This window comes from Rhea pennata, chromosome 1 (assembly GCF_028389875.1).
Source record: "Rhea pennata isolate bPtePen1 chromosome 1, bPtePen1.pri, whole genome shotgun sequence".
Classification (NCBI taxonomy): domain Eukaryota; kingdom Metazoa; phylum Chordata; class Aves; order Rheiformes; family Rheidae; genus Rhea; species Rhea pennata.
In genome coordinates, this window is record NC_084663.1 from 17,144,958 (window position 1) to 17,289,136 (window position 144,179).

The 144,179-nt window shown below is 41.1% G+C and overlaps 2 protein-coding genes across 9 annotated transcripts; one reads left to right on the plus strand and one right to left on the minus strand.

The window, feature by feature from the left end:
* Positions 1–5,757: 5,757 nt before the first annotated feature.
* On the minus strand, positions 5,758–24,472 carry LOC134144044 (histone H2B 5-like). The gene is made up of 2 exons (XM_062582656.1): positions 24,372–24,472; positions 5,758–10,662 (listed from the first exon to the last, which is right to left on the minus strand). The coding sequence occupies exon 2, from the start codon at positions 10,632–10,634 to the stop codon at positions 10,254–10,256; it is 381 nt and encodes a 126-aa protein (XP_062438640.1). The 5' UTR covers positions 10,635–10,662; positions 24,372–24,472; the 3' UTR covers positions 5,758–10,253.
* Positions 24,473–24,757: 285 nt separating this feature from the next.
* On the plus strand, positions 24,758–105,902 carry GRAMD4 (GRAM domain containing 4). Of its 8 annotated transcripts, none has more exons than XM_062582720.1 (22): positions 24,804–24,832; positions 49,487–49,508; positions 49,600–49,697; positions 58,499–58,619; positions 76,377–76,497; positions 85,242–85,303; positions 87,680–87,812; positions 88,198–88,223; positions 90,299–90,390; positions 91,986–92,077; positions 93,090–93,138; positions 94,092–94,163; positions 95,756–95,799; positions 95,891–96,000; positions 97,197–97,351; positions 99,838–99,873; positions 100,688–100,705; positions 101,255–101,402; positions 101,860–101,953; positions 102,764–102,848; positions 104,537–104,605; positions 105,648–105,902. In XM_062582720.1, exons 4-22 carry the CDS (start codon positions 58,520–58,522, stop codon positions 105,747–105,749), a joined length of 1,608 nt encoding a protein of 535 aa, XP_062438704.1. In that variant the 5' UTR covers positions 24,804–24,832; positions 49,487–49,508; positions 49,600–49,697; positions 58,499–58,519; the 3' UTR covers positions 105,750–105,902. The 8 variants fall into 8 exon arrangements, with proteins under 8 accessions (XP_062438672.1, XP_062438704.1, XP_062438686.1 ...); XM_062582702.1 differs by lacking the exon at positions 24,804–24,832 and adding exons at positions 25,092–25,393; positions 26,219–26,428 and having other exon boundaries at positions 49,487–49,697; XM_062582688.1 differs by having other exon boundaries at positions 24,758–24,832; positions 49,487–49,697.
* Positions 105,903–144,179: the final 38,277 nt, after the last annotated feature.

Consider the following 144,179-nt stretch of genomic DNA (forward strand, 5'->3'; position numbering starts at 1 on the left):
TTATCCAAATACATAAAGAGGGAGTGAAAGTGCTCCTGATGCTGAGCCTGGAGGCGAAGGCAGTCACCGAGGAATGGACTCCTGCTCCAAGCAACTTACTCCTTTTTCATTAAGCACTCAACAGATGACAATAAGCATTTTTAAGGTACTCCTCAGTTATTCCTTACTCCAGAAAGGTTTACCTCTTCCTTTGTTTATTTTCCTCTGGTTGATTTTCCAAATAGTAGCAAGATGGGTAAAAACGCATGCCCCAGATTAGTTGGCAGGAATAATTTCGGAGCTAGAGGTTGTCAGCGGGTAGATAGACAGCAGCTCTCATTCTTCTCCTAATAGCTAGTGGTATTATTTCAAGCCCCTATTTCCTAGTACTCTAAACAGAGAAAGAAGAGAAATCAGTCCTCTGTACAGGTTTAAGATAGCAGTGACTTGGCCCTCCTGCTTTTGCTAAGACACCTTGCAAGAGAGCTAAGTCACTCAGCCTTGTGCAGACACACAATCTTTGGCATCTTTTGCCCAGAAGCAAAACTTTAGGCACTTAGGCTGACTTCATATTTTCCTAGGTTGACTCCAGTGATGTTGCCCACACAGGATTTTGCAGCTGTGCAGCTCAGTGTAAGTTTGTCAAAGTTATCTACAGCAGACTAAGCCCTGTGATTCTGAAGTAAACATGAAATTGTGAGCTAAATGGTAAATCACCACCACCAAAAAAAAAAAAAAAAAAAAAAATTTGAAAAATATTTTCTGGATAGTCTGAACTTACCATCCATGTGAATAGAACACTTTAGGCAAAAACTCTGTTTTGGCTCTACCTATGGCAAGACCCTTGTCAGTGCACAGCCTATTTCAGAGGGTACTGCAAGCCCCACTGCAGCTAGTAGGGTAGGATGGCACTTGCAGTTCCTAGCAAATGAGTATTTAGTGTTTTGTTATTAAAAAGTTCTTCTTGCTCTCTATGTACGTCTAATCTCTTAAAAACATTGCTGAGCTCTTGGTTACTGTGATATCCTTTGGCATGGAGGAGCTTGTGTTCAGACTTCATGGTGGACAGCTGCTTGCATTGAACTTGCCTTGGCCACTGTTCAATGCTGTTTGTTATCCTATAAATGCAAAATGCAAGGGAACACGCTGGCTCTTACAGCCAGAAACAGATAGTGCATGTGGTGTCCCATGATTCTTAAGAGAGCTATCTTTTCCATTTAAAGATTCTTAAATGCCAAAAACAGCACTATAGACATATGTGTAAGGAATTGACAGAATCAGGGTGGTGGTGGTGGTGGGAGTCTCTTACATTTAAAACTTAAGAAGAGGTGTGATGAGAAGAAGGGCGAGATGCCTGCTGCTGAGCTGTAAAGGCTTATTTGTGCTGAATCATGCAGGCTAAAAACCAGCTCTGGCTCTCCCCTGCTAAGTGGCCAAGGGCTGCTGATGGCCTCTGGGGTTACAGCTTTTGTTATCCTCAAGCGAGCTGTGGCCTCAGCTGTCTGGGTCCCCTGCATATATAATGTCAATTGTAAAGGGCGTGGGGGGTCCAGATCTGAATTTTCTTCCTTTTTCCTCCCACTTCTGGGTTTCCCACCTAAAGATGCACTCAGTTCACTCTGGTTTGGGGCCAGAGTGCAAGTCAGTATGTGAGTGGCATGGCCTTAATGTGAGTCCAGGCTGACACAGTTGCAGACATGAGCAGTGGGCATTGCAGCCTGTGGCACTGCAGAGTGTCTGGGAGAGGAGCAAGGGGATGTTGGCATCAGTGTGACTTTTTATTACTTGAAATGCAGGGGGAAGCAGCTATAGAATAAATGTTCATCCCAACAAAGTAACCTCCCAACAAAAGGAACACCATCTACCTCTCGAATCACTAAATTAGCTCCTGCTGTAGCAGGCTTCCCACTTCATTAGAACTGAGTGAGGCACAACAAACCTCAGCAAGCCTTCTGCAAGGGGCAAGCTTTACTGAGATGGAGATGGTATGTTTCCATACAACCAGGCTGCCTACAGACCATTGAATACTGCAGGGCTCCAGAAAACAGAAAGCCTAAAAGTACGAAGCTTCCTATTTCCCTCATTTTAGTGAAACTGAATGTGATGTACTTACGTTTCTTTCTTTTGTTGGTCTTCCCAGGCAGTCTCAGGTGAACAGAGGAGACTGAGCACTCAGATTGACAGTACTCATTGCTCTCCTGTCTGTAGTTAATGTTCTTCAGACACAAGCTGAGATTCACCAGAGCATATCCTAGACCATGGGGTCGGTGAGATCAGAAGGGTCTCTTGCTTTATTTAGATTGTTATGCTTGGACACTTCTTGCAATGTTGGCAAATTTGAACATACTTTGCATAGACAATACACTCCCACATCTGCATGGGAGGAGGTTTAAATCACAGTAACTTGGAGAGATGCACACAGAATGAGTGTGCTCTTGCTGCTCCAAGGCTAGATTTGAAGTGAATAATTGATCAGAAGCTGCATAAGCAGCTATGAACAGCCAGATGGGTATGGTCCAAAATGCTGAGGCTGGCAATAATTGGGGGTCAGCCTGGGCAGCAGCACCCCCAAAGAACAGGCAATGATGTTGCAACCTTGTGTAACAGGGTAGCAAACTCAAAGCAACAACTTATAGAAAGAGGAGGCAATCTTATTTTAAAACAGAGCTGATTTTTCTTACTTATGCTCATATTCTCACACCTACATACTCACAAGCACCAAGATGGGGTATGCACACTATCTGTCTGGCATCTGTCCATCTTTGCAATGATTTTCAGGGCAAGAGATGGTGCCTATCAAGTTATTGTCATGTCTCCTGGGTTTCCCTTTGATCAGCGTTGCCGTGCTAGTTTTGGATGTACCTTTTGTACCGCTCAGGAGATGATAGTGACTACCCTCTCCACCCTGTTCCATCTCTGTGAGTCATCCGGATTTACTCCCCATCCCTTTTCTCCTGACCTAAGTGTCCTTAGAAGCTGCAAATGGTGTGTGCTGGGATATTGATGACCTGCTCATCTAGGGCCAATCAACACCTGCCTCTCTTACACCTTTCTTTTATAGTCTCCTGTGTTTTGTTCCTTCTGGTGCTTCACATCCAGACATTGCCATTCCTCCTCCACTCTTACCAATCTTAAAATTTATGTTGCAGCTCTCTTAACAGATAGAGTTAAATCTGTAAGAAAATTTTGCTGAATAAATTTCATGAGAGGTTCTGCAGGAGATTTTCGGGGGGATTAGGCTTATGGATATTAAAAAGCAGGAAAAAACCCAGCTGCTTCAAGGAAGAAAATGAGAAATGTTTTTGAGAACAGCTTTCTTTTATATGAGAAAGCAAAAGCCCCATTTCTCTCTCTTTCTCACACCATCTGTGTTTGTTAACTCTAACTGTTTTAGAAACAAAACATTTCTTTTCACGTAAGCCAAAACCATCTATGTATGAACAGGAGCTACGTAGAAAAAAAAAAGAAAGAAAGAAAGAAAAAAAGAAAGAAAGAAAGATAGAAAGCTTTCCTTTAAGTTTTCTTCTAAGGTTCAGAGGCCTAACCAAACTTGCCTGAAACTCTCCGCAGTTCATGAGCAGTACATGGCAGATATTACATGAATATATGTAGACATTTTGGACTAGACCTTTGGCCCATCCAGCCCAATATCTTGTTTCCAGCTGTGGCCATGTGAGAAGGCCTGTAAGAGTAGCAGGGATTCCTCTTATACTCTCCCGGTCTCTAATCATTCTCAATATGGTTTGTACATGCTGAGTAATTCTCAACAGATTTGTTCCCCGTTCATTTGTCCTTAAATCAATTTCTAACATCTCCGGTATCCGTTGGCAAAGAGCTCCATAGGTAAACTGCCTGTTGCAGTTCTTTATTTTAAAACTGCTTTTTTACTAGCTTCTTTTGATAGTCCTAAGTTCTGACTTAGTCCTTAGTTCTGACTCTGCCAATAGACTCGGCCATGTGGTAACCAAGTGCCAATGGTCTTTCAAGTGATATTAGCCAGATAGCATGGGCAAGGAAATGGCAGAAAAGGGGTTGGTTTGCCCTGAAAAGCAGTGTTCTTGTAAACAGCTGTCAGCTAAATTGTAGTGGGCTCTCCTGCGAGAATGCTGATGGTGAAAGATGGTGTGCGAGGTGGGAGCCCAAGGCAGCTCGGGCCATGTCAAAGGCAGGGTGCTTTGAGAGCACACTCAGACACTGGCTCAGTGTGGCTGTGCACAGGTCTGGATTCAGTCTGCGCAGCCCCCTTGTGCACCAAGCATGGCCATGCTCCTGACCCCGAATAACTACTGCTTCCCTTTTCCCAGTGTCCTGAAGGAGGGAGGATGAGCGCTGGTAGAGCTGTGCTTTACCTCGTGCGTGCCGGACTGGGTCTTCCCAAGGCCCAGGTGTCAGCACTGTTAGGGAAGTGCTTTGTGGGCACTGCTCTGCACAGCGGTATCAAGTGGAAATCCACATTAACAGCAGCATTTCTTTGGAAAGAAAATACTCCACTTTTGCACATCAGTTAGTTACAAGTACTGCTTTTCCCAAACTATGTTAAGTTTATGAATCTCTCTTTAGAGAGTCTTTAGCTTTGATTTCTATTACAAGGCATACCTGAAGTCTGATCTTGTTTCTCCATCACGTAGCATTTGGCAAGGCAGATGTGTTTCGCACTCCCGTGGATGCATTATTAGGTGGCTGCTCAGCAGATAAGCTATTCAATTGAATGTATGTGTTAATCACTCTTTAAAAGGAAGGTCTTCTTCTTCTTGGGGTTTTCAGATGTTACATCTTACTCCATGTTTGTTACCCATATACCTCTCACGGTCCAAGCCAAGATGTTTCTAGCAGCAATGATTGCTAATTCAGAAAAACAGAAATGTTAAATGTGTATAAAACATGTTTCCAACCCACAGTGCTTCAGTCTGTGCAAGATAAACCTGTTGGCACTTTGGAGTTAAATAATAGCTGCCAGGTAGACTGCACCACAGATGGGAATTTGGGTAAGGACAAGTTGCCAGCTACTTACAGAGGAGTTACACAGCAGTATGGCATCCTCCCTGCAGTCTTCCACGTGCAGTGAGGAGAGCCACACTTAACCTAACTTCTGTCACGGACAGAGATGCCATTGCATCTTGGGTGCCTAACACTGAAACTAGCAGCACTTACATCCACTTTATCATCCACTTTTGTTTCTCTTATACAGCAGGCAAAGTGGATTATACATATGCATAACTGACTGTGTGTGATATCTCATTTTGGCGCCAGGAGTAGGTGTAGGAGGTAAAGCCACTTGGTTGCCCTCCTCCTCCTCCTCCTCGCCCCCAGATGAAGGGTGAGTCAGAAGCCAAGCACAGGCAGGCTCCAGCCAGCCAGGCACAGGCTCCACCATGGGGAAACTCAGTGGAAGAGCTTGAAAAGGCACCCGTCGGTCTTGTGACGAACTCTGCGGCGGGTGACATCTCTCACGATGACTCACAGCAGCAGGCCGAGGCTGTGGGCAGAGCTGCACCCACTTCAAATGCAGAGATGGGAGGAAAAATGCAAAAGGATGTGACCGATGCTGTTGCCCAGGGCAGCAGCAGGTGGGTACTGAGGGGAAGAAATCTTCTCAGCTCACTGCTGTGGGACCTGCTCTGGTCTGGGACTAGCTCTCTGCAAGGACCAGCAAGGCCATTATCCCTGCTGGATGGGTGGTTGCTGTGATCCAGAGTCCTGGAGGAAGTAATTTGGAGAAAGGGAAATGTAGGGTTTGGAGGGTTCACTGACATGATGGAAACAAAGACATCTGGAGAGTTTGGTATCACCTGACTTTGAACAGGTCTGCATTTACATTTTATTTATACATTCAACAGAAAACAGGTAATTTAGCTGAAGATATGCCATAAAACAACAGTAATATAACATAGATCATACATTATGTAACACTTACTGTCAGAAAAACTCTGTGTACATAAGCCTGTGAAATACCATGCATGGATAGTAAGTGTGAAAGATTGCTCCCCAGCTGCTGGTCCTAGGGAACTCCTGAAATTTCAGCAACAAGTGATTTTTATGCATTTTTCACGTTTTTCTGTTTCCTGTAAACAATTTGCTCTCAATGTAAACCATCAGGAAATGCTATGACAAATGCTCAAGGCTGTGCATAGTCCATGCCAAGCTTGACTTCAGCGCTGTGGTGGAGCTGCTGGGACTTGGGGCTACCTCTGTGCTGCTGCCTGGGGCAAGGGCAGAAGGGCACGCAGTGACACAGGCTGCTCTGGGCAGGGCTCTGTCTTGGATGTCATGTACCACTTCCTCAGTGGTGCTTGTCCAGGACAGGCACAGCGTTGTGCTCATTCAGTACTTGCTGCTACTCTTTTTTTCTAGTGCTTGACTACAGATCTATCTGTTCTGAGCATGAACAAACCTCCAGACTGTGCCAGTGCAGCAACCCTTACGTGCGGAATATAAGGCCTGTATTATTCTTTTGCAGTCTCCTTTCCTAACTTTGAATTTGCATTTGGCTTTTTACAGGCAAAGCACAGGAATATCTCAGAGATGCTTCTGGGATGGCTGTAGGAGTCAGGAAGGGGGAAGGAGGGCTTTATACGTTATCTTCATTTTTAAAGTATTTTATCAACTCCAAGAACTGGAGATGATACATCTTGTTAAAAGCAGGTTCTGCAGGAAATCCCACTGCAAGGGACTTGTGGAATATGCGACAACTCAGTTTACTAAGTGGACAATTAATATTTTGATCCTTGAACTTTTAGACCATTTTCTATTGTCTCTACTTCTAAGCCTCAGTCCAAAGCCTATCACAGTCAAAATAATTCCAATTAAAGTGATGTGACTACGAGCAAGCAGGCAATTGCAGGGAAGGGTAGCCTGTCTTGCATGCTGGTCAGCTGCTGAGCAAGAAGCCTCTAATCACTTCACTTCGGTGGCTGAAGAGGAGCAGAATCCCACTGACAATCTGCTCTCTTTCCCTTGTGCAACACTTTTCAGTTCAGATCACACATCCAGTGTGATCTGAAAAAAATCAGATGTGTCTGATTTCCAGTGTCAGGATTACTACAGAAACTGTTCCTGGGATACTGCAAGGGTAACATCCATAGTGGTATATTTAAAAGTAATGTCTTTTCTGCTAATGGGGCTATTGCAAGAGACACAGATTTCCCTTTTTCATTTGTCTTTTCACACAAGGGCATAATTTCACAAACACCGTTAACTATTTTCTGAGATAGTTCCAGGTTATGCCAGTTGCTGGGGCCAGTGACTGTCATTTATGTTTACATGATGGTGACAGAGGAGATCAGGGACCAGAACTAGCTTAAAATGAAGCTTGCAAGGAGAAAATATGGTTGATTTTAATGTTCAGTTTAATGGATCAATTTCCCAGTCCTGTTCTCCATGTTGTTAGGGACAAGTCAAAGAATCACACAAGGGGAGAGTGAAGAGCAAAATATGAGTCAAACTACAGCCTAAATTATAAAGGCATGGAGATGTTTACTCTCAGTGACTTTTCCTTAAACAATATAAAAATCTTCTCTAAGCCTTCAAGTATTTTTATGCTCTCCTTAAATTGTCACTTCTCCTTTCTCCAAAACAATCTCTGAAAGTGGAGCTGATAACAGTGCCACCTCACAGAGAACAAAAACTAGCCCAACACTGTGACTGTGTGTAACGGGCCAACGTCTGAGAGTCTAGCCTTTCCCCTCCTGCTATGTTAGCTAGTCAGGAGACTCTGGAGGGAGAATGTTTGATTTCATTTTTTAGACTTCTTGCTGCAGGCAGTTGTACCACCTGTAGAGACTGGAGTGGAGTTCTGGGCTGTTGGAAAGGAACGAGGACTTTGAAGCTGTGCTGAGTAAACCTGGGGCAGGCCCAGCAGAAGCCTGGCTTGCTCATATCTATGAACTGAAATTGTTCTATTTACCTCTCTATTCCTATATTACAGAGAAATCCTGGATGGCATGTATTCCGATTTGCGGCTCACATGGATTGAAGGAAGAAGTTTCAGCACTGCCCACTAGCCCTTAATTTTATGTTCATTCCCCTTCTGCATCATCTGCTTTTTAGTGGAAGGAGGGCTAGCGACAGTGGCTTTAGGCCCACTCCAGGTATATTTTCATGTCTGATATCTGGCTTCCGCCATGTGATTGGAAAACAAAAGGAACTGCTAAGCTGGCACTTCCAAGGTGTCATGGCCAAACGACCCAGGTGAGTGATGGATTGCTGCTGCCAAACACAGACACCAGCAGTGGAAACTCATTGCTCTGGTGCTGACAGCAGCAGACCCGGCTTTCGCTCCAAAACTTGGTGTCCTGGGGACAGAACTTTGAATCTCATTTCAAAAGATATAACAAGAGAATCCTGCTGGGGTCACTGGATTAAATGTAGCTGAAAGACTAGCGGTGTATGACCACTGAGCAAAGTATGGGAAAGAAGGCCTATTTTCTGGTGTGGAACCCCAAGTTGCAGTAGGGGAGTGGAATTACATCTCTGAAGCAATTTCCATTTGTTCTTAGCCCTTGCAGGTGGGTGGGTGTGAAGCCAGATGGTACAGGGATATACTAGACGACCTGTCAGTACAGAGGTGTGGATTTGTACTTCATCCCCAGTGCATCACCATGTAAGAGCCCATGCTGCTCTGGGTTTTTGGAGATGTTTTTGGATGTGCAGGTCTGTGCAGTCCCTGCTTCAGGACCAATTGCAAAGTAATTACAACACTAAAAAAAACCCCAAGAAACAACTGAATGTTTCAGAACAGCGGAATTCTGCAGTTCCAAAAGCAATATTAATTTGTCAGGGGTCTCCATCACTCTCAGAGTAAAATGTAGAGGAAAGTAAGAGATGTAGTGCAAGGTTGTTATTTTGGGGTATGAATTTACATTTCCTTAAAAAGAAAGTCTGGGAGTTTAGGGTGAACCTGAGCTAATGGATTTTCTGGTTTTGCTGCAGAATTTACATTTTTTTTAATTTACAGAATAAATTGCAGCAATCAGTTCTTATTTTAAAGATATGAACATTTTTGATTGGAAGTACTACAGCCTACCAGAGATTTTGATTTTTTTTTTCATGTTGGCTAGTGTTGCATTTTGAGTAGGAAGTTTCAGCTTCATACCAGCTCTTCTTAGCTCATTGCGCTACCCAGCACTTCTGCCAAGTCAAACTTAATGGAGAGGTTCCTCCACTAATCTCTATGGCTTTTATCAAGATTTTATTATTGCTCACCTTACTGTGAACTCTGAAAAGGCAGGGGGAATATCTGAAGTCATTTAAACTCATTTGCAGTGTCACTGGGATGCAGGTAAGTGTTGCTGCCTCCACACCCTTGGTTTTGTTTCCTGGCAGATGGGCAACAGAAGGGTGATGGTGATGAGGTGAGCTGCCCATTCCCCCCCTGGTCCGCATGTGCCTACACCGACGCCGGGGGGAGGCAGCATGGACAGCATCGCGGCAGAGAAAGTCCCCAGACAGTGGCACAAACAGCAGCATCTTGCACGCTGAAATAGGTCTTTGCAGCAGGCAAAGCAGCAGCCAGGGACGGGAAGCGACCCAACACCCGCCTCTTTCCATCCGTACATCTCGCCACAGGCAGCACGAATGTCCGTGCCGGCCTTGGGCGTGCAGGGCCCAGGTGCCCTCACCCACGGCCGGATCGGTCGCTCCCTGGTTCAGAGGGACACAGAGGAAGAGCCAGCGCTGAAATTTCCCCAGGCACCAGCCCGCTTGTTGGACTTGCTCTTTGAAGGAGGCCTCACACGCTACCATCAAGCACGGCCCTCCTTTTACTCGCTGGAGTATCCAGCGTGGCTTGCGCCCCGCGCACAAGCAGAGGTGTTGGCGCCTGCCCACTGCAGGGCATGGGGCAGGTCAGGCCTGCGAGAGCGCAGCGACACATGCTGGCTCCTGGGCCCATCTCTGGTGACTGGAAGGAAGCAGCCAAACAGGAAGACTTCAGAGACCAGGGCTCTGTGCCGCTGCTGCCCCTCTCCCCTGCCAGTGCCAAACATGCGTGTCTTCGGAGCACGGAGGGGAATGCGCTGTCCTTTGAATGAGATGTGAAAGCAGAGGCCTTCTCTGCCAGCATTGCCAGAGACGCGATGTACAAAACCCGTAGCATGTCCTGAGCAGGAAAATAAGCCGACATCCTGATCACCGTCTCCTCTTTCAATAGAGAGCTTCTAATGCCTAGCCCAAGACTGCAAACTGCCGTCTGTAGCGGTAGTGATGTTAATCCGTGTAGCAGCTGCCCCTCTGGTGCCCATCTCTGCCTACGAGTCCCGATGGAGACCAGCAGCCAGCTACTTGGAGCTGGTGTACTTGGTGACAGCCTTGGTGCCCTCGGACACCGCGTGCTTGGCCAGCTCTCCAGGGAGCAGCAGGCGTACCGCCGTCTGGATCTCCCGTGAGGTGATGGTGGAGCGCTTGTTGTAGTGCGCCAGGCGGGACGCTTCGCCAGCGATGCGCTCAAAGATGTCGTTGACAAAGGAGTTCATGATGCCCATGGCCTTAGAGGAGATGCCGGTGTCTGGGTGGACCTGCTTCAGCACCTTGTACACATAGATGGAGTAGCTCTCCTTCCTGCTTTTGTGGCGCTTCTTATCCCCCTTCTTCTGGGTCTTTGTCACGGCTTTCTTGGAGCCCTTCTTGGGGGCAGAAGTGGACTTTGCTGGCTCCGGCATCTTGAAAGCTCTTTCTCTAGGTTTGAGTCTGCTTGGAAAGAACACCAAAAGATCAGACTCTTTTTTATTCTTCTACAAAATAATTTTACTGAAAGATGGGAGACTGATTCAGGGCAGGAAGGAAGAACTAAATGCAGAGGTAAGAGATGCAATGACATCTCTGACATCTGAGATAAAACCCCCATGACCAACTGCAAGCATTTTTGAATTGCCAGTGAGAACTGCTCTGGTTTGTGTATGTTCTTGTGTTGTTTTCTGTTTAAATACCCATCAAACTGGCCTTGTAAACACTGCTGAACCCAGGCCTACTTGGCCTGGAATGAGCTGGGAATGAACATGTTTCTGAGAACATTACAGGAATTGGTCTTCGCCAAAGAAAACAATGTTTGTAACATGGATTAGGCCAAATCGTTCTGGAATGGTCTGGAGACAGTTACAAGAGATCACTGAAACCACCTTTATATTAAATTGTTTAAAATTATTTTACATAGTTATTACAAACTCCAGTAAACCCTGTTTTCTGTGTGTGGGCAGAAGCTTATTTTGTATGTGTCCGTGGATATTGTTTTACGTCATGTATTACAGTGGAACATAAAAATAATTAAACTCTAAGCTGGCTAGCTGAAGTACTGGAAACTCCCAATGCTCCAGTCAGCTAGCAAAAATAGAGTAGAAAAGCTGAAAGGAGGTGGCAAGAAGCACCTGGCACAGAATCAGGAAAGTAGACAGCAAAAAAAGCAAGGTGCTTTTTGGCTTCAAGTTGATTGAGGGAAGCTACAGGGACTGAAATGGTCTCTGCCATTTTGCACTTTCTGCTCTCAGGAAAGCAGGTCTCTTTTCACCTGTTTACATCAAAAATGCCTGATTCTGTTCCTGATTTTTTTCCTTCGCTAGGCCGCAATTTGCAGAGCCCTGACCTTTCGCTGACTGCCGTAATCCAGAAGCACAGTAATAAAAAGACGGTATGTAGATGGGTCATAAAACCAGATGCCAGCATGGGTCCATGGAATAACTATGCTGTAAACTGGGCTTTTGATATGAATGGTTTGGTGTTCAGCATGGAAAAGCTAATCTCCAGCCTTTTGCCCCCAACCAGCTTCCAGCCTTGTCCCAGGGCCTCTCCTTCGAAGAGGGCCTACGAATTACACTCTGTCGGCTAGGAGACACAGGAAGGGAAAAAAAGGAGCCTGATGGCACACGTGAAAATGGACAGAGGGTTAACAGGGGAGAGAAATCTGGGACTTAATGCATGGGCAGTACACAGAGACCCAAACGCCCTCGGGCCGGGGCGCGGAGCTGGGACGCTGGGCTGGGCTTAGCTGAGGTCCCTCGAGCACAGAAGCGCACGTCCTTCCCTGGAGCTCGGCCACCAGGCAGCCGCGGGGGACGGACCGGTGCAACAACCCCGGGGATACGGCAACACGCCTAGAGCCCCTCCGTGTCGTGTGTAAAAACTGTCCTGTCTGCTCTCCACTCTTGTGGAGATCCCCCAAACCGCCTGCTTGCCTGAAAGCTAAAACGTGGCACCAGTGCCCTCAACACTCAGTTTATGCTAAGACAAAGCACTTTCTTCCTTAATGCTAATGGTAGTTTCGCCTTTGTGAGGCCTAGGAGACACGTTCAGGTTTCCTTTGCTTCTTGCAGAAAATGAGTGTTTTGTCAATCTAAAACGGGGTACTTCGTGCTAGGCTGAAAGGGACAGAGTACAGGAAAACTTCACGTAATAGTGAATAGTGAATAATTACAAGAACACAACAAACTCCCTCACTGCACCAGAATCTCAAAATGCTCACGTCAAAAGCACGCAAATACTAACAAAAAAACCCTACAAAAATACATATAAATCATCCTCAAGCCAGTAGAACTGTCAGTATCCTAACCTAATATAGGAGGACAGGAAAGAAAATAGACTGAAAGCTGTTGATGCTTTCTTCTAATTGGTTTTGTTTTATGAACATTAGTATTTTTTCTGAGTTTCAGGAAGTCTGTATTTTTATCTGTATCTTTTTTATCTGTATGTGCTTATACAAGCTGGTGACCACAAATGAACATATTTTACTGACTCTCTTTCAAATTAAAAGGAAAACAATTTCATAGAAAGAGAAAGGAGATGGGCACACTGGTAGAGCAGCTTTCCTTCAGGTGAATGCACAACGTGGCAAAGACCTATGACTAAGCCTGAACCAGATGGAAAAAATTGGACAAAGACCATGCCCAGTGCACCACAGCTGAATTTTAGAGAAAAATGAATTCAGAAGCTTGGCACAGCAAAACATTAATTTGGAAAATATGAATAAACAATGTTAAAAAAATCATAGAAACTTGCTCAAGGAAGGAACCTCAAGAGCTCCACACTCCGCTTTTTGAGGATGCGGTACCCTTAGACAAGCCCTGGCAGGTTGATTTCTTCCCTCTTCTTGAAAATCTCCAAAGGTAAGATTTTCAGAAGCCCCTAAAATCTGGAACTGAACTGAACTAGTTCTTCACCTCATTCACCATCACATTCCCTTTCTTAATTTTTTTCTGGCATTCTTTGCAGTGAGGGGATTTGGCATGTGAAATCCTGAACCGAGCTGAAAGTGCTGAATGCACTTCGAAATGCTGAGACCTGTCTACTTAAATAGTTCATTTTCTTCCTTTGCTAGGCCTCTATCTGGGAAACAACACAGGGGGAAAAAAAATCCCCTACTGGTTTTATTTGCAAACTTGAAGATATTCTTTTCAATGGAAAGGCATTTTTCCAAGACAAGAAATAACTGTGCATTTCTTTTCCTCTCGAGCTAGTTTCCTGACAGAAAAATACTGCAACTGCAAAATGTAAACGACCATTTCTTACGCTTTTAAAAAGTATATGCATTTAAAATATGCAGCAGTTGTTAATTCCACTTGTATTGCAGCTTTTCAAATGAAAACAACACATAAAAGGCACCAGAGTGATTTCATTTGTCTCCAGAAAACATCACTCCTCCAGGACAATTCTGCCCATTTAACTTCCTAAAACCCTTGGACAGTGCAGCTAGGACCTCACTCTTTTTCCATTTATGGCTGTGATGAGGGAATTGGTGATACTGAAGTCCAGAGGTTACTATGAAAGCTTTAGTGTCACTGCTTCCCTCATTTTCTCCTCCACCTATTTCTTTGCAGCCCACTGTTTAACGGCTAAATAACACCTTCTCTGGGAATGGGCTTGCTTCCTTCCCGACTGTTTGGACAGTGCCTAGCACAAGGGGCCCTGACTGAGGTTGCTAGGTGCTAAATAAATAATGTCAGTACTGGCCTACAGTGGCACCACCAGTCCTGTTAACAGCGTAAGGCACTCATAGCAGGCACTGCTATGACACAAAGACGAAATTAGCAGGATTATTCCCAAACATCAGGAGAGTTTATTGAAGGAAAACTAGGTCACCTTAAAAAAAAAGTTTTTGATGAAAACAATTGCATTTCTTTCTTTTTCTTTTTTTTTCCAGAAAATGAAAACCCTGAAGAGTTTAACAATTACTAGCCTTTTTGTTAGAAAACATTGCCATGATGACTGACTTTTTTAGTGTGAGGGTAAATCCTGGTTTATCATGGTTACCCACAGAGGTTGTGGAGGCTTCATACTTGGAAATATTCAAAACTCCACTGGACACAGCCCTCAGCAACCTGCTCCAGCTGATCCTGCTTGAGTGGAAGGTTGGACCAGGCGATCTCCAGACATCCTTGCCAACCTCAACTCTTCTCTGATCCTGCGACTCCTGGAAGCTGAAGCAGGATATCTTGGACCTTGAACATGCTTTTTGAGTTATTTTTCTCCAGACAGAGCTTTTCCATGGCATACTGCAGCTGGGAACTCTCCCAAAGACGCCTACTGAGGGAAACTGCACTGTACTATGAAAGATGTGGATCAGACAAACATACATGTCCCTGCGAGGCAGGGATAGCCCATGCAAAAAGAGGCATTTGAAGTATCAAGGGGATATTTGGAAAGTTCCAGGATTTTAATGAAAATGTTTGACCATATTTTTGCTTTACAGCTACTTTTTATGCTGTGAGTCAATCAATCATCTGTGCTGGCATTTCTTTTCTTTCTCAGAAGCAGCCTCAGAAAAAAAAAACAAAAGCAACAACAGCATTTTTCTAGCCAGTTCTAAGCACTAAACAGCAGCCTGTCTGCTGCTATCTTCCCATCTAAGAGAACCAGAGCAGTAAGGAGTGACAGATGTATCTTGCTTTGTGTTGATTCCCCTTTCTTCAGCATCGTTAAAAGGAAAATGAACTACAAACATATTTATAGATATAAATCCTTGCAGACTCTCGGATCTGAAATGGGAGAGTAGTCCTGCTGAGAAATTCCACGTGAAGCCTGCTCCTACCTCTGCTTTCCCTGGGCCTAATATATCGACAGATAGATAGAGAAGCTTGTTCAGCAATTTTTTCCATTACTGGCCTCACTGCTAAGTCTGTAAGATCAATGCCAAGTGAGTGCCAATGGTGTGTATGGAGGACAACGGGAGGACTATCATCTGTCCTTCTGGACTACTTTTCAGGCAGGGATGCAAATGACATTGAGCTTTTTCTTTTATCTTTTCTTTCTTTCTTTCTTTTTTCTTCTTCGTTACTAAAAGCTGCCCTTGCAGTGCTAAGCTCTGTGGCATCTCCTCCGGCTGCTCTCTTGTAATTTACTGATCAACCACAAAGCTTACATTTCATTAACCAGCACTTTGTTTTTATGAAACATCCATAGGAAAAATTCAAGCTCTCACCTTCCAGACAACATTCCATTTCTTCTGATATTTGCTAAACTTCTGATGATCTATTTTAATCCTTGTAAGAGTAAATGAGCACCAATAGGATCTCATTAGTTGTTCTACTCCCTAAATATGAATGTTCTATTACTTCCATCCAATTACAGTCCCTTTCTGTAATCTAGATTTAATCCTGCATGTCAAGAAACTTAAATTTGTTGCTACACTTTGTTTTACTATTTCTCATACACGAAGGATGGCAACAAATGACAGGATGTTTCCATGGAGAAGAAAAGGCTTTCTAATGGGTTCTTTCATTTGCTCAAAATTGTTTCTAAAACCACAGACAGAAGATCTGTTAAATACAGTTTACAGATAGCCAGATTGGCATCTGATGAGGCTTGCTGGAAGAGCATATTTCCCAAACTGCAAATCCTCTCCCTTTCATAGTGTGTGACAATCTACCTTAAAGTTATTAAACAAGAATTCTCTCAGCCAACATGTACCATTAAATAGTGCTGAGAAAACAAGCAGAGATTTTATGGTTGTTTGGCAACAAGCTTAGCCTAGGTAGTAAAACGACCAATATGTGATGATTCACAGTGTGACATTGGTGATGCTTCCTCACGGGAAAAACCTGACAGTCCTATTTTGGACTGAAAGGAATTTTTCTCTGTGTTCACTGTCTAGCATGTGCTGATGAGGTAATATTTGTTTTCTTCTTAGAGTAATAAGGAGCATCTACCAGACTAAGGTAAAATCCAATATGAAATGTCTGTTATTCTTCCAATTACGGAGGGACACACAGCTCTATTTCAGAATTCCAGGTTTCTTGCCACATAACCAAACAGTAATAATAACCTCTCCAGCCACAATCTCATATGCTCTGCTATATGTTACATGATTGATCTTGTAAAGTTATTATTTAAATTCTTACTTTGGGTATATAAGTGCAGTTCTTCTGTTGAAGAGATTTATGGCTATGGACTGGAGCACAAGAATACTTAGAACTGAACGTGCCTCCTCTCCCTTAAATTATACAGAAATGCTACAAATTCAGTCCCTGCCGCATGCACATTACATTCAATTCGCTCTATGCTTTCAGAAGTACAGGCAGAGCACAGCACTGCCATGGACTGGCATCCTAACTCCTTGCCTGCTCCTTAGTATCATTGCCTGTGTTAACCTGGGAGTCATGTACTTAATCTTTTATTTGCTTCTCTTTTTGGGTATTTCCATGTATGATTTTAGAAAATACATTCTTCAAACATCAGCCACAGCTGCAGTTTCTTGTGCTACCTCTCCTAAAGCTGCAAATACTTCTCCGGATTGTGCAGCTATCAGAGATGCTTATGCATGAAGCAAGAAGCAGGGCTGTAGATTAGTGCTGTCTGCAGGGAGTATACACTGAATTTTTAAAGAAAAAAAAATCTTATTCATGACCCAAGGCAAAGCAGCAGAGTGACACAGTGCTGCAAGAAGAATGATGGCCAAGAGACTAAATACTGCTGTCCTTACTCTGATTAGTCAATGAGGGGATTTAACCTGGGTCTACAACCGCAAGTATGATGTTCAGAGATCGATACCTTTTAAATATTTTAAAGAATACATCCAGTACTGCAATCTGCTAAAATTACACTCCAGTCAGCTTTCCTACAAAGACTGCCAAGGTTTAAGAGAAATATATGTTATCATAACTATACTCTGAAAACCCTCAGTACTAAATCAGTCCTTATGCATGCAAAATAAATGAATTTATATTCATGAGAATACAGATAGGCTAAATCTGTAATTCAGTCTCAACAGAATATACAAATGGTCTCTTCCAGGGGTTTAACCAGTAAGCCACAACCTCAAAACAATACAAACTTCAGCATGAGCTTCCTCTCCATGTTTCAAGTTATCAGGATTTGCTGCTTCTGCCACAAATCCTTTTCTTAAACAACAGGCTTGTTCCCTTTATATCCCACTTGGAGTTATCTGGAGCCACTGGTCAATCTGCCAGTTGTAATTCTGTACTTTAGCCCAGGGTTTCGCTCCTGTTCTTGCGGTAATTCAGCAAAGTTGCTCTGAACACACAGCAAGGTCAGAGCCTGCCAACCACTTAGAGGGAGATGATCTCAAACAGAACTAGAGCAATCCTGCTTTGCAAGAAAAGCTGCACAGTTTCTAAATTAAGTTATAATAATAAGCTTGAAGAACTGCTATGACACGTAAACAGGCTATTCTTAAGGATTTTATGGAGTAAAGGAGAATTACCCAAACCTTAGAGACTATTTTCATTGATGTTGAAAAGGATATCCATTAAAAAGGTTCTTTTTCAGCCCTGGCCAAAAATATGAAGAGTTACAGACCAATACTTGCAGGCCAGAAGGGGAGAGTGAGTGTGAGAGAGATAAGAAACCCCATGAGATTAGAGTTGCTCCTGAGTAAAAAAAGGAGATACATGAGAACCAACACAGACGTGAGGTGCACCTCATTCTCCTACAAGCTGCCGGTATTTCTGTAACCTTCTACATTGCTAAAGGTCATTTGTGTACCAATGATCATACCTCGAAATGTGGCTGTGAATACTATGTAATAGATGTAAAAATATGCTGAAGTGGAGATTACGCTGCCAAATTAGACTGAAGATCATACAAAGGTCATTAAGGCTCTTCAGAGTTGCTGTAAGGGGCACATCACAAGTATTGCCACATGTTGAAAAGCAAGACTTTCCAACAACCTTCTTGCTGTATATACAGGTCTAATACAGGCATACTCAACAGAACAGGGCTGCAAGTATCACAAACTCACACCCTATGTGCAGGATTTAAGAAAGAAGAGCCAAGTGAGGGTGCAACGTGTGCGACTAATCCACCATGACAGACATTCCCCCAAATGAGAGTCTCTAAGTTCAATTATAGTCTTCCAATAACATTACCCATGTCTTCTCACCATTTCAGAAAGTACTAAAAATGATTAAAAACAGAAACACTGGAAAGCATGTAATTAATGAAAAAGTCAGGAATACATGAAACCTGCTTTATTACTAATGTACGTGTGCCTGGGAATGTAGAATGTGAATACCGGCTTCATGGGTTGATTCTGTAAACCAAACAGGTACATTCAAAAGTATTGCATGCTATGCCGCAAGCTAAAAGGAAGCGACTGGCACAGTGTCCGATTTCATTGTTATAGGATACAGAAAATATTGTTTTGTGTATATTAATAATAGATTTGGCATATTCATAGCAATTTTACTGTAAGCATCTTGAAGTAATGAAGATGTCTGACTATTATTGCAGCCTATGGGGAAACAAAGACTAATGTCCTCCCTCATATCTCACACCACCCGAAAACAGAACTGGGAATACAATTCAGCACTGCTGATCCCTTTCTCCGCTGCAACCACTAGATCACATTACCATAGCTGGAGAGTCATCCGAGTGTTAGAGGTCAGCTCAGAAGTAGAGAAGTAGGGAAAGAGATGAGGAAAATATGGCTTGCACAGCTGACAAAACAGCTAAAAGGGGAGCTAGCTACTCTCTACACATAGCTCAGTGGTGAACATTGAGGAGACGAGTTGTTTAAGGTAAAAGTAAATTCTAGCACAAGAACTGACAATAATTTAAAATGCTTAAAATGTTTATGGTAAACATACACTGGAAATAAGAAGTAGGAACCTCAGTTACATCCTTTATTTTGTAGTGGAGGGGAATGAAGGAGAAAGACGAAGAAATCTGAATCTTCCATATCGTAAAAAATGACATCTGATAGAAGTCTTTTCAAAAAACTAGGATATGACTCCAACTGTAGCAGGTAACTGGTCTCCATGCACCAGACAATCCCTTTTTGTTGCATATTGCTAGGCTACTAAAGCAGCAGTGCCAAAATGCACAAAGGTCTTTTACTTTGCATTTCTCTTTATTTTTTTTTAATTGTTCATTCCTTCTTCTCATACCCATTGTAAGTGCCAGGCGGTTCAAGGCCCCAGGAGGTTTACTGCCACTTGGTCCCATTGAACATGTGATACTTGTACAGACAAATGGCTGATTGAACAGCCACTTGAACAGCCACAGGGTTGAAAAGCACGTAGTTCCCACAATCTCTCTAAAAAAAAGGAGGGGGGGGTTCAGTCCAGTTTAGCCCATGCCCAAATTCCAAACCATACAAACTGTCTGTGAATACTGTTTTATTTTAGCTCTAATTATCATTTGTATTGTGATAGCCCAGCAGTTAGTGCCATTATTAAGAGCAGCTAGCGTGCAAGCTGCTATACCGATATGGGCTAAAAAAAGGCAACCTCCTTCCAAAAGAAATCAAAGGGTAATTAGGGACATATCAATATTTACATTAGGCAGTTGCAACCACTAGACTAGACTAGAAGTGAAGAAAATAGGGGCTGGTGGACAAAGCAATAGCCCCTACTCTAGCAGTCCTTGCCAGGAAGTAGCAATTAGACAACTAAATATAAGGCTCAGTTTTCAAAACACAAAAGGTTTTCAGAGGCATCAGGTTTAAAATGTCAGTTGAGTGCCATATTATTGGTATCATATTCTTATTTCGACCATCCGTGGCTCCATCCTCCTACACTCATTTTCCTCCTGGAGCTGCAACACCTTTAGTTTCCCCACTGTTATGGTTCTCCCACCTGTTCCTTCTTCACACGTTTCCTTACGTTTCTCTCTTTTTTTCCTCTCTGTTAGTGCCTCCAATTCAAGAGATCAATTTTCAGATCTTTACTGGTGTCTTTCTTCTTCAGTTTTTCTGTCCCAATTATCAGCCAAGCACAGGGGATAACAAGTGATCAGACCTGGGCTGAGGACCCACCATGCATGAGAAGAGAGACTATGGGAATTAATTCTGGCATGGCGTGACAGAAAGAGAGGTGTGACAGGAAGCGGGAGATAGCTGCAGCATTTGTTTCTGAATCTTCAATACATTTTAAGGCTTATATACATGAAGAATGGAAATAACCAACAAGGGTATGTTCAGCTGGCTCATTCCTGACTGGGTGCTTTAGTGGTCCCAGTGCCATGGAGCTTGCTGCCCTGTGTCTTGCAGGGCTCCACTCAATGCTCCATCATTTTGCAAGCTCCCCAGGGGAGAATGTGACACTTCTTCCTCTCTGCCAACACTGCAGCAACTTTCTTACCCTTCCTTTATCCACACTTGTGAGCTGTTAATTTCAGTTCTTTTGCTTTTTCTCTTTCCTTCCCATTCCCTGAGTCTGCCTGACCTTGTAACAGAGAAGTAAGCACTCTTAAATGCATTCGTTGTCTCTCCTTCACATTAAGGACCTTGCTTTAAGCACTGAGTTCCAGAGTGGTCTCAGCTCTTCCTTTCTCTCTGCCCTCCATATATATACCTCATCTTGACATTCTCCTTTGCAAAAATGTCACCCTCTTTTCTTTCCAAGCTTTCTCTCCTTTTTGGTAGTAATTTACATCCTTCATTTTGAGACTCTAAATAACTTCCTGAAGATGCATTTTCTTCCTACTCTTTCTTCCATTGCCTCCTGCACAGACTGTATTTGTTATGTTGCTGTCTTTGTATTTTGCTCTCATTCCCATCTTCACAGCTTTCTTCCTGCAGTATTTGTTGCTTGACAAATGTCAGGCTACCACATAAAATCTCCTTCCTCACAAGACGTAGGGTTTATAAGGAGAGGTTTAAAATGCCCAATGCTTGTCTATTTATTTCCAGTTCTATCTGCTGGTCTAATATTTATATTACCTCTCCTAATCCTTGACTGTCATGGCTACAGACCCTCAGTTCCCTCCTCAGTGCACACCTCTTGCACTGATTTCCTTGGAGAAGGTCCTCTCCCTTCAACTGACACATCTTATCTGTCCAAGCAGCATGTCTCAAGTCAGTGAGTCCTCTACAATGAAAACTCTCTCTTCTCTGATCTAGGAGTAAGCCCAAGTAAACTGTCAGTTTTTAAACAAGAAATACGTAAATTTTGTATGCAATGGATCACCTGTGCATTTTCACTGAATTCAGAACCCCTCCCCATCCTTATTCTGTAAGGATTTTTAAGAATGTTCTGAAAGATAAAAAAATCACCCTGACAGGTCATATCTTCAAGAGGGTCTGTGAAATAATATGACAAGCATGGTGATTAACTCTCACCACAAAGGAAAATGTTGAGTTGATGTAGGTGGCATATAAAATCCCCCACTCTCTTTATGAGTCAGGTAAGATGCCAGAAAGTGGAGGCAGCATCTGTGGGATGGAATGGTTTTAATTCCAGACAGCTAGCAGTATGACTTCTACATGAAAAAAATAGTTTAATTATTAAATCTTTTGGTTTTTTTATATCAAGTCTTATTTAAATAGCAAAATCTAGCATTTGCCCTTGATCCGCAATGATACTGTTTGCAATAAGTGATAGTCAAGGAGAAATGTTACTAAACAACTCCACTCTGCCACCCCCAAGGTTAAACAGCATTTTTGGGTAATACATCTATTCTTCTGTCTCCCACCCAATGCATATGATCCCACAGTCACATCTCTCTTTCTGTCTCCAGAAAAAGGGGAAGCTGACTAGCCAAGATCCCAATCTTGCCTCCTTTTCAGACTCCTTTTCAGAGGCAGTTTAGTCGTCTGAGAAGGAGAAAGGCATTTCTTTCATATAGCTGCACAAAAGTGGCTTAACAAATGTATAAAACAAGACCACTGAGAAAAAGAAAAGCATTTTTCTGCTTTTTCTTTGGATCAGTCCAGCATCCAAAAGACCATTTCTAAAAATAGTGGTGTTTCTTATCTAAAATTACAGACTTCCACTGCCAAAAATCAGAAGTGTAGAAATGTGAAGAAAATACGTTATCTCCACAAATTCATAGGTTTAGGGGGCTTGCAATCATTCCCTGGTACTTTCAATGGGAACATAATAACCACTCTGTTTACACTGTGGCCTGAACAAGCTGCTTTCTTGAGTCTACTTCTGAATTTAGGGACATTTTCCATATACATAATTCTTCAGTCAACCAGCTACGTGTATTTGAGGAAGGGCAAAGGGCAGCATATTTCACCTGCTGAGAAAGAGATGAAATGGGATCAGACTATCAGCATGAGTCACTTCATTGTTACAGCTGGAGAATGGAAGATCTGGAATAGAATATATATGTATTTCTAAGTACACATGCATATATATGTAAAGGTAAGCCAGGAAAAAGGACAGAGTAGCACAAAGAACAAGCGTAAGGGAACATTGTGGGGAAAAAAAGCCAAGAAGAAGGTAGAGTAAGGCAGGGACTGAACTGAGATTTCAGGAAGAAGCAAGCAAGACAGGATATTTAAAAAAGGACAGAAGAGGGAAAAAAAAGAAAACAGAGAAGACATATGAAGGAGGACAAAAACGAGAGAAAAGGCATGAGTAGACAGAAAGCAGAGAGAAGAGGGAAGGTAAAGCAAATCAGCACAATGTCTCACAAGGCAGAGATACCGAATTGTAAATAAGATACAGAAAAGAGAGACATGGAGGGCCACAAGAAAACCAACCCTGTAGAGCAAGAAAGATGTGAAAAAAGGCATGGGAGAAAAAGTCATCTGCCACAACTGCACTTTGAGAGTGACAGGTAAGAGATGCTGCTGCCGCAATGAGGGCTGGAGCCAGGCTGTGGCAAGCAAAAGGCTACAACCAAGGAGAGTAATTGCCTGAAGGGGTGAATAAAGCATAAGATCATGGAGAAGATAAACAATACCATTTGGCTTTGAAATGTTTTCATGTTGCCTCCTTTCATCTAAAATAGAAATCAAGATGGTAACTGAAATCAAGATGGTAATTGAAATCATCATGTAGATCTTGTATTTGAGACTTTAAGAAATTGATTTCTTCCAACACAAGTCTTCCTCCTCCTTCTTCTTTCCCAATGCTGGATTAAATTATTTACCATACACTACAGTTATACCTCCCTGTCGGGGAGCAAAATCCCAGACATCCCTACGCCACGGCAGACCTTGCTCTCTGGCTCTCTTTGCACACAGAGGCTATTACATAGAAATATTTCAGCAGACAAACCTAGCTTTCCTGCAGCTCCAAAATTACCACAATTGTGTTTGGTATCGTTAGTAGCGTGAGGAAAGAAACAGGAAGCAATCGGGGGTGCATGCTTAAGGAAAAGGCTTTTCTTCTGTTTTCATAATTATCAAATCTTACCAGCATGGAAGAAAGAAAATAAAGAAAAAGCTGCTGGATAAATAAACTGTCATTCCTTTGCACGTCAAACAGTAGGAACAAAGGAGCGTGGGATGTGCGTTCATATTATCAAATTCTTACTGTGATTAGCGTGTGTTCAACGTAATGAAAAAATAATCAGGAAAGAACATGCCATAACAAAAATAATATGGAGGCTATACAGCAAAACCCCAGGAAGATTAAACAGTGTTCCCAGGGAAGCACCAGCCTAAGAAACCAGAGCTTCATTAGTAGTAACAGAAGCAACATATGGAGATGAATGAAAGCATATTTGTAGATGCGATATGGAGCTGCACACGCTTGCCTGGCTTTCGTTTTTCACGATCTGACTCAGCCTCCACATGGATCCACTCCCCCATCTTTTGATTCATAAATTCTTGGTCCCACAAAAATAGGGAGCCGCAGTCCACGATAGGACGCAGGCGAAGGGCACGAGGTGACGCGACACGCGGGCCTGCTGGCGGCGCGGGGCACGCGGCGGGCACCACCGCGGCGACGAAGCCCCCTCCCCGCGGCGGAAAGGCGCAGGAGCCGCGACGGGGCCCGCACCGGGCCGCGGCCCGGCTGCCTTCCGCGAGAGGCCCCCGCGCCCCCCGCGAGCTGCGCGGCCCCGCGGCGGCGGCCCCGCCCGCGCCCCGGCGCCCCCCGGGCCCGCCAGCCGCGCAGGCCGCCAGCGCGTCCTGCCGCCGCCGCGGAGATCGCGGCTCGCAGCAGGCAGCGCGCGAGCCGCCAGTCACGCCGCGGCGGGGGCGTTCGGCGGCGCCCGGCCCCGCGCCGGCCCGCCGCGCTCTGCCCTGCCCCGCGCAGCCCCGCGCAGCGTCTTGCCTGCGAGGCGTCCGGCTCCGTGGGGGCGGCTGGGGGGCTCCGCGCCCGGCGGCGCGGCACCCTGGGCGCGCAGCCTGCGGACGCCGGGCCGCTCGCTCTGCGGCGCCGCGCTCCCGCCCCGCGGCCGGTCCCGCCCCCGCCTCTGCGGGCTCCCCGCCGCGGGGCCGCGGGCGGCCGGGCCGGGCGGCGCGGCGCGGCGCGGCGCGGGGCGGGGCCGGGCCGCGGCGGGGGCGCTGCGGCGGCGGCGGCGGCTGCGCAGGGCGCTCGGCACGGCGCGGCGGCGGACGGGCACCTGCTGCCGCCCTCGCCGGGAGCCGCGCGGCTTTGTCGGGGCGGAGCGGGGCGCGCCCGGCCCCGGCGGCGCCCAGGGCGGCGCGGCGGCGGCGGCGGCTCCTCGCGGCGGCGGCGGCCTGGGCGCGGCGGGGAGCGTGGATGAGAGTGCGCCCCGATTTCCGCGCGGGGTGAGTGCCGGCCCGGGCCGGGCCTCGCCGCCTTTTGTCCGCCGCGGGGAGCGCGGGCGGCCCGCGGGTGCCGGCGGGGCGGGCGGCGTGGCGCCCCGCGCGGGCGGCCCCTTCCGCCGCGGCCGCTGCGCCGCGCTGCTCGCGGGATGGCGCTGCCTGCGGGCGGGGAGGGCGCCGCGCCGCGCCGCTCTCTCGGCGCCGGCTTCCCTGGCGGCAGGACCCGCCTCGCCTCGGAGGCGCTCTGCCGCGCTCCCGCGCCTTCGGATGAGCCTAACTAGGCTGGGGGCTGCCGCACGTCCGTTAAAAATAGCAGTGCGCAGCGTGGTGGGGGCGGCGGCCCGACGGTCCCGGCGGCGCGCAGTGCCTGGCGCACCGCGGAGCGGAGCAGCGCGGAGCGGGAATGTCGGAGGAGTAAAAGTGGGGGGATGCCAGTTTCTAGAGCACTTTTCCTCAAGGAGACCGAGGAGAGGGCGGTGGAGTTGTGTTGTGTCGCTAGATAGATGGCTGTTCTACGCTCCAGGCTGTCAGCCGAGGAAGGCTCCCTTGGAAAAGGCCTCCGCGGTAGGTACGCACATGTGCTGTGGCTTCCCGCGCCTCTCTGGTAGTCACCGCTGGGGTCAGATGCAGGCGCAGTAGGTGAAAGTAGTCGCTTTTTTGCCATGCTTTCACGTCACGGTCTGTTACTGCGACTGCGAAGTTCTAGGCTGAGCAGATGCGATGCTGCTGAGCTTGTGTGGACATGGGCTAGGTGACGGGGTAGTTCTGGGGCTTCACATTTCCAGTCGTGGCTTCGATGCAGACAGAGAAGGGAAATATTTAAGGAAGTAGGGATCCTGGCGAGCTGCGCTTTGTGCTACCTGACAGTATTCTCCCATAGTTTTTAACGTGCGCTGAGCAGTTGCTTCGTTGCTCAGAATTAGGGGGTGCGCAGTCTGAAACCCTTCGTATGCCGTAGCTACATTTGATCTCATCATTCAAAGTGGGAGAGCTTTTTCTAATCCTATTCTGTATTCTTCTAATGCTGACATTGCCTTTTTACGTTTCACTAGCTTTACAATTAGTAGTTTAAAATTATTTGGTGATGTAGTTATGATATCAAATTGTGCAAAAATCCCTAACAGTCTGATTTTTATTTCCCCTTTTTTTCATATGGTGGGTTCAAATATGTTAGCTTATCTCTATATGTTAATAAAAATGACTTTGGGCTGAGATGCCAGACTGAACTGAAGAGCAACTATCCCCTGTTCTTAGCTCCACAAGTAGCCTCTAGCAGATAGTTGTGCTCAGTGGCAGGTAGAACTAATCTGACCTAAACTGTAAGACTGTTACGTTGTTTTCTGTTTTTTTTGTGCTTTTTTGTGGGTTTTGTTTGTTTTTTAACTACAGAACTGCTGGGAACTTTTCTCTGCTGCACGTACTGGAATAGGGAGCGATTACTGAAAGGCACGGGAGAGGCTGCTGGCATTTGAAAGTCCCTTTACCGCTCCTTGGTGCAATACAAATTCCGTTCTGGGTGAAGGCAGAGTGTAGGCTTTAACCTATATCCTTACCCACGTCAGCTGGCCTGGGTGGAAAGCATCGCTGTGGTCTGATGACGTAAGTGTGTGTGTGGGGGAGGGAGGAATTAAGGGCAGCAGCTGGGAAAAAGCCGGTCTTCAGCCTTCAGTGGAACCCAGTTTAGGAGAGAGCTATGGTGGAGAAATGGGACAACCCCCCGTCACATCGTGGAGGAAAAAGCAGGGAGTTGACACTTAGCCCTGCAGTCTGCCTGGCTAAAAATGAATCTGTGATTCAGGGCAGCTAGCCAACGCAGTTTGCTCTTTGGCCCTACCCCTTTACCACCTCCCGGCGTGTAATTATCAAAGCTTGTGGAAGCTTATTGGAGTCCATCATAGGAATGAATGGCTGCGGCAGTATCAGATGTCAAAGAGATTCAGTATTATTTGTGAATAGCAGACTTGGAGGGAAGGGAGAGCTCTAAAATTTTACTTCAGTAAGGAAACTTCTGCAGGGTCTGAAAAGTGATTAGTGCTGCTGTGAAAGTTCAGGTATACTTCTGGGATGTGGAGCATTGTCTGTGGATAATGCTCTATATATACCTGTATAGATGGTATCTTCAGTATCACTCTGATATTTAAGTATTCGCTCTTTAATGCTGTGGCTTCAAAACTGAGGAGAAACATTAACTGTTTAACTTCTAAGTGATGACAACTTGTTGAAAAATATTACTCAAAAAAGTCATAGATCAAATTTCCTGTTGTTATGTTTCTCACAGATTCAGAATGTAGATGCTGTTTAGGTATGCATGAGTCAAGGGCTACACATCTGGAGTACTGTGTCCAGTTCTGGGCTTCCTATTACAAGAAAGACGTGAACCTACTGTAGTGAGTCAGCAAAGGGCCACAAAGATGATTAAGAGGCTGAAGCAGCTCTCGTATGAGGAGAGGCTGAGAGAGCTGGGACGGTTCAGTCTGGAGAAAAGAAGGGCTGAGGGCAGCTTAGTGAGCTTGGTGTGGTAAATACCTGCAGGGAGATGTAGAGGAGATGGAGCCAGGCTGTTCTCAGTGATGCCCAGTGACAGGACAAGAAGCAATGGGCACAAATTAAAGCACAGGAAATTGCATCTGAACAGCAGAAAACATTTCTTCACTGGGAGGGTGGTTAAACACTGGAACAGGTTGCCCAGAGAGGCTGTGAAGTCTCCATCCTTGGAAATGTTCAGAACCTGACTGGATGTGGCCATGAGCAACCTGTTCTAGCTGACCCTTCTTGAGCAGATGACCTCCAAAGGTCCCTGCCCAACTCAACTGTTCTGTGATTCTGTGCAACGTGTACCTTGATGAATTGTTTTTGTTAAAGCTATGCAGCTATTCAGTGGCTCATCTAGGTCTCTTCCTCCCTCTCCTTGCTCCTTTATTTATTAAGTTAGTAGCAATACTGACTGAAAAGTTTTCAAAGCTGTGGTTGTAACCTGAAGATACCACTACATGTAGAAAATCTACCCGCCTAAATTTTAGGCTCTGTTATCCAGACTTGATTATTCCAGGCCCAAATAAAAGTACACAAATTTCTACCCTTTTTTGGTGACACTGTTTCGTTTTCTTTCCCACATAGGTTTTTCTCAGTTAAATAATATATACGTGGCAGGATGCATGCTGCAGAAGTGAAGATGACTTCCTCTGATGTGTTACTTTAATTACACAGTCTGAACTAAGTCTAGAATTTAATTGGAGGAAAAGCTTTTGACAGTATTGCTTAATCAGGGTCTTTCAAAAGAGATTCTCTGCCTGCCCACCACGCTGGCATTACAGGTTGACAAGATAATTTGTAAAATAAACTGTACAGAAAAATTCAGCTGTTAAAGGTAGTTTTTGGATCGTCACATTGGGTACTGTTGCCAGGAATTAGGAGTTTTGATATTTCAGATCTCTGAGCAATGCAAGTTTTCTCTTTTAATCTGACAGTCATTGTCATTGATTTTAAAAATAAAAAAAATGTTAGATCTGAACCCAGGTGGTCAAAATTTATTAAAACAGCTATACTTCAGCATAGTGAACCCACCTCAAAATTTAATGAGTTATTGCTGCTGCTTCTTATGACATAGCAAAATGAAGGAAGAAGTGTTTGAAGCCAATTCAGACTTCATAAATATTAACAATCTCTTTGGTCTTCACAGAAAGAAAATAGAGCTTTTTCCTCACATTTATACTGCAGTTTCTTTTGAGCAGTAAACCTTCCTGCCATGATTAAACCGATAGACTGATTATCAGATGCCAACCAAAAATACCGTATTTGAGGTTTGGAGCTTGTTTCTTTTCTGCTACGCTCCTTAACACTAATCCTCTCTACCGTTGCACTCCTGACAGTTGTAGATCGCATTCTCTGACTACTGAGACCAACTCTTCAGAGGTACTTAAATGATTTACTTCTTAGAATAAGGGGGTAAATATATGGTGGGTAAAAATACCTAGCCTCACTTGGATTTGAAAAATCCTTTCTTTGCATCTTTGGTCTCAATATGGTCTTTAACACTTGCCTATGTTACTGTGGCAAAAAAAAAAAAAAGCTGAATGTGTTGGTTAACAGTATTTTCTAAGCATGCTTTCAGAATATTTAAAATTATCTTTTTTGCTTTTAGTTAAATGCTGTCTGTGCATCTTAATGGAAATTGAAATTCAGTTTAGGTGTAACTTCTTACAAATCCTGAGTTAACATAGGCAGATATTTTTTGCTAATATTTGTTAAGAACACAAAACCTATTCTAAATATATTTATTAACAATAATATATAAAAATTAGTGTCGAACTTGTTCTAGGTGTCTAATAAGTGACTGAAGCAAAGTAGTCCTTTTGTGTCCACTTTTGCTGTAAAAACTGTAAAAAAAAAAAAAGTGTGAAAAAACCACATGCCTTATAAGTGTAATCATTAGATGCTTAGTTGCGTGGTTACATGTGTTTCCTCTGTGTGTGTATAGATACACATACATACACACACACATATATATGTATGTATATGTAGCCTTCTGTCTAAAACCGTCAGCTCATTGCAGTTTCGAGTGACTGCTCGCTGTGTTTGTGTGGGCACGTCTCCGCTGCGCGCTGCTTTGGCGGCTCTCCAGCGCCCATGCCACCCTGCTTCGTACCCGTCAGGACCGACCTGTCTGGTTAGTGGGTACTTCCTAGATCACTTGTGTCTCCTGTGGCGCACCTAAGGGTGAAGGTCTGTCTCCTAAAGTAAGGCAGATGGAGTGAAGTTCCAGTGTTTGCTTATTCTGCCACGTCTCTTCTGTATGTTTGTATAGATAATTCAGAAGTCAATGTTAATCCTTGTTTACAAGTTTGATATTTATGTTCCTAAGTCAGCACTTCAGGTGCAAAATAAGCCTCCCTGAACAGTTTCAGATTTCCGTTGGCATTCCTGTAACAGGAGGGAGAGGGGAAAACAAGAAAAAGGACTGAAATATGAAATAGCACTTCATCCTTGGGATTCTCCTCCAGCCGTGTGGGAGGGACGGTCTCCGGCACAAACCGTGGATTATCCTGTCCTGTATATCTAGGTGTGTGTGTAGTTGGTGAAGATGCCTTTCTAAGGACTGTGAAGCAAATGGCAAAATTACTTTGAAAAACTGCTTGCCTTCTGCATGCCTAAATACAATGGTTATAGACGCATTTAAAATTTTCAAAATACTCCCTCAAAAACAACTGCATAATGTGAGAGGTCTATACTTATCTTAATTAAGGAGAACAAAGCCATGCAGTCCATGATGGCCTGATGTATGCAATTAGTGACTGAGTGCAATTAGTTTCCAACTGCTAGAACTGTCTTGTCGGAGCTCTCGATAGGACTGTCAGCGGTTTGTATTAGAGTCTTGCGTTACTAATGCTTTACCGTGTTGTAAAAGCCAGTTGTTCCTTCACTATTCGTTTCAAATGGAAGGTTACTTACGTAGAGAGAGAGCACTTTAAATTCAGTGATTTGGAAAGTAACTGGTTCTTGGAGTCTGAGAATTAGCACTTGAATTCTCAATAAAAGATACACAAGTGTCTTTATGTGCTCAAAGCAGTTTATTTCATAACTTAAATTTTATCATTACCTTGAAAAAGACACTTTTGAAAATTTAAATTAGAAATATATCTGTAAAACAGAACTTCTTAAGAGAGAGTTCTAGAGCTAAAATTCTTGTTTGTGCTATCTCCTGAAAAAAAATAAAAAGCCTTGCACCAATGATTTTTACAGCCTGAAGTTCTGTATTTCTTGTACAGTTAAGAAGAGGCTTGTGTGCTTTTCTTTCCCTTTCTCTGTATCTGAGCTCTGTGTTCCCGGGTGGGCATGGTGACTGCGTTTTAAAATAACTTGCTGCACTTCTCAAGGTTAACAGCATCTTGTAATTCCTGGGGAAATGTAACTGTGCTACACAAAGGCATGTGGATTTATAACTGTCAGCAGTATTTAAGCAGTATCACAGCCATAGGATGGGGAAACCTGAAGCCTTTAGAGAAGGAGTTCTTCAAATGTAGTCTGAAGGCCACACGTGGACCGTGATCCTACTTTACGAGCCTGACCGGGGTGTCTTTTTTCCATTTGTTTTTTGGTAGAGCCTGTAGCTGTACAGCTGCAGCAACCCTTCTAGCTGCGCTAGGACTGATGTGAGTGTCTAAGCTCTGCAGTTTACTGGCAACCCCAGACCTGAGTCAGGAGCCTTGTGGTGCTGTGCTTCAGACGCAGGCTGCTTCCCAGCCATTCCTGTAGCAGAAGGACCCACAGCAGCTTTTGTTGCAGGGACAGTGTGCTGCTGGAAAGAGGGTGAGGTTCTGCCTTGTGGCAGGAGGGCTGGCATGCCCAGCCCAACACGCATGCAGGCGAGAGCCTGCTCTGCAGAGATCTCCTGCCCCTTTCTGCAGGGGACCTGTAGCTGGGGCTCTGAGCATTTTGTAAATAATACTATTTTTTTTCCTGTTCTGATGTGGTATCTTACCGCAATACTTAGCATTTCATCTTTGTGTGTTGAAAATGTGTGCATCTTCAGTGTGATGTTCTTTGCACTTAAAAGGCCCTTGATGAATGTAACTTTGTGAACCTGCCTGAAAATCAAGCTGCAAGATGGTCTGTCGTCCTGGGTCCTGGCTTTGGGTTGTATTGACTCGTGGGTTTTGGTGAATTTCTTAGAATCTTTCCCTTTCTTCATTTTTCCTTTTTGAGATAGGGAGTAGTTCTTAGCAGCTGCCTGCATGTACTGTCCTAGAAGCTCCTGGCTTCTTGCTGTTGCTGAATGAAGCTGAGCAGTTAGATTCCTAGCAGCTATCATCTTGGTCGTATGGGATAGAGGGAGCTATGAAGCGTCAGACCAGGGAGCAGCAATGCATCCAAAACAGCCATGTGTGACAAATAGTAAGGTGACTTTGGGCTGTGATTATCAGATAATACTAAAAATCAACTCCTTAGTATGCTAAGTCTTGCATCAGCTTGCAAAGATGGTGCCATTGGAGGGAGTAAGAATAAGTGGAGTTTGTGCAACTACTTTATGTTGTCTGACTTTTCAAAGCATTAAACTGCCTCTGGACTTTATTGCAGTTGTTAACTGTACCTTTATAATTCCTTGCCCCTGTAGTGTCTTTTATCCAACATCATTAGAAGCTAATCTACAAAGCAACCCAGAAGCTGTTGCAGAATGTCTGGGATCACCTTTTCCACAAGAGTAAAATGCAGCCTGCTTTTGCATGAAACGCTGCATGGTCTCAGCAGCTCTATGCAGAAGCTGGGATCGTGCAATGAGGAGTGTCCTTCAGCAGAGCAAGTCAAGCTTTGAAAAGAACTGCCAGCTGCTAGACAAAGCTGTACTCCCAAGCGTTGCTTGGACTGCAAGAACTATCTGGAAACTTCCAATAATTAAAGTAGAAATATTTTATAGTTAGAAATTGTGGAATATTCTAAATATAAGCCTTTTAATGTGTATACAAAGGTATTACCTATTTTGTAAAATTTTTTGCTTTCCCACCCTAGAGATGTTGCTTATGTCGATGATAAATTTATGCAGCTCTTGTTTTCTTCCAGTTACGGGAAATAGCCAGCCTAGGTAAGATTGTTATGGTTTCCCCATAGGTACTCTGTATTAAAAAACATTTTTACAATGAATATTTTTTTTCTAAAGTTACTTCTGCATCGTTCCTGTTTCTGTAGTAGTATCTTTCTCCGATTTTTGAGGAGTTTTCTAGCAGTGGCTTCATTTAACACTGGATGACTTATCCCTCTACAACAATACACACACAGAGTGAGGTACAAATACCATTTCCTGGAAAATTTACAGGATAATAAGGAACTTGCATTGCTCAGCAGTTTGACTGGTGAAGCTGTCTGGCACTTGGCACCACCTTATGAGAGGGCTTCTGAGACAACATATACTTTCTGAATGAGAAGCAAGGACCTGTGTTTTTAGGTCGGTTTTCTTGGTGGAATGCAAGCCAAAATGTATGTAGTAGCTGCTCTAGATTTCACTTAGATGAATCAGCTATCCAGGATAGAGAAGATAGAGTGTATTCGTAAGCCGTTTATTTTGTTGTTAATATGTTGTAACTGCAAAAATATTTTTATCATGATAGATAAGCTGTAAGTATTAAACTATTATCTGGTACTCGTTATGGTAGAAAGAGTGTACTGTTCAATTTATTGTCCTTGTTAAATCAGGGAAAATCTGTCCACACAGTTTATATCTGAAACTATCTATATCTGTTTGTCTTGCCCTTGAGATGGCTTTTATCTCAGCTGGCTAAAAGTTCACCGTAATGTCTGAGATGGAGCATAAAAGTGCAGCAGACTCTGCTCTTTGCACAAAAATTTCATGTGCGTGCTTAGGTGTTGAACAGTTGCATTAGATGAAACTTGGAAGCACAACATGGACTGGAGCAAAATAGAGTATCTGTTTACTTTAAAGGCAGCAGTTTGCTTTTTTTGCTTTCTCCTCCCTTTTCAAAAGCCTCAGCTGAACAAAGTGTTGTTAGTTATGTGGGCTGGTGTTTCTGAGAACTTTTTTTATTCAGTGATTTATTGATGTATATCAATGTCAGAGTTGTTAGGAAGTTAATACTGTATTCTTGTAAATGTCAGAAGAAAAGTAGGTAAAGATAGATATACTGGAAACGCTAAGGAGGGGCTGGGTGCTTAAGATGACTGTCTGACCACAGCTTGCTTGTTATCTTGAAGCAGAGATGAGAAACCATGTTTAGGAAGCAGATGCTTTGCTAATGTTTCCGAATGATGGAGGAAATGCCAGACACCAACTCTTGGAGCAGAGTATCTGCAAGCATACAGATTTTTTTTTTTATCCTTAAAGGTTGATAATCATTTGAAATAACTTGCTGTTCTTTTTACTCTAAAAGTTCAGTCTTTTGGGTTAATCCTTATATTAAAAGGTTATTCCAAGTACAATAATTCTAAGTAGTAATTGGGGTATTATAACTGAGAGAAAAAAATGAACAAAACAGTCAGCCTGGCAAGGTAAAAGGAAAGCTTGTCTCTTAAGCACATGGTGGGCGGGAGTCCTGTAAATAAAGGGACTTTGTTTGGTGAAGTTTAGTGATCTTCTGTCATTCCTGGATGGGGACAGCTTCATATTTACTCCCTGCTCCCACACTCTCCTATGTGCCTCCTCGTGTAGGAGGTGGTCTGATCTCTACTGTACCCTTGTTAACATGTATGTTGAATCCTTTGGCTCTTAAATAAAGATATTAGGGCTGATTATGCACAAACGGTACCTTGCTTTGTAATGTTACTTGTTGTCCTGATTCTTTTTGGATACTTAGAAACATTTCCAGTTATTGGCCCTGAAGGCGCTTTTGTAGTTCAGGTGAATTTGCCTACCTGTCTTGTAGGTCATTTGACTGCTCTTTCGCAGCAGAACTTGCAGCAGGGCATAGTTTTTCTTCTTCTTGTTGCAATACAGCTCCCAGAGGCCTGATGCCTCTCTCTGGTTTGCATCAGAGTTAACTGCAGTATAAAAACCAAGAACAGCCTTTGATTAAAATTCCTATTTACCTTCTGGAGATTTTGCACTATCCAAGAAGTGGAAGGGTTTGCAGGAATGTGAATAGGACATGAACTATCCCTTTATTACTTTTTTTTGTAACTTTTCTTTTCACTTTCCCTGTTGTGAGTCATCTCATCTTCTGTTGCTTAGGCCTTGCTTAGAGCAGACTGTCACTTATAGCCATCCAAGTCTCTGTTCAAGTTTTGTCTGCCTGTCTACATCTCACAGCTGGATGAAGGCGCCAGATATCTGTTGATGATGTTGACATGAAAAGATTAAAAGAAGTTCCCCCCCAAATCCTTGCCCCAGCAAATTGGTTTGCATGGTTTGTTTTTGAGCACAAATGCACGCCTCTTGGAACATCTAAAGTATTGGAGAATAGTGTGGATATGCAGGTTTTTATATCAATGGCAGTTATATAACCAAATCAAGGGTATTTGGGAGTTCAGAGCTGCTGCTGTTTGTCTTGTCCTGCAGTCTTCAACATGCTTCTGTAATTAATGCAATCCTCTCCTCCCCCCCCAAATCTGAAAAAAACAAACCTTGAACACCAAGTTTTGATGACTTTGGAGAATATATCTGTGAAAACACAGTTGTGTGATGAAAAAAACAGATTTGATGTCCTCCAACCAGAACCTGGGGCTGACGACAAATTAAAATTGTTAGAATCTTTTTGAAAAGTGAAGTCCATAGTTTAACTTTTAAAATTACAAGGTTTGAATATGTGAATATTAATGAAGTAGTATACCAAGCATAAGTCAGGGGTGGAATAAGTCCTCATTAAGAGACTGACAAAAGTGTCAGAAATGCTGCTCTTAGGCTACACTTCTACTCCTTCCTTCCAGTGCATTAGAGAGCTCTTTTGGAGGTGGGTGGAGGGTCTTCATGGACTTCAACTGGTGAAGTGGCCTCTCAATTTTGCCGTAAAACACCGTTGTCTTCCTTCTGGCTCTGACTTCTTAAAACCTGAATGTTTCTAAAAAGTGATCTGATGAAGAAAAGTGGCATCTCTACAAAATTTTCCTTTGCAAATCTATGAACTATGAAATGGGCACAGCTGAAATGATTTTATTGTAGCTTCTGTGGTGGTGGGGGAGTATCAAGAAATACAACTTCCAGCCTCTTCCCTGTGCCTTACCCTCTCCTCCCACCCTTGGCTGTTCAGAAAAATAAATTGTACATTACATGGCTTTTCTTCTAGTTCTAAACTAGTTTGACCTTTGGACTCTTATCATTACCAGCTGAAGTATCAGCACAGCATAAATACACCCTCAGCTCAAGTAGGGTAATTTTGGCTGATATCCCAGTCTTAGAAGCAGACGTATAAAAGCCATCCTTTAGCTGGCTTTTAAGTCAGTTGGTTTGATAGGAGTTATAACTGAATTAATTTAATTCCTTCTACTTTGATTTCTTGACTTCATTAGTAAACTATCAGTCCTGCTTTCTTTATGTTAGTTAATTTATTTTTTTTCTGGTCTGTAGTGGTCTCAATGATGTGCCAGGTTACTATTTCATTTCATTGGGTTAATATCATTTCAGCAACCTGGCCATCTTCACAGTGTATTTGTGATCTTTTGAAACAAGAAAATATATGCATTTTTAAAAGCAGAGATTGAGAAAAGCAGAGTAGATCAGAATGTAATACAGGCTTGGTTAATACACTGTATAAGCTGTTGCACTGTTAAATGCAAACAGCATTGGATTCGTAGATTGCTTTGTGTTTGGGAATTCAAAAATGTATCGGCAAAATTTGTTCCTGTCTCTTCCTTGTGTCCAGCACATGTTGTGTTGAAACATCACTAGCATGCCTGTATCAAGAGAGATCGACTTCTGGGAGAAACACTGTTCCACTTCAGTGATGCTTTCAACAGTGTGTTTCTCTCTCAGTGCATGAGTGGAGCTGGATATGTTGATGTGACCTGGTTTGTTTAAAGAATTGTTCTATGGAATCTTGCTCTAGTTGTTTCAATCAGCTTCAAAAATATTAATTTCTCTATATTTTTTTAATGTTGCTCCATTGGAAACATCTACTGTTACCAGCCATTAGAATACATCAAGCTCCATTAAAATCTTCATTTTACACAAATACAGCCAAATTAGTGAGTGTTGGACCACTTTACTGTAACAATTTCAGCTGCCTAATTTACTTGTTAGGAGAAGGGTTTGAACCTTTCTTAGATATATAACACATCCTTTCTGTGTCTTTCTTTCTTTCTCTCTCTCTCTTTTTTCTTTTTTTTTTTTTTTAATTCTGTGCATTTTTGTTCAGTTTTCTTCAACCATGTGCATGCTTGAAGAAAGCCTCAAAATTAAAGGCATCCATTCAAGCTTATTTCTTATACGGTTGCATGAAATCCACTGTGAAATCCAGGGAAGAAAAGTTGAAAGCTGCCATTTTAGATAGTTTTGGCAGTAGAATCTGCCACATTTTCATTTTTTTGATATAGAAGTTTATATGAAATTACTTGTAATAAAAATTTAACCATAAGACTATCATTCTGATGAGATTTCCTTCTTCCCTGAAGTCAAGGGAGACGGACCAGATCTGACCGAGTCGCAGGACTGTGGATAATAATCAGTTATCCACAGTTGCACAGATCTTATTTTGAAGTGGTTTCAGGATTCTGGCAATGCTTCAGGTCTGACAGTGGAATTATTAATATTATTTTATGTCCCAGGGTCTGTAGTGCTCGGAGGGGAGTTTGAGTGTCACTACAGAGGGACGTGACGGGGGAAAAAAAGCGATTGGAGGAAGGAAATGTGCTTGGTGCTGAGTATCTAGGCTGGGGGGGGGACCCAGGAGACAGTGTCTTAATTTTCACTGACTTGTGGTTGCTCATTGTGCACTCTGATGAGTTAGCAAAATTTTGTAGTGGCCTCTCCTTGGAATATCGCTTCTAACTTTGCTGTTCCTCTGCTGTTCTCCTTCAGTCATGTGTGCAGGTGTTAATGTGTGCAGTCCCGTGTGCCGGACCGCAAAGTGTCCGCTTGTCCACCCGCAGCTGCTGCGCCTGTCCGAGATGAGCGGGTTGTGATTGCGGATCAATGCTCGTTTGCATCGCCTTTGGTTGAAGGGATATTTTGTTTTTGTGTTTGAAACATGAGTTAACTCTTTGCACTCTAGACAAATTTTTTTTTCATGAGCTGAGAAGTGAACCAGAAATTTGGGAGGAAAGAGAAGAATGCATGGGAAAATTAACTAGTAATTTCTCTTTCCTTCCTCCCCTCTTTCTTTTCTTTCCCCCCTCTAAGCCACATGTTTAGTTATTCTTTCTGTGATTCCCCTCCGTCTCTGCGCAGGGCCTGCGTTGCTGTCCCCCGCGTGTATTTGCCGCTCGGGCGAGAGGGTAACCTGCGCTGGCCCTAGCGTCTCCACGTCCCCGCCGCGTGGCCATTTAACAGGTCGCGGCTGTGTGGCAGCGGGTGTGGATGCGGGCAGCCTCTTCCTGAGCTGGACTGATACCTTTCTTCTGTCCTTTCCTTAGAGCAGCAAAGGTATCGTGAAAATTGGCTCTTTTTAATAGCAGCCGGTACTGTGCCCAAAGGCTGCTGGAAAAGAGCATCGAGGAGGTGCTGCCGAAGCACAGCCTGCGTGCGCCTCTTGGGAAAATCAGACTTAAGAGCAAGGATTTCCACTCACTTCTGCTGTGCAAAACTTGTTGAAACAAACATGTGATATGAAAGGTCTGCAGTTACGGCAGAATATCCAGTCAGGTCCCTAAATGAAAGCGTTAACCTGCAGGGTTGTGGGGGATTATACTGTTCACGGCCTGTCTAGTTTCTCACGGGGTTGGATACTCTACGACCTGGTGTGGCTAACCCTTACTCCAGCCTGTAACAACCAACACTTAAAATATTTTAGAAAAAATTTAGGATAACTGTTGTGGGTACAAAGAACAAGTATTTTGCATGCTGAGGGAATGATTCAGAGACTGTTTGAAATTTGAGGGAACAGAGGTTTTCTCAGGTAGTGGAGGATTAGCTTGGACAGCAGGGTCTTTCAACCTAAAATCTGCCATTTTGCTATTTTAAGAGAAGTCTCTTAAATAGCCAAATTATTTAAACAACTAACTGCAGTCCAGAAATAAAATCTGTCTTTTGGGTACTGTGATTCAGTTCCGTTAATAGCAATGTGCCAGCAGCACAAGCAGTCTTCTTATATAAGAAAGAATCGTACTCTGAAGAGATGGAGAAGGAACCCATGATACCTAGAGGACAAGTGTGAGGCTTTTCTGTGCAATGCAATTTCGTCTTCCAAACTCTTGTTAAATGGTGTAAATAGTCCTTTAATCTTTAAATAAGCTGTATGACTGAGGAAAAAGGAGATTCTTTTTCCAAAATGTTTTAATTCTGTCCAAAAGAACTGCCACTCAGATATCCATCTCTGTATTGGGAGCGTGACCTTGGATTTTTTAGTCTGTGATAAGGTTTCCAGGGATAGCTTACATGACACTCCTAAGAGCTATTCAGTAAAGATTATGCCAGAAGCCAGGCTCACTGTATGAAACTTAGTGTTTCTGTGATATTCCTTCATTCTAAGCTACTTGGATAAATCCAGGAGATAGGGAGGAAGGAGAAGGAACAGAATGAGAAGCTACCCTAGGTCTTGCACAAATGTATAGGATTTTTGTATTGTACACATTCTTTGTCTGTGCTCAAGGCATATATAAATACAGGAAGGAAGCTAAAGGTTCTTTATTACAGTGGTAGTTATAATTTACATGAGCTGACTATATTTTATGTACCAGAAATAGTGAATGCTTTTATTCATGATAAATTTTTTTTTTGATTTGTTGCAAATATTTTTATCAGTGTATGGCAGTTGTTAAAGCTACGGGTATTTGTTAACAAATTCGGTTCCTTCCCTCAGCTCTGTCCGTAATTGACTTCTGTAGTTAGCACATTTCAAACACGTTAGTCTTTGATATGTATTACTTTTATTTTTGCAACATTGATGATTTCAGACATAGATTCTCAAATCAGTAGTAGAATGGCTCAAGTTTGCAAAAGCAAGATACAATGTTGCATGCAAAATCACTACATCCTTGAAATTTTTTTATGATGAAAATTCACATCTAGATAGTTTCATGATGACTTTTATTGCTCATTTATAAAGCTGTTGTTTCCACTGTCTTCAAAAATTGAGGAAAGCCCCTCAAAATAGGCTGTCCTAGGACATGCTGTATGATGGCCCTTAAACTTGTTCTTAGTGATCTGCCTCTAATGTCTGAATAATTGGGGAGTGTGAACACGGCCCTGCGGTCGTTTTGTGGACAAAAAGAGTTCATTTTATCTCTGCATATGTAACGCAGAGGTTATGTGTCTGTGCTTTTTTGCCTAGCAGCTTTAGTAACTCCTTTTGTACAGTCTTGCTGTAAATGAAAATGTAACGCGTAGATGGTGTGGGGTTATGTGATTGATTCCCAGGAAATGCAGGTGGACGGCTGGGCTGAGCAGAGGCACGTGGCACCGAGGGCGGCCCCGAGGAGCCAGGCTGCAGTTTTGGGTCTCCAGGAGGGTGCTCAGAGGTATCTGCTGGTTCCAAAAATGCCATTCTGCTTAAACCGAGCAAGGCTGCCTTCCCACGATCTCCCTCTCTAAGCCTGGGTTGCGGTTTGCCTTCCACAGTTTCTGCTTCCTAATTTAGCTGTGTTATTCGTTCGAAGATGATTAAGACAATTCAAATTTCAAAACACACAGTTGAGATTCAACAAGTCTAACTGTGTTTGGTCTCAGTAATTAGCATTTTTTTCTTGAAAGGATAGAATTAAATTTCTTTTTTTAGTGCTAACGAGACTTTTTTTTTAAACAGTTTAGTGATCACCTTTCATAATAAACTTATTTATCTGAGTAAGATATCTACGCTAGTATGCCTGTGTCTGATCTTAAATGCTTATTTAAAACAGATTATAAGTTGTTGACTTTATTCTAGGGCTGTATCTGGGCTCCTCATGCTACTCGTTGAACAGTAGAAGAGGAGATGCATACGGTGATAGCCTGATCTCTTTCTGTGCTAAGTTTTGGGTTTTTTCTTCCATGGCCCTGTTGTTTTTATAGGCAAGCCTGGTGGCACTTTCTTACAGTATTGCTTCACCTTTAGAAGTTTGGGGAGGGGAGACCAGGCCCACTCGAAGCAGGAGCTGGTGGCTTGCAGGTATTTCACGTGGAGGACGAAAGGCTTTTATTACTGCTATCATTCTGCTAAGGAGGGGTAAAGGCAGTTGAGTTTTCAGCCCTGCTTATGAGCCGTGTGTGGAGCTGTTTCCATTTGTAAAGATCTAAAATATGGCACCAGCAACTTGGAGGCTGCTATAGTGAGCAGTTGAGATCTAGAAAATAAGAGGTACCTGTGCAGTTTTAACTTAATCCCCTTATGAGTATGTTTTATGGGACCTTGAATTCCGTCAGTCTCTGATACCTCTTTCACAGGACATCAGCAATATGCACTGTGCAGAGCCCCGGGTAAACACAGATGCTGAGTAACTGCTGTCTTGTGGTTTAAATTTGTGGGCTTCTCCTGTACACACGTGTTGCTTGAGCTTTTCTCTGTGGGCAAAGTCATTTTCTTACAGAGTTTTTCTATGATACTCTTCAGAAAACTAAATATTTCACTTTTTCATACCGCCGTCTTGAAAAAAGTTGAAAGCTGTATCTTGCTATTTGGAGAAAATTCCCATTTTAACTGCTTACAGAAAGATTAATCCAGTGAAGCTTGCTAATGTTAGGCTTGCTGATAAATAAGAGGAGGACGGGTGTGTAGGGTGTGAATGCGCTTGTGCAAAGGGTGTATTTTGGAGGTGTGTTTTTTCCCCGGGGTGGGGGATAAAGTGAGCGATTCTGTAAGAAGTACAACTCCCACAGCTATTCCGCAGAAACTGTCAGCACTCTTGGCTGCTTCCTGAGACCCTGCTGTGTGGCCTGTATAGGTGCATCTGTGTTGGTTTTTGTGTTTCCCTCCCCAGCACCCACAATTTTCCAGTTGTGCTCAAGCTCCCGAAGTGTCCTTGGCTTGGGCACTGTCCCTAGCAGTGCGAACAGTAGCTCCACCTTCTTGGCCCTTCAGCAGAGGGTCACAGGCCGTTGGAGGTGCCTTGGCCTGTGTAAGGACTTGTCCCCAGGCAGCTGAGAGGCGGGAGGCCTTGCACAAGCCCGAAACTTTGCAATGATTGTGCTTTTTGGGAACCTCTGCCTTAAAATATTTACCCATGTCTCTGAAGGGCTATGACAGGCAGGAATAGAACTGAGTCCTAAGGCAGCTACCTTAAAATGAGGCCATGTTCAACGACTCTCCTCTTCCCTCTACTTTAGCCTGCAACAGCAAAGGTGAGAATTTTGGAGACTAGCCCCTTTCATCATACAGCTCCAATTTATCCCTTGTAGCTTCCTGTTTTATGCTAAATGACACATCAGTCTTTTTTGGAAAAAATAGATTTTAGTATAATGCATGTTCATGAAGCTGCATTATGGTTGCTGTAGCAACCTTATTTCTGGCAGTCAAGATTAAGATCACCAGAAGTTTAAAATTCTGTGGCCAGTATCTCAGTGGCAGTATGTGTCTTTCCACATTGTTTTTCTCCCTTTAGTGAGTTCCCCCTTTTTCCTCAAAGCAAATTGTTTCAGATTTTATTCTTAATCCTTAGCTGAGGCTAATGAAGCCTGCAATGCTTTTGAGCACAACTTCCTTCTTGTTTCCGATTAGTATTGACCAAGAGTCAACTGGAAGTGGATTGCTTTCTTTCTGCAAGCAGCCTGTAATACAGACAAATGTACTCTGAATGAATTTCTTTTGTTCAACTTTAACTCAAAGGGAAAAGAAATCTGAATTAGTAAGCATAATGTTTCTCCACGTAGGTAGCTAACCTGCATAACTAAGCCTATCCCTTTACAAATCTAGAATTTTAAAGGATGTCTGACTCTGATGGAGTTGAGAGCTTTTGCTTTGCTGTGTGTGTTCATTACACCATATAATGACCCTAAGGCCAAAGATAATGTAATTTGAGGAAAGCTTGAGTAGATGATGACACTAAGGCAGTGACTAATTTCAGGCTGAGTCTGGGATGGCTTGAGCGCAGGAAGAGCTCAGCTCTGAATGTCAAGTCCTGCATATTTATTAGTGACAGAAATGGAGGGCGCTTGTGCAATGCTTGTAACTTCTGGAGAACGTTTGTAAGCTGCTATTGGCCAGTCCAGTGTAACCGGCTCCAGGTATTGCAGGGTCTTTGCTTCCAGCAGGTGTAAAACGTGTGGCCCTCTTAACCGTCGAAAGCAGACAACAGGTTTTCTTCTCAGAAACCACTTTATGCTTAAAAGCCTTAGAAAGGATTGTTTGTGGTGTGAGGATGTCAGGAGCGGAAACATATGGCCACGGCATATCTGAATCGTGCATTTTGAGGAAACGATGCTGTCGCCCTATACAGAGAACTTAAAGTACTGCATAAACTTGAGTGATGCAGGTCTTGACTGAGAGATGTGTGTGCGCCGTGGAAACGGGTGTAGTTTATGAAGGGGCTGTGTTGAGGGAAGTCTGTCCCGTCTGCACGCTTTCTGAAACCAGCCTTAATGCCAGTCTTTCCGACTGGTATCTTTCTTGACAGATACCAACTTTTATTTGCACAAAACCAGTTCCTATTGTTTAAGAAGAGAAGTTGGAAGTAAAATTTGTATGTTGTGTGTGTGTATATATATCTATATATCTATATATATATTTATAGCTGTGAGCTTTCTGGAGAGCAAATTGGGAGCACTGTGTGCCTGCAGAAAGAAAAAAAAATGAGCAGATGAGGAGCTGTCAAGTGCAGTCAGTTGATCTTTATCTAGTTAAAGTTTTTAAAATATTAATAAGTACAAAATGTTCAGACAATGACTTGAGATAAGATTCTATCTATTAGAAAGGGAGAGGGGAAAAATTTCAGTGTTGCTGGTGGAAAACTTAGTGGAGAACACTAATATAGAGTTGGCCTTTGAATCTGTTGTGGGTTTAGATGTACTCAGCAAAGTATCCAGGATATTGTTTGGTTAGACATACCCAGAAAAAAAAACACAACAAGCTTTGTTTTTAGGACTTTAACTATCAGCCAATATGTGGATGGACTGAATGTATTTAGTATTCCTCCTTTCACATCAACCCTTTCAAAATAATATGCAGGAACATTTGAATGCAGGAGTAATGAATACTTAACGTAATCCTGATGCTTTCCATGTCCTCAGTTTGCATTTCACTCCTTCATAACAACAGACTGAAACATTCCTGATGCTGAGCAGTGTGTGTATATGTTTGTATGCATGCAATCTTGCTTTTTTGACTACTAAGAATTCTTGTTGTGGAATTCTGCAAAGAGATATTTTGAGATTAAAAGGAGAATGTGAAGGAAAATGGGATGTAAAGATGAGAATTAAGAGTATGCTGGATTTTTGTCCACTCTGATGTTTTCCTCAGCTTTCTGAAATACTTTTAGCAAAAGGAACATGTGTGCTTTGAAGGCTATTTTGTGATGTGGAGGTCTTGTGTGGGCTTTTTGACCTATCATGAAATTCATCCCTGATGTTTCAGTGTTTTTTTTTGTTTTGTTTTGTTTTGTTTTTTCCGCTCCCCAAACTCCAGATGAATGTTTGCTGAAGAGACACTATTAGGCTTTGTGTAGTGGATTTGCTTTTTTAATAGCTAATAGAAACTGAATTGCATAGTGTTGTGCAGCAGAGATCCTTGCTCTGATGAAGTGCACATTGGAATTTAGTTGTTGACTCTCTGCCAGGTCTACCGGATCATGTACTTTGGTTCAGTATATTCTAGTGTCAAAAGTAACTGTGAGGAAAGCAAGACAAAAATCTATAACCTACTTGTAGAGTACTCTACTAAGGGATGAGTCAAGGCAAATTTCAGACAGCAGTGGTATGGAAAGTGCTATCTTTCCCTGTGTTTTCTCCTCCCTTCCCCTCCATCCCAGCCTCTCCCATGTTCCTGCAATAGCAGGATTTGTCTGCCTCCTTCTTCCTAAGGAGGCTTTTGGAGCTGGTGCTCACTCTGGGTCTGAATAGATCTGAAAGACTGTGGCAGGAGCAGTGCTATTAAGGGCTGGGGGGTTCTCCGCAGTGACAGCCCTGTAATGGATCCGCTCCCGGGCTGTGTAGGGCAGGCTGACTCCTGTCATTCCCGAACAGCTGGCTGTCTCCTTGCAGAAAGCCTCTCTGTAAACACAAGCAGAAAAGCTGTTTGAAATCTCCGTATGCTTTTTACGCAGAAGTTAGGGAAAAGCTGAACTTCTTTCATTAGGAGATGTTTGGGATGTGTGCACACAGTGTTCTTGGGGTTTGAGTCTTTATGTTATCACTTTAAACTGTGTGTCTGATAGTTATTTTGGGGTTGAGGGTTTTTATGAGGTCCAAATAAAGTCATCTCTTCTCTGGCTCTCTGTGAAAGCATAGAACTTCTCTGTAAAAGGCATAAAACTTCAGCCTCAAAGATTTTGCTTTAGCAACTAAATGACAATTAAAAATAATCTTTAGAGATTACTGTTGCTTCCCTCCCCTCCCAGTGGAAAATATAGATCTTCTTTTTCACTTTTTATGCCCTGTATACGTAAGCTGTTGTCTTGTGTATTACTTGATGGTTTGAGACTTCAGTATACCTTTGACACGCTGCATTTTTATCTGCCTGATCTGATCTCTGCTACTGCCATGGTAGAAATACAAGCGACCTGCTTAAAAACCTGGCTGCCTGAATAGCCTTGTTTGTAAGCATGTTAATATAAGATTATCCCTACTATATGATTATATGATTGGATCTTCTAGCATTACGAGATCTGGTTGAGGTGTAGCTGAGTTGGACTTAGGTTTGCAGAGTTGGTGGCTGTCCTAATGCTGTGCTGTATCTCACTTTGCATTATAGAAGTGAACGTGGAAAAAAAAATCTCTAGACTCTTGCATTAATAGCACAAGATTTATATGCAGAAATAATCTGAATTAGGGAGAATGGATTTGATTTTACTTTGTTCAAATTAATTAAAAATATGATACCACTCTTATACGTAGCTTCTTCGTTATGCAGTAGTGAGGAGAATTATTGGCACATGTCTGACTGTCATGAAGTGAGAGTATGTGTTTAGAACACAGTTAAAATAATTATATTTTTGTCTGTTTATAATTAGTTTTAAAGAAGAGGGAGAAGCAGGCCTGTGTTTTCACTTTTGAGTTTTACATATACAAAAGTGACCATATGTCACTTCTGATTTTGCAGGTAGGGGAAGTTCCTAGAAAGAGCATGAAAGCAGTAGTTGAGTCAGAAGGTGGATGGCTAGTTGGGAGAAGGTGAGGGGATGAAGTAGTTGTGAGGGTGAAGCCAGGCTTTTGGTATTTGGTTACTGTTTCTTTCAATAAGTCTGTTTTTCTTTGTTTTATTTAAAAAAAAACATTTACCTATTTCAAGCTTATCTAATTTAGACTGAAGTCATTTGAAATGCAAAATCTCTGAGAAGTTCTGTTCATAATGAACATTAAGCTGTTGAAAGTGATTCTATATTTGCTGTTTAAATAAGCAGTAGATAGTTGCAGGAATAAGGTGCTAATGTAAAAGCAACCTCTCTTAGAAGGCTCATTTAACTTGAGGCCAAATGAGTTTCTAGAGGAGCTTGTTGGCAAGTCTGCTTTTTGCTTAGATAAATCTAATGTAGCCATAAGTAGTCTTAAAGTAGTCTGGAAGCCTGGTACACGCAAACAGTTCTTAGACAAAATATGTTTATACATTTACAGTTTTTAAATTACAAATGAGCAAATACTGCTATACAGTGGCTTCCTGTGCTTCCACCGAACATGATTCTTAGTTTCCTCTTTTAATGGTCAACCCACTCAGCGATGCTTTAAAGAAGACTAATGGCTAGGATGATATTTCTCTTGCTAGCCTCTACTTGACAGAATTTAAGATGATTGAGAAGAATAATCTGTTAATAATTTAAAGCAAGGATTGTTTTTGTTTTATTAAAGAGTGAATGGTAGCACTTAAATGTAGGAGTATTTGTAGAATATTTTTGCAAAAAAAAAAAAAAAAAAAAAGAAGAAAGAAAAACATAGTGTAAAGGTGTTTAGACTCAGGGATGGATCTATTGGCCAGGTTATTCTGTGACTAGATCTAAAATGCATGAACCATCCTAGGAGGAGAATAGAGCCGATTGCTTCCTATCCCTCATGCTGTCCCAACACTAGTCTATCCTTATTATTTTTTATGCGACTGTATCATTAAGTGATAGCATAAATACTGAAAACATAAAAACTAGATGGGTTTGGTTGATAACTGCTTTGTTGTAGATCTGACTGTCATGGTATGTAAAATTGGTTGAACATAGATACAGATCTGTGCTCTTGGAGGGAGCACACTATAACTGTGCCAGTACTTATCAGAGGCTTAAACTTCCCTGATAGCATTTGTTCTCTAGTTGCTATTAATAGTAGGGCCTAGAGATATTTCTGGATGTGATAGCTGACAAGTTTCTTCATCGAATAGTCAATGAATGAGCAAGAAGTGTTTCTATTTTAAACTTAGATTTGACAAGTAATAGAACTTTAAAGAAAAGCAGTTCATAGAAAATAACCTTGATGTGAGTTATCACAAGTGGCTCTTTAAGGGAAGGAATAAATGCAGGCCTACAATTTTAAGGATCTCTGATAAAGGAAGAGAACTCTTTCTCCCCTCTTTTTTTTTTTTTTTTTTTTTTTTTTCCCACAGCTGCACTGTCGGGTGTTTGTATTAGTTTGATTGCTATGTTTAAGCTAAAGGTGCTAATAAATTTTGGCCGAGGAGTAAACTAAGATTTTCAAGGTTTGAACCTGGTGTGAATAGTCACTGCGAAAGTGTTAAGAGTTAGTAGAGAATCTATGAGGAAAGAAGAAAAATTCTGTTGAGATGAGGCTTGTGTTGGAAAGTGAGAATTGCCCAAAGTGCTGTTCCATTCAGTCTTGCAAAGGCTATTGGAGCCAAAGGCAACAGTCACCTTCCTTGCTCTTTATTTATATGCCTGGAGTGACTTGAGCCTAGATCTGTTTGGCTTTTTTTCTTTCTTTACTTTTTCCGTCTAACCTCAGTTCCTGGGATGGTATGCAATGAAGCTAAACGTTGTTTTTAACTAAGAGGAAGGAGCATGTTGACTATGAGGAAAAGAGGATAGTAACAGGAACAAGTGTCTTCAAATAAAATTTTACCACAGTAGAAGTCCATTGGGGAGAGTGGACTCTCGAAATGGATCATGTTTGTATGTGGCTTGCAAAACTTGTCCTGTTAAATTTTTGCTATGAGACTTGGAATTTCATGTCCCTGTTCTTTGCATTCTGAGTTATCAAGTGATATCATGTGACCTAAAGATAGCAAATATTATATAGCTTTATTTAAGAAAGAAGTTGTAATCATCTGAGCAGCTGAAAGTCTTGATTTTCAGTGCTGTCTTAAGACTTAAATATTTTCATTTTTCAATTTTGTTCTAAATATGATTTGGATTTATATAAAGTGATGCCATGCTGATTTGACTTGATAATTTTGATAGTTGACCCATGTAGCACTATATTAAGTGCATTAATGAAGATGCGGGTTAATGGAGAAATTCCAAGGCCCATAGAAGATGGGTGAAGCTATGATTACAACAGACAGTATTGAAGGGAACTTTCTTCAGCTGAGACCAATGGAAGGTCTCAAAGATAAATCTTAAAAGAAGTCTTAGCACTGAAGTTTAAATGTACTGATAAAACTGGTTGCTCTCAATTCAGAGTGGGTCTTAAGAGTTCCTTTGGAAACAAACCAATAGATGGAATATTAAAAATAGGGCAAAATATTTAGAGTTCCAGCCTGCATTTATAGTATAACTACATAGCTGGCAAGCCCCAGTGAATTAATTATTCATGGGATAACTGAGGTGTTGGCTTTGAAAAAGACAAATGCAACTGTAGCATGTATTTGGGTGAAGTTGTTTTGGTAGAATAAGGGAAGGATGTCATTGCAGACATGGGTGTTGAGGCAGTCAGCACAGACTGAAACGGATGATCTCCTGCTAGGAGCTTGCATGGCCTTCTCTTCTTCAAGTAACCTTGACTTGCTTGCTCCTCCCGCAAATTTGAAGCTAAGAGGTGTGCAGTCATTATCTGTGTTCATCAAGGGGGTAGATGTGAGAGGGAAAGGAGCTCTCTGAGCTGAGGAACAGAATTGGCACGAGAAAAAAAATAAATTGAGGCTTGCTTGTTATAAACTGCCAAACTTGCTAGTCAGAGCAGTAACTTTCAGGAAAGGCAGGATCAAGGAACTAAATTTCCTTTAGGATGGAGCTTGTGACCTTTGGTGCATGATGGTGTGTGTGGAGTGTTGAATCAGACTGATTCAGCAGATCTCTTTCAAATTGTAAATGATACAGTGCAGTGTATTGACAAGTAACCACTACATACAATGAGCTTGCTTCTCTGTATATACAAGATTGCCAGCAGTGATAATTTTAAGGATTTTTGGCTGTACATTTGAATATGAATTGTGGTTAACTTCAGTGGGTTTTTTTTTTAATTGTTGATGGGTTCTTCCATTTAGGTCTATCTGGTAGTTTTCTTCAGTAAATCCTTGTTACGTTCAGTTTGTGTAACTGCTTCAGTTAAGGAATATGGTGGTATGATAGCTACACTGTTCTTTCCCTTGTTCTGCTTTTTTTTTCAGGGGATTTGATGATCAGTTGTGGTGCTTAATGGACTTTGATGTCTGATTAGAAGTATCAGACAAGTTGAAGAAGCGAGTGGACTTACCAGCAGAACCTTTTTGTGTGTTTGTTTAAAGTGACCTGTTACAAACTGATTTTTTTTTTTTTTGAGAGCGTGGAGTTGTTAGCTTGTGCTCATTCTAATTTAAAAATAGCCATGAGATGTTAGAGAGAGGCAATAATTGCTATCAGGCAGGAGTGAGGGCAGAGATCATTGTAAATTATCAGCTACTGGAAAACAAACCATATATCTGTTGCACTGTGATAAAAGCCTTTTAAAAAGCTAAGCTGCAGCATGTTTTTCCTCTTGTGATGGGAAGGGTCTTGAAAAATGATTAAAAGCAAATTTGTGATTAGAATGCGTGCGTTTTGGTTTATTGCAAGCTATCTAAAGTATTCTTAATATCTTGCTTCTTGCAGAGACTCCAACCGTCATGTTAAGGTAAAGCAGAAAAGCTCAGTGCTGAACATGCTAAAGAAGTTGGACAAAATAAGGTTCAGAGGTCACAAGAGAGATGAGTTCCTTGATTTAGCAGAGTCTCCAAATGCGTCAGACACTGAATGTGGAGATGAAATTCCAGTGAAAATACCTCGCACATCACCCCGAGACAATGAAGAGCTAAGAGACCCTGTAAGTACTTGGTTTTGACTGTCATTGCAGTGTATTATATAGTTGTCAGATGGAAAAATAACAAAAGTTAATAGCTCTTTGAAGGTCCTTGTGTTTTGGATTTAACACAGGGTTATGGATTAGTGATAAAGCTAGTAAACAGGGTTTCATTTTGTGGAAAGATCAAAATCCCTTAATGTTAGCTTTCCCTGTCCCTGCTATTGCTTTTAGATGCTGTAGGTTGATGGGTCAGTTAACCTGAGTTTGGGCTTCTGAATGGTGTCTATTTTTTGTTTTGTTACACTACTAACAAACAAGTCTGAAGCTTGTTAGCAAAATGAAATGCTTCTAGATGCTTTTTAGTCAGAAAAACTCAGATGCCACTGGCTGGAACTGCAGGAGATAGCAGCGTTTTGGGAATAAAAGTTTTGATGCCTTCATTAGAGCCTGAAGGGTTGCGCTGTCTTGTTCTTTGCTGCAGTGTTGTATCCAGTAACACTTCCATGTTATAGTGCGGGTTTAACCCCGTACAGGAGCTCAGCAAGACTCTTCAGTTACTAAAACCTCTTGGTGCTTATTAGCAGAAGCATCTAACTGGAACTGTCTTTTTAAAAAAAAAGTGTATTAGGAAATGCTAAATATTGGTGCAGTTCTGCTTTAACCATTCGAAAATGGCTGTGGATCCTTAAGCTTGGACTGCTGGGTACGATCTACATTACAATATGGCAATTTAACCGTATTCTAGAACGTGGCCTGGAAGTCAGAATTTGCACTCCGAATAGAGCGTACTCACTCTTTGGAAACACACCATACTATTTTTGACCCCAAATATGATTAGGCTGTTATCTGAAGATTGTGCTTCTGGCAGCACAGGACTTGCTCGCTCCTTAGTGATGTTATTCTAAAAGATTAACTGTGTATGCTTTAGGCATCTTCTTTGAGGTTGGTAACCTGTATTCCTTTTCACAGCTATTAGTGGTTTTTTTTAAAAAAAAAAAAAAACTTAAGCTGACTTGTACGGCATCACATATGGTTTAGCTTGTATGCACTTTTTGCCAGAATTTATTTTTTATGATCACAGAACAAGCCAGTGGTAATGAACGAGAATTTTTCTGTTGCAAAAAACCTGTTTTGTATATGTATCTTAAAGCTTCTCTTCAGACAGTCTGTTGTATGTGTTTCCTTTCCTCTTATAATTCCACTGAAGATGTCTGTCCTAAGTTTTATCAAGATGTGTGCATTGTGTGTTCTGAGACTAATCTGTGATTCAGCCATTGCATCACAGTATTTTCTGAGATTTGTCTTAGATAAATAGTGGCTTATGTTCATTAAACTTATGGAATTGTATTAATGTGAGGAGAGTGAGTAATACCCTGTGTATCTAGTCAGAGCAGCCTTGATGGCCAAGCTAAAGGCTATAGTAAGATCTGTCTTGAAGCCTAGATATTACTTTTTTTGTGAGAGAGTAGTAATTATGAGATGGCATGGCTAAAGGTTCTGGGCTCCCCAGTACAAGAGAGACATGGAGCTACTGCAGAGAGTCCAGCGTAGGGCTACAAAGATGATCAGAGGGCTGGAGCACCTGCCCTATGAGGAATGGCTGTGAGAGCTGGGCCTGTTCAGCCTGGGGAAGAGAAGACTGAGGGGGGATCTGATCAATGTGTACAAGTACCTGAAGGGAGGGTGTCAAGGGGACGGGGACAAACTCTTGTCAGTTGTCCCGTGTGACAGGACAAGAGGCAATGGGCAGAAATTGAAGCACAGGAAGTTCTGCCTGACCGTGAGGGGGAATTTCTTCCCTGTGAGAGTGACGGAGCACTGGACCAGGTTCCCCAGAGAGGTTGTGGAGTCTCCTTCTCTGGAGATCTTCGAGGCCCGCCTGGATGCAACCCTGTCTAACATGTTCTAGGTGACCCTGCAGAGTGGGGAGGTTGGACTAGATGATCTCCAGAGGTCCCTTCCAACCTCAACCATTCTGTGAAATTATTACCTGGTAAAGCCTTATTCCTGTGCATCTGTGGTGTTCTCCTCTTTCCTCAAACTATTAGTTCTATGTACCCAGAAAACAATTTGAAGAGAAACACTGCTTTCTGGCTGATTACACAATGTTAAGTAGGCTATCCTGATCTCTCTGTCTGTCTGTCTCTCTCTTTCTCTCTCTCACACACACACAGGCACAGGTGTGTGCGCGCGCGCGTACACACATACTATTTTTAAAAAATCTGAGAGATGGAAAAAAGAGCAACATCAAACTTGTTATTTTGCCCTGCTCATGGTATTACGGAATTCCAAAGCCAGTATGATGCTGGAACAGGGTGGTAATAGCTGCTGTGTTATAGATATTAGAAAAAATAAGCAAACTTGTATGAGTAAGGAGGCCTGAAGTATAAAAGGTAGATTTCAGATGGGAAGTTTCAGGGATTAGCACTTAGCTCTGACAGACATCTGTCAGTATAAGCTCTGCTGCCCATCCATATAATGAAGAGAGAAGCAATATTCTCCTGCCTTGCAGAGGTGCCAAGAGTAAAGAAAGTAATACTTATTTATTTGAGTAAAGAAAGTAATGCTTCTATATTTAAGTAAATATTGATATAGTGGCAGTTTTCTATTGCAATCATATATTTGAGTTGTGCCTGAATTTGTTTTAATTCAATTACTAAAATTCAAATCTGAATTGTTTTTATGGGGTGATTTTCTTTTATAGGATCTGTAAGCCACAAAAGTATACTGTTATGATTGTGTTGTCAAGGATCAGGAGGAAAATCTAGTCTTGTTGATTTTTTTGCTTAATACTTTTAGGGAACTTTTTAAGGCCTGCAAAAACAAATGTGTATTCTAGTCTGTGCATACATCAGAGAGAGATTGCATGTCTTTCACGAATGACTGAGCTATCCTGTTAGCCTTTCACTTATATTTTTCACCCTTTCCCTTAAAAGCTGTGTGCAGAATAGTTTGACTGAAATGGCAAGATTGATGCCTTAGTTCAGAACAGAGGGTAGGGATGCAAAATTTGGGTCCTCGTCTCCTGATCCACACCTAGCATGTGATGCTGCCATCAGCCATTCTCTTCTCAAGCACTTCATCTCTGCATCCTCTACTTCTATACTTTTTAAAAAAAATTTCAGTATAATGTATTATCCATTAGCCACTTAAAGATCTTGATCTATTAAAACTGTACAGCATAGTCATATGAATGAAAGGCCTTTTTTTAGCAGGCAGGGAGACACTGGGTGTATCTCAAGCTTACATAATGTACATTGATTTAAACAATATAAGAATAGAGGGGAGAAGGGTAGCTACTTGCTGTTCCAGCTTCCTGAAGGTGAATGTAGACATTTTGTCTTGTGACACTGGAAATTCATGTCACGTTGCTTGCCCATGACGATTAAGTCCCATTTATTTAGTGTTCTCAGTTTGCTATTCTGTAGATGCAAGGTAGATTGCTTTCTGTTAGATCACAGTTCTTGTTTGTGGCCATACTTTAAAATGCTTTAATATGTTGCTCCTGCAGCGAGGTTTGCTACGATGTCACGTGTTTGCGGAGGAGGAGGAGGTTTCCCTGAAAACCAGTCTTGCTTTGTATTTGCTGGTGCTGGCTTGCCTTGCCTCTTCATAAATTGTGTGTTGTCATTTTGTTTTATGAAATTATGTATGCTTAATTTGAAAAATGATTTGTTTTTATAACAGTGAAAAACAGTACTATGTACAAGCAGTATGAATGAACTCTGTACAAAGAAGACTCAAAGTCTCTTGAGGGAGAGGAGAAAAGAACAAATTTGTGTTTAAAACCATGGAGATCCTGTATTGAGCTGTCAGTGAGATTGCAAATTGAAGCTCTCTTGTACCTGGCATATTGTACTGAAAGCAGTCTAATCTATTTATGCAACTTCCCTGCCTGTATGCCAGGATTAAATCTGAGTTACTGTGATACAGAAAATATTAAATTAATTGATGTTCCTGCACAGCCTGGCTTTTCCTGAAACTTGTCATTTTAAGCCTTTAACAGTACTGTATCAGTGACCTCATTTACAGTCATTTGAAGGTATCAAGCATGATACTAAGACTCTAGTTAAGATATTAAAATATCGAAAAACTAATCCTAGCTATGTTTATTTTTTCTTTCTTTTTTTTCCTTCCTCTCTCTCTCTCTCTCTCTTTTTTTTTTTTTTTTTTTTTTTTATTTGCAAAATACAGCTTTGTTTTCAGAGATTGCCAATATAGGTATGCTTCTCAGAAAAAGCCATTAAGGATTAACTGTTCATGCAGATGCTTTTGTTCTTGAGTTCTTGGGTTGTTTTTTTTCCTTTCCTTAAGCTAGGTAAATGCAGCAGCCATGGTGAATGCTTTTGTAATTTTAAATAAGAAAAACTATCTGGAATTTCAGTTGAGAAGTTTAAAATAACTAGGACCTATATAGAACAAGCTCTTTAGTTTGTCATCAGTCTTCAGGTTTTTTTGTTTTTTTGTTTTTTTCTTTACTCAAATGAATGCATGCAGAGGTTCTTCTTTTAAAATTGTACCTGTTCTCTCTGCTGTGTCACAGCTGCTGTGACTTGTGCTGTCCCCAGGGCTTGGCACGCTGCGTCCTTGCTGCTCCCTCTCCCTTGCTTTTGGGGAAGCATGCTGAGAATGAAACTAGCCCTTGAGGATATTGTTAATAGGCAATGAGGTAGAGTTGGATCAACCAAGTAGAATTGCATCTAGCTGCCAATTCTGCCAACCTATATGTTGTTTTATTTGTCCTAAACCATTTTTTATCAAGTTAACTTTCCAGAGTTTTGGAAAGAGCCTGCAGATGTCAGAAGCTTAATTTTATATATGTGTATATAAATACATATATATATGTATACATATATATAGCTATTTGAAGAAAATAAAAATGTGTGATACACTATGGGCATTCTTCATACAACGTGCGGATTTGTGCTGGAAGGGAGGTGAAGGGAGGGACCCTGTCTGAACAAGAATCTCATCAAGTATGCCAAACCATTATGGTAGGCAAAAAGCGATTAAAATAACCCTTCTTTTTTCTACCAGTGGTGCACCAATATTTGCTGCATTTGAGAATTGCTGCTCTTTAATAGGTTAATTTCCAAGCTGGAAATGATATCTTTACTAAGACTATGTGATGACAGTGGTTTTGGTGTTCAGTGCCCCAAAGAACAACTTTCCAGGGTTTGCAGGATCTTGCAAGATACTGAGAGAGAAGGGGGAAAAAGGAGAAACCTCTTAAGCTGAGAGAAGCTGATGTGGAACTGCAAATACGTTTAAAAACAAATTTGCATGTGGATGTGGTTTTTCAGATCCGGAGCTGGATGTGGCTTGAAGCAGGAACTCTGAACTCTTGATAGTGGTTTAGAGGCAAACTGCTGTCATCAAAAATCTTTCCTTTAACCCTTCTGTCTCTGACTCTTCACATTCAGTTCTCATGGCGTTTTGCTAGCTTACTAGGCATCATGGTCTTGTGCATGTTCTTTGCTAAGTGATAGTGATTGCCAACATTTTAAGAGGGCTCCTAGGTCAAATATTGTCAAAGATAGAGAGGCAGAAGAGAATGAAAAAGTGGAATTTGGTGGAAGCCTTTAAGGCTTTTACTGTGAGTCATACAGAAAGGGCATCTACATAGTATGATTTAGTTAATCTAATCTGAATCCCAGTAATATCCTACAAAAACAGCAGAAGAAAGAAAAATACTACTCACTTAATGCTGGATTTACTGCAAGATTTTTTTTTTTCAACATACGAGTTGAGCTGCGTATGCTTACTTCAGAGGTACTTTTTTCATTCAGAGGTAAGAGGTTGACCTTCAGCAAAGTGTTGGCCTTATTCTTTATCTTTTTAGCCCATTAACACCTCCTGGCAGACCAAAGTATGTTGGTGTGGAGGAAAAAAAAAAAAATCTCCCCCAACAAAACCACCACCTGATTAAATGCCTCTTACATCTCTTTTTTCCCTCTACATGCTCAGTTTTTTAAACACTTAAATGCATTGGATAATGCATTATGGTGTCACTAGTTTTTACTGATTTTTGTAAATTGAATGCTTTATTTTCTGTCAAACTTATATCACTGTGTGCCTCACCTGTATATCTCACTACTCTGGTTGAACTATTTTACTATTAGACAATACTTGCATAATCTCAACCCTAGTCATAAACAGAAGGTATTCTTAGCAAGTAGCCTCATGTTTTAACTTATTTTTTTTTCCTCTCCTAACATAGAAGGTCACTGTAACCTCTCTGGAGTACTGCTGTTACGGACACGTACTGATTTTTAGCCTACCAGCTAATGTCAGACTTCTAGAGTTTAATGCTTTAGCAGGTATGCACATTTGGAAACTTTCAAAAATGAGTCCATATTGGTATGTCTCCAGTTGTTTGTACCTTTTAGTTTTTTCTGCTTCATAAAAATACACAATTCAGATATTCTGGGCTTTACTTAGCTAGTGATTTATTGTCACTGAAGAAGCAAATGCAGAGCTTATTTGTCTTGATGGATTTCTGAAATGTAACCCCTCTTAGGGTGAAATATCTTGAGTAACTTCAGTGAGAGTGAAAATTTAAATATGCTTATATACTTGCTAACCTGTTCTTCCTGTCCTCCCTCATCTCAGTCTCTGTGTTCCTGCCCTCAGCGCTGTGCACAGGGTTGGGAGGACGGGTCTGTCTGGAAAGAAATAGTATGCCAGTGGCAGTGATGTTGAAGTATCTGAACTTGTGGTATCTAACCACTAGCCTGATATGCAAAGCTAGTGAGTGTTCCTGATGGGTATGACATCTCTCTCTTTGACCTGTATGTGATTTATGTATTTATTTATTTATTTTTACAGCGGCGAGGCTTCCTTAGACAGCTCCCTATGAGTCCCTGCATGCTGGGAGCAGAGGTTGCCCCTGTTGGCCCTCTTCTCCGAACGTGGAGCGATCTGACTCCCCGGCAATGGGAGTAGGGGAGGAATGACAGCTTACCCCTGCCTTGGGTGTTTAGTTATCTGTTATATGAAACTCACTTAAATTACAGAAAGTTGTGCTTAACGTCTGGGCAGCAATCTATATTTTTGTAACACTTTGCCTATCTGTAGAGCGGGCTGGAAGGGTGCTGCTGTTCGGCTTCTGCCACACCTTCCTCTTTGGGCTTCTCAAAGCGTCTGACGAGTGCTAACACTAAACCTTGCAGGAGCTCCGTGACTGAGTAAAACATGATCCAGCTTTATAGATAAGAAACTGAGAGGTTAATTGCCAACTCATGCTCATCTAAAAATACACAGCTGACACTCCACTTTTCAGCAGTGGCTTAAGCATTTGTAAACAACACGTCCTACTGCGCTACCTCGGCCAGAAGCATGTGCGGCGGCAGCTCCCCGGCGAGGACTGCTGCAGACCCTCTCCGTGTCTGCCATGTACCATGGCTTGGTACAGAGGTGTTTGCAATAGCCCCCAAACGGGCTGCTCCGAGCCTCACGACTCGTGCTTGTCGTCAGGGCTGGCCAGCTTGGGTGGTGTTGCTGTGTTGTTTTGGGGACTGGAAATAGCATCTCTGCTTGGCACTGAAGCAAGCAAGCCCAGGTGGCGAGGTGGTGCCAGGTAAATGTCATGCGGTAAATGCTTATTGGGTACTAATTTGCCTGGATAGACAAGTTGGAAGGCTTAAACTCAGCAGCTGTTCAGCTTGAGCGAGAAAACAGATGTTTAGTTGATATCTTCACACTGCTTTATTTAAAAAGTGCAAATCTTTCCCATCAATGAAAGTACTCTGCTGTCAGTGAGATATCTGTACATCTTTCCTAGAATGTTGAAAATGCCTTTTAGTTAACTCTCATGTAAATTAGCCAAGTTTATGTATGTAATCTAAGTGGTCAAGTTCAAATATTTGAAAGCTGACTTTTGAAAACAATACAGTTCCTGCATGCTTTCAGAGGTCAAGCAAGGTGGGGGAGGAGGTGGCAACGATGCAAAAAATCCCTTTTTGTTGTAAGATCATTTCCTAGATGTAAGCTTTTGTAATCTAGCACTTGTTTTGAGTATAAGCTTTTGGAGAAACTCCTAGGTTTCTCACCAACCGACTGCAACTAGCTGGGAGCACGTGCAGTGCTAAATAACCATTACCAAAGAGATGCCCTTGCTGTATTTCCAGTGCCGAGTTCATTCGGGGAGCGCTCTTGGTGATAGTAATAAATCAGTCAAGATGAGCAGCTTTCTGTCTCCCTCTCTCTTGGCCTTCCAGGATGATCTTTTGGGCACCAACTCGAACAGTAACTGGGGAGGACAAGAGGAAAGGCAGTTCCTTGCTCTAATCTTTCTTGCACAAAGACTTCAGTCTTCAGAACTACATGCTATATAAACTGATATTAAAATTTACAATATGTGCTTCCTAATAAGTCAGAGAAATTAAACTTTCTTTTGCCAGCTTCAGTTTTGTGTAAAATGTTGCATTGACCTTTGAATGGTGGGAGGAAGGGGGGTCATATACATGCGCCTTTAAAACAGCAGGAGAAAGGGTAAATGATGATGCAGCAGAACTGGTAAGAGGATTATTTGGGTTTTTTGTTTGTTTGTTTTTTAACCTTGTGGAGGTCTGCCCAAGTGCATTCTATAAACCTATGCAGGAGGGATTCTGTGAATTTGATTTGCTTCTGTTGATTCCTTTTGGTAATTTAATGCTGAATAAGAGGCATGGTGAGTTATCGATGCTTGTACGTTTTCCACGTGGCTGTGTGTGTGCTGTCACAGAAGTAATTGATAAATGGCAAAAAAAAAAAAAAAAAAAAAAAAAAAAGAAAAAAAAGAAGTGCCCCTGAGCTGTCAGTGAGTTCTGGCTTTTTTGCAGGCTGGTCCAGGGACCATCATCATGGCTTCAGGAGTCCAGGATTTTAACAGAACGGAGTCTGACAGACTGAATGAGATCAAAGGGCACCTGGAAATAGCCTTACTGGAGAAACATTTTTTACGTAAGTATAAAACAGTGCTCCATGAATCAGAATGGCTTAAGTCTATTAGAATAAGATTATGTTCTTTAAACCTGCAAAAGTTGACACTTGAATTCTGAGGCGTATTTGATGCACAGATAACACGTATGGGCTGACATTTCTCTAGAAATAGCTTTAAAAGGATTTCGAAGGTAACTGGGTGACTTAATTTTTTTTTCCTGCTCTGCAATTCCTAACTATGCACTTCACTGCATGGCAGAAGCTGCTTATTTGAAATCTTAATATTGACATCTCTACATTATCATAGAATTAATTAAATTCTTCATGGAGGTTGCAGTGGGTGTTTTTTTTCTGGTAGTAATTGCAAGAAGTAAGAGACTACTAAAGGGGCAACCAATACCTTTCCTTGGAAGCTGTTCTAACAAATAATGCATCTTAAAATACTTTTCTAACAGTATGGGAAATACCAATAATCGAAGAGTATTTGTAGATTTCAAGAGTTACTTATATATATGTGTGTGTGTGTGTATATATACATATATAAAACCCCATATACATATGTATGTGTGTGTATGAAAGCTGCTCATGGCTAGAGGTATTCGTGAGGTTTTTGAGATTGTATTTTGGCAGGTCTGAGCTACTGACGTGCAAAAGACAGGATAGTTGAATCAAACCTAGCAAAAACGGAAGACAAGCATTCCTGTAATTTGACAGAAGAAAATCTCTGTAATAAATAAGAATTCTTGCTCAATTACTTCCCTAAATGGTCATTGCAATGGGTTATTTTTGAGTTTAAGAATATGAAGTTTGTTTTTATGTGATCAAATATTTTCTGACGGGTAAAAATAATAATACTATAGATATTGACTGGAATCTGTTAGCTAGTAATAATCATTTAAGACTTGTGTTTTATCTTCAGCACATTCTCAAGCACTTGGAATTAATTTTCTGTGAAACATCTATCCTTTTGCAACTGTTTTTTCTTTTTCTCTGTATGAGGAAGGTACTCAGTTGGAATTTATGATGAACACATCTGCTGATACCTGGAAGACGTGACTAGTATAGAAAGCAAAAAGTAGATGCTCTGTTTGACCTGCCTTGTTGCTTTTAGTAGTTTGCTTCTTTATTTAACTGTGCAGTACAAAATTACCATATACTACTTACATCCCCAGAGATGCTATTATTACTATTTTTTTTTGATTTTTGTAGACTAGATGGGACCTTTGTGTTCTCGTAATATAATCTGATGTGTAACAGAAGCAGCGAGGCTTCCCAGAATTGATTTCTAGCTTGAACTAATTAAAAAAAAAACAAACCCCAAAACAAAACAAATGAAAACCCTCACAGTGTATGGTTCTCAAATTTTTCTATTGCTGGTGAATCCACTTCCAGTCCTCTGTATGTGGTTAAAGTGACTACTTGTAGCACACATGTTTTATGAATAATTTCATTCTTTGATTTCATGCTTTAGTTTGAAACCCAGTCATTTTACCACCTTTAGCTGAATCTTTTTCTTTAGCGCAGACCTTTACTACAAACTCTAAGATTAATAGTAGTGAAGCTGCCTGTTCCTGCTGCTGAGGAGGCAGAGCACATAAACTTTGAGCAGATAGTTTAGAGGTTCAGGGCCATACGGGTAGTTTGATGGGATGATGTGGGTCAGCTTGACTCCAGCCTGTGCTGCTGCGTCAAGAGATCTTTTGCCTTGCCGTAGCTGCAGTGATGGACTTGCCCTGGCAAGTTGCTTGCAACTCTCAACATACAAGAGAAAGAATGATGAACTAGAACAGAAAATAAGCACAATTAAGCCCTTTTCTTACTCCCCCCTTCAAAATTTTGAGCAAAAATATGTAGCTGTGCTTTGTCTGTTGGAGTGAAGTAGGAGCTCACTTGTTGGGTGTAGTTTCTGTATTCTTTAATCCTCTTCCTTCTTTCTTTTTTTTTTTTGTTATTAGAAATACTGCATTTTTTTTCTTCTTAATGGTTTTCACCTCACTGATGGTGAACGGAAGCATTCTTAAAATGTACATTTTTCTACGTTAATTTGCTCTTGGAAGAAAGCCCTTTTTTTCCTAAACCATAAATTCTTCCTAACCGCTCCAATAGATCTTTTTTTTACAGAAGGCTAGTCATTCAGCCTAATTTGCATACTACATTCTTTTAAATATGGAATTCTTTGCAGATATCTTTCTAGAGTTTTATTTTCACATAAACTAAGTGCTTGCTACCTCCTCTAACTCCTTTTCCACCAATTAGGTGTACAGAAATCAAAGCAGTTGCTAATGAGTGTGGGAAATATTTAAATTCTACGAATTTGCTTTTTAACATACCAATTTTCTAATCACTGTCAGCCTGATTCTCTCACTTTCTTTCTGCCTTTTCTATATCTCTTTATTTATAGGTATATTTTATAATATAGCCAGGGGGTCGAAGGAGGAGAGGTTTCCTCTCAACAATATAATGCATATAGTGTGCATTTACATTACAGCACAACTACAAATCAGTATCAGTTTACAGATGTTAGTGTCTGGCTAAAGGAATGGCAAACTGTTAGTCTTCTCCAAACTCCGTTCAATCTTCAGGCACAAGTGAAAAGTGCAGTGTGGCTTAGTAGTGTTTTCAGTAAAATGTGTCCACTCGTAACTGTAGGATCTAAAAGCAGTAGAGGAAGTGTAGGGCGAATAGTCACTGGAGACAAAAGCAGGTGGCTGCAGAGGCAGAATATCTAAGACACCAGATGAATTTCATCCATAGTGAAGAGTCAGTCAAAAAACCTGGAGTGGTGAAGATGGAGATGAATTGTTTAGCACATTGCATAGCTGTAAATGCAAATAAAATGGGACTGGAAATGTGTAAAGATTTTAAACTTGAGGTTGACAGGAGGATGAGATACAAGAAAGAAAGGATCTTAAATAACGACATATTAAATGAGGGAGTAGATTCTCTGACTTTTTCAGCCAAAAGGGTTAAAGGCAGTTTTCCTGCCTGTACAGGAAAATCTGTGTAATCTAATGGATCCCTCTGAGTTGTATTATAGCAATGTTAAAAATGTGTGTTGAATATAGTGAGATTGGAATATTGGCGTAGATGTTCACTGAATTAGTTTTTGTAGAATAGTGCTTAAATGCCAACTGAATGAAAAGTGCAAAGCATTTAATCTGCTGGAAACTGTGAATGGAAGTGAATGAAAATGGTCTTTGTTCTGGAGCTGGTATCTGTTCTCCTGGGTCATACGTCACTTGATACAGTTGGACAAGTAAGTGAACAGCTATTTTGCAGTACACTATGCTATACGACATCTAATTTCCAGTGCTTTGGTTCAGAAATCTGATTGTATCTAAACAGCAAACAAATTTGCTGCTCTTGCATTTGAAAGACAAAACAATAGGTGATACCTTTCTGGATGAGCTACTGGAGACAGTCCAGCGTAGGGCTACAAAGATGATCAGAGGGCTGGAGCACCTGCCCTATGCGGAACGGCTGTGAGAGCTGGGTCTCTTCAGCCTGGGGAAGAGAAGACTGAGGGGGGATCTGATCAATGTGTACAAGTACCTGAAGGGAGGGTGTCAGGGGGATGGGGACAAACTCTTGTCAGTTGTCCCGTGTGACAGGACAAGAGGCAATGGGCAGAAATTGAAGCACAGGAAGTTCTGCCTGAACATGAGGGGGAATTTCTTCCCTGTGAGAGTGATAGAGCCCTGGCACAGGCTGCCCAGAGAGGTTGTGGAGTCTCCTTCTCTGGAGATCTTCGAGGCCTGCCTGGATGCAACCCTGTCTAACATGTTCTAGGTGACCCTGCAGAGTGGGGAGGTTGGACTAGATGATCTCCAGAGGTCCCTTCCAACCTTACTGATTCTGTGATTCTATGAAATGTTCTTGTGTTACAGTCTGTGACTGGTTATGGAGGACACTTCTGCAGCTGGCCTGATAATAGCTGATATCAGCATTCTGGTGGGGGGGGCTGCGGGTGTGGTTTGTAGGCAGGCACATGTTCTACAGCTTACATGGAGCGTTCTCTATTTCTCATTCAAGGCTATTTAAGGCTTTTGCAATGCTAATTTTAGCAGCTCGGGGAAGAGGAGGTGGTGGTAGCAGCAGCTAAAAGTATGGAAACCAGGTAACTGTTTGAGAAGAGGGTTAGTCATGAACTGGTAAATTGAAGGAACTCTGCATTGAGGTTGATAAGCTTTAGGAGGAAGTGAAGTCCTCTCCCACAAGGGTTTTGCATTCCAACCCTGCACAGCAGAGATTCTAGGGACTTATAAAAATGATATCCGAAAATGACAGTTCTGTAATGGCTTTAAAAAAGAAATTAGCACTATGCTTCTTTCTCATTAAATTTTATCTGAGCTTCTCTCCCTTATGCAATCTCTTTGTTCTGATATGCCTTTTCTCTGGCTTCTGGTGTGTCTTTTTGCAGGAGAGGGGGAAAGGGTGTGTAAATGACCCTGTGATTCTTTATGATAGGAGCTAGCTATAAAATGCTGACCTTATGGAAGTAGAGCTCTAGAAAATTGTGTGATCTTCAGGCTGTTAGAAAATGGCCTAGTTTGGAGGCAAAGTGTGTAGTGGTGGTTGTGACCAACAAAAACCTCTGCTGCAAGGTCCTGTTCTCTACAAGAATTCTCATAACTCCTGGAACAGCAAGCTAGTTGTATGCAACAGATGGACTATAAAACTGAGCCAGAGTCCTACTACCAGCTATTTCAGAAAACTCTTTCTGTAAATTCCTTCTAATAGAAGGGCCAAATATGAACTGCAGTAGCAGAGCTGGAGGAGAACAGAAGAGGCAGTAGTGTTAATGCATTAGTTTTACTATATTCTTACTGACCTGGCAACCCATAGTCACCTTGGGTTCAGAAATCTGAATGCAAAGTAAAGACTTGATATAAGTAGCAGGTGAACTCTGTAACAAAGTAAGTAGTTGCTGTGTAAATATGAGCTAGCCAAACACCAGCTGTGAGCTGGGGTAACTGGTGCCTGCGAAATGTCAGGGCTGAGGGTGGTTTCCCCTGTATGAACAGTGTTGCAGCCCTTATCTGTTTTTTGAGCTGCTAATGGTGATATCCTGGCACCATCCCAGAGCAGCCCTACCAATAAAGGGATGTCATTTCCCAGGGCTTTCTACAAGGTGTCCAGCCTGCAAATCTCATGTCACCCTCTTCTCTTTCTCAGGCATGCATTAAAACATAGTCAGTTCTGGCTCAGAGATCATATCGCTGTAGCTCCTAGATGACTTTGACACTGGTGAATGCCATGGCTGACAGCATCCCTGCAGCAGTGGGGATGAGAGAATGGGATATACTAATGTAATTAGCAGCTAAACCATATAGCTACTTAAGAGTTGTCAGTCAGGGATACAAAAAGATCAATCTAAAAAGACACTTTCATTTCCTTTAAGTGGTCCTCTTGAAGGAAGATTATCTACCAAAACCCTTTCAAACTGTACTTGGGCCCAAAGTTTTCCCTGGTGAAAGTCCCACAGTCTTTGCAGTTTACCTGTTCTGCCCTCTGAAAAGTGAGCATGCTTGTGCGGAAGGTGATTTCTGGTTTATGGTCTAGGTGGGTGGTGGTCTTGATCTGATGCACGCTGTATATTGAGTTCAAGTCTAGCTTTCCTGGACCAAAAAAACAAAACCGAAAAAACCAAAAAAAACCCGAACCCTCCCCTGACTCCTTGACTCCTTTTACGTGGAAACACAGTGAGAAGAGAAGATCATGAGTGGGTTAGAGCACTTGTCTGGAATTTAAGGGGCCTCAGTTCAGACCGAGGACGATTCATACCTTCATTTCTCATCTCTGAGGACAGTGCTCTAACTGGTGGAGAGTAAGTTGAATTCTTACCACTCTCAGCTTCACCTTTATCTCCAGGAGTCCTGAGACCATGGAAAGGATCAGGTGTGACTCCAGCCCAGTGATGGCAGCAGGACAGAGCCCGGGGTTAGTCCTTATTCCAGGGCCAACTAGTGAAATCTGCTTTAGTCACTGGACAAAAGGTATAGATGGTAGTTGCGTGAAGATGACAGAACCGTGGAGAGCCCAAGCCGGGAGAGCCACATGCGGGACATACTGCCGCTTCATGGAGTGGATTAATCCAAGTGCAGCACCGTACTGACAGACTTGTATTCTCTGAAACTAACTCGTTCGTTAGCTTTAACTAATGCTGCTCACATGTTATGTTATGCTGTGTGTTCTTGATTTTTGTCTTCCTGGGAGCCCAACTTAACTTTTTGAGTTGAGGTACTAGAGTGGATTTGAAAGCTAAGGGTGCCAGTGGACAACCTTTGTGTGTCCCCTATGTGCAAGTGGCCAGAGGTTTCCACAGCTGCGTGTGGAACCTGCCCTTCTATGCTCGTCTTAATAGTGCAAACCTTGGAGGAGTCTGCTGCAGCTCTGGAGCCAGGCGTTGAAATGTTTATATTTCACTACTTCTGCCAAAAACATGAAGTGAAAACAGAGCCTGTGCTAATGGCAGAATTTTTGCAGCTCCTTTCATTTTGGATGAGTTCTGCTGCTCTTCTGGCATTTTTGTGCTCTAAAGATTCTGAGATTCGTGGAGGAGCAGTACTTTTCATGACTCTTAAGCTAGTAAAAAGAGTCTCTACCAATAGAAACTTTGCACTGGATGATTTAGGAGAGGAATCTGCCACAGATTTTTAAAATCGTTTACATATTTTTAGAAAAACTAAAGCTTTTTTGTAAATAAGGAGGAATGATCCGATGTAGTCTTGTTATTTTTTATGTGTGTAAAGGAGCCAAATTTCTCTATTTATGAAAGATTTGATGTTTAGACCTAATGAAATTATGTCACAAGATAAACTTGTGTAACTGAGTAAATAGGTTTTGTGACAAATGATATTTAAAGATGATATAAATTTTCTTTCCCAGAAAGATCTGTGTATAGATTAAGTGCTTCAGCTTACACATATACAGTCTTTACAACTCTTCAAATAGGTTTGGATACTTTGAATTCAGGAAAGGTAAAACAATTTTTTTTTTAAAAAGATGGAAAACCTTTCATGCATCTCTGAAAATCATCCAGGAAAGTAAAAGCCCAATTGTTAAATAATTCTTCGTAGTTTTTCATGTTCACATATTTATATATGAAATGTGCGCACACATTCTTTTTTTTTTTTATCAGATTACAGTGGAAAAGGTGCATTAGGGAAGGGGAAAAGGCATCTTGTTAAACTGCAGATTAGGTAATCCAAGAGGAAGGATATCCAAGCAAAATAATATACCTGTGAGTGAGAGAAAGATATTTTTCAAAGTTTAAGAATAAAAAATAAAATCAAAAAAAAAAAAAAAAAGCTAGGTGAATAGTTTACGTGACAGGGAAGAATATGTTATAAATGCTTGGTTGTTGTGTCAGTTTAGAGCCTCTTGCTTAGGTCAGAGTGGACTTGCTTTTGTTTTACTGGCTCAGCTGTGCTGCGCAGGTTGCAGAGAGGTATGCTGGGAAGCTCATGTTGAAGGCTTGAGTACATGGGCAGATGCAGGGTAGCTCTGCCTGTGCCCTGAACAGGTAGGAGGGTGTTTGGCTTTAGACACTGCTATGCATATTAGCTTAAACTGTACACCTGTTGGATCTCCAGGAGACCAGCCTCTGAATTGGTTTGTCCTCTCCTGGCTCAGTGCAGAACGACTTGTTTTGTAGTTCCTTATGCCTGACCTCATTGACATACCTTCTATGCAGGTATCTAAACTGCCATTTATTATTATTTTTTTTATTTTCTTCCCTTTGTGTATTAAACTCATTTGTCTTCAGCTGGCCTTCTCCCTCTTTATAATCAAGGATTCCTTTTCTGTTCTCTGTTCAGAGTCTTGGTGTATCAGCTTTGACTGCTGAGAAGAGCTTACATGAGGTCCTGAGCTTAGCTCTGAAACGTGTAAGAGGAAGTTTCAAGCAAGGTCGGTTCTGGCCTTCCCCCACTGAGAAGCTGGTTTGGGCATCCTAGTATTCAGTGTCCTGTTACGAACCCTGGACAGCCTGCTCTTTTCTAAGCACTTTGTCAGTGATATCATGTTGTTCTCTGAGTGGACATCTCGGTGCAGAAGTAATACTCTGCGTATGTCCCCTGTGGAGTTGGTCTTTCCCCCTCATGCCTTTTACTGCCAGAGTATGAGAGCAGCACCTGTAAAATAACCTGTCCTCCTCAGTTTCTGCCCTGGGGAATCATTGTTTTGCTGGAAAGGGAGTTTTTTCCCTCTGTTTTTAGTTCTCTTACTGGAGAGGGACTGCAGCCTGGATGTCTTGTCTGTGATCTTTCATCACACTGATAGTGAGCGAACTGAAGCTTTGTACACATCCATAGTTAATGTAGACTAGTATCTGGTTTAACTCAGCGTGATGCATCTATTCTTTGGTTGAAACTTGATATCTTTCAGAAAAGTTCTGTGAAAGGCAATGATTTGTGTTATTACAAGATTTTTTTTTTTTTTTTTGTCTGGTTAGAGCTTTAAAAATATTTGGAAAGATTAGGTATTGTCGGGACCAGAAATGCTGTAGGAAATGTTTTCATACATTAGTATCTCCAATGCCTAAGGTAAAACAGTGAGGAAAAGCTCATTGTAACTGTACATTTGTTGTTTCTGTGGAAATAAGGTTATTTTTTCCAAAAGATTTTTAAATTTGTATAGAAAAATACCATCTCTATCCTTCTTGATGTATTTATATTAAGACTTCTGGCCTTTCGTCAGAAAACTTTGTAGAACAAAGGAAAAGTTGCAGTATTAGGAAACCTATGAACTGTTTTTCGAAGTTTCTGTAGAGAACAGTTTTGTACTGTGCTCTGACACAAACGGGAAGCCCAGTGGAGTTTTAGATGAGAATAATCTAGTTTTACTATTTCTATATGTAGCCAGGTCTGTTGAGGCACTACAGGGATGATGTTTGTGAGGAAAGAAAAGAACTCTCTAACTGGAAACCTAGAGCGATGGGAATGGTCAGAGGTAGAGATCTTCCATATACAAGCCTGTGCATGTAAGTTGATCCTGTTATGAAGCTTAAAATCTTATTTTCAAGACGTATCTTAGCTAAATACCTAAACAGAGATGAGTCTAAGCCTGAAAAGTGAAGAAGGTAAACAAGTATTTTTGCAGCTTTGATCAGACAGGTCTTTGAGCACAGGAAAAGCTTTTTCATGCAGGTAGTCACAGTAATCTCACTGAGTTAAATATCTCTGGGTGAGAGTATGTATGCATCCATAGAAGAGTAGCATTTTGGAAGAGTGTGGAGAAAGGCAGGAGTAGGGCTTGTGTTCAATACCAAATAGTTTAACTGCTTGGAAAGTAAATAGAAGTTTGCCTTGTGGCTTTTCAAATTTCATTGATTCCTGTCATAACTAAAACTGTCAGGGCAGCCTGAAGATTGTTGTGTTCTGACAGTGATAGGTAAACGTGACTATTGGGATTTCAAGCAAAAGTTTTATGCTAGTATTTCTATCCTGTTACCTTTCTGGACAAAATCATTGTATTGTGGTGGTTGATGGAAGAACAGAACAGTGAAAGCTAAATAAAGCTGTATTAACTAGGAAGTAGAAGTGTATCCTTTGTCCCAAAGTTAAGTTTCAATTGCAAGTATGGATACATTAAAAAAGATACCCCTGCACATGTGTCTGTTAGAAGGATCTTTGAAAAAATAGAGACAACTCTGGTTTCACATTGCCCTGCTTCTGGGTTCTCCTGTGTGGCTGTTCTTGTCCATGTAGTCTTACTCTGAGCTGATAGATTGCCAGGCCTGTGACATCTGGTGGCAAAAAAGCCTGAGAAGCAAATGATCTTTTTCTTCACTTCCAGATTGTAGTAGTTTAAGAAACAAATATCCAACCTATCAACAGTAGGATGTGAGTAGGTCTTAACAGGTGAAATCAAAGGGAAGGCCTGCCTCTGTGCTCTAGATACCTCTAAGATGAACACAAATCCTTAGGATGAGGCATGAGGGCCGTACAGGCCTTGTAGGCTGGAGGAGAAGGAGGAACATGTATGTAATAGAGTTTTCTGCCCCCATTCAGCAGATGGTTTTTCTAGCTTTGGTCACTGAACTAAGCCTAGTTTTGTAACTTTTCTTTGTGATGCTTTACAAGTAGCTGACTTCATGTTTGGGAATACAGTGGTTGTCTACACTCAGTCGATCCTGCAAAATGTAGCAGGGAATGGGTTTCTGAAGGTCACTGGTAAATATCTTATAGCAGTGAAAATACAGACTCTTCCATGCTACAACTGTTATCTGCTATATTGTTGCCCTGATATAAGCATGGAAACAATATTAATGAAGAATTGTTTGACCCCTGTTCTGTTGTAGTTAGGGTAAAGGTGCACCTATGTGATGCTAAAATAAAGCATATCATTGAAAACACTGGAAATCTAAGCCTTTCCATACCTGAGAAACTCTTCTACAGCGACGTAGTAAAGGACCATTACAAACACTGTATTTGAATGTTAAGTAACTCATCTGTTGTTAGTGTAAGTGTTGGTTTGCACATACCATGGTAATGCCATCTTAGGCATACTTCACCTGTTTGGACACTGTGAGGGAGCAGGAATGGTGAGAGGGGAGTCTCGGACTGGTTTACTCAAAGGAAGAAGATCTTGTCAAATAGAATTAGCTCTTAAATTGAGTCTACCTTGTCACATGAAGTAGAAGAAGATTTTACCTGAAGCTGTATGTTTTTGAGGTGATGAACATAGTTCTGCTAAGAAGCTGGATGGTAGTTCAGGCTCAGCTTCCCTCCAGTGTGAGAATAACTGCATTGCTTCTGAATCAGAGTTGACTTATTTCTGATCAGCGTAGAGAGTTCACTCTGCTCCATCTAAAAGTTCCTGTAGGAACATGCTAAGAAAAAGTGGTCTCCAAAAGCTGTGGTCATTCTAAATAAGGGAGAAGGAGCTTGAGTGTTGAAAAGACAAAATAAGCATAACAGAATGGTGGAAACAGAAGGGTAAAGTCTGAATAACTGCAGTCTGGTGTTAGGTTTCCTTCTAGGCAGATGGGTATGACTGTTTGTGAACATGATGGGTCACTTCTTCATTTCGATGCATGCAGGTAGACCAGACTGGAGAAAGGTTATGGCGAGCTTTCTCCTCAAACACCAGAGGTGGAGTCTGCTTTCCGTGTTTAACCCTTTCATTTCTCCACTCTTAACAAAAATGCCTATGTAAAATTGAGTCTGAGGAAGGAATGGTATTCACTAGATAAACAAATGTCATTGATTTTTAATATCTCCTGTATGGTTTTCTGGCATTCTTGACACCTACATCCCTACTGGTAAGAAGGAAGAAAAGGCTTTTCTGTGTGAAAGAGTCAAACAGGAAGCCTGACCACAGGGAAAAACCATTCAGCTGACAAATCGAGGTGCTTTCAGTTGTGAAAAGGAAACAAAATAGATAGTTTTTCTGACAGTCTTCCAATTTTGATGTCTTTTTTTTTTTTCTTTCTTATCTCATAAGCTTTAGAATGTCACTCTCTGTGTGACCTCCTTCCTCCTCTTCCCGCCCTGCCATATTTTAGACTGGTCAGGATAAAGAATATCTTCAGACGTTTACCATTATTTTTTCTGAGCTTCACCCATACTTAAGTTGAGCAAACCTCGACTGAAGCTAAAATATTTCAGGATAAATCTTTTAGAAGAATATGAAAAGAAAATTTAGGGGAAGGAGGAACAAGTTCATTAAGAATTAGTTGTATAGCTGAATGTTTGCAGGTAATCCATTTTGATCCCTGTGATCATGCAAGGCAGTGGTGGGTGGGATTCCTTAAAAAAAAAAAAAAAAAAAAAAAAAAAATCCCATTGACTTGAGTATTTTGTTATAATGGTTTGTCCACCTAAGACTCACCACTGCATAAATTGATGTTGAATGATACAAAAAGATGCTGGGCTGTCTTTTGACTCTGGAGCACTTGGCAGCTCACTAATCAGAATTATATTAAATGCACATGACATTTAAGGTTGAGGCATATCAATAAGACATATACTTTAAATATGGTTTGATATTCTGAGATTTACATCCCTAACCATCTCTGTGACAAAAATTGCATTTACTACTAACGGTTATGTGGGTGAATCTGGGCCTCGATGGCTCTTTGCATTCTAAATAGTTAAACCTTTCATTGGAACCTTAGAATGAGGAAATTGTTGGAAATACTTTTATATAACACTCTAGGTGATGCTGTAATGTTGCATGCTCTTTGATGTGTTTCCTTAGCACAAAGGTAGCTGGCAGAGAAAGTCCCTGAAATGCAAATAGGTGGTGATTGGGAGAGTATTGTGACAAGTCTCTTCTTGTGCCTGTCAAAGAGTACCTATTCCTGACTGTTAGCAAACAGGATACTGGATTTGGTGGCTTTTTAATTTGGCTTGATATAGCTTCTAAATGTTCTTTTGCAACACATATCCTCCTGAATGTTGCATCACAAAATACCACTGTCAAGATAAATAGAAAAAAAATGTCTCTCATCTGTGTGTCCACTTTGTCATGAAGAACAACCTCTCAGCCAAAATCTGAAAGTTTCTGCCTTCAGTTTAACAGACATAACACCCTCCCTCAACTTTTTATAAAAAGCTAAATGACATGGTACAGCATACACCTTCACCAAAACAATTTCTGAGGCATTTGGCAAAAGAAGAATCAGCGATTCTGAAACCCATCATTATTATGCCTCGCCAACTTCAGTCATCGCTTTCCTGATTTTAAGGAAATAGAAACAAAAATCTAGAGAAGCAACATAGGTTGATTTCAGTCTGCTGCTATGCAGAGATAGCATTGAAAATATAAATAGATGCTGAACTTAAAAGGACAAAATCATGTGCATTCTCTCTTTTTTTTCCCTAAATGTTGCCCTCACCATCTTTGCTGCAAAAAGTGTGAAGAACTCTTGTTTAGAATTGGGTCAGTTTACAGTATTGTACTGAGCCATCTTACTAATAGTATCTGGTATTGTAATAATAGGCAGGAATTTGTAAAGTTGTGATCAGATAATGCCACAGTCAGGCAGCAGCTCCTGTCTTCTTCCCATTGCCACTGCTGTCCACCTGCTGGAGATTACTCTGCAGTTCACTTGGCCAGTTCCAGGAGAAGAGCTATGAAGAGTGAAAAGGTCCGTATCCATTTTGGAAGTGACCACCTGAGCATGCAAGACAAAGGAAGGGTAAGACAGTAGAACCTGGAGTTTGGGGGAGTTGAGGAGGGAGGTTTTTAGGTACTTCCTAGCCTACCTTAGAATGATAGTCTAACCACATAAGCTTTCCTCTTCCTACGTAGAGTATAGACGTCCAGGCATGAAAGAGGATGTGAGCTTAGGAGGTGACTTAGAGGAGAAAGCAGAGCTAAGAAAGAAAGTGGAGCTTCTAGAGTGATAGTTTAGGCAAGCCCTTTTCTTTTGCAAGCATCTGACATATAAAGCAGTAGAATCTCTTGCAGTGCCTGGGGTTAGAGGTTATTGTTTCATTTGGTGTCTTTTGGATAGATCTGTGGCAATTTTTTGGCAGTCTGTGGCTCACAGGTCATTGCTGGAAAAGACACAAGCCTGGGGGAGGGGAGGGGAGGCAACACCTTGAAGAACAAATAATGGTAGACAATTAATCTATATCAAAGTATAGCTGGGCATTGAAAACTTGCCTGTCACCAGAAGAGAACATCAGTTACAAGATAATTGTAAACAGAAAAAACAAGTCAGGGATTTTTTTGTGGATCTTTCCTTGATCAGTTCCTAGTGATCAAAGTTCTTCGTCCACATGCTTGCTTTATGACAAGTGGTGGAGCAGTTTGTGCTGTTTGCAGCACTACCATTTACTACTTGTGTTCAAAATAAAGAATAAAAGTTCTTCAATGTCTGTGATGACAAAAATACATATATTTACAGACATCTGACATTCTGTCAACAATGTCATATAGTTGATCTGCTTGGGCCAAACTTAAAATATTCCCTTTTTGCAGGAGTCTGGCAAGGGTAGAATGTACTTGTTGCAGAGAGAACTTCCAACATCTGACACTATCAGGGCTACTGACAAGATCCAGTTTGACAGTTTGTAGTTGGGATTTAATGTATTTAGTACCAATTAGGCAGCATGCTTGAACTGTAGTCTTGTTCTGAGGGCTATAGGGAGATTTGCCATAATTAACACAGATGTAGAAGAGTTATTTCTGTCTCATTAAATAATGTTTCACCATGAAAATGTGAGAGGAAGTATGTACACTTTTTGGTATTACCAGTTTTTAAATTGATCTCCTTATATTTAACACTAAACTAATTTGGTAACTACAAACTGCAGTCTACAGCCTGTACTCTAGTTGCGCTCCGAAATAAATCATTTTTTCTTATTTAGTCCCGCTAAGAGATTTTGCAGCATACCTGTAGACCTACTGAGGAAAGCTGTTATGTAAATTAGCTAGTAGGAGAGACTGTAATCCACCTCCAATCCCTGTATTAAGAGAAACATCCGCTTTACTGTGCATGCAGCTTCGAATTAGAAATTTACTGTTGTGCCCTCCTGTAATGTAGCATCCTTCTTTTCTAAGTATTACTGAGATGCTGTTCAGTCTCACTTGAACCAATATTTTGTTGTTTAACAACTATTTTAGCAAAACAGTGCAATAATAAGCTTGCATATTTTGAGGAGAAAAATGAAATGTTTCTGTTGCTGTAGTGACTGTTGACATATGACTAAATGATTACTGCATTGCAACAAAGCTCTGGATATCTTGTCTTTTGACAATAAGATGATAGTGGCTAAACTTATTGAAACATTAGATTTTAAAATCTAATGCTGTAAGCAAACCTTATACTAGGTACAGCAGTGGTTACAGCTAATGGAGGATAAAATCACATAGATATACTGAAGTAGCTAATTACTTTTTCCAGCTTGTGATACATTGCTAGTGCTGATCTTTTCTATGGGGTCAGCTGTACTAGGGTTTTCTGTGGTGACAATATGCAGGATAATGTAGTTTTAAAGTATTTTTTGTCTTGTCTGGGGCACTTATAAAGCTTGTTTTTAAAAGTCTCAGCATCCAGATGTTGTCCTGCTTTTCTGTGCAAGATTTTGCTTAGGGAGTTTCTAAAGCACTTTTATGAGGTGACACTAGATTTGGCAGATAAAGCCTGTATTGTATCAATTAACTGGATGTGCAGGTTCGGTGAAGTCAGGCTCTGAGCCTCTCATTATTTTATTGTTTCTTGCCTGTCAGGAGATAGGGAGCTATGATAGACATGCGTAGGAGGGAAACTGGAGATTAATCTTGGACCTGAGGTTTAACCTATTAGGCCTACTTATGTCGGAGGGAGACTGACTATCTAGGATCGAATCCCAGGAGTGTTCCATTCTCGTCATCAAGAGGGGTAGATGTCTGTAAAGCTCAGTAGATAGATACTCCACTACGACCTCCGTGGTGAAATGTTCGTAGGGGCTGTTCCTGAGGTAGAGGTTTTGTGACCTCTGTTGTTTGTAGCCAACTTTGGACATTTTGCAAGGAGAATCCTTGGGTCTAGGGAAATGTCCTTTTCATAAATTCGGTTCGGTTTAGCCAAATTGTAGATTATTTCAGAGGACAGAGCAAGGAAGAACATTTCTCTTTATCTGTGGTTTCTGTTGCTTAGCAAACTTTGTGTATCCACCTAACTAAACATGAAGGTTTTACAGTGCCAGACCCACACTGCTGTCAAAGTAGCAACAAGCACTGCGCTAAAAAGAGTGGGAGGTGCCAGAGCAGTTGTACAGGGTATATTTAAATTGCAAAATCATGTACTTGAAAGTTAGGGAATGCTACATAGTGTGAAGCTCTTGACAGTCTTTACTGACATGATCAGATGCTGGGAATTTTTTTCTTTGTTTAAGCAGGAGTTCTACCTCATTTATTGTGCACTCTAATTTTGCAGGAAGAAATTCTGTTTCTCTGGCACTTAGCCTTCTTTGAAGGTTGAATTTCTGGGGTTTTGTTTTGTTTTCAATAGAATGTGATGTAGTGCAATCAGAACGACTGGAATTTAGGAAGCTTGGCAGATCTAAGTAGACTTCCAAGGGCACCAGGGTTAATTTACACTACTTTTGGTTTCCTTATGTACACAAAATGCATAGTCACAACCTCTTCTTTTTTCTTTTAAAAAAAAGCTAATGAAGAATTTTTTCCCCCTCTAATGGTCCTGGAAAGATAACATTCCTATCCAGCTTTAACTTTTCATGTTATCTTCGTGATATTTTGCAAACTGCAGTGTATTCGAAGTGCAACAGATGTTTCCCCTCAGCTGTGTGCATGCTCTTGTTGTGGAACAAGATGAGCCCTTGGAATTAGGGTAAACTAATCATGAGCACAATTTCTGTGTTGACATGAAAATTCCTTGTGGAGATATAATTAAGAGCAGCTCCATGCATAGATGAACCCTTAGGTCTGTATCATCCTGTTTATTTGCAGGAGAGAGACCATACCTAGTACAATAGTACAAGTTTCCTTTCCTACCATACCATAGCATACCATAGCCTTGGAAATAAATTTCAGTTTTAGGTGCTAGAGAATAATTTGGATTCTGTGATCCAACTCTTCTTTCTGGGACCATTAACAAAGCATCAGTAATGAGATAATAACAGTTCTTGATTTGGTGTTCAGCCTGTAGCCTCGCAGTAGGAGGCATCATGTTGTACTGTTCTCTTGATTCATGTATTTATTTTCCTGTCTGCTGTGTTTTAAATCTCTTAGTGTTCAAGGAATACAGGTAATCTACCACCATCTAATTTATACAGTGAATAAAATGGTCCAGGATGCCACACAGGAACGTTCTGCAGAGAGGGAAGAGAGAATGTACCAGTTATTCTAAGTATGTGCACTACTGCTGCTGACTTTCTGAAGATGCATACTGGTTGAAGTGAGAAAGATTGAAATATCAAAATTACTTGGTTACCTAAGATTTACAGGACAGTATGTGAACAGCAACAGAAGAGCTTGCTAGAGGATAGAACATCATATAGGAATAGTAGCAAACATTAAGTCTAGACCACTGTATCTGTGGAGGTAGTAGAACTAGCAAGTATTTTCTGTTCTGGTTTGCTGTAAGCTTGAAATGCTCCTACTGTTCTACTACTTATTATTAAGACTGAGCTTAAAAACAAACAATTAAAAAACTGCCCAACAGAGCACAAAGTAGAATAACTTTCATTTAAAAAAGAAAGAAAGAAAGAAAGATTTCCCTGTCTTTTTTTGGTCATGTCTCTTGTGAAATGATCAGTGGCAGTAAGCGCTCTGCAGCTCTAGACTAAAGGAGATTGTGAAAAAGGATGTTGTGGAAAAAGAAGCTGCCAATGACGAAAAAGCAAGATTACTTAGCCACAAGTAAAAATATGTGTTGTTGACACCAATTTCTCATTAACAGAAAGAAGTCAGGAGAGGAGTGTGTATGTTTGCATATGTGTGGGCATATTATTACTGCTGATTATTTCTTTGGGGGATGAAAGGTATATCAGGTTGTATTTAGGTAAAGGTAGCTTCTACCAAAGTTTTATTTTTGGTGCATAATACCTTTAAAAGAAAACTTTAAAGTTATTTTTCTCTTTGTTTTAATAATTTTTAAATAAATATTTTGTACATGGTACACCTGTGTGCTTTTCGTAAAGTCTTTTTCCAGGCTTTGATTATTTTTTTTTCTGATCAGAATATTTGGCATAGTACTGACTTAAAAAAAAAAAAAAAAAAACAAAAAAAAAAAAAAACTCATCTGTCTTAATTAGGTTTTAATTTTCTTACAGAAATACTTCAGGGTAACTAAATTTTTTTTTCTCTCTTAATTAACAGAGGAGGAGCTCAGGAAGCTGAGAGAAGAAACAAATGCGGAAACATTAAGGCAAGAGCTAGAAAAAGAAAGGCAGAGGAGATTAGAACTAGAACAAAAAGTCAACGAAGTACTTAAAACAAGGTAAGAGAAGCATCTTTGCTGTATAGCTGAAAGCCTCTTATTGCCTCTGGTTGTCTTTGAATGATGAGATACAGTGACAACATCCATTTCCATTCTGGATTCTTTTCTTAAAAGAAAAAAGTTAGTAGCTCACATAGTGAAAAGCTGTCTGTGCTTTCCTATCAAAGTACCTCTTACACATACACTCAAGTTACGTGACCTTCCCTACTGTTCTGACTACACAGGTGTTCTGAGAATTGTCTAGTTGGTACATTCTTCACTTCGTCTTCTCTGATGACCTCCCTCTGGGAGCTCATTTACCTGGAGCTATCAGCATGCACTGTGTAGGGCTGAATGCGAAAGCCTTTGCCATGCCACTGCATATGCCTTGCTTCTTCAAAAACTGTGTCAGCACCAGACTGCTCAGCCCTTGCTGTTGTCCTGTCCTGTACTAGCAGCAAGGACGTCCCAGCATCACACCACAATCCTCAATCTGTAAAATTAACTGAAATTTTCTTGCCACTGCAACGACAAATAGATACATACCTCCCCGTACGCCTGAGTCCTTTCAGTTTGAGGACACCCACCCTGATGGGTAAACATCAGATTTGATGTCTGTCCTTAGTCTGCCTAGCAGCTATGGACATCAAATCTTAAGACCATAGCAGGTTCTGTTTGGTCTAGTCCACCTGCATATGCCAGCATGACCTTACTCAGCACTAGCTAAGATAACTTGGCTGAGCAGTAGCAGCTGTGGTTCAACTATGGTCACCACTAAATAGGTAGAGTTGGTAATCATGTGTGCAGTAAGCACTGTCCCTTACTTAGATGGGACAAGCGGGGAAAAAATAGGCAAAACGTTTTGCTTGGATGCAAGACTTCCAGTGCTACATAAACTCTTTCCCACCCTGTCTGTCTGCAGCAGTGGGAATAGAAGCTATTGATGGCGAGCAGATGAGCCTAGCCACTTCCTCTGCTCTGTTCACCTCCTACTCTCCCAGTGCTTGCAAACATTGTAGTAGGGATATCAGCAGGTAAATCCCTGCCTTTTCACTTTGGTATCTGTTTATAGAACTGCTGTCCATGAATCTGTTTAATCCCCTCTTGAACGCGTTGGTGCAGTCAACCACTGGAAGCTGTGAAGGCAACAAATTGCACAAGTCTACTGTTGACTCTCCTTAAGAGATCTCCATCCCATTCATTCTTTCAGTTGCCCTTCTCTGCCTGTTGTGCCTGAAGATGAAGAGAGTTCACACAGTATTGAAAGTGTGGGTCCACCTAGGTTTTATGTAGCAGGTACGAATTAGGCCTGCCCTGTTATTCTCTCTACTGAGCTGTGTTAGATTTTCCTGGCTGATGCTTTGTACTCATTGTTCTCCAAAATCATTGTTTTTGTGCTGAATCTAAGATTGGTCTGGGTGCAGTCCTAACTGAAGTTGCCAAGTTGCATGCTTGGAAGGGGGCTCTGCATGGCCACAGAGAGAAGTCTTGTTCCCAAATCACCCCTGTGATCATGTCCCACAAAGGTGATTTGGAAGGCTCTGGTGTGCGTGTGTGTTTGACAGAAGATTTTACAGTTACTTTAGGGCTGGTTCATGGCTAAGAAGTGGAAATGCAATGTCCAGTCTCCCCTGTATCTTCTGTACTGGTTGGCCTGCCTGCATACGTGTGTTAATTTCCATTTTGTCTGTAGGCTGATGTTGCCTGATTGACTGGGCTACTGGGGACAGTGGAAGAGGGACAAATTCAGATTTGTCCCCATGCTGAGATTATGTGATTGCTCCACAGTAGTGATTGCTCATCTGGGCTTCTAATTTTGCCTCTTCCTTGTTGGCTGATTAATGCTACTGTAGCTGAGTACCCACTGCTTGCAGGAATGTTTCTAAAACACTCATGTAATAGTCTACCTATTTTAGGGTCCTTTAGAGTTATATATATATAACTCTACCAGTGTGGGAGAAGCTTTGGGGGAAAAAAATCTTTTGCAGAGGAATCATTGCCAATCACTCTTAGGTAGTTAGTCTTTCTCCTGTTACAGGCACCTTGCTATCTTCCCAGGCTTTTCTCTTTCTCCTGGATTTGGTGTTAGTGATTTTTGTCTCCTTGAACCAATGTGTCTTCAGATCCCTGAAACATAGCAGTCCTTGTTTTGCTGTGCTGATGGAGAAATTCCTACTGAAGAAGCTTGCACCTCTTGAAGTAATGCTTCCAGTGAGAGTGAGGGTTGGGATCCCTGGCCTTCAAAGACTTCCCTCATGGGGAGGAAGCTGTCCTGTGGGGTTTGTCCAGGTCAGTTGCCTGTGTACCTAAGCTGACTTGAAAAGATGAATTTTATCTTCCTTTGGAGTTTAGAGCCAGAATTCATTGGCACAAGCTTGCTTTGGTGATGCTGCCTGCTTTTCATGAGTTATCAACAGGAATCTTCAGAGTACTTTGAAGCAGGCCAGGAAGTCTCTTTTTTGTTAAGTATTCGAGTCCAATGACTTCTAGACAGCCACAGTGTTGAGGTCATGATTTTTGGAAGCTTGCTATGGAATATTCTACTTTGGCAAGGAAAGTAAAGATGTGTTGCCTAGTATGAAGCAGTGAGTCTTGTTTTCTGCTATTGCTTGAGATAACTGAGACTTCAGGATGCCTTCCTGGCTCTGACTTGCTGCCTTGAAAAATTTAAGATGTAAATTCCACATGCTTGTATTTGAGCACAATTTAAAGGTTGTATCCTCTGATCTGTGCTACATCCCATCATACTATTAACTTGGGTCTAGGCCTTTAGACTTTCTCCTAAGAAAGAATGTGCCTGGGTTCCAGGTTATGTGCTTGAAGGAGAGAGAAGGGGAGAGTGATCCTGTCATTGTCAAGAGTCTGGGAAAGAGATGAGGAACAATCTTCCTCTGGAGGCAAGTCCCATCCTCCTGCCTTATTTAGGTTTTTCTTTACAGGGAGCAATGAGCATGGCCCAGGGTCTCTTCTGGCCTGTTGCTACTTGTGAGTACATGTGTTTTGCAGAGGAAAGAGTTGAAGTTCTTTGTTTATCAATTGATCTTTAATCTTTCTTCTAACTCTTCTTTGAATCTTTTCTTTTCCAAGCGTCAACAACAGAGTCTTGCTAGATTGTGGACAACCATAATCAAAGTGTGCCTCTAGAAAGCGTCTCATTGCTAAATTAAGGTAGCATGGCCTGTCCATCTCAATGCTGTGTTCCCATTTGGATAACAAAGCTAATATAATCCTTAGAATAGCTCAACTGCTGCGCTAATTTATCCCCTTTGTCCAAGTCTTTCTCCTAGTCTTGCTTATGTTTCAAACTTTTTTGGGAAAGGCAAGTGCAGGTAAGGCCACAGCAACAAAAGGCTTTGAACTACTTTATACTCAAAAGAAACCTACTTTTTTTTTTTTCTTAACTTGTGCTCCATTGTGTGAAATTCTTCTTCACTGCTTTTTAACTGCTTGTACTTTGCTATAGAAGTTTTAATACTTTTGTTAGCATTACAGGCAAAGTGTTGGCTGGCACAATCCTATACTTAATAGGCCAAATTTATGCCTGATGGATATTTAATTTTATTAAGCAAACTTACCCTAGGAAAATCATTGTCTGTGCTTAATGTCAATAAAACCAAATTTGCCCTGCTGCTCAGCTCATTTCTCATATTAACTTTAAGTAGCTATGCATATGAACATGCTTGTACTTTTCCTTGCTTACAGATGTAAACTACTAATGAAAAACAAATTATGTTGTGGTATAAGAAGGGAGACATTATTTGTGTTTTAACAGTTGCAGTGTTCAAATGCAGTTGTGAAATAGGTCAGTATGTGTATTGTATAAACACATACTGCAAACTGCTCAGCAAAGAGAAAACAGTGCTAGCTGACAGTGTAGATTTTTTAAGTGAAGAACATGGCTTTGTTTCACTGAATTTTTTCCAGGGAGGAGGGAAGAGTGGAAGAAGAGGCTATTTTGTTTATAGTGCTCATTCCTGATGTCGATCTGTGTGTCTGAGTATTCAAAAAACTAGTGGCTTCAGCTAAAGATTTTTGGTAGAGACACTTTGGGACAACTTTGCATTTGATACAGCAACTGACGCTTACGACCTTTTGCTAGTGGAACAATGCATAAATGATTTGGAATAATCTGTGTGAGCAATACTTGTTTAATGTAAATTGTGGGCTATTTTACGAATTGTAAGCTAGCTCCATCAGACAGTAAGGGAAAAAAAAAAGTAATTACTGCAACAACACCCACTAACAAGCTGTGGCTTATACAAATCTTGTTAGCAGTATCATTCTAAGCTATTTTTAAGAATAGAAAATAGGTGGTGTTTCTGCATAAGCCACTATTCCTTCTTTGGCCCCTATCTTTGTTGACTCTTCCTGGCCTCTGGATGTGTGGCATCGTTCTCCACACAAGCAACGTTTTGGATATGGCTGACTTGGTCCTTTGAGAAATTCCTTAACTGGCCCCTGGTTTGCTACGGTGGAAGCCTTCCCTCCTGGAAGGGTCCCGCTCAGCCTGGGACTCGCTGCACAGGTAATAAGAAGCTGGGACCGTGTCAAAGACTCTCATCTGGCACCGTGCTGCACTGGGATTGCTACCATACCCGACTGCTGACATACTCAGCTGGCTGAACTTTGTGCGTCTCTTTTTATTTTTAACTTGGTAGCTTCGGTGTCAGGCTGCTTGACAAGTAACTGCTGTCAAGAGGTTTTTGAAAATTTTTTTTGCCTATTGTAGCTCTAGTACAACATTGGGTTGATGACATTTTTTTCTGAGCCCTTTTGTTTATGAAGTTACAAGTTATATAAAATGTGGGAGCGTCTAGGCAAGGAGGACAAATGCTTCTGAAGCTGTTGGTGTATTTTAATGAGAGACATTGAAAACATATGAAAATGTCTTAAATCAGTTTTGTGACATCTGAAGCTGTCTGTACCTGAATGATCTGCCTTTAAACTAGGCTGTGAAAGTAACTTCTTTATACTTATTCTTACGTTTCTAAGGTTGGAAGGTGCTTCTCCTGGAAGTGCATTTGTGTTCATGTTTCTATGTGCAGTAACAAGTAATGTAAGACCCTGGCTTCCCTCAAAGCTGTCAAAATGATGCATTCCTTGTGAACTCTACTCTGAGTAAATCTGTAGAAAATAACTTTTAACGTGGCTAAGAGGAATTGGTTGTAGTGATTCAGGTCTTTGACCTGAATTCTTGGAGAGATTGTTTTGATTCTTGTACCGTTCTGCTCTCTCAATGGTACGCAAGGCTAAAGATGCACAAAACCAAAACAGTCAGTGAAGGCAAGATATACAGCCCACAGATCAATGTCAATATTTTCTTAACTCTTGTGTTATACTTGCAGCTATGAAAATAAGGCTGCTCTGGATATTTCTGCTGGTCAGCATTGAATGGAAGCTTTTTCAGTGTGTGCTTGTCATTTTTGAATGTTGTGTCCGCTACTCACGCTTCCCTCACTTCAATGTGTGTGTGTATTTATGTACATATATGTATGCATATAAATATATATAATGCCAATAATTTATGCCAATAAATAATGCTATTTTGCTATTTTTATTTATATTGCATATATATGCATATATGCACACATGTATATACACATACATATATAAACACTGGCATCGTTCAACCTGCTCGTGTTGTGCTAAGACACGAGGGGTCTCACCTGAATGGCTTCAGTGCCAGAACTGAGACCGGATCCAACTCCCAGACACTGTCAGGGCCTAGAGGCTGGATCTTCCTTTGAAACACTGTAGTATTTTTTCAGAAGCAGGACGTTCATGTCTGTCTTCTCTATTGCGTGTAATTGCCTCTTACCTATTTTCATCAGCATATCTTTTTGGGTGACAGAAATCTGTAGATGTTATAAACATGACTTAGTTTAAGCATGGTGATACTCTAGCCCTATTTATTGCATCCTTTCTCTGGGTGGAAAGTGTGGTTGCATTGGACTTAACACAGTTTGTTTTTTTTAGTGTAGATGGCTGTTAGAAAGCTTAAAGGGAAGCACACCATTTCGTGTTGTTGTGGAGGTAGTGACTGGGTTTTTTCCAGTCTTCAGCTGATCTCTAGCAAGAAGAATAGCTCAGGAACTGGAGCAAAAGTGATTCCTACCCACTGGCAGTGGTCTTGCTGATTCAACATGACCTGCTTTTAGGATTAGGCTTCCCAGTGGGTGTGCAAGTCTGAACAATGAATTCTAAGCTTCCTGGACCAGATCTGGTTGAAGTAGTTAATTATAACCTGATTCACAGGTGCAGTAATGAGCTGTCATTAACTTGATGATTCAGAAAGGTCAGGCTCTTCGCTGGGAAGGAGTAACAGGCAGATGGTAAGTAAGACATTGCCAAAAGGGGGGGGGGAGCCGAACTGTCATATGCTACTGATGCATTTCAATCAGGCTGGTATTCAGAGCTGTTTCTAGATGAGACTCTTGAATTTTTCCAAGAAACATGGAGTAACAACGTTGCACTGCTTCTGAAATTATGCTAGAGCTTCGAAGGGAGACCCAGCGTCAAGTCCTTTGGCCGTGGTTGGTGGTTGGATCCTGTCTCTGTTTCGACACCAGGGCCATCCAGGTGTGACCCCATGTGTCTTAGCACAAGAGTGGGCTGAGTAATTGGCTCCTGCCTGTGTGGACTTGTTTGAATGTGCTCTACCAAAATCTGCCTTCAGTTTCAGCGAACGTGGAGGCAGTGACAGTTTGAATAAAAAAGCGTATGTGGTGTAATCATTTGGGGTGATATAGAAACCCAGACGCTGCTATATAAAAGTTTGTGCAAATCTGGTCGTATTTGTAGCTCTATTTCTTTAGAAAGAGGGAGAGCTAGAACTGGAGGAGATAGAAGGATGTAGGGGAAGAACGAGAGAAGAGGAGTTCTTTCAGGTGGAGAACCAAGGAAAAATGGCACAGAAACCAAAGTTAAAGTTTTGCCAAACAACAACAACAAATTGGTGGAATTTCAGGTGCCTTTTGGAAGGAATTGTTACAAATACAGAAGCAATGTGGAAAAGTCTTGCAGAGGAGTGAAAGCAACAGGTTTTCAAAGCAAAGCTTAAGGAATTTAGCTACTCCATACTGATAGAGGTCCAGTTATAGTTTAGAAATGAGTAAGTTATTTCTAAATGTTCCTTTTAGAAATGAACAGGAATGTGGAAAGTTCATGAAATATGGTGAGGCCTTTGGAGGGAAGGAGTTAATTAGTTCTGTTGTTTCCCAGCCTAGAACTGAGTATATTCAAGGACGAAGGATATGGTAAAATCTATGAACTATTACAGTTTGTTTAATAGCCTGGCTAAATGGGTTTTGTGTAGTGTAGGTCTGTGAAGTAGCCATCTACTTTGTATTATTCATTCTGTTGTTACTTTGTTCGGATGTTGAGCCGAAACTGTAATCTGGCTGCCTTCAGCAGATGGCTACCTGGCCTTGCCAGGCTTCCCTTCCGCAGTGGCCTATTCCCTTGCACGTGGGCTTTCCCCATTTGTAGGGCTGTGTTTTAGATCAGTTTGGAGGCTACTGTGAGTACATTTCTGCGTGGGTTTAGATCTGCTGTGTATACAGACAGTGCAGCAAGGTCTTTCTTGTGTGTGCTTTCTAGAGAAGGAGTGATAAAGGAGGAATTTGTGTCCATCTATGTTGCCCTAATCTGTCCGTAATGTCAGCCCTCTTCTTGCTCTCCCTTTGCTGGCCTGTATAGCTCTTGGCTGCCTTCAGGAGGAGTGAAAGATGAAGGAACATTTGAGAGCACCGCTGTTGTCTGGTAAATGAGTGGTAATGAGGTTGTACATGACTGACACATTTTTACTTCAAGCATTTTGCTTTATTTCAGTCATATAACTACAGGTCAAGTAGAGCTTGTTGCAGCTAGTGTTACCTTGTCAAAGCTGCTGTTCCATTAGATTTTTTTTTTCTGTAGCATGGATGGCTGCAGACTTCTGGATTGAAACCTAAAGTATGCTCAGAACACTTTGGATGTTGGAGGCTGTGGATGGCTCAGATATAATTATAAGTCCTGCACATTGCAGGATGACAAAAATATGTATGTGTTTTCTGAAATCCATTCACTTTAAATGAATGAGAATGTTGTTCTCGATTTGCAGTGAAAGATGAGACCATTGTGCCTGCTCCTTGCCATGTATTTATAAAATGTGTTATCTCAGTTTTTCAGGCTCTTTTTTAAATTTTGGGAAAAAAAAAGATCTTTTTCATCTTGGGTTGATATCTATGCATTTTAAGAGTTTACGGTATAGTGTTTTTAAATAATTCTTGACACTTGTGCTTCTACTTGTGAAGATTTGGCTGATGGCTGACTGTAATAAAAATAGTAGCATTCAGGATTCATGTATTAAACCGGTTTTACTCCAGAACTGTGATTATCAACTTGCAATATGGAATCTCTTATTTATTCTTCTGAGAAAAGTCAGGGCTCTGAGGAGCCCTCCTGATGGGCATTGCAGTGAATACACAATGCAAAGACATGAATAATGCAGCAAGTCAGATATTAAAGTATTCAGTAGTTATCAGATGAAAATGAGTTGTTGGTGACTAGAACATTCCTCTCCTTTCAGTATGTGGCATTTCCTTGGTCTTCAAGTACATTGAATATTTTGGTTCTTGCCATAAAGCACAATTTTGGTTTTCTCTTGTCATGCTTGTGTTAGCTTAGCCATGGAAGCCGTCAAAGTTCTTTTCTTCCTGGGCTCCCTTTATGAGCATAAAGATCTGAATCAGTAGTGTTTCATGTTGTTTCCACTTTTTTTCTAGAGCAGAAGAGGTGCCTGCAACTCAGCAGCCTGCGAAGCCACAGTCACAGGCCAATGGATCAGGTAATCTTGGTCAAACCTGTATAAGCAATTTGATTCAGGGAGCAGATTTTTTTTCATTCTTTTCTTTCAAAACTCTTCTAGAAGGTAAAACAAATGTTGCCGAAAGCTTGCTAGGTCATTAAGGTGGTTTCGGAAAAAGCTAAGAATAAAAGACCGTTTGAGCAATTTCTCTGTATATGATTCTATGTTAACTTCTTGTAGATGACTGTGCACATCTGAACAAGGAATTTATATTGTTCTATAAGACCTTTAGAACTGAAATGAAAGCTGTTACGTAACTTTAATTCTTGTATGCATAGCTGATTCTTGGCTACTTGGAAAACAACTCTGATATGTAAGAAAGATGCTCAGTCTTGTTCCCAGCCGCAAAAGTTCTTTGGTGTCATTAATCATAGTATTTCCTTTTTCTAAAAGACAAGATAAATTATTTTAGAAGGAATAAACTTAAATGTGTTGCTAATTTTTTTGCACATCTACCTGCCTCCTCTATTTCTCAAGATACTGCTTAAATAGTATAGTGACATTTGAAAGAACTAAGAGAACAGGCAGATTCTCAATCTTTCAGTACAGTGAAGTGTTTTTTCCATACCTCTTAATTTGAGGGTACCAGCTAGCCTTTTAAAACTGAGGATTAGTTTAAATTTAAGAGTTGTTCCTCCTGTACTGCCATAATGTCAGTAGTTTCTGTTATGTGAACTGCCACTTGCTCGTTTTTTTTATGTCTTACTGTGTGCTCAAAATTTCATTCTTTGTACTACCGGAAGTATAATCAATCATATGGAAAATCTTGACTTCCTGTCTTTTGTTTTCAAATGTAAACTTTGGCTTTGCTGTAAGCTGTTACTAAACTCATTTTTTCTCGATATCATTCTCATTCTTTAGTCTGTAGCATTATTTTATTTTCTGAGACTGATTGCTGTTTCTTATCTGCTTAAAAAGGTAGTTTGGGCAGTTGTAGCTGGCAGACCAGTCCTTCATACTCCTGCTTAAACATGTCTTAATTTTATCGAGTTCTAAACTAAGTTGGGTCCTGGAATAGTTGTGACTAGTCTGTTTTTTTGTTGCATTGATTTGTTGATCTGACTTTTCCTGTTCCTACTTACCAAAGAATAGTCTATGTGTTGCTTCTAAGAAGTGATTTTCTGAGTTAGAGATAAAGCAAGAGGTAATTGCTTAGTTTTTGTCTGCACTGCCTGTACTTAAGGGCTTCACCCTGTTGTGTTTTCCATTGACATTTATCTTGAGATTGCTGTAAAGTACTCATACAGAAAGCATGTATTGCTTTGCCATATAAGACTTTCCAGGCAATATAACGAATATATATTCCATATATGGAAGGTAGCATAGACAGCATCATTTCTCTTGCCTGACATTAAAAAAAAAAAAAAAAAAAAAAAAAAAAACACATGCATGCGCACACTTCCTTGCCCACTCTGCAAGCTAATACTTTGCTGCATATGACCAGTTGGCAGACAGTTGCAAAAAATGTCTCTTGCAGAATCTTGCTTAAGTTGCCATCACCTATTCCTTCAGTTTAGTCTGACTGTAAGATTGTATTCTGTTTTCTCTGCAGGAATGTTTTGGTTTACATTTTCTTTCTCTAAACAACCCTTCAACACAGTAAAAGTGTTTAAATTTAGGTCAGCTTATGTTTACAGGAACCTCTTAATCAGCAAATGTTTTTACCATGTTGCTAGAAATTTTCATTTGTTAAAATATGTTTAAGTAATTTCTGTAATAAGATGCTTCCATGTATTGTACTTACAGCAAAGTTTCTCCTGGAAGTAGAAGTCATCTTTATTCTTCTTTTACAAGCTTAACTTGTTTTCCTTCCACAAGAGAAAAATTCCTCTAACTTCTGTTATGAAACAAATTCAATTTTTTTTTCTGATTTTTCTGAATTAGATGTTGAGATTCCTAAGACTTTAAGACTGACAAGTGATCAGAGACACAGAAGTTTGGCAGCTTGATCTCTCAGCTATTGCCCAGAGGCCACCTCAGATACCCAAAGAGATAGAGTTTGAAGTTTGGATTCTACCTGGCAGAGAATCAATGCTGTGTGAATGGGCAGATTTGGATTGGCAGAAAACCTGCGTAATTTCCAGTGAAATAAAATTTTTCCATATATTTAGTGAACTGTCCTGGTAGATACATATATTATTTTTGACAGTATAGACATTAATATTTCCATGAAATTGTAGGAAAACTAAGTTGTGTAGTGGGTTCCCATGAAAAGTGTTGAAGGACAAGAAATTGTTTACAAAGAATACTGCACTAGAAGAAACATCATATGGGAACAGATGCAGGTTTTGTATGAAGATGTCTTCAGATATTGTCTTAATATATGGTTATTTATTTGTTTGTTTGTTTTTATAGATAAGCGCAGTCACACAGTGTGTTCAAGACTCCAGAAGTGGTTTTACGACAAATTTGGGGAGTATGTTGAGGACTTCAGATTTCAGCCAGAGGAAAATACAGTAGAAACGGAAGAACCACTTAGTGCTAGAAGGTAAAACTCTAAAGCTTTTACATAGTTTGAGCAAGTGTTTGCATAAAAAAAGAAAAATGTTTCGTGATCGTTTTTCAGCTGATTTTTGAATGCCTTGACTGAGATGAAATTTGAAATTTGTCTGTTGTACCCCTTGAAAACTGAGGACAAAGTCTTAGACTGGAGAGCTTTTATTTTTTCAATTTTTGTTCTGATGCAAGTAGGCTCTAGCACTTACTAGGCACACATTTTGTAATGGATAAGAATGAAGCTTCATGCACAAAAGTTTAATTTACAACTGTAAACAGTATTTCAGACAGCAAATGTGTACATAGCATTTTAATACAAATCACTACTTATCTATTTAACAAATAGATTTCATCTTTTTTTTCTTTTTGCCCCCCAGGTTGACTGAAAATATGAGAAGATTAAGTAAGTATTTAACAGTATTTTATTTTCTGGAAATAAAAATACTTCTTAGTGACCCTGTTGGGAGGATTGCTGCATGTTATAATAAGAGTTTTGAAATACTTTTGTCTGTTCATAAGCAGGGGTGATTCTGAAATCCTGAATTAGTGTTTGGAAGGCAAAATAACTTACAGGAATGAGGAATGGTAGAAGCTTGCTTTTAATCTTCGATTACATGGGTTATCTCTGTACTAAACAAGTAATGTTAATTAAAATGTGAGAACAGGATAACCCTGCTGAAACTGAGCCTCTGTGAGGTATTTCTGCAGTGGCAAGAGTAACAGTGGTTATGTGTTTGTGCCTGAGCTGCTTCTAGCTCCCTTGTGAGCGTATTAGCTTACACTGTCAAAGGGGGAGGGCTTGGACTATGGGGAGGCTAAATGTGTCCTGCATTTCTTTTTCTCAGACAGCTGATAACCCCTTCTGGAAGGGAGGACGAAAGACAGCAGTTTAAACAAAGTAGTTAAACCCTCTAGCAGCTTTATGCAGCAAAGAATTGCTAGCCTGAAAAAAAAAATGCCTGGCTTGCACCTTAAGTATTTGAATTGTTACAGAGCGGAGGTAAAGGGGAAATAAAGGTCTTTAATGTCTGTCAGTTTTGTTATCTTTAATGTAATACTGATACTCATTCTAGTTTCTTCTGGGAGAATATTTGTGACCTGTTCTCCTTGATAGAAGTGACTTTAGAATGGCTTTAAAAAAGAAGTGCTAAGCTTAAGCTATGAGTCATTCTTAACTTCCCTAGGTGAGCCACAAAAGTTGTTTGAGGATGCCTAACTACCATCCATGGCCCTCTAGCCCCTTTTGTCCAGTGGTTTCCAGGTGTTGACCTTCCCTGCAGGTTCTTCGTAGGCAGTGGAGCAGAGGGAAGGAGGTGCTGGAGGCAGTGCTTGAGTCGGTGACCTCCTCCACTGCCTTGAGCGTTCCCTGCCACTGACTTTATCTGCTGCTTCATTTGTGCTGCTGATGCTCGATGAAATCTAGTCCTAGTTATTTAACTACTTCCCATCAGGAATGTATCAAGGGTAGCTGACTTTCAGTGCAAACACAGTGAGGCCGTGTGCTGCTGGCTGTCTGGAGGAAAGTCTTCCAAAGCTCTGAACTGTATTGTGAACAAGGGTGTTACTTGTTGGCATCTGTGCAAGAGGATTTTTCAGCCTTCTCAGCTGAGAAGGCAAAAATCAGTGTTTTCCGGCAAAGAAGGCAAAGGTCTCCTTGCAGCAGCCTTTTCCTGTTTCTTGTGTTCTCTCAGTTGTTTGCGTAACTGGTAAAAGAGCACGTAGGAATAGGAATGGTGACAAGCCTTGGACAAGGACAAGCCTTGTTAAGAGAGCTGAAAAAGAGAAATCTTGCTGTCACTGGCTTTGTGCATGTTGGAGGGTAACATACCTCCCTGCATAGATTTGTCCCCTTTGCAGTGACAAAGGGCTGCAGAGGCAAACTTCTCCAGGCAATGTGGTCCTATATCTCCTGGCTTATGGTAGGGGTAAGCAGCAGACAAGTGCTAGCAGTGGACAGACTGCTGCAGAAACATAGCCAAGCAACATCTAGCCTGGTTTTAAATCAGTTAATTCAAGTAGTGGCTGATTATCCATTGGTAGCTTGGAGCTCCATCAGGCTAAATTTCCTTGTTCTACAGTAGAATGAATTGACCTATATTGAGTTTTTTAGGTAGTGTAAATTAATAGTACAGAGCTCAGAGCAGACTGCTGGCAGAATCCAGCTTAACCTGATAAAGATAGTGCTATACTTGATTTCCCTCCTACTTGCCCCCGTACACTTGCAGTTTAGAGATAACCTGTGTCTTGAATAATGCTTAATTTTTGGAAAAGTATTGCTTTCATAGTTACTTAGTTACACTGATGTATCTTTTAAAGTTTTTTTTTCCTTGAGTAAGCTTTTTTTGTATTTACATGTACTGAATATTCCTGTTAAATTTCTAATTTGGTTGTTTGTCATTTAAAGTCATTTAACTGTAGTCGATTAATCCTAACAATTGTGGCATTCTTTTTTTTTTTTTTTTTTTTTTTTTTCTTTAGAGAGAGGTGCCAAACCTGTTACTAATTTTGTGAAGAATCTTTCTGCCTTATCAGACTGGTATTCTATCTACACTTCTGCTATTGCCTTTATTGTAAGTTATCCTCCTCTTTGAGGAGTAGTAAGAACTTTTTAAAGCATTTAGTGAAACTCAGATATGGTAATTTCGATAATTATGGATTATATTACAATTCAAGTCAAACCAAATAGTATAATTTCATAAAACACAAAATACTGTGCAGTTGACATTTCATATTTCAAAACCATTTAAATTGTGTATTTTGGGTTTATTTCGTAGTATAGTTTTGTAAAGGTTAAGATAATTTATAAGACTCTGGGCATTGTCCCTGTGTTTCTTGCTTCCTGTCTCCCAGACCTGTAATTTGATGGTTACTTCAGTCTCTGCAAAATCTCTTGTTGTCTGGAGTGGAAATCCTGAGAGAGGCTGTATTTGATAAGAAAGTATCTTTTACCTTCAGTGCTCCTTTTCCATTCCTTAGGATCGTGTTCACTGATAAGAGACCAAATGTCTTGATTTGAGTGTCATTTAATGGTCAAAAATGATGTCTTTGAGCTAAATATTGTTGTGGAGTTATGGGAAAAAGTTTCTATACTTCAGGGGAATATAAGTAGTAGTTGGGTTTTGCTTTGTTTTCCTTTTAGTTATTAATTATCTAAATTGTTTTTTCATGGTGTATACTATTTTGACTATTTTGACATGGTGAACTATTTTGATATCAAAGTTATTAATTATTAAACAGTAGTTATAACTGACTTTGTCCACGTGAACTGTCTAGTGGAAGTGACACACATCTGTCCATTAAGTGATCCCACGCCAACCTTACTTAGTGCTGCTTTGCACTGTACAATTCAGGGAATCTGGAGGAAGAGGCTTTCCCATTGCAGTGTCTTTTGTGCTTCTCATGTTGTGTTTGTCTCTTCTTCCAATCCACTTGTTTTCCTCTCGCCTTCAAACAGAACTGTTTTCCAGATAAAAGCTGAAAGAGTAACTTCAGCTGTTGGTTTAAGAAGTTCCAGAATCACGGAGCCTGAGCCCTATTTCATTTGGTGGTTGAGTAAAACGTCGAGTGCCTTGAAGCAGAGTGGCTGTAGGCTCTACATTTTCACAAGTTCAGAAGGAGACAGAATACCTTTTGAAGCACTTTGGGTCTATAAATTGTTAGGCAGAATAAAATCCATTCTCCTGCAGCCTTTTGATCTCCCTCTCAATCTTGTTAAGCTTGGTAAAGAATTGGAGATTTAATTGACCTGAAATAATACAGTGAGAGTTAATCCTGTTGCTGCTCTAAGTGGCTAACTGCTAGAACTCCTTATTCCTGTACTACGCTGTTGCTTTGGTTGACCTAGGTCAAGTTAGGCCATATCATGGTCTCGTAGCAGATTCACAGACTTTAATTTATATTTCTACATCACATCAGCTGCAGTGCTGAGAATATTCAAGCTTTCAAACAGCTAAGAACTATTTAAGTGTCACTTCTTGGAGATTTGGTTCAGTCTTATAATTTTGACTTCACGTTAGGAATGCAGTGCTGTTGTCAGTTGTGGGGTGGCTGACATCAGTGTTCATGGTTGGAGCTGCTTAGTTCTGAACTGCACAGTCAAGGAGCTGTATTTCATATACTGCACCTCAGTTTGTAATCTTTCTCTTTTTTTTTTCTTCATCTACAGATTTACATGAATGCTGTATGGCATGGCTGGGCCATTCCTATGTTCTTATTTTTAGCAATTTTGAGGTTGTCCCTAAATTACCTCATAGCCAGGTATTTACTTAAATACTAGATTATTTTCTTGTAATGCTTTGTTTGCAAGCTGTTCTATGATTTTTGCATTGAATTGTAAATGACTACATTTCTAATGACGTGAGTTAAAATAAAAGGTTTAACAAGGTGAAATTCAAACTCTAATATCCTTTGTTACGTTGCTTGATTTCTATAGTTTCTGACTGCTCTAAGGAGGTAAATTCTGACTGCTCTACCTCATTTCCAGAGACTTGAATCATCATAAATAATGCTTCAGGTTCTCAGACAAATACCTCAACATTTTAAATTTCTAAAATAAAAGCAACTTCCTGCAGTACTTGAACTAGCTTGAGAATGTCACCTTACACATTGAGACTTACCACTTTTTTTCTTAGACTTACCACTTTCTTCCTAGAGAAAATTTTAACCTAGGCCTAAAATTGCAGTTCTTCTCAGGGACTCTTGGCGTATCTGTATCTGAAGTATCTCTCTCATCTGTAAATCCAGTCCCCATTAAATATGATTTTTTTTTAAGAGGTAATTTTTTAATACTGAGAGGATACTTTTAAATGCTACTATAAACTTACAGTGTTTCCCCTTAAATTAAGGAAAAAATTCTAATGTATATTATATTCTGATTTCTTAATTAGTACTTACTGACTGATATTTCATTCTTTGAAAATTTCCAGTAGGAAATTGGCTCCTGAATAGTTGACATCATTTTGTTTACATCAAAAATATAAATCATATATAAATCATAGACATTTACTCTATACATACAGTTCACTTCTGTTATAAAACCCAAAAGCACTGTACCTGATTCTGTGCAGTTTCTCTATAGCTAATGTTATTTTTAAAAAAGTAACTTGAATATTTTTAAGTGGTTTAGTGGTTTGTAGTTTGTGGATTTTTTGTTTTGTTTTTGGTATTTTTTTTTAAGCATAAAACTACATTTTAAGCTCTTACAAATGATCTGTGTTGGGAAGTAGAGGAGGAATAGTTATCTCTCTTTAACTGTTTCCATAATTTCTAGGGGCTGGAGAATTCAGTGGAGCATTGTGCCTGAAGTTTCTGAACCCATGGTAGGTCTTCAATCAGTTTGACCTGTATGCCTGTGTTAGAAATTGCACCTTCAAAACCCTTTTTTGGGTTGTGTGGGTAGTTGTGAAAGGAAAAAGGAGTAAGGTAAATGCAGACTCTATCGCTTTTTCTTTTTTGTTTGTTTGTTTCTCTTGCATTTAAGAAATCTTTACTAACTTCTCTCTTAGGTTTGGGTGTTTCCCCATATCATACTCTGAATTTGAATTGTGTTTCTGGAATAAATCCTTATATGCCAATTTAGAACAAGTCAGATCCTGTGGTATCACCTTCAGAAAGCCTGTTCTGTTTCTTTGTAACAATTGGAAATTACTACTTTTCTTTGTAACATTTGGAAATTACTATTACCCTGCTTTAAGCAAGAAGTTGGAGTAGATGACCTCCTAAGGTCCCTTCCAAACTCAGTTGCCATATTATCCTAGCTTTGATATGCTCTTGCCCCAGCTGTTTTCATATAAGTATTAATATGTGGTAGAATTCTTTGAATTTTAAACCTTCCTGTTGGGCTTTGTGAGATCTTTCCTGGATAATTTTGTTACTCCTAAAAGGCCAGTAATCTGTGTAAAAGTTATTGATGTAAATCTGCTAACAGAAGTGACATTTCTGTGCTAGACCAGAAACCGATCAGTTTAAGGGTGTAGTCATAGATTGAAAACCATTAGTAATGTTACTCCAAAGACTTGTCTGGGTCTTTCAGTCTCATGTTAGTATGCATGTGTATGCAACGGAAGAAAGGCATTAATAACTAAGATAACCAGGAATGAAAGACACAAACAGTAGATTTAAAACAAGGGAAGAGCTTGGTAAGTACAGAGACTGTTTAAAGTGAGAATATTATTGCCAAGAATGTTGAAAGTTTAAGTTGTCAGTAGGAGTTTTATAAAATATCAGTTTTGTCTGAGATGCAGATTAATTGCTTGTCTTTTTCTTGCCCAAGGAACCTCCAAAAGAGGACCTGACAGTGTCAGAAAAGTTTCAGCTTGTTCTAGACGTGGCTCAAAAAGCACAGGTACTATACTTTCAGACTTCTCTTACTGCTTCCTGAGAAACAGGGAGATTAATTTTAAAGTGATCAAAATACTTTGCTGTGCAGCATGTGAAAACAAGTGCCAAACAATACTTTTCATGTATTCTTATCTTTACTTGTAAGTAGTAGAGATCTTGATAAGATACCCGAAAGTTTTAGAATGGCATGATACTTCCTTGAACTGATTGCAGTTCTCCAGTCATGGCTCTAAGTGAGTGTCGGGGGAAAGAGGAGTAAGTTGTGGTCATTTTTCTCTATATAAGTGAGCTTCTGGTTCTGTAGATCAGATCATGACTCTTGCCAATACACTGGGGGCTGGATCCACATCACAATTTTGCTGAACCAGCACAAAGCTGGTTTAAGAAAACCTGTTACTTCGGCATTTAGTGGAATGCTACTGTTTGCTTAGCTGTCTTAATTCAACAGCCACTCTGAAGCAGCCTGTTTTAAATATCCTTTCCCGCCCCTCAAAATCTTTCGTTGCTTGTGTGGGAGAAGGCAAAGGAGGGTTTTCTCCCAACTTACGTGACTTGACGCATCCACTTTTGTCCAGCTACGCTAGCAGTTGGATGACTCAGCCAGCTGCCTAGTTAACTAGACTAACTAATGCAACTAACTGCGATCTTGTGCCATGTCTGACAGTGTGCTGTCACTAAAAGTAGCTTACATTTCTGTTGCCAAATGTGCACTCTCATGTCCTTCCTTCTGGTTTTGGTACCTGTCTGATTCCTTGCTCATGAGGTCAGCGTAAAATTAATCTGGCCAGAAATGAAAGCAAGTTCTTGTTTAAGCGAGGGCATGTGACTGGGAGCAGGGCAGGAGCTTTGCTGTGGCAATGAGCTGCTGTTATCCACTGGCAGAAGTGGAGCGAGCCGTCAACACAGTGTGCCACTGCACGAACTGGCTTGTTGGTAGCCCCAGTGTCAATTTACTGGTTCTTTTTTCCTCAGCAGTAAGTGATCATGCTTCTCGTATCTTTTGAGTTTTATTGGAGAAATGAAATTTATAGGTGTTGGGACAGCAGGGATCATTTAGGGAAGCCTGCTGGATAACCTTGTTAATCTTGAGCAATGACTATCGCATAAACAGTTGTGAGAATTATGTAGGATCTAAGAACTTCAAGGTTATATCATAAAAATCTGATAGTGATGTGTTTCAAAAGAAGATAATAGTCCAACATTTGGACTCTATAATCCTGGTAAAATCCTGGTAAAAACTTCCTGAAATTTCCGTGTTCAAAATATTTGAACAAACTTTTCATTTTGTAACCTACTGGCAGAAGCTCTTGTACACTCTGATAACTTCATATAAAATTTTTGTAATAACAGAAACACTTCTCAGTCCTGACAGTAATATCAGGTAACTTCTTCCTTCACTTCTAATAAACAATTGTAAATTACAGAACAAAATGGTAAGCTAGATGGAAGTCATATGAATATTGCTGTTCCATTCTGTATTTATTCAGTTGTGGAATACATGAGGTAAAATCACTTCTGTATGATAACTCTGTCTTCTATCATGTGGACAAAAAAACCCACCAGAACTTGGATTTAATTCTCTCACTTCTTATGCAGAACCTTTTTGGCAAGATGGCAGACATACTGGAAAAAATAAAAAAGTAAGTTATCTGACCTGAATCATTTTTCCTCATAACAAGACTTGAACAACCTCTGGCAAGCTGTTAATAAAACTTTGTTTTTTGTTTTCAGCTTGTTCATGTGGGTCCAGCCAGAAATAACACAGAAGCTCTACATTACTCTTTGGGCAGCTTTTATTGCATCCTGCTTTTTACCCTACAGGATTATTGGGCTTGCAATGGGTAAACACAATAAATAACTGACAGTCTACATTTAGTGCTTTAAAGTGCATGCTCTTTGGAGAGGGAATTTTGGAGTTTAAGAAAGAAAACTCTGCATTAATAAATAATGCAGTGTTTTAAAGTATCATCGTTGTTCTTGGCATTGTCTGTCACATGCAGTTGAAATCATCTCTGAATATGTATGAATAGAAAAGGACTGGATAATGCATTTGTTCCTTAAGGTGGGGAAGCTTGTGATGAGCCATTAGCCTTCAGACTGTCAGCTGTAAGGCTTCCAGGAAGCCTCATATTTTGAGGATTTTTAGGTCATACTTCCTTGCAAAAGAAATGTGTGGGACAGCATAGAAGACATGAATATGGCAGGGTTGAACAAAACAAAGAGATTATTAACATGAGTACTTTCAGAGAATAGGCTGAATAAAATACAAGGGGTTGCAGGTGTTTGAATTTTTGACTGACAATTAGGAAAAGAGGGTTCTAAGGGATGAGGCTGTGTCCTGTGAAACAAGAGCTCTTTTTTTTCACTGAAGTAATGAGGAGGTCATATGAGTGTTAATTTTAGTGCTGTTGAACTTCAAATTGTTGTGTTAACTTTAAACGTATCTGTAGGTCTGCTTGGTATGGCAGTTGAATTATATGTGTGACGAATTGTTTTATTGCTCTAATTCTTAGAATGAGATCTCAATTGCATTCATTACAGTCTGAGAGAGTACTTGACTTCTTTACTTCCTAACCTAGCAGAGGAAGAAAATATGTAAGAGGGCATATTCAGCTGGAACACAGAGTTTAATGTAACACATGAGAGCCCTCTATTGTCATTTAAATTTATGCAGGGAACTGCAAAGTTGAATCCTCTGGAATATATTTTTATTTTGGAAGTATATTGTGTTTTCAGAATGCTTCTGATAATAAAGGATGTATATTTGAGTTACTAATTTTTCCTCTGCCTAATAAGAATCTACATAAGTAAAGAAATGTGGGGAGGAAGAGCATCTGTGTAGGAGAAGGAAAGGGAGATAATTTCCTGCGTTTTTTGGAAGCAGAATCAAAATATTAAAACCAGGAGAATGGATTAGCACTGTGACTGAAGATACTTACACAATTTGGCTCATTCATGAACTTAATAAAATGTTATCAAAACTATGAGGTTCTTAACATTAATTAAGGCATCCCTACTGAAGTAACCCTTTTTTCAGGTCTGTATGCTGGAATCAAGTTTTTCCTTATTGATTTTATCTTCAAACGATGTCCCAGACTTAGAGCTAAGTATGATACTCCTTATATTATCTGGACAAGTCTCCCGACAGATCCTCAGCTTAAAGAAAGATCTAACGCTACAGTGTCGAGACGGGTAAGGATAATACTTTCTTTTTTCCCCATTCTTCTTTTCTTCCCTCCTTTTTCCCCCCAATATCTGAAAATCAGATCCTTTTTTCTCTTCCCCTTCTCCCCAGTGACTAGAGCACATTAAAGGAAGGTTAATTAAGTCTTAATATTCAGTGTTAAATCTTTTTTTTTCCCTCAAGATCCACACAGTTTTCATATAGATTCTATTTCTTGTAAGGAGGGAATCTTTTTATTTTAAAATACTGGAAAGCATATACAAAAAGTACAAAAATAACTGTGAAAATAATACCGTCTATATTCACATCAATGTCTGTAACATATGTTTTGTGTGATTTTCATATCAAAATTTAGGCTTTTTTTTATTCCCCTGTGTTCTCATATTCTATTTAATAGAGATTCAGCTGCTTATGTAGATTTAAGAGCAGTTACTGAAAAAAAAGGAGGATTTAGTATAATAGGTAGCTTACTAATAGGATAAGCAAGCATTAATAGATGTAGTAAAGTCATTTACAGATTTGAGTATTATGTCTTATGATTATTAGTAATAGATGACCTTTTAGTATAGTGATGATAAATGAATTTTCACTCTGTCAGTACTCCTAAAAGTAAATTTTCCTTTTGTTAAAATGTAGGAGTTAAAGGTTTAAGTGTTCTGCTTTGTACATCTTTGCAAGTTGCTTTGGGGCCTGAAATGGTAACTTAAAAACAAGTCATGCTTTTCCATATCCATGAAATTGTCAGTGTTTACGGTAGTAAAACGTTAGTCTAATCCCATTTTTTGAATTTGTTTAATGCTTCTTGTCACAATATCTGATTGCTTTTCTAGGCTATTTGAATACTGTCAAAACTCTCTGATTAAAATGTGATGTATTTTACCAGTAATTCAGCCTGGGTACCCAGCTGGACAGCAAAAGGACTAAACACACGAACCCTTGGTTAACTGTCAAGAAGAAATAAGGGGTTTCTGAGGGAGATTGAGCAGATGGTGGGAAGTCGGTGAGAACTGTAGCATAAGTTGAGTTTTTTAGAAAGAAGTAGGAAGAAAATCTTTGAAAGCACAGGTTTTGCTCATAGTTTTTAAGGGATAAGAGAAATCAATGAGCTTTTGGACAGGGCCGTAGGGTCTGTTATCTGTAGCCTAAATTTCTGTTGCTGGCGCAAGTTAAAACTTTCTGGCACCTCTAGAGCTTTTAGGACAGCATTTGCGTTCTGTGCAGGTTGTGGCTGCTTCATCATCCAGGATGATTCTTCCTGGACATCTCTGTAATCTGCCTTAGGGGTGGAAGAGCTCTGCATTGCTGAACTTGAATCCATAAACAGGAGAGTAATTGTCCCTTCTGGCTCTTCCTTATGGTTTAAGTTTTGACAAGTAGACCAGGTTTTTGAGACTACTGTGCCTGACTTGTCAGGATTGGCTTTTCTCCCTGAAAAGGATGTACAGGATTGCAGTATCTGCTTCAAAAAGTCTTTGAAAGCATCAGCTTGGTCTCACTAATTTCAGACAAACTTTCTTACTCACTGAGCGATTTTTGGGATCCTAGTAGTATAAAAAACATCTCAATTTGAGTTTTACATTTTTTTTTCTTACAAAAGAGTCTCAAAACGTGTAATGTCAGCATATATAGCATATATACACTGGCTTTCACTTCCTTTCTTTAAACAGTATGCAAGATACTGTAAACTTGGACCCCATACAATATTTATTGCTTATACCACTGTGGCCCCACGTTCCCACTGAGTAGTCCTGACATCAATATCTGATGGGTAAAGGTCGTATGTCAAAAGCTTAAGATCAGTAGATTAAACAAAACTAGCAAGGAATACTGTTTGCCAGTCTCCAAATCACTGATGACTGTTTTAGACATGACTCTTCTAGCTTTATAGACCAATGACTTCCAGTTAAACTTCAAGGCTTATCAAAGTGAGATGTGATGCTTTTCTTTTTGTAGTCAACCATAGGTCTGTCACTAGCCTGTGTGGTAATATCTAAATTAGCTGCTCATTTAAAAGGTATAGGAAATCCTTACCTATTTTAGGAAGGAGTAAAAGGGCAGAATTCCATCTCCAGCTGCAGGAACAGGTTACGGTGCCGAAGCTTAACTGTCTTTTTTGTCTCTTTGTATTATGGGTAGAAAGGAAACAGAGCAGCCAAAAACAGGAATAATCTTTGTTCCAGAGCAAAAAGCATTAAATCTCTCTAGTCCGGCCTTCGATATGTCCTGGGCTATGGAACTTCACCTGGTTACAGGCACATGGAGCCAAATAACTTACTTGCCCAAGAAAATCTTCCAAAAAACTTGGCTGATCTCTACTTGCAGACAAAAAGTTGGAGAAGCTGCCTTGGTTCCAGGGGCTTAATCATTGCTAAGGGCAAAGCGAAAGGGCAGTAACTGAGGCAGTAGCACAGTCATCATCAAACACTTGCTGTCAACATCAACTTTCTTATTCTCTCTTTTTTCTTTTTCTTTCTCCCCCCCCCCCCCCCCCCAGGCATCGTTGTACTACAGTACCCCTAAAAGCTGGATGGTAAATACCCTTTGTTTTGCCTGGTTTGTTAGTCTGATTTATAGCCAGTGATGGCAGTGCATATTTTTCATTCGCTTTGGATTTCTTTTGTTAGAGCTAAATTCTGTGAAGTGTTCAGTGCTGCCAACTTACACTGAAAAAGAAAGGAAAAAAAAAAAAGCGCAGCTGAGGCTGGTTAGTCTGCAACAGGGCTGGGCCTTTGCAGAAGAAGGGCTCGGTCCTGAGCTTGCATGTTGTCAGCGTGCCAGTTGTTTAACTGGGGGATGCATGTGTACAGCCTGAATAAGATTGTCGCTGCTAATATTTCCATGACAAAAGCCAGCATTCAGAATTGTGTGGTGCCACTGTGAAGATTAAAAATGGAAATGCAGCAAGCCTCCTGGAGGAAGCTGCCTGCTGCCCTCCCAAGGCCACGGCTCGTCTGCTAGGGCAGTCTCTGGTGGCTCAGGAGCTGCGTTGGAAAGTAGATTTTACGTCGGTACTTCAGGTCTGAGAACTCCATGGTACTTTTTGAAAGGATGTTGACAACCATTCCAGCTTTTATTTCACATGCCAACACTCTTAAAATTCAGCTCAACTTCAAAGCAAAGCAAAGATCAATGACTCTAACATAACCTGAATAAATTGGTGTGCTCTAACCACTGATAACTCCTTTTTTTAATTGCATTCATTGTGTGTAGTCTCTTGGTATGTGAGTAAGATCTTGCAGCTTCACTCAGTTCATGTTTTATTCTGTGTATTATACTGTTAAATAGATTTCACTTTTTTCTTTTGTCACTGTCACATTTGTGTTGTTTGTTTCTTTTCCTGCTAGCTGTCAGGGCATGAAAAGGTATGGATCGTAGCGTGGAAAACTTCCTTTCAGTTTCAGCATTTGTATTCATAATGAGTTTACGCAATTTTGTGTGACTTTTTTTCTTTGTTTGCCCTTTTCTTCTTTCTTTTCTTTCTAAACTTATTTTTGTGCACCCCGGGCTTGGTCTGTCTCTTGAAGACAAGCTGAAGCACTGATGTTATATTAACTGTTGTTAGTTCCGCTAGTATATTTGTGAGTTGTGTGCAGTGACTTAGCTATATCTAATCAGATATATTCTTTACTATTGTAAAATGATATTTTAATATAGATGCTTCTAATACCACATGCTTGTACCCCATAAAGGTCACCAAAGGGTAGTGCTTTGAAAATTTTTCTTCAGATGGCGTATTAGAGCATTACGGTATAATGCGATAGTATAGTGCAATAGTACACAGTTAATGAAAATTGCAGTCTTATCCTTTTTTTTTCTTTTTTTTGTAGAAAGAAAAGTTAGCTAAGTTATTTTTAAGAATGCAATCTAAATGTTACTGTTCAAATTTTGGAATCATATTTATTTTTCTACAGCTTCAAACAGCAGTGTCAAGAAGTTATGTAGGCTCAAGCGCTCCAGCTGGAATAAACAAGGATGAAGACAGTAGTCGTTTTCATACTACCAAGAGAGGCAATTTCCATGAAGTTTTTAACCTGTCAGAAAATGAGCGCCCTTTAGCAGGTATTATACAATTGGGAGGCTACATTAGTAGAATATTTTTTCTGAAAAGCTAGTGTACTTTAAAGATGAATTCCCTTTTTGTATGAAGTACAGAAATAAGCTTTTGGAGAAAAATACTTGTATTAAATTAGGATGGAGGTGTCTTTCATTCCACATCCATACAGTTCTTTGGAAGAAGGCGCAGCCTGGCATGCCTTTTGCGTTAGTACAACTGTGATAGTTATGTGATAGTTAAAGGAAATTATTGTATTTTTTAACTAGTGTTAAAATAGATGCTGTAGTGTCTAGTACTTTCTTTAGGTTTGCTTTGTAGATGCTTCTAGTTGTAGGTATCTAAAGTTTCATTTTCAGTGCTTTCTGCTGTTTCATAATATAAATGCTGAAGGTAATATCTGTTTCTTGCCTATTTTTTTTTTCTTTTTTTTAAAGTAAAATTTCTTGTAATGACTTTTTTTAGTGTGCGAAAATGGCTGGCGCTGTTGCTTGATTAACAGAGATAGAAAGATGCCTACAGACTACATTAGGAATGGGATTCTTTATGTCACAGAAAAGTGAGTCATTACATTCAACACTTTCCTTAGGTTGGAAAAGCAACATACTTATTAAAAAAAGTAAATCTAGAAGTAATCCTTTAATTCTGATTAAAACTGAAAGAATTAAGTGTCTATTGAGAGCCTTGTGCTTAATGGTTATTTAGCAAATACTCCTAGTTTCTTTATTTCCCTTGAAACAACATGCAACAAAAAGAAAATAGAAATTTAAGCCTTAGTTTCAAAACCTGTATGTGATTTTTATTTTTTTAATCTTTGCTCTTTATTTCCTGTTATGCTGAATAAGTATTGTCAGTACTGTTTGGGCTCTTGCACAGAAATTCCTTTGAAGCATAATGAATGAAAGTAAAGCTAATCTGTATGCAATGTCATCTAGTGATGGAGAGCACTTCCCATCATTTAGAAATCTGAGCTTTTGTCCTCATCACAATAACATGAAACTAATGCAGTGTTTTCCATTAATCTACTTTAAGGAGAGTAAAAGATTTATAAGACTTCTGGGACTTGTTATTTCAACAGTTGCTTCCTGTATCTTTAAAATGTTTTTCAGGTTTGAAGGCATAAAGATTCAATGCAGTAATATAAAAATAAGATTTTTGTGTATGTACTGTATGTTACTAGACTTTTAAATTAGACTTAAATTAGTTGATAGAATTTATGAATGTTTGTTCTAATTTAGAAGCTGCAGTTGAATTGCACATCATGTACTTTTTCTTTTTTTGAAACAATCTTAACCTGTGCATTAAGCATATTAAGAGCTTTGTTTTAGAATACTGTGTCAAAATGAGCATTTTCTTTCTTTATCTTCAGTTACTTATGCTTTGAAAGCTCCAAATCTGGCTCATCTAAAAGAAATAAAGTTATAAAGCTAACGGATATAACAGATATTCAGAAGGTAGGTCTGTTTTTTGTTGCAAATAGAGGAAAAAGTTGTTTTTGTTCAGCAAGTCAAATTTTGCTTTTGTGTTTATGCTATTTGAAAAGAAGCATGATATTGGTAATTTTTATAACCAAACGTAATTTTTTTGGTCAAGAAAGTTTTGGAGAACGGCTTACATTTGGACTCACCACATGCAAACTCAAATGAGCATGAAAGCAAAATAAGATTCACTGAACTCTTACACTCCTGAATTGTTTTAAAGTTGTATTGCATCTTGACTCCTGTGTTGACTAGAGCACTGTATTCTCTAAGAAAGTTCACTGTTAAGCAGACATTGTGTAATTTTAACTTCTAATCAGTTGTCAGTATCAATAAGTGCTTCATCTTAAAAGTAGATGTCTTAGAGAAGGAGGATTATTGTCAAAGGAGAAGGGTAGAGCACTTAAATAGCCGTACTGAATTGGACAGAACTTTTGTCTAATTCGGCTCCCATAACTAACAGAGGCAGCAGTGAATATTTAGAAGCATGGCAAGTACAAAGCAATTCTTCCTCTGGCCGAGTTTTATCAGCCCACAGTCATCAATGGCTTTATTCTGGGCGTTACATTGTGCTGCATAATGTTTAATACCATTTTTGTAACTCTCTCTGAACTTGTCTTATTCTTAAACACAAAACTTCCTGCTTTCCGGCACATCCTGTAGCAATGAGTGCTGCAAATCAAATTGTGTTGTGCAGAAGGAATACCTCAGTCCAGTTTCTGCTGTTTAGGTGTCTCTAGACTTATGAATGAATTCCTTGTGTCAGCTGTCTGTAAAGGAGATATTTTCTGCTAAATTTAAATATCCTCATTGGAGTTCATAATTCAGTATTGATACATTTTAAAAATTATACTTGAGGTAATGTTGGCTTGCTGTTTAGCGGGTCTTTACTGGTAAAGACCTCCTGTATCTGTGTAGTTTCCCAGTGCAGGTGAAGCAGATCACACAGCCAAGCCAAGCACAAAAACGTGCTATCCTTGGGTTTTATTTGTGGATAGGGAAGAAGAGGCCAGACTCAGAGTTTTCCCTTTACCTGTAGGATATTTCCCAGTTCAGACAACTGTATTCCTTCTTAATCTTACTGCCTTTCTTAAAACGGCCAAACTACATATACAGCCTGTTTATTTAATTTTTTGGGGGAAAAAAGCTCTTCTGGTCTATTTCCTACCCCTTTAATCAATGGGTGACTGTTACCACTAGGAAGACCTTTAGACTGTGCACGTGCACGCACACACACACTCACTCACTTGTATACGTACTAGTACACTAAATCAGTGGCCAGTCGTTATCCATACCATCAAGCTGCTGGTGTAGTCTGTGGCAGTCTTGGCTGGGGCCGGCTACCACTCTTAGCAGCAGCCCCTTAGCACAGCCTCAGTTTGAGGCCAAGAGCCATTCCAGTAGGCAGTCTGCTGTGTGTGGGAGGAGGAAAACGGGTAAGATTTTTGCTGTATGTACGTGAGCAATGCTGGGTCCATTGACTTGAGGGTCAGAGGACAGTGTTTTGCTTGTTGTTGTTTCTCATACAGGCACATTAGTTGAGGGTAGGAGGATCTACCCATGATGAATTGCACAACCTTCTCAGCACCTCTTGCAATAGTTCAGTACCTAAGATATCTTTGGTCTCTGTTTTTTTTTTCTTGGTTTTTTTTTGTTCTTTTTAGTATAAAGTACTCTCTGTTCTTCCGGGATCAGGAATGGGAATTGCTGTTTCAACACCATCTACACAAAAAGTAAGTAGCCAGTTGTATCTGTATTGATGGGCTTGACTTTCAGCCGTTTTTGTTTTCATGCTCTGGTTAGCATCAACATAAATGCCTTTTATTTTTCCCTTACATCAGCGTTTGGTTTTTTAAAATTCTATTCTGTAGAATTCAGTACATTTGGTTTCAGAATTTGAAAGAATTAAATATTTGGCTTGTTCAACTGCATCTGGACTATTTTACTGTAACACTTCAGAGAGCTTTGCCTCGTCCTTTCTCCCTCCATCGACTGTTCTCCTACATCCTTTTTGAAGAGCTTGGAGGGTGGTTTGCAGTGCAGTTTGAAAATAAAAGTTAATGACCTGGCAGTACTCCTGGGTGAGGAGTGCTTTCCTATGTGGGTGAGGAACAGTCTCCTACGTAAGTGATAGGCTTTGGGAGAAAAGGGCCTGACCCTGTGATCCAGAGTTTTCCTGTTTCAGTCATACTGTGCTAAAGATTTAAGCTTCTCTAAGCCCTGAGTACCTTCTGAGCAAACAAGCTCTCTTAGTGTGACTGAACCTTATCTTAATCACTTATAAAACAACTTTCCTTCAGTTTATATGACAGTTGTACTAGGCTTTCTGCTCTGTTTGATACTGGAAGGTACTTCTTAATTAAGAGATTAAAAATTTAATATGCCTGAATAAATATTATATATGAGTTGAAACTAATAGCCACTGACATCAAATTTTTAAATTCTTAAAAGAGAGAGGTCAATTAGGAAGACTGTGTTGAGCAGATGAAGAGTAGAGTTGAAATGCTAGGTGTTGCAGATTTTATGCAGATGTATTTTATACCTTGTTTTTAGAAGTGGAAATACTAGAACCTCTGACATACATGCACCCAAAGATTTAGTAGAGAAAAGTATTCGTCTGTTTTTATTAATGCACCTGGAACACAGCTCATCTCCTGTTCCTGTTGATCTGACCAACAACCGTACCTAAAGAAAGACTTCTGTCTTCTGGACTGATATGACTTTTTTTTTTTTTTTTTTTTTTTTCTTTTTTTTCCTCTCTTCCCTGTCATTTAGCCTCTGGTGTTTGGTGCGATGGTACACAGAGATGAAGCTTTTGAGACAATTTTCAACCAATATGTGAAAATAACCTCTGCGTCATCGAACAGTGAGAGCTAGTATCTTACCTTAGAAGATCTAAAGAAATTTTCTTAATTTACAATTTGGCAGTGGGAAAAAATGAACATCCTCATCTATTTTGCAATAATTTTTCTTGTCTTGTGGTTTTTATTCTATCTGTTACATAAATCAAGTGTATTTTTTATATGCCTTCATGTTTGTTTTTAAAATTTTTTGTATAAAAAAAAAGAAAAGAAAAAAAAGAAACAGAACAGTGAAAGTGCTATCATCACTATTAGCCTTGCACATTAAGCACTTTTAATGTTTATTTCCTGACATTAAAAGCTGGGAAGATACTCGGAGAACTGACTAAATAATGGACTGAAACAGATTAATCCCTTTAACTACACTGATATCACTAGGGATACATTTGTCCCATTAGCTCAGTTTCTTCCTGAGAACCGGGAACGATGACTGCAGTAGCCTGCAGTCTGTCTTCAGCTCTGAGCTCTTAGTTGAGTTCTTTATTAAGACTGATAGCAACACCAAGGATGTAGTATCTTAATGTTTCCATGTTGATATGTGCACTTAAAGTAACTCCTCTTCTTGCTAATTCTTGCTTTGCAGAAGGATGTTTTAACATTTGGTTCAGTTTTTTCCTGCATACAGAAGTTTAAATTGCTTGTACAGTGAATTGGAGGAAAATGTTTGTAACTATATCTTCCTTTCCTGATTAACCAAAGTAAGAGGAAGAAAGGCAGGCAGATACTTTTTATAAAAGAGGGCACCAAAATGTTGTTCCTAAAATGTTAGGCATCGTATATTTGTATTTCTGTAGATATTTGTCATGGAAGGGCTCAACTATTGTACGTGTATGTACAAGGCATTTGTATGCTAATGCGTAAAAAACTTGAAGGCTTTTTGTGTTGGGGGAGGTAGAAATAACTATATTCAAACTAAACTTTGGGACATGGCTCTTTTTTAATTTGGCTTTTTTCTTGAATTACCTTGCGATAAAATAATACTATAATGCAGCAAGTGAAAGCACTATTTCATTTTCAAAGCATTTGAGGGGCACTGGTATGTTGCTGTGCTTCTCCTTGCAAAACTAAATATTAGCAACAATTGAACCTAACTGCCAGATACAATAGGAAGGCCGTTCTCCTTCTCTAAACTCTCTCAGGCCTTTCTAGCAGTAAAGCACATACTGACCTTTGTCTTTAATATTAGAAAGCTTTTATACTCCATATAATAGCACCCATCTGAGAGGTTTAGAATTTTATTTGCATTTTTCTTAAAAACACAGTAGGAGTTATGGTCAGCCTTCCAGTAGATCTTTTTCCTTGCTATGTCTTTTGAGTTCAGTAGTATGAATGTCCACAGACTTTATAAGAATAGCCTCAAAAAACAACGGAGATGCAAACTCTTATCTGAAAATGTGATCTAGTTTCATGGATTTCTTTTCTTTCTTTTAAACAAAGGATTTTCTTCCTGTTTAGGGAAAGGGGGAAAATGAAGTAGGGAGAGAGGAGTCACACAGCAAAGGGTCGTTAACTCTTAGCACAATTTTTAAGGTCTCTCCTTAAATGCATCAGTCATGAAGAAGGTCAAACTGTAGAAAGCTATTCCAGTTTGGCAGTGAGGAGAATAAACCTGATATGAAGAAATAATGTCAGATACTGTGACTTGTTTGAGTATTCTGAAGTGAAACATTGATTGTGGTGAAACTTGGTGCCCTAAGTGGAATTGTGAGTAAGTATGGGGGAGAATAGAATAGAATGTTAAATTTTTGAGTTCTCCATTTAGAGTAGCACTTGAACATGTTTTTACAAGACCTGAAAAAAAGAGGTGGATTTCTAACACCACCTTTGGTACAGTGTACCTCAGGGCCTGAAAACTTAGAATGTAAGTGAAGCTGGTAGGAGATCCCTTTTACCACTATGTAGTACAGAGGTAGTTCAACAATTTATGGTTTCTTCACTTTGCATGTGCAGGTTTTGTGTTTAAGTAAAATTCTGGGGTTAAAATTTTTCATCAAACCTACTTCAAAAGCAATTAATTTTTTTTTTTTTTGCAATTGCTGTGTATTACCATTAGATTTTTTCCTTCCTAGAAGCTTCCTTGAGTAGTAAGTGCAGCTACCAAATAAGCATTAAAATCGCTTAATGTTACTATAAAACTTAATCAGATTCATGGTTCATTCAGTTTGTCTTAAGAAAAAAAAATGGATGTGTTTGCAGTTGCTGTTTTTTGAAGAAACAGAAAACTATATTTTTTACAGAGAGCATGCTCTTTTTCTTATTTTTATATCATTTTCAAGTGTAATTTATACCCTCACTCTGACCATAACAGTGGTTTAGCAGGAAATCAGTTGACTTGCACTTCTTGCCTCCACTCCCTCCCACCCTTCATTGGTTGACTCTAATATACAGGGTTGTCCTAGATTCTGGTTCCTGAAAGAACTAAAGGTGCTGTGCTGATGGTGCCAGGACAATTAACCATATCTAGGCTTCAGAGGAGGAGAAAAGATTTTTTTTTTTTTTTTTTTTTTTTTTTTGCAGATAGAAATGCCTCATGCATACAATCCACTCTTAATTTTTTTTTTCTGGACAAATTAGTTGGAATCTTATGAAATCTAATGTGTTGACATTTAATCTGCACTTCAACAGTATGAACTTAAAAATTAGTAACTCTTACAGCAGTGAGCGTGCTGCAAACTGCAATGCAACATTGTTCCATTCTAGTACATAGAAAACAAACTGGATTTTTTTTAATACAGAGTTGTAATATAACTGACAAACATCTGTGTACATATTTTGCAAAATTCACTTTACATTAGGTTGTCTGAATTACTGCAAAATAACTGCTGTTGTGTTACATAATTTAAAGACACTAGAAAATAACTTCAGTGTGTTTACTTATGAGTACTCTTGTGTTTTTCGTCTTCTACATCCTTGCCTATTTGGAGGGTGGTAGGGGGAAAGACAGTGAGTAAATATATGCTTGACTTGTGTAATTACACTGAAGTTAACCTTAAATTCAATTCTTCCTGTGTAGTTTTGCAGTATAGCCTGCTTCACTTCACTTACAGTTTGGGTAGTACCACTTAATGTAAAGTGTTACTTTTTAATAGCAAAAAGTGATATTCTTGTCATTCTGTTTGTCTGTTTGCTGTTTATATTTGCAATTCTGTTGATGTATGTGGTTCATTGCTGGATCATTCACGCTTAATTGGATTTAACTTCTTCAGTAGAAGTGTATTGGTTAGTTTGAGTCCCTTTTAAAGAAAAAAAGGGAGATGAAAGCTGACCCCTCTAATTATTTATTGGTGACTGTTTAAATTCAAAAGGCAGAAAAAGCTGAAATATGAAATCATGCCTTTCTGTACACTGTAGCTTTTGTGAGGCAAGATTGAATAAAAAAAGCTATTTATAAGTAGCAACGTCACACAGAAAGCCAGCAGTAAAACCCTACTATTGTCCCTGTAGACAAAGAGGAAGGATTTACCCGACAATGAAGAGATGAAAGGATGTACTTTTTTTGGCTACTTAAACTTATATTATAAACACCTGTAGTTTTTACTGAAATCTGTACGTTTTGGCAGATGTTTAATTTCTACTACTAATCATTGAAATATAATGGATGTTAAAATTTTTATGTCTGAAGTTTGAGTCTATATTTTGAAGTTGTAAATAGTTCATTATCAGTGTAACTTTTCTTTGACAAAAGACTTATACTGTATGAAGAATTGAAATAATGAAATTATTTGCCCTGTACATTTTTAAGAAAAATCTTGTTTGTTTAAAAAGTCTTGTATAAATTATAATTTTTATTTAAATAAACATAAAAATGCTTTGTGCTAACATTTCTTACAAACTTTAATAACTTGTATAGCAAAACACACCTCCTTGCTTGGAACAAGGTGAGTTACTACCTTTTGTCATATTCGTAGCTGCATCAAGACCATCAGCGTGGGGGAGTCTGGGTTTTGTTGTTTGTTACTTTTGAAGCAAAAGGGACCTGCCTTAATTTTATGTTTTCAGTAACCCTGTTAATTTGTTAGAGAGCGCGGATATATTTTTGGCTTCTGTGTTGCTTAGATATTTGTCTGTAAGTACATCTGTCCATTTGTAATCGTATAATTAGCCTACGGGATGAAAAAGCAGCTAGTGAAATCCAAGCTGCCACTGAAGATGGGTGCGGGTGACACGTGCCTGAGTGTAATAGAAATACAAGCTCATGTCTGCCAAAGCTCCTCCACGAAGCAACGCAATAGCTGCAGACTGTGCTACAGGCAGGCACTGGAGGTAAGGTTTAGACCTTTTCCACCGCACAGATGTGTGGGAGATGGGTTTACAGCAAGAATTTCACATCCAACCACGGCTGCTCTTTATCCTGCAGAATTTGTGGTCGCTTCTGTTTGTCAGTCCCAGGAATACGTGCCTAACTGCTGAACCTTTGGTTGTGCTTCTGCGTAACCCACAACGCTGTTGTGAGTAAGTGCCAGGGCTTCCTTGTCTGTGTTGTATGCCACACAAGCTCACCAGCCAGCACCAACTTTCACTAGATACACAAGTCTTTATTTCCAATTGGGAATATAATGCCAGGAGTGGGTCACCTACTGCAGATGTGTGTTTGCTTCAACAGTCCTCCTTTCTGCATTTTTTGCTCAGTCCGTGACAGATAGCCCAGTCATGAGTGCATTTGTTTCCGTGTTCAGTTTTCTCATGATGGCAGTATAAGCATCTGGCAATATAACGGTGCTTTCAGAATAGTATTTTAAATGCTTGTGTTTTGACAATGCCTGGTTTCCCTCTTGCGCTTTTTAAATGCATTTTTCATAAATACTTGTGCAAAATGAACTGCATCTGCAGCAGTGATTACAAGGATACCTCCCCTGCCTGAAACCTTATCGAAAGAGAATTTGAAGCCCAAATTTTGGCTGTCAACTCTATGGGACTTTAGGGAAGGAGACAGTCTTCCTGAGAATTGCACTTAATTTCTGAAGCTCCTTTTAGCTGCCCATGAAAATAGTAGAATCTAACTGAATGAACTACTCACCCACTGTCCATATAACTCAAACTGGTAAGAAAGGAAAACAGGCATGCCAGCTGTGGTCTGCAGAGTCACAAACATAAGCTACCTTACAGCAGATGAGCAAATAAAGTATGGTATTGTACAGTATGATTAACAGGTTCGTAAAGGACAGTTTTTTGCTATTACTTTTAAGTAATCTTTATGTCTAGCAGTTCTACAGAGTCTCTGAATTCACTGATTTCTCTTTAGACAGTTCTAGGTTAAGCTGAATGTTTTGCCTGCAAGGCATCACCTCCTTTCGGAGCTCCAAATTTTTCTCCTAGATCGTGAGTAAGGTCTGCTAACAGTGTGAGGGACTCCTCTGTGCTACAGAAGCGGGGGCTTTTTTAAGGGAACAGTCCGTCAGTGCAGCAGTATCCTTGCTGGGTTGGCAATACTGCTGTAATGTAGATGCCTTAGTAGAGCACCTCAAGGATGCAGTTGTCCTGAACAGTTGTCTTTTCAGTGTTTAACCTGAACTGATGCTGTATTTGACCAGTTTAGCTTTGACTAGAAGACAGAGAAGGAAGACGAGGGAAAGGTGATTGTTTCTGTGTTTAAATACCTGATTCTGTTGTGTCTGGTGAGCTTCACAACCTATTTGAGATGTGAAATAGGTAAAATCTCTGGTTTTGCATCCTATTCTAAAGCTCCATCTTTACCACTTAAAATGGAAACATTATATATGAAGAATGGTTTCAGTCTTTCACTATGCTTTTGTTTTGTTTATTCTCTAACAGTTGTCCTCGCACCTTTTGCTTCGCCCTCTCCTTGACTATGTATATTTATCTTTATGCACCCTTTCTCCTCCTCATGTACGTATGCAGACCTTCCCTCCAAAGCCACTTGGCCACTTTAACCTCTTGCATCTTTTTTTTTTTTTTTTTTTTTTTTTTTTTTTTTTTTTTTTTTTTTTTGAGCCCCTGCTCTTTATTTTGTGTCTCAATGATCTCATGTAGAGGGATAAAATCCAACTAGCACTTGCATACCTAGACCGGAAATTTATCTTGATCCCCACTCTTCTCATTTAATAATTTAGTAACTCTTTTGTTCCTAAATAATTCATATTCCTCTGTTTACGCTGTCTGTGAGAGCTCAAGTTTTGAGTTGAGAGATTGCCTCCATTTCCTCTTTGCTGTGTACTTTTACATCAGCACTGTCTGATTTTCTTCCTCTGACTGGAGGAGAAAAAAATATATATATACACACATACATACATACACATTTCATCAACGTGGCACCTGTTGACTAAAGCTAACTCCATCTTTTACAGCTTTCATTTTGTGTAAATTGGAGCTATTAAATTTACTGATTCTGCTCGTCTGGGTTGCTCCATGACTTCCATTTTCCCAAGCTGATATTTCATGTCTTTGTTCCTAATGATCTCCATGACTGCAAAGAGAGGGTGTTTCTTGAAACTGAATGCTTTTTGGAGTGGACAAATTTTCCTGACATAGCCATTTTCCTAACTGGTGCAAGCCAAAGTTGAGCAAAATACATCTGTAAAGGAATAAACTTGGAACTGGCCCCATGCTACAAAATGGTATTTGGGAAGCATTGTTTGAAGCTAAGCTAATATTTGCTCAGTCATCTTCATGCCATTCTTTTGCTGTTTGTGATTGCAGGGTGTGAGGTTTTAATCTCCTCCAGCTAAGTCAACAAGAACTTCTGAAATCCTCTCCCTAGCTTTTAGGTCAGATGAGTGTTTAGAAAGGGCGGCTCTCAGCATAAAGTCTGTAAACCAAACAATTATATATACATTCAAAGTTACTTTTACTTTTTGAAAAATCATCCAACCAGCAATGTCATTAGCCAATGACAGATGTTAGCCAGTCACACAACATGAATAAGGGATGAGAGTCAAATGAGCTCTTTGTAAAACTATCAATCTCTAAAAACATCGTTCAAGCCTATAAATATTTGCAGAAATTGGAATCAGCCTGCGAAGTATTTGGAAGCAAGAGAAGGCCTTTGCAGAAAAGGTCAAGGAAAAATGAATAAAACTCTTAGATGCTATTTGGGAAAAACTGTGGAATGGAGGGGGGAGGGGAGGGAAGAGGAGGGGTGCTGAAGTGTGAATGGAGCAAAATAACATTCTGTATTTCTTTGTGTATAGGCTTTATAATGGCAATGTTTGCCTTTCTTTACTCTCTGGTTTACCCTTGACTGCAAAGCTTATGGCTGTGGTTGTGCTCAAATCTATCTGCAAGATGGGCCACTCTGGGCACTTCCTTAGGAGAGCATAGCAGAGGGGAGATAAACCTGGACTTAGCCTGACTAGTGCAGGACTGAAATGATGGTCTGACAAGCAGGATCCTGGGGACAGGCAGTCTTTGAGTCCAAAGCTGGAATTGTGATAGCTGTGTGTCACCTGCAGTATCAGGGTTCAGAAGGACTTGGGGGAAAGGAGGGAGATGCTGTCTTTACCGGCATGTAAGTATGTTGAGATTCTGCTTTTAAATATACATCCTAAAAATAATGTAAGAAATATCTGCATGAGGGATAGCAGTTCTTAAATGTGACCACCGTGGTCTTCACGTGAGTTCACTGTGTGGAAAATATCAGTTACACTTCGTGGCTTCTGGGAAGAAAAAGAAAAAAAAAAAAATAAAAAACAGACCTAAGCAGACAATTTGGACTTACTACTCTACTAACTCTTGCTTAAAAGTTATTCCTGCTATTTTGAGTAGTTTTGTTGTTTTATATTTCTGACAACATGGGCTGCTTAGTGAAGATTTACTGCACACCCTATGTCTTTCTCTGTACTTGGAGACGACAGAAGCCTTTTAATGCTTGTTTCACAAAGGGGCCAGGCTCCAGGTCCAACTGTATAAACACCACCTTGGAAAGGCAGCTCTCTGGCCGGTGCTCAAGCAAATGTTTTACGCGGACTGTGCTTTCAAGGCAAGCTAACAGCTCCCTGCCTCCTGCCACCTTCCTTGTGCCAGCACAAGGGCTCATTGGGCCCTTCTGCGAACTGGTCCGACCTGGAAGCAATGGGGAAAAGAGGAGCGGACAACTCTGCCCTTTCCAGAGTAGTGAGCGCTGGTCGGTTGGCTCTGCTGCCCTGGGAACAGCGCTGCAGGTGCAGGGAACGTAACAGAACTGGTGCGTGCAATTGCCTCCGTGCTCCCCGTTCCAGTTTTGCAATGTTCGTTAGATTTCAGATGTAATTTTTTAAAAATATAAATGTGATAAACATTACAATGCTTCTATATTCATAGCATTAAAGAAAAACACAAGGAACTGTGAGCTAAAACAGACTTCTGTATGCGCAAGTTAACTTTTGCATAAAACCTCACTGCTCGAATATTTACAGAGTGCATACTGTTGCTAAAATTATACATATTTATGTATATCTGTTAAGTCTGGTTCCTCCAAGCAGCGGGGTCTGTTTACTTTAATTGTTTTGAAAATATCTTCAGAAAGCTCTACGTGAGGCTTTTGAAATTCATATGTGCATGCTCAGTTCTTGCGGTCGGGGTGGCTGAGACAACTGAATACGGTTTATCTCCCGCTTTGCAGCCCAGGGGACGCTATGGCTGTCAGTGATTTTTTTTTTTAACTTATTTTTTATGTATGTGTTTATCCCCCCCCCCGTCAGTGGTGAGAAGGGTCTCGGCTGTGGCGGGGTGTGGATGACGGAGTCGGGGTGCGGGCTGAGCGCGGCGGCCCCTCGCCGGAGCGCCGGGGCCCTCGCGCGGCGCCTGACGCCAAACCGCGGACGCGAGCGGCGGGAACGGATTTAGCTGCTTTCCAGCAGCTCCGCCGCGGAAGCGCAAGCGTCGCCCTCCTGCTCCAGCTCCTCCTCCCCTCGCTCGTTCCCGTGGCGGTGCTGCCGGCGGGGAAGGACCTGCCCTCGTCCCGGCGGTCGGAGCGGGGCCGCGCGCGATGCGAGGCGCAAGCGGGGGCGGTGGGAGCCCGCCGGTGGCAGCGCTGTCCCGCACCGTTACGAAAATCGCATCCTTGCCTCTTAAAATTACTTTCGGAGCGGAGCTCAGGCACCGGAGACCTTCGCCAGCGCGTAGCAGTCCCGGGAGTTTTTCTCCGCCGTGTCGCCGCTAAGCGGGTCCGGACCGGCGCGCTCGCCCGGGAGGCCCGGGGCGCCCGAGCAGCGCGGCCCCCGGCGCCGGCCCGAGCAGGCCCCGCTTCGCCTGGCCGCAGACCTGCTCGCCGCTGCTCTTGAGCAAGCGCCCTCGGCGTGATTATCAGAGCTCAACATCCAAGTGCCGCTTGAAAACTCGTTACACACGCGTTTCTTTATAAGCAGTTTACGTTAACTCCGTGACTGACGTGCTTACTAACTCCGCGTTGTAATCCTCAGGGGCTGGGAGCACTGCTTGTTAGTTCTTTTCCCTTTTGTTTTTAAGAATTATGGTTTTCTTCTTTTATGTCAAGAAAGTAGCTCTAAAGAGGCAGATATTTCTCCCATGCTTGCGGTGACGTTCATTCCGTAATCTCATTATATTGCTTGTAAGTAGGTGAGCTGATGAAAGAGAATATAAGCACCTGATGTGACTGGAGGGTATCTAACAAGCTGTGCAACCGGATACTGAGAGCTGGGGCATGGTATGAGAAACAGAAAAAATTCTGGTTTCTTGCAAGGACTGCATAAAGCTAGATCTCCAAGAGAGATTAAATCCTAAATGTAGGGTTTTTTTAAAGCTCTTTCAGTACATGCCTGACAGTTGTCTGAATGGACAGATGTGGCTTAAGCTCTTTGGTGACACAAGCAAAACAGAATTTGAATTTAGTTGAATTAGGAGTTTATTTTGTCCACACCCAAGCAGCGATGAAGCTCAATGTACAGGCATCAGTCTAGGCAAGTTTGTTTTGGTGTGGTAGAGAGGGCTTTAGAGGATGCGAAGTGGGAAGCAGAGACCTTTCTCCTGATTTTGTGGAGAGGATGAGGTGTCTCCCTTAGGGAGCTCCTTGTAAAAGGAGCTCTCGGATAAGGTATGATGGAAGAACAAGCCCACGCGGAGCAGCCAAGGCACACAAATAATGCACTTAGACTGTAGGTGGCTGCTTTTCCCTGGGCACGTTACTCTATGACACAGATGCAGTAGCTCCTTTCTCACCTCCTTCTACGTGGAAATCACCTTGAAGCGCCCTGCACCCTCGACAGCTGCCCCGCAGGGTTCGCCAAGCAGGAGCAGGGTGGTATCCCGCGGTGCTCGGGAGCCACGAGGTGAGGGAAAGGGGTAACGGGAGCGCTCAGGGCAGCACGTGGCGCCGTGGGCCCCCGAGCCGCCCCCGCAGAGCCCTGGCGCTGCAGCCCCCCTGAGCCCAGCCCTTGCAACTGGACGGAGCCGGCAGCGTCTGCAGGCAGCGCTGAGCTCCTGTGCAGCCCCGCGCCGGTGCGGTTACGTGGCACGGAGCCCGTGTACTTTCCCCCCGCTGAGAACGCGGCCGTAGCAAGCTCCGTTCCCTCCGTGCCCATCCCGTCGAGTAAGACTGATTTCTGTCATCACCCATGGAAGGAGAATGGAGGTTCAAAGAAGTCTGTAGGGCAATCAACATTTTTAACATTATTATTCTTTTATAGTCATGGAAATTGAATTGGTTCGGAAGAAATTACTATTTTGATGAAAAACATTCTAAGCACGGAGGCCAGAGCACCACACTGGGAGGAGCCAGATTCAAGCACTCCTTAAATCTCTTTTTGGCCATGTGGATCACCACCACCTCGCACCAAGTGGAGTGAGCTTGTCCCAGGAGAGGGTCAAGGGCCATCTCTGGCCTTGGCTCCCTGGGAGTAACTGGTTGCAGTTTGCAAGGTTTGGGGTTAGATTCCTACAGAGGAAAGAGCAGGTTTACTAATGTGTGAACTTCTCTCTCAGCTAAATGTAAGTATTGTTTAGGCTATTCTCCTGCTTTCTACCCTGTTATTCTGCATTTTATTGTGTCCGTTACGTTTTCAGTCGGTGAGCTGTGAGTGGGAAGGACCGTACTGCTCACGCTGTACCTTTTGGTGCACTAATAGGAACGAGAGCAATAATGAGGGGAGAGGGCCACCGTTACGGGGAAGGGGTTCACAACAGCTCCTCAGCGACCTTCATCCTCTTCTATCAGGTTAAGTGTTTCTGGCTGTTCTTCTACTGCTTTGCACTGCTGAATTGCAGGGACTAGTCGGTCCCTCCTTTTTGGAGGCCGAGTCCGCAAATCAGGAGCAAAACTGCAAAAGTCAGGGGTGTTTGGCTGTGTCAGGTTGGTCTGGGCTCTGGGAAAATGTGTGCCCTGTGGTTCCCCCCCTACACATACACACTTCTGATGGGTCTGAGGCAACCTGGGAACCATTTCCCTCTGTTAAACTGTTGCTGAAATGCAGCCAATGTGTTTTTAGTTCATTTAAAGGGGAAAGCCTTGCAGGGAATAAAGTTTAAAGGCATTTGCCAGATGTTGGTTTTGATGTTTTTTTAAGGAGAAGCTACATCAAAGTCTTTCTAATTTTGTATGTTTGTAATTAGCACCAGGCAGTTTTGTCTCCAGCACTTGACTGTCAGCTGTGGTGGTTTGTCTGCAACAAGCAGGAGCCTGCTGAGATGCAAGAAGACACATGCTGCCCCACGAAGGACGGGGAAGGGCTGGTCTGTGCAAGGGTTGTACTGCACGTTGGAAGTCTTCACCGCCTGGAGTATTGCTCAGTTGTGCAGCTGTTAGATTTCTGGTGTGGATTTCTAGCTAATGTGTTTTCCAGTGAGCTGTCACGTGGTGTATGCTGCTACATTCAGCACGCAGCTAAAAGACTTGTGTTCTTCCTGAAACCCTGGAGATAACCGGGTAAAATACTGGGCTGTGGTCTGCCTGTTGGTATTTAATACTGAAGCAAAGAAACCTGGAGAAAGTGCATAGCTTTGGGTATGCCCATCGCAATTTAGACATGCTTGTCAGCAGTGAGGTGGAAATAGTGTCTGGCTACAGACGAGTGCCAAGATCTTTGAAAAGGTCTCTATACGGACTGATTATAGCAGTATAATCTGGATGCAAGTTTTCTGCCTGGCACCAGGCAGTTAAAAGGAGGAAGCTATGGTTGCCCATTCCCCTGCACTCTGGGCAGGTGAGCAGGTGGCAGTAGGTGACAGGAGGTCTTTACCTTTTAGGACACAACATTGTCATCTTGTGTGATCAGTAACTTAAGCAGGCCAAAGCTGGCAAATGTGACTAGGGGTAACCAAGTGCTCAGGATGATAGGACATTTGTGCTTTTGCAAGCCCTCGGGGAAACATGCTGGATCTGGATGCCTGGAAACAGAGCTGGTGCCTGTGCTTAAGAGCAATTTAGAGCAGCCGGCTGCCATGGCCAGAGGCCTCTCATGCAGCTGACAGATGGACCTGCCTGCGATGCTGGACCGAGCTCCCTGGCATGGGCACCTGGGTGTAATGCTCCCGCTGCCCCAGCCTGTCCTGCACGTGCGCCTTTTCCTTGCATCAAAACCGTGTTGGTGTGTCTGGGTGACACCTTGGTGTGTACAAGTATGAGCTGGGCACGTTCCTGGTGCTGCATGGCAGTGCAGCACGCAAAGTGGCAGCCCCTTTGTGGCAGAAAATACCTGCAACTGCCGCCTTCCTGGATCAGAAGGAACTGCATCCTGCAAAAGCCTGTCTGCAATGGCTGCTGAATTAGGTCTCTCTGTGAGCAATGTCTTGTTTATACATACTGTCCATGTTGCTGTTTAGTCTCTTAATGGGCTGACTGCTCTCAGGCATCCAGAGGAGACGAAGCTATCTTTTCTCCTCGTGGGAAGCCAAGGACACAGCTGTGGTCAGTGGCTTTGCAAGGCAACGGTGGTATGAGGTCTCACATAGTGTGGAAACCAGCCTTGCCTCTTTCCTCTTTGCTCTTAGATCTGGACTCGGAGCTTCCAGTTGTGACACTGTGGCCACTGGTGAAGGGCTGGTAGGAGAGGAACGTTGCAGCAGCCCAAGCCTCAGCCACAACTTGCTCTGTTCTCGTGGCAGTTTCTATCCAAAGAGTTTGTCAGGTATATGAGCTGATCATGATTCAAGTTTTTGAAAAAAAAAAAAGAGGGACTTAAACATTTTTGTTATGTCTCTTTGAGTCAGACTGCTGCTTTCTGTGACTTAAGTGTAGTCTTCCCCAAAACACTTTGGAAAGGGTAGGAAGGAGAAAACAGTGAAATTTATTTCAATTTTTCCCCATTTGTTGAAAAGAGATGCTAACTTTACAAGCCTTACAGTAGCAATAAAAGGCACAGACCTTTTTCTCATTTTTCTCATCTGTAATATAATTATCTTTGGTTGTCAGCATCTAAGGAGCAAATGTGGTAATGATGTTGGACTGTGAAATACTCCATGCCAGGTCATTTTAAGGGTCTGTGGATATTTGATGATGGAAGAAGGAAGCAGAAGCAAGGAAAGCAACCATTAGCACCCTGTAAAGGAGTCTAAGGTAAAACAAAAACTATACTGTCTTCTTCTGACCTCATTTATTTGCTTTCTCATGCATAATATTACCTTTCTGTTACTGGAGCGGGTGACTTAGCCCAACACATACTTAAATCTTCACTATTGTTGTAATTCTTACTTGCTGCTTCTTTGTGCCCCATAAAAATGTGCTTTAAATAGGAAATAATATATATTTGGCAATAGTCAGTGTTTTGATGGATTTTTTTTTCCACATTTCTCTCTGGTCTGATCTGCTTCAAAATCAAAGAACCCCAGGTTTCATTAAAATCTGTGTGGGGAGGAACCCTTTTAAGACTTCAGATTCTCTTAACAGTGGTTCTCCTGACTGCTGCTTTGTTGCTATGGTGATTGCTGGTGCATTTAACCCATTTTAAAATGGTAATGACGAATAAAAAAAACCAGACTTATAACAATGTCATTAGCATAGCTATTTCTGTGTGCTTCACAAGATTAGGAAATGGTCAAATTCGGGTGAATAATAGGCTGATCTATTTTCAATTTTTATGGACCTCTAATGATTTAATGGAAAACAGATCCGATGCAGGCTGCTCTCAAGCACATCAGTTCAGAATCAGTGGTGATGAAGCTACTGGACTTCTATGATAATCTCTCACAGCAGAATAAAACACCTTGAACTAATTAAAATGCCTTTAGGGATGTACCACATCAAAGCTCACTCTGCAAAGAGTCTGGCCCTACTGCTGTGGTATCATGGAAGGGAAACCTCTGAAGATTTTAAATTGGTTCCTAAACTTTTTGGGCTAATAAGCGTCCCACAACCAGAAAACTTTCTAGCAGAGCTCCAGATACCTTCACGATCAGCATTTTAAGTGAAGCTCTGAAGGGCAATACTGTGCTTGTGGAATGATGGCTTTGAATTAGGAAGCTAAGTGGAGGATTTAGGGAGCTCCAGGAGACTTGACATACAGGGCTTGAAGGGAGAGCAGCAGACAGGGCAAAACCCAAAACCCCAAGCACTTACCATAAGAGACCTCTCCCTCTGTAAAGACTGATCTGTGCTAGGCTGATCTGTGACTTCAGTTGAGTGAAAGACATCCGTAACACTGGCATGAGAAGCAGTTGATTAATTTTATTGGGCCGATGTCTATGGAGGATGCCAACACCAACGGTCTGCAGTCAGATTGAGCCAGAAGCAGGAGAGGAGCCTTCACACAGCAGTGAGGAAAGCTAGGGTCATCCATGCAAACATGCATTTCTCTTAGTCTTTTGGTAACTATTTCAAAATTGCAAAATGCAACTATTGCAATGACTTATTTAATCCTTTATTTTTAGTGAATAAAATGTAATTCTTATCCTCAAGCCTTACTGAAGGAAAGGTACTTGAATAGTCTGGCATGCACTGGATATACTGTTCTCCTGGATAGCTAATTAGTGTATTAGGTGGATTTCATTACTCTCAGGTTACTGATGCCAGGAAGAGTTGTGATGCCCTCAGCACTTGCGAGGATGCTTCCTACCACATGCCACTTATGGAGATGGGTGTACTGGTGAGAAGAAGTGGAGGAGGCAGCCAACAGCATCACCTTTTGGCCAGCAGCAAGTAGGGTGTGGAAGTAGGTCTGACCTCCAAAATGGAAGTAGCTTCAAAACCTCTTACTTACTTAGAATGTGTGTGTATTATGCAAAAGAGATTTCAGCAAAAATCTTAATAGTATTTCCTAGTTAGGATGGGGGGCAGGGGGCAGAATTCAGATTAGAAAATTAAATAGAAAGAATTATTGCTAGATTTTTTTCTCTGTGCTGATGGTGTCACTTATGTCACTTTGGCTTAAAACCATGCATGAGATGAGGGGAGGTCGTAAGTCCCAGATAAGACAAATAACAATGAATAAAATAGTTACTATGAGCATATATCTATGGGATGTCCAAAATGTAAAAGCCTGCCAAGAGAAGGTGTGTGTGGGAAATTGAACTTAAATAGAACATCACCCACTATTCAAGCCCAAATTCTTACTTACTTCTAAAGTAGACAAAATGAGGATCTTATTATATTCCAGGTCTCCCAACAAGTAGGAAGCTCTAACCTCAGAGGCAGGAGGCTGCTGCTTATAGCTACCACAGTGGCCTTCACGTAGCAGGACACAAGACTAGAAATGTTTTTGGCCTGGCTGTAGATACTGGGCTCACAATTGCATTGGCATTTGGTTTTAGCTTAAATAAATGGTGGGACACAGGAGAAAAAAAAAGAGGTATTGATTTTTATGGCGTTTATTGATTTTTATGGCGTTTTTTTCCTTGCTTTCCTTCACTTACTTGCAGGTGAACATTAGTTGTTCATAAACATGTTGTGCTGTCAGCCTGGCTGCTAGTGCAGGATGCACAAGGGACATCATCCCTCCTTAGAAACCAACCTGACCTCGAGTAGTAGGGCTTTCCTGAAAGCCCCTCTCGTGCTGCTCCTGGCCCAGCAATGTGTGGCTAATGCAAGATGACTTGAATCCAGAACTCACACTGTCATTTCTTCCTTTGTTTGCCTCAGAATAGTAACTTTGCCATATATTAAGTCAATGGATCTTGTCCAAAAACCTCCTACAGACATCAAATTCACTTTTCACAGCTATAGAGCACTGGTGTCCATCTCCCTGGTGCCACTGAAAGAAGTCAATAGCTGTGAAAGCCTTGGACTCTTCCCTTTGAAGGAGGGAAGCCAAGATATCCTAAAAATGCCGGGCAGGTGACGGCAGGCTTGTGGGGATGAGGAATCTTTGGATAAGTGATCCACTTCACACTTAACAACAGATAGAAAAAACTATCACCCTTTGCAGTCCAAAGTCATGGCTGCTTTCACTGGCCAAGACAAAATCACCCAGTGACTCCACTCATGAAAGCAGAAGAAAAGCAGGGATCTTTAATGTGTTTTCCTACATGGCAGAACTGAGATACAGAAGGTTTTCATTTAAATCCAGAGCTTGCATCACATGATATTTTCTACTATCTTTTCCATCCACGTGCGGCTTCTGTGTGAATGGCAAAATAGGAACACCACCACTGAAATTAAAAGGAAGGCAAGAAGTATTTTTGGACTACTGAAATTTCGTCAGGTCCTTCACCATAAAAGTGACTGAGCTGAAGAAAGACACAGCTTGCTGTTTTGGATGCAGATAAAGGAAAAGTAAATGAAAAGACTAAGAACGAAGGCCTTGGGTTACTATCTGTAACACCACATCTAAATCTGTTGTTATTCCATCTCCAGGTTGGTCTGGCAAATTTGTTGAACTGTGAATTTCTGTGCTCATATAAAGTTCATGCTTCAGTGCACACTGCTGATTGCTCATCAGAGGTCTGTGAGCAAACCCAGCTACTGCAGAAATTCAGTTCTCCTCACGTAATGAGCTTGTCTAAAAGAAATAAAAAAACCCTATTAAATCAGTAATAAATTGCATGTGTTTTATTTTCCATTATAATCTTTCTTTGCAAACAACTTAGGTTTCCCTCTTAAGAATCAGTACAAGTGACTATATATTTTTTTCCTCCCTTAAACATAATGCCAGATGAATCCTCCTCTTTATAGACTGGAATAATTGGGAGAACAAGCCTGAACTCACTGAGTGGTTATTTATTACCTGTAATGTTTCAATGAGGAAAGTCTTCCTGTTTATTTGAGTAACAGATGAACAAGTCAGCTAGAGTGCAAGAATTTGCTATTGTATCTTCCCCTTATTAATTAATCAGTGTAGAAATGAACTTCACTACAAGCCCACTGAAAGCAGCAGAGATGAGCGCTGGCTTGTAGGAGGTCTACTGGCTGCAGCACTACTGTTAGTGCGAAATATGACCCATTTTTTAGTTGGGAAATTCAGCATAGCAAAAGGAGACTTCTAAACAGGCCATTTAGAAGCCACTGACACAAATGGGATGAGTTTCAGAGCAGTGGCACTGCTGAGAGTTTGACAGGAGCCATCTTCTGTTCCTTGGAGGTTTGAAGGATTTTGAAATCATTGTATTAATGATTTCTCCTTCTTCTAAAGTGTATTAAGGATAGCTGAATCCTATTCAGCTCTGAAAATGCCATCTTTCTCCTGCAAAGCAGCCCTTCGAACAAGTGATGGTCTTCCTTAGATGGTTTGTAATAAACAATAATTTAAAATAGAATTAAACTTGACAGGGTTTAAAAGAAATTATAAAATTTGTCCATATACTCTTTGTGGAAAACTACTGTGTTTTCTGCAGACAGCTTCATTGATTAATAGCAATTTCCTTTCCATAAAGCAAGTGTGGACAAATGAACGTAGGCCCCCCTTTTCTGTTCATCTGATGGTAATAAACATTGTTTCCACCATCTCAAAACCAGTTCTATTCTGTTTATTCATTAGGTCTTAATCAGGGCTTGGTAGTAGATTCATGTGACTCTATAAAACATGTCTTGCTGAGGTAATATTTTCTATCCTGTGCATCCCCTAGTGCTTGCTTTGGATTTGTTTATCTCCAAGGGTACCATCAATAAAGGACGGTGTCCCAAAGTCTGGCTGCTGGTCAGAACTGCTTTTCTCCTTATTATTGATAAGTGAAGTAGGGTTTTTTTTGACTGTTCACAGAAGCCATTAAAAAGTTGATGTTTGCCAGTTCTTACCACAGGTATAGTCTACTTTTAATTAAGCCTCTAAGCTACTGCAGATTGTTTATTTTCTACAGCCAAGTAGAAATTAGGTTTTTTGTCCCAGGGGAAAAATGAGTTCTTCAGCATTTGTGTTTTGTCCTAATGCAGCCTGGAACATTCACATGAGCGCACATAAAAATTATAATGAAAAGTTTGAAAAACACCATCTAATTTGGAAACCCATAGACATTTTTGCATCAAGCTTTGATCTGTAGTATGCACCTGTCTCTGGTATTGCAGTCAATGGGAGTATGAATTTATGTCCTTTCTGTTCCTGTTTTCCCCTGTGGCATTAGGCTTCAGGCTTTGCTGCCTCGTGGGCAAAAATCCCAAGACAGGAATGCCAATTAAGCAGCAACCTACTTTGCTTTCTCTTTCCTCTGTGGGACCTTCTTAATCTCCCCAGAACATGCAGCATCTGAAAGGCTGAGCCCCAAAGGGTTCTCTCTTGGGTGGGATTATATCTCCCATGATTTACCTCCAGCTGTGCTAAATCAAAAAAATCATTCTCGTGGAAAGCTCCTGGTGTGCTGCCCTTTCCCTTGCTCTTGCTCTTGCCATTTTAATGCATGAGGCTGCCAGGTCTGTGGAACACCCTCTGCACAGGAACCTGCCAACATTCATTCCACCTCTAGAAAACAGAAAAATGCAGAGAGGGGTCAACTGTAATAGTGTAGGCAAAACACAAAGCAAAGGGTGCAAAATCTGGGTAACGCGACAGGGGGAGCTCCTGAAGAAACTAAATATAATTCAGCACAGAAGGGGAAGGCTGAGGGGTAAGGACATAGCCTGTGAATACTCTCAAGTTGGTAGATATACAAGAGATTTCATCAAAGACCATAGGTGAAGAAACTAAGCGTGTGAGCAGCCAGGTTAGGTACTGTGGCAGATTGGACGGAACGAATAACAGACCAGACCCTGATGTAGTAGTGACCTGAGACACCAACAGTGCAGGCATCTGGGAACAGGTTAGATGAGGCTGTGGAAGAAGCGATGCATTGAACTGACCTGTGAAGGTTTTGGTGATCAGAGAAGGCTAGATGGTCTCTTCTTGCTGGTTTTACAGGCATTTGTGGAAGAAAACCCCATTTTCCTGCCACTTCAACAGCAGACCTATTTTCTGCAGGTAAACTGCAGTTTCAGCACTTAGAATGCTATATGTTCTTTACACTATTTTTAAATGTGCTTAAATAATCAGTTTTCTCCTTAAAGCAGTGGGTAGAATAATATCAAAGCTAAATCAGAGCTGAACACTTCCACTGTGGGCAGTCTGGGGCCAGGCAGGGAGGAAGAGCATCATCTCGGCAGAGCGGGGCCTGGCCTGGAGGAAGGGCTGCCGGGGGAGCGATCTCTACATCTTCTTCTTCTTTTTTTTTTTTTTTTTTTTTAAGAAAAAACAAAACAGGAAACAACCAGCCTCCCTTCTTCTCCCCAAGACCTTCCAAACTTCAAGCCATTTCTTGTAGGTGTCAGTGATGCTTTAGAGCTAACTTTAAAAAAATCCAGTAAAAAGTTGGATTTTTCTGTTCAAGATTTAAAAGTTACAGTCTGTGGGTAGAACAGGTTGGGAGCCTGTTGTTAGAAAATAACTTTTCCACTGAAATCTTGTTGTTTTTACCCTCCCTCCACCCCCCAGGAGAACTTAATGTTTTCTGAGGGCTTTTTATTCCTAGGAAAATCAAGAAAGAGTTTCCCAGTTCCTTGTCTGTATGATCAAGTCAGAAGAAAATGAATCTGCTGAAACCCTTGTGAGAAAGCACCCAGCGTCCAGGGTTATAGGTCTCCTATACAGATTTTCTGGAAAGCCCTTTCTGAGATCTTTGTGCTGTTCTTTTGTTTTAAATCAGAGTGGAAGTCTTCAGGATAGTTTTTTTTTGTTGTTGTTATTTCTGTGAAAATGGATTTGCATTTCCCTGCCAACATTATTTAAGGCCTTTTAAGGATGTGAAACCACCTGGAATTAGAATCAATTGAAAAATAAAGTGAATCAGATTAAACCTCTTTGAGTCACCACTCTTAAAGAAATGCAAAATCAGAAACATCAGTGAAAGAGAGATTTTTTAAAAAATTTTATTTTAGGTTAAGTTGACATTCTCTGTGTCATGGAAATTAATTGAGGCAAAGGTTTTAATTAACCTGACTTTTTAGGTAAATTACAATACTGTAGCACAAAATATAATACTGAAACATTGAATTAAGCAGTTCCTCATAGCCTCCTGCTTATTAAATGTGACAGCAACTAACCCAAAGGCAGGCAATGGCAGCACAGCATTGCTGTTCAGATGTGTGCAACGACGTGGAGGTGGCAGCTAAAAAGGCTTTTTCTCCCCTTCCTCCTCAAGGAGAGAGACCAGGAAAAGGGGCAAAGCTGGGGGAACTGAACGTATGTGCTAAGGGGAAGAGGGAGAGGTATAGCCCACAACTTCAGGCTCTCTTAAATCGCAAACTAGACATCAGTTTAAACGTACAAATATATATTTCTCTTTCAGAAAATTTTCGCCACAATATCTACTGTATCGCTGCGATAGGGAAAATGCTGCCAGCTGTACCCCAGAAGCCCGAATAACAGGGTTGGATACGTGATGGGCTGCCGTGTCTGACGCCCGCCCGGAGCGGCTTGGCCGGGGGCTGGTGCCGCTGCACCGGCTCGGCACATGAAGGCCTTCGCTCGTCTGCGCCATCCTCCCTCCCTCCCGAACGAGATCTGCAGGGACGTTTCTGGCCCGTCGGTCCCAGATGTTGGGTTAAACAGTTTGGGCTTAGTAAACTGCGTAGAAGGTGGGAATATCTTCTTTTCTTGTGGTGTGGACTGTTTATTGTATCCCTATTCAACATTTCCTGAAAGCATGAAAAATTTGGAACCTTTAAAAATTTGAATCATTTAACTTTTATAGATGTTATATAAAAGCACATAAAATTGTACAAAGGTAATTTTACCAAAGGGAAAAAAAACAACCTAGGTAAGATGGATGCTTTTCAAGTACCAGGTTTTATCTTTCCTCAAAGCAGCATATTCTCTAAGAGACGTATGTGCGTATTTGCAGGTTATGAGACATGAAAGCAAAACCTATGTAGGAAATTAAAAAAAAAAAAGCAGTAACATCTTACAAACAAAGTAAAACATTATTTAACATGCTTGTTAAACTCTTCTTTCCAACACCTCCTGCAAAAAAGCTGTTTGAATTGCTCTGCAGCAATGCTGGGCACGCGGAGCGCTACACACGGGTTTCAGAAACTCGGGTCCCCGTCGGTACGAAGCTGTTATCGCCGTAAGATACTGCATCATTTCAAAACACTGCTACAGCCTAGCGAGGTGCTGGCCTCTTCCTGCAGCGTACCTGTCGTAGCAGCTCCTCTGCGATTGAGGTCCGGGTGTTTATTAAGAGCCAAATATTCAGGCACCGGGTTAGCTCTCAGGCGGGGATGCTGGAGTAATACCTCGAATAAGCACTGGATGGCAGTAAAGGCACAACAAAAACGAGGCAGGCAAAGGCCATTTAATGCAGCAAAGCGTGGAGAAACTTCAAACTTCAGCTGCTTCAGTGATCAGTGCTTTACAAATGGCTATTATATAACAAGTAGCTGTAGTTTTACTTATTCATTAGAGAGTTTTGTGCATGACTACAATCCATCTGCTTTAAACGGCTTGAGAGTGAAATTAGCTGTCTCAGATGTTATGGGAGTTGCCGAGAATCAGGCGGAAGTGAAAACCTTTGTGTTTTCAGGAAAATTGCAAAGAGGATGAACTAAAGATATTTCTTTGAAATTTTAAATAACTGAATATATTTACTTATTTGCTGAGGTTTTGCAGATTGATTGTTTTTTTGTTTTTTTTTTTTTTTTTTTGTACGCATAGGCAAATGAGTGCAGAGCTGTAGCGCCATCAAACTTGACACTGCCAGTGTAAGTAACAGCATAGCCGAACTATACACTGTTAGGCGCTTGGTTTGAAAATGCATGACATTCTGTTAAAAAAATAATGATTTCTGTGCACCAGCAACGCAACTTGTATCAAAAGGCTCCAAACTCTGTTAATGGCTAGATCTGAAGGGGTAGTTACGCCTGCAGACGCAGCCCAGCTGGGCTCGCGGGCAGCGCGGCAGTGGGGCACCCCGCGGGAGCGGGTGCCGCCTGCGGGGTTCCCGGGGGCCCAGCGATCTGCCCTCCCTCGAATAATACGCTTTTTAATGTCACGCTGAATTGCTGTGGAGAGAACTGCGTACGCTGGGACACCACCGCAGGTGCCGGTGGCAGCGTGTGGGGCTATTGCAGCCAGCAGCGGGCACGAAGTGGTTTTGCTGCGTGCTGCTTAGGGGCTCGCGGTCTAGCCCAGAGGTCAAAGCGCTGAAGCAGTCCTGGGTGCAGAGGAAGGAAATGCCATGTCAAAGGAGGGGAGAGAAATTATCATGCCATGAGGCATTCGCAAGAGCGTTACTGGAACAAACGGGCCACTTCTTGGGTCCTCGGTTTAAAGCATATGCTGATAAACTGGAAAGGGTTCAGAAAAATACTGCAGGAAGCACTGGAGGTCTGGAAAAGCTTAGAGAGTGCCAAGAATTCAATGTAATTTATCCAGAAGCAGCTTAAGAGTCTTGGTCATTGCTTGCAAGCCGCTGCCCAGGGAAAAGGTTTCTAAGTTTCTGGTCTCTTTAATGCAGCAGAGAAGGGCTGAAGTTAGGTTCAGAGTAAGGTGGAGGATCCAGGCTGAAGGACAATGACTTTTTCTGTGTTTGTATGGTATCCGTCAGTCCCCTGGCTCTCAGTCCTGTTCAACCAGGCAGGGACAGCAGTAATCTGAAAAAATGAGCATCTGTGGATCAGTTACTCTGCTGTTACAGTAGTGAGTAGATGAGCAACTTTAGTCAACAGTTGTTTTAGATTTATTCAGACCTAAATGAAAGTGGATTTTTTAGCCTGCCCTTCACCAGACAAACCGTAAAGTTCATAATTTTTCATAGCATTATTAAAGCTTAAAGGACTATGTTGTCATGAAATAAATTGTTTAGTACTCAAAAACAACATACCATAAACAACAGGGTCCTTAGGATAAACACATATTTTTATTGCAAATACAGTTCAGCAATGACTCTTTTTATATATAGAAAACCGGAGTATATCAGATAAAAGCCTCAGTACATAGCTAGATAACAGACCATATTCAATATGCTTTCTAAACATCTTGTCCTGTCTGTCAGATCTAATGATGACTGGTGACTAGACACTTCAGTGAAATGCTGCTTAGCTATTTATTTCTCATTTATTCTCCTGAGAAATCTCAAAATATTTTTGATTTGATTTAAGGAAGTTTCCCAAAGTCAATTGAACATGCTACAGAAAACAGTCCACTTTTGTGGTCAATATGCAGTCTATAAAGAACAATAAAGATAAAGTAATTCCATTTTGATGATACTAACCTTGTATATTTATGCCTTGCTTGGGTTTTAATCCTCCTGTCACTTGCTCTGAAACTTGTGTTACGTTGAATCCTTTTGTCACATCCTGGTCTCCACTGCGATAGAGTGGAAAGATGCTCCTCAACTCTGCTCAAGCAAGGGCACCTGAGCCAGTGCCGAGGCAGGAGAGGCAAAATCGTGGCTGCAAACCCCAGGCTGCCTTGTGGATAGCAGACACTATCATTCAAGAGGAAAATGGATCTTGGCTTGTTCAGTCCAACCAAAAGTGAGCTGAGAGGGGATGTACTTGCTATAAACACGCCTTCAGGGAACACTCCTTGAAGACATTTGATCTGAAGGACAACACTGGCATGGGATATATACTGGTCTAGAACAAGTACAGTCTGGAAATTGTCAGAAGGATCCTAATCTTTCGGACAAATAAGATCCAGCTCCCTCCCAACTCAGGAAACCTAATTATCTAAATAACTTGAAGACGGACCTGGATCAGCTTTAGAGGGTGGTACTTCGTGACAGCTGTGGTGGCAGCGACTGAGCTCCATGACAAAGGAGGCCTCTACAGCCTCGTGTTTCTCACTGGTTCATTTGAATTTCTCCCTGGGCTTCCAAAAGCCTCTTGCAGTACAGCAGCTGCAATGCTTTCATATCCATTTCCCCCTCACCATGTTCGTTCATAGAGAGGATAAGAAATCTGCAGTCTGTGGTTTTCAAACACATTGTGGGTACCGTTAAAAAAACTCCACGAAGTGATAGTTTTACAATGAATTTCAGGCCTACAGTACTTATCCGATGGCTTGTTGCCAGCCTAAACTTTTTTTGTTTTTAACATCATTAAGTGTTATAATTTCATGATTTAATAGTGGGAAATTTGTATGTGTGGACAAGCCAGCTCTGTATTTTAATGATACTTATGGATATGGAATTTTAATGAAGAGTGGAATTTTAATGAAGATTGCCTTTGGTGGGCCATTCGTCTAATCAAGAAAATGTAAAATGCCTCATTTTCTGTGGATTCTGAATAGCAGTAAGAAGATGAGCATTTGTCCTGATATCATGCAATTAATGGTGTGGCATTTTACATCTGAAACAGGGAGTGGGAAACGAGGACAGACGTGTGCAGGCAGGGAGCCCTGGGGAGCAGGAAGCTGTGACTTGGGAAAGCTGCTGTGAGTTCAGGACCAGGAAAGGCTGGGAGAGCTTAAAGCACGCAGATCTGAGAGGACCCGACAGCACTGAGCCCCAGAGATCTGTGTCCTTGAGTTTCTTTACATGTCGTATAGAGAAATGGAGCCCACTGGGGCACGTGATTGCTAATCACCTCCCACCTCCAGTTCTAGTCCTAAACAAAAAGAAAGCAATTTCATAATGATGTTCATGGAGGTCCTCGGCTCTTCATGTGCGAGTCAGAGGCTTTTGCCCCTTCCTTGTGCGGTAAGAAGCCCGTGGGGAGGGTTAGGGGCTGCTGAGGCCTCAGTCATTTCTCCAGGGATGTGAGGAGCCCATTTTGCCTGGACGAGGAGCAAGGCCTGGCTCCTACCTCTTACTGCTCTGAGTTTCTAGTTTAGCAGTTGCGTTGGCTCTCTGATGAATCAGAACCCCCCCCCCCCCACTGTCCTCTTGCAGATGCTCCTCTGCTCCTCTTCTGAATTTTCTTCTAAAAGAGCTAAATCTTCCTCCCATCACAGTGCCTCTACACTCAGGGAGGCAGTTTCCCTCCGTTGTGTCATGCTTTGGATCTGCAGATATTCAGGCTTTTTGGGCCCTGCTTTCGGGAGTGATGGCCCAGCTCCTCTGCCCCCCACTTCTCCCCGCTAGACAACACATGCAAGTCTTTCTCAGCTAGCTGCTCCTTGCACATTCATATGAGTGCTGCTGCAAGGGTGACAAGTGAAACACCTAGGGATTTTTCCCCCAGAAGCACAACAGATATTGTACTTAACGTTTATGATGTTTCCCTGTCCCAAGAGACCTTAAGAGACAGTCATTTGGGAGGGAGCTCTTTCAGCTAGCAGTGGCTGAAACCACGGATGAAGGTAGTAGGTGGTTGCTTCTTTTTTGCTTCCTGCTTGTTTAAAGTTCAGTCTAAAAGTTGCAGGTGAGGGGTGTGAAAGGAGAGAATATTGGTACTACACATGTATTTGGCTTGAATAATACATGTGTTTTTTGCATTTGCTGGCAGTTAATGGAGAGCTGACAGGTATATCCAACAGAGCTTATTTTTATTAACTCCTCCTGTTAAATTCATCTGTGAATCTAAAGTCCCAAGGGCTGATCCTTCAAGATGCTGAGCCCCTTTTTGAGTCAGTGAGAGCCCTTGCTCCTTCTCCCTGCAGGAAGTGATGCTTCCTGGACCCTTGCAGGGCGAGCACTTATTGTCACACTGGTGCAGAAACAGTCATATCACAGAAAAGCCAGTGCTGATCCATCAGACAGACCAAGGAGCCTTGCTACCACCAAATCATTTCCATGCTGTTCCAAGCTATTCATTCTCCGAATGCATATTGGGTTTGGCAGCTGAGGAGTTAACAACAGCAAACCTACAGCAGTGTGACAGAGGGCTGCAAAGCATACTTTTTAGCATAACAGTGCCTTGCCCCCTGAGCAGCATTTGGAGATCAATCATATTTCTATTTTAAATTCAGATCCCGGCCTCAACAATATGCAATGCTTCTATCTCCATGGAAATCCTCATGTTGTACAGAGTTTGCAACACACAAGGAAGAAATACAGAAAAAAGCATTTTTTTCCCATGTCAAGAACAGGTCCAAATTCTCAAGTAGCTGTGGAGAGGATCACTGCTGCCGTTTATTCATTTGGTAGAGCCACTTGGCTCAAAATGTTTTTAAACACCAGCAACTGTTGGGCTTTCCAGGATTTTACTGTCTCGAAACACAAGGACCTTCAATGCACCATATTTCATCTTTGATTTTTGTGCTGTAGGAGAGATCTACTGACAGGTACGAAACACGACTGCCCTGCGCTGGGAGTGTTCACACCACTGCAAAGGTACATTGCTGCTTAAATAGCTAGTAAAGGAGGGCTCTGATTTGCATGAGAGTTCCCATTGTCCCCAGTGCAGAAGAGAGCAAATGGGATACTCCTCTATGCACAGCTCTTTTCTATGTATATGTGTATCACAGATTCAGATAAAATAAACTCTCTTTTATGCCCACAGTGCTACTGCTGTTTCCTTTTTTACCAGCCTGAGCTCTGGGTCCCATCGGAGCGTGTCTGTGTCCAGACACTGCTCCTGCTCCTTTAGAACTATTCCTCGTCCCAGGAGCAAGCAGATGGGCAGTTGCCCAGAGAAGGGAGGTGGAAAGGCCCAGGAAAGGTGTGGGGGGAGGCTGGTGTGTGGCCAGCAGCAGGGGGAGGCAGGAGGCCAGGCATCTCTCCATGGCTCTGGCAGGACATGCTGGGTGAGCCTGTGTATGTCACGTCTCCCTTCTGGAGAACGTGGAGATTGACAGTAATGTCCTTTTGTGGAAATGCTTTGAAATCTGCAGATAAAAAGCCACTGCATAAAGGCTAAGTATCATTATTGCTACTTCTATTCATACAGTGTATGCTTGAAGCACTCTCCTACTTCTGCTCTCATTTTTAATACAAATAGAAATAAAAAAATAGATCTAAGAGGCTGGCCAACCTACAGTGAGCTATCCTATATGAAATTAAGGTTGTTTGAACAAGACAATGTTTTCCGAGGGCCTACTCAAGCTTCCACTGAAGTCATCCATGGTTTTGTTACTGTCTTTCATGTCCGTCTGATAAATTCTCATGCTTGGAACGAAAGGGCAAGGACAGCCCAGCTGTGGGCCATAACTGCCTGCCTGGCTTCTTCTGGCACAGGCAGGAGAGCAGATAGCCCCTTTCCCTTTCATTAAGATACTATTTTGAGAGGAGGTTTCTTTTAAAGCGCTGTATGTGACCAAAGACTAAGACATTGGACCAGCTGTAGTTCTTCGCTACAGCAGCGTAAATCCAAAGCAGTGGCTTGCAGCTTAATGGGTTTATTACGTGTGTAACTGAGGCATCAGCCAAGCACGAAACATTGTTGCAGGGGTTTGTTGCAGCAGTTGTCACAGGTCATATCAACAAAGATTCGGGTTTTGACATAAATTGGTGCATTTTCTGATAAAGAGCCTGGACTGTGTGTTTGGGGCCAACCCTAGGGCTGCTGCTTTTTGCTTCTGGAGTAATATAATGTACTGTAAGCAACTACCATATACCAATCCTTTTGCCTCCTGAAAGGAAGTGTTCTTGAATAGCTTCCCTGTCAGATCCTATAGAGCAGTGCGAGGAGATACAGTTCACAGCAAGTCTCTAAGCTGTGTTGTTGTGAGGCATGATGGCATTTCCTAGAAAAGGCCAGGCCCGCAGAACAAGCTGGGGAGAAAAGCAGGCCAGAGCTGGGTAATCAGTAATAATGAGACATAAGGATGCTTGCCTTGCATTACCTGACTTTGCAGCAAATGTTACAGATGAAAAGGCTTGAAAGACTGCTTATGAAGAGAAGAAAGACCAGACTTTTAAAAACTGATAGGCAAATACAAGCTAATGCTTACGGAGAAAAGCTGATTATTGGAATATGAATATGGTATCAGTTATAACAAGGAATTATTAGCTTTATTTTAAGCTGATTTATTTTAAAATAAGTAAGTTCTGAGTTCCTGAGGAGCTATATAAGTATTTTTTATACTATTTTACAGCAATAGTGGAAGATCTGGGTTTTCAATAGAGCTTAAAAGTTGTCTCCAGATCCCACTGATTTCATAGATCTGCTGGACATCCAGCACACTTTGTCAATCTCAACCCAAACCAAAAACAGTTAATAAAAGAAATTACTTGTAAGCAAGTGTATACTGTGGAATATTTTTTGGCCATTTTCATTTTGATTCACCTAACAATAGCAGACATTATTCTCCCCACTAGAGGAGGGAGAAGAGGGTATCTTGGGCTCGGAGACAAGAATAAGATTAATCTCACCTGACTTCAGATGACCATGAAGTCAAATGTCTGCATCTGAGCTAGCTCTACTGATTTCTCAGATTGTCAGAAGTGAAAAACAGGCAACCAAATCATCTCAGCCTGCAGAATATGTCTATAGGGTGGCTCAGATGTCTAACACACCTAAAGTGTCAACCACAGGTGACATTGTCACAGTCTTATGTCTAGAGGAAAAAGCAAGGGAAGGACCCAGATTAATCAAAATTCCTCTGCAGACAGTGTGTACTGAGCTACTAGATCATGGATGCCTCTCTTTACTAGAACACAGATGTCCCTGCTCCACCTGCAAAGAATAATTCCAAGAGGTAACGAGGTCTCTTTGAAACTTTCCACCCTGTTAGGAGGGACCACTGGCAGATTGCAGTTTAAGCTCTCTAATCATGCAACCTGTCAGAGACATGGTCTGGGCCAAGCCTCGTGGAAAGAAGTGAGCCTGGAGAAATGCACCGAGGTGGCCAAAGACATCTCAGTCTCCTGAGCTGCTCTCCTGGTTGTGAAGGAAATGCTAGACTGATACTGCTGCAACACGTGCAGCCTTGTTACAGATTTTGAAAAGTTTGTGGCTGGTGAATCCCAAAGAGAGGTTGCTCTGGTGACTTCTACCAATGGAGCTTCCAAGGTTATTGCAAATGCAGAAATTAACACCTTTGTCGTTATAGTTTGTGAAAAAATCTGATGGAGTTATTTTTATAAATGAGTTGCATATTTTTATGTGTTTAACCTTTTATCCTGAAACTTCTCATAGCTGTTCTATTAATGCTCAAGAGATCTGAAGTACAGATTACTCAGTTTAAATAGTGTAGGAAATTTAAATTAGAGCTAAGCCTTGGCAGGAAAATTAACCTCAGACCCAGCTGCAACTTGGAACAAGTGGTTCAAGGGTTAGGTAATCTGACACTGGCTATCTGGCTGGAATAGTGTAGATTTCGTGTGTTGTTCATACTTTCAAATGAAGGTGATTTTGTAGCTAGATGATAACCATTGTCTTAAGCATTCACTGAGAAGTGTTATTTTTAATTCCATTAAATGCCTTCTATCATTTTGAAAGTTTATACCACTCCCAGCAGAACTGCCCGTTTGACCTGAAATTGGGCTACTTTGTGCACTGTGGCATGGGTGCTGCTCTGCAAACACCAATAAGGATAAAGGATGAATCCATAGAGGGCAAAGGAATTAAACTGCTGTGACAGAGATCCATTTAAGGTCCGGTGTTTCCCATGCACTGCTTTTAAATGGGTCTCTTCCTGCTGCACTGGGAGCTGATGGTGAAGCTTTTGTGGGGTGAGTATCAGCAGCAGCCAGTGCCAAGAGGAAGATCTCAGCCAGCATGAGCAAATCCAAGGCAGTGGGAACACTGAGCCCTTTCCTACATTTTTCCATACACAAAGAGCAAGTGGATAATACTTCCATCAGAGTGATCTTGAATTCATATAAAAAGAGCAATGAAGCAAGAGAGGACCTCAGAGTCCTCCAAGGTGGAGAGGAGGACCTCCCATCTACCGGCACTGCACGCAGTCTGTGGGGGAACTGGGAAGATGAGAAGGACAATAGGACAGGGAGGTCACTTCTGCGTCTTCAACAAGGGCAGTTTGCAAGTCCTAGTTCTCCTAGAGCTCAGAAAGGCTCAGCGTCCTGGCTTCATGGCAGGCTGAATTTCTGCAGAAGCAGAAGCTGACTTTGCCAGGAAGGGGAAACTCTTCCTCCATTACAAGCTGCAGCTCCAAGAAAGCAAGCTAAAGCAGGGACATTCCAGTCTCACCTGATAACGTCCAAGTTTTTCACCTGGTTCATCAATTGTCATTTCAATGACTTAATTGCTATCTGTGTTTAGAAAGCCACAATGGACCACCTTACTTCCATTCTCAACAAAAGAAGGTGAAGACTTTGGGAAAAAATAAAGCCCTGAGCATCTCAAAAGGTATTCAAAAAGCCATAAATGTAAAGCTCTCAGTATATGCTGCTGTATCTTGGACAAGGAAGAAGAAGCAGAGAGAAGCAGGCATGACATGGGAACATGGCATATGCAGCAAAAGAGGAGAGAGAGCTGCCATACCCAGAGCAGGGCAGAAGAGAGCGAGCAGCCCCTCTTCTTCTGTAAACAGTGAAAAACTTATGGAGGTGGATTGAGCCCAGGAGGGAAGATCGAAGAAAGTTAAAGGAACCAAATGATGCGAGAAGAACATTGATGAGGCTTTCAGAAAACTCTAGAAAATGTAACTGAGAAGGTCTTGACATGAAAGCAAAGATGGCTCCTCTTTCCTTCCTTGAGAGAATATACAAATTTACTGATGCATCTTTCAAAGCTCACAGAACTCAAATGTCGGCATGGGCAAATAATATGAGTTAATACACAAGTATGGACCAGACTGCACTCACTAATGTGAGCACTGGCATTACAGCCAGGGAAAGAAAGGACTGCATAAGTAGGTTTCTTGACAGATATTACAGAGCTCATGTGAGAGGCTTGTGCCAGCTGAGTTTGGAGACCTAAAGAGTTTAGGTTTTGGTGGGAACCTCTGGAGGGCATTTGGCCCTGCCCTGCAGTTAAAGCAAGGACAACATAGAAGTTAGTTCAACTTCAAAGCTAGATCACGTTTCTCAAGGCTATACCCTGAGCTATATATATCATATATCACATCTATGTGGCTCAGTGAGGTATGGGAAACCAGGTACTGAAAACTCAGGGATTCATTGTTTCATCAGTTTCCAGTGAGGACTGGTGGTGCCAACAGATTGAGTGACCTACCATGAATTGGACTAGAGATACCATTGCCCGGATCATTTTTTGGTTTGTGTTAAGGCTTGTGAAATCTAGAGATGGAAAAATGGTATGGTAATGGTAATGAATTCTGCAAAATATTCAGCTCTTGGATGAATTTGATGCCATTGGCATCAGGTATAATCTAATTAGTCACTTAACAAATGTAGGACTCCTGTGACTAAAATGCTTGTATCATTGGTGTGTCCCACAAGGCCTGTCGTTTTGAGATGAGGAGCAGGGCTCACTGGGATCACTGAATCATCATTTGCTCTGGAGTTGGTCATGTTTCTTCATTTATTGCGGGGCAGATATAGATAAATACAAGGGTAGGGTCTAGAAATCAAGGGCTGAAAAATAAGAATATTTTTATCAACATTGCACAATGTGCTGTGCTACTATCAAACTTAGAAGCAGCTCTGATCTATTGGCCTCATTTTATTTCAGCCTTCATTCTTGCCTGCAGTCACTGCAGAATCTCAGTCAAGCTAAGAGAACTGCTTTTTTTTCTAATACTTAAACACCGGCTGTCTGTCCCACTGGCATTAGCTCTCATATTAGTCTGACATTTATTGTTGTTTCCTCATGCTTATGGAGGAGATTTTTCTGTTCCCTCTAAACCCAAAGTTTAACCATTCAAGGTAGTTAAACGCAAGCCTGTTAGTTAATACAAAGTATGAATCAGCTACTGGAGCCTATTGCATCCCATACCCAGAAGGTATTGTAGGAGGCAGGAGGGGAATGCTTAAATGCATCAGCTGATGAGGATCCCACTCAGCCCAAACTGCAAAGCTAGCCTTACTCTTTATCTATCAAATAGTAATTAAACATAGTCCATCAACACACAACCTTGAATCTTAATTCTAACTTTTGCTATGTTAAAAGGAGAGAGGTCATTTTCTCAAAAAACTTGCCAGTATATGTTAAATCCAGTAAATACCAGCCTTCACCTTAGCTCTGATGGCCTCCCCAGATGTTATCAGTAAGCCCACCTGGTCATTTCTGAGGGCCCTCAAATGTGCCTTTAGTTGGGGCTTTAGCCCTTGCTCTGAATGTAGGCCTGGAGGAAGTCTGAGAGGCTGTCACACAGCCCGCACCTGAGGGCTGCAGGATGTGCAGTGTACAGCAGCCCAGGTCCTTTGGCCTTTTTGACCACTGAAGGAGCTGACTACGAGGTGGGTGAAAATCTACCTGCGCTGTCTGGCTCAATGGGCAGTTCAAGGCCTAATCGATAGCCAGTTAAAACTGGCATTCCTCATTGGCTCAGTACGGAGACGGACACAAACACGGACGGATGACACCACACTAGGAAGAGTGGTTCATAGCCGGAGGAAAGGGATGCCTTTCAAAGCCCTGAGCAACCTGCCCTGCTTTGAAACTTGGCCACCTTTGAGCAAGAGATAGGACCAGAGTTCTCTGGACAGATACCATTTCTAACTTAAATCATTCAGGATTTCTCCAATTCTGTCCTTTCAGTCCTTCGAACTTAATTCTCAGGAAGAGTTTTCCCTGTTGGAACTTACCAGGCCTTGGAAAAAATAATTATTTATTATTTACCTTTATTGTACTTCATATTGTATTCTCCAAGTTTGCTATACTGGAATGAAGACTGGGGCCTGCAGGGATGAATGACTTGTATTTTATCCTGCGGAGAGATTGCTTATGGTAAGACTATTAAGACAGAGATGGAGAAGGAATAAGAACATATTTTTCTGATTTTTGGGGTCTTGAAAGCAATATTTATTAGTGTACCTCTGCCTATATCCATTCTAGTAAATTAAACAGAGCCAGGAAATGCTATTGATCATATTGTTTGACTATTAGCACACCGACTGGCATAGGATTGGTCTGAGTCAGCTGCACCAGGTGTTACCTACACATAGTTTGAGGCACACACTGACAAGAGGCTGCTCTTCCTAGGTCACAGGAAAGAGCCTAGGTGTCCTCAAGGGGCAAGGTAAACACCTGTGCCTACAGGGCAATGTTTTATGGTTTCTTCTGGGTTGGGACAGGTCACTGGGCTGTGATTCAGAAAGGGTTAGGATTAGAGTTATCTGTGTGGGAAACTGGGTGTCGAAGAAGTGGGATGAAGATCTAGAGGTCCTGAAGGATCAGAGTGAGGGCTGGTTCCCACTGGGACATGGCTTCTGGCATTAAAGACACAGTTTGGATTAGGATCAGTGTTCCAGGCTAAATGAGGGGAAGCAATAAATGCTGAAGTGAGGGAAAAAGCCTGGACAAACGGTTTCAGGTTAGTGGTAAGTTAAATTTATTCCTGAATCCTGCAAGGGTTGTGATGCTAAGAATAAGTTTTGTACCTACAGTTGTATGCTGTGAGGTCCCCAGCAATAGACTGAGGCTGTTATCATCACAGGTGAACGAATGTCTTGTACTTTTTCCTAGAATAGGAAGGGGGGTTGAATTTCGTACAGCACGACTAGAAATGTTAGAACATTTCTGGATTATGCAAGGCCTGCCACTGTAGGATAAATATAAATAAAAGCAAAAATAAATAAAAAAAAGCAAATGGGGAGTTGCATAGCATGGCAGGCTCCGGGAGAGAAAACCGAGTGGCTAGAACTGCAAAGCACAGCGTTGAGGGCAGCCTGCCCAGGGACTCTCTATAGGCAGGACTGACTTGTTTAACTCCATGTGCTGTCGGCACACACAATCCAACTCGGAAGGCAATGTCCTTTCCTAACTGAAATTTCCAATTCAAAAAGAAATGTGTGCTTCTGAAAAGGGCCGAGGTTTAAAGAGACTGACCTTTCTTTTCTGAACACTTGGCAGTATATTCCTGTTGGGCGGAACTGTCCACATACAACCTTGATAAAACGATGAAACAGAAACCTTCGTATGCTACCCACTGCAATTTTCCTGACCATGGAGGGCAGTGTTTAATATTCGTGCTTTGGATGTATTAAAAGATAAAATATAAATCAAATAGCATGACTGGAAGCTGATTTCTTTCAGAAGAAAGTAGAAGTTAAAACTTTTATGCATCTGCACATCAAAGTGTTATTACTAGCTAAGGCTTCTCTTTATAATTTAAGCCCATATCTGAATTGAATTTCAATGGGTTTGCTGTGCAGTATATTCCAATCTCCATATCAGTAAAATTTGATGAACACCCCAAAGCTCACTGGCTGAGAAAGAGAGAAGAAAAAGCACGCTCAGGAACATCAAATGGGAATGCAGGCCTGATATCTTTTGTCAGTAGAAAGATTGTTTTAATACCCTGTCGGTCACAGTAATAACCTTAAACAAATAGATCACTTGTATTTACTTTGTAATATCAGTGCTTTTACAAGATTGACTACCTAGTGGGATTGTCTGTACAAATTTCACAGTTGTCCCCAGGCAGCTCTGTGAAGAGGACACTTTAACTTCATCTGCCGTAGAAAGATGCCTTCAGTGACGCTCCATGAATTAATCATATCCCCAGGGGCTGTAGGAGGATAATCGTAGAAAAATCCTGCTGGAGTGACTTGGAGAGCTCTGATGAGCTGTCACAGTACCTGGCCACTTTGTACAGTGGGCAGCAGTTATATCAAATCGGCTGCTACCTGGGCGAGGAGATAGCACCGAACCTCTCGGAGCCGCCTGGGCGAGCGAGAGAGGAAATGAGTTGAGACTGTGTGATTTACATTACCGGTCTGGATGGGCTCCCTGCTGCCTGAGGCCAAAGGGGTTAGACAAGAGAAAAGGCAGTAAACATTTATCTATTGGATTACTCTTTTTTTTCCAAATCCTCGCCACCGCTCTCATGTTACCAAGGTACTGTAAGGATAAGCTGTATGTATTTTTTTTGCTGTTAAAACTGCTAGGCAGCAAGCTGAAGGTTTTGATGAACTAGTAGCATTTTTGTTTATCAATTGCTGGCTGCTTTTTCTCAACTTCTGGGCATCACAGCCTCAAATCCATGACCATGCCCAGCCTTTTCCAGAAAAAAAAAAAAAAAAAAAAAGTAGTTACACAGTTTGTACATCCCAAGAAGATGGGGTTAGCTGTCTGCAATAAAAAGGCAAAATTATCACTGAGAGAACCTTATGTTTCCTGTTCTTGTGATTTCCAGAAGGCTATGTCAGATCTAGTTTAATTTGTTTATTTCATCTTATTTAATTTGTTTATTTCATCTTTTCTATGGAATGGAAATTTTCCTTGTATATGAACATAAATAAAAACTTTTCAGAATAACGATGCTTATATGGAAAGTATGTTAACATACAAGTGCATGAAGTTGTTTTACCTTCTGAGAACAACATATGCATCAGGATTATCTTCCTCTCCACCTCCATGCAAGACTTTTTCCTTTTTTGTTTCCATCTGAGTGTGTTTCCAGTTCACTACTGTCAGACATTTAAAAAGAAGCAAGTGCAACTAATGCTTCAGATTTTTTCCAAATGTTTTTCAGTTGATCTGTTTCTACTGTATTTTAAATCTATTTTCCCTGTCAAGAAAATCCTTCCTAGATGAATATGAGCCTATGATGAATATTGGGTTTGTATTTCCTTTCACCTTGTTCTAGATTTAGTGAGATCGCAGTTACAGGGTCTGATTAGCCTCTCCGACCCTGTAGAGGGACTCCCAGGACACTAGCAGAATCACTCCTGATTCATAGTCAAAGGAGAAAGCAGAAAATCAGACCATTACTTAAAGCTTTAGACATGTGACCACATAGACATTTGTACAGCCAGAAATGTAAAGCAAGACTAAAAAGATCCAAATGCCACTGTGCCATAAATGTGCCTTTCTCCCAGTCAGTATAAAGGGACCCTTGATGTGACTAGCTCAGATGCAGCCATTGACCGTGCAGATATCTCAGGTCAGATGAAATGAGCTTCCTGTCTCTGTTCCTTTCAGATTGTCACCGTCGCCGTTTATCTAATGCAGCGAATTGCTGTCTTTTAAATATCTCAGGGGTGAAAAACAGACACGTCCAAGGTGTAGCACTATCACCTTAGAAAGAAGTTCATCATATGCTGTTGGCTGGCAGGCTGATTGATAGCTCCAGTCAATAGGTCCTGGCTTGAATGCTCCCGGAAAACCTTTCTGTTTCCTCATGTCAGGCTTCCCACGTCAGACTTCAGATGTCAGGTCGGCTGGGATGAAAATATACCCGCTCAGAGATTTAAGAGAAGATTTCAGGACCCATGATTGCCAAGGAGCCTCATCTCATACTTCTCATTTTCATACAGCTATGGAGCAGCATGCTTATCTGGTAAGTACAACTGATGACAGGGCCAGATCTAGAAAGACCCTAGGTCCCATTAGGTCCTCAGGGACCTGTTTTTTCTAACTGATATTATTCTCTGCTATCCAGCTACTCTAACAGAACCCCAAAAATCTATTCTCTAATTTGCAATGTAGGAATCTACCTTCTAATTTATTTCATAGGAACCCTGGTGCCCTAGGACTTCGGTGGGGCAGACCTTTTGTCTCTCGTGACCTTTGCAAGATTTCTGGCTCCTTTCCTTTTTGCAAAAGGCAATGGGTTTGTATTTTCATTGAAGAGGAGCGTGCTTTGGAGTGGGCAGGTGTGCATGATCAATTTTACTTCCACTGTGAATAAAAATCTTAAACTGTTTAGTTAACACATGTCTTCTCCACAGAAATGCCTCATTGCTTGGCTGTTTCATTTTGAAGACCTGTAGCCATGAAATCTGTTGGGAGAACACAGACAGTTGTGATTACCTGACAGCTCTAGGAAATGGCACAGAGACAAGATATGTCGTAGAGAAAAAAGTGCTGATTGCAGGAGGAAGCTGCAGGCAGATCTTTGAAACTGCTCCGTGAACTTTAGGTTCTCAGGAACACCAAAGAAGAGGATACCCTGCCAGTTTACCTCAATGACCGACAGCAGTTTGATACTGCTCTTTTTCCCAACTCTGAAAGCAATTGATATTGTTAAGTTAAATAAGGTTATGGGTGTCTAAACATGATCTATTATATTTGTCTAATAAGAGTGAGATACCATCATTTTTGCTTAATGTAACTACGCTATTACACAGAGGCTCCTAGTGAGGTGTAGTTCCCCTGAGAGCCCCATGCTGCACATGTCCCATCTGAGAAATAGGTCCCAGTTCATGATCTTGCTGTCTAATAAGTTTTAGAGGGAATATTACCACCTTTTATTGTGTACATGGAGAACTTTTGCATGGGGAAATCAAATAGTTTGCATCATGTCGAACAGAAAGTTGGTCTGAAGGAGCCAGATTTTGGAGTGCTAAGTCACAAATTCTTCCCTGTAATTATGGCTTGTAAATATGACATACTGTATTTGTGCGTCATTATTTTGCAGTGCAGTTCACTGGGACTCCAGTGGCCACTTTCGGATGCCATTTTAGTGGTGGGAGCTCCAGGAAGGGTCTTGGTTTCACTGAAGTCTCAAAGTAGTTTTAGAAGTCCCAGTTTATAAAATCCACTGTTCCCTTTCTTCTCTTTCATCCCTGCCTGTCTATTGCCTATGAAGTATTTGTCCAGCTTGTGAGGGCTTTCACAGGCACTGAGTCATGACACAACGCAAATTCTGGATTTCTTAGCCACAAAGCACTCATCTTTTGATCTGTTCACTCTTCTTTACTCCTAAATTCTCTCCCTTGCCCTCCCTTGTGCTTACTTACAATCCTGTTGTCCTCTTCTTCCAGTTCTTCTACCCACCACCGCATTTTATTAGTCACAGTGACCAAATTGTCCAGCTATCACCTGACTAAAAAAGGATTGTAAGCACCCTCCCTTTCCCTTTCCATTTTCCCTTTCCCTTTCTTTTTCTCTTTTATCTTTTCCCTCTCCCCTTGTCCCCTTTTCTTTTTATTCCCCTGAAAATAGCTTTCAACATTAGAGTTGATGTATCCCATCAGCTACAGAGCCTGGTAATAAATCTTTGTGAATATGACCTTGTCTCAGCAGCCTTCGTGCCACAGGCAGGTGTTGGGGGGGGGGATTCATGTGTGCTGGAAACTCCCACTCTGCAAATTCTGTAGGAGTATAAGGAAATCCCCAAGTCTTATTCCTGCCATATAATGTTGGCAAATCTAACAGCTGGGTATTTTAGTATCTGATTGTTACGTAATATCAGAGGGTTACCTATTGATTTTCATTTTAAAGGATGCTGTATTCTAACTTTTGCATGACTTGGGCAGAAAGCCAAGGCCAGAAGCACGCGTCAGTCACACAGAGCCTGGTCAA

Excerpts from the sequence above, each read along its gene's own strand:
- GRAMD4 (XM_062582669.1), top strand. The coding sequence starts at position 25,333 with ATGGCTGTTCTACGCTCCAGGCTGTCAGCCGAGGAAGGCTCCCTTGGA. Across the intron at positions 25,398-49,486 it reads GGAAAAGGCCTCCGCGGTAG|AGACTCCAACCGTCATGTTA; the intron begins GTACGCACATGT and ends TGCTTCTTGCAG. Across the intron at positions 87,813-88,197 it reads GAACCACTTAGTGCTAGAAG|GTTGACTGAAAATATGAGAA; the intron begins GTAAAACTCTAA and ends TTTGCCCCCCAG.
- LOC134144044 (XM_062582656.1), bottom strand. The coding sequence starts at position 10,634 with ATGCCGGAGCCAGCAAAGTCCACTTCTGCCCCCAAGAAGGGCTCCAAG.